We start from the raw sequence: 144,179 nt of genomic DNA on the forward strand, positions 1-144,179 counted from the left end.
GAAATTTCAGAGAAGGAGTTTAGAAGGAACAGAGTTAGACTGATTTTTGAAATAAAGGATGATTTTGGAGAGAAAATACAGGAAGTTAAAGATCATTTCAATAAAGAGGCAGAGATTATAAAAAGGAATCAAGCAGAAATCCTCAAAATGAAGGAAACAATAAACCGAATTAAAAATTCAATGGAAACTATCACCAACAGACTTGACCACTTAGAAACAGAACCTCAGGCAATGAAGGCAAAATTTATATTACTGAAAATAAATTGGACCACACAGAGAAGATGGTAAGAAACCATGAACAGAAATTCCATGAAATATGGAATAAGATGAAAAGACCAAATTGAAGATTTATTGGAATAGACAAAGGCATGGAGATGCAAACCAAAGGAATGAACAATCCTTTCAATGACATAGTATCAGAGAATTTCCTAAATCTAAAGAATAAAGTGAAAAATCAACTACAAGAGGCTTACAGAACCCCAAGTGTACAAAATTAGACCCATACCAAGGCACATTATAATGAGAATGATTAATATACATTAATCACTATATATTATTATTAATATACATTAATACATTATACATAATATACATACTATCTAAGGATACAATTTTAAAGGCTATGAAAGAAAAAAAACAAATTAAATATAGGAGGGAACCAATTCAGATGTCAGCTGATTTCTCAACCCAGACCTTCAATGACAAAAGGTCCTGATATAACATATATCAAGCTCTGAAAGAAAATGGATGCCAACTGAGAATTTTATATCCAGCAAAACTAAGCTCCAGATTTGGAGATGAAATAAAAAAACCTTAAATGACAAACAAAAGTTAAAACAATTCACAACTAGAAAGCCTGCACTACAGAACATTCTCTGCAAAATATTAAATGTGGAAGATATGAAGAAAAACAATAAAAGCCAGGAAAGGGTAGAACTACATTAAAGGAAAAGTCAGTCAAAGGAGAATCTAAGTCAGGTTAAAAACCAAAAATAAACCAAAATGACCAGGAATACATATCATATTTCTTCATGTTAATAACCTAAGCTCATCAGTCAAAAGACATAGACTGACAGATTGGATTTTTAAAAAAGACTCAACAATATGCTGTTTTCAAGAGACTTGTCTCCTAGGAAAAGACATCCACCAACTGAAGGTGAAAGATTAGGAAAAAAACATACCACACATATGGACTGTGTAAGCAAGCAGAGGTTTCCATCCTCCAGACAAAGTGGACTTCAAACCAAAGTTAGTAATAATGGATAAAGAAAGTCATTTCGTATGCTTAAGGGAATCATACATCAACAAGACATAACAAGAGTAAATGTATATACCCCAAACAATGGAGCATCTATGTACACCAAACAAACCCTTATTAATTTCAAGAATCAAATAGACCACAACACTATAATATTGGGTGACCTCTCACCACTGGACAGATCTTCCAAACAAAAACTAAACAAAGAAACTAGAACTAAATAATATAATTAATGATTTAGACTTAATGGACCTATATAGAGTATTTATTCTGTCATCAAATGAATATACTTTCTTCTTAGCAGCACATGGTCCTTCTCTAAAATAGACCATATGTTATGCCACAAAGCAACTCTCGGCAAATACAAAAAAAATAAATGTGGAAAATACTACACTGCATTCTATTAGGTCATAATGGAATGAAACTTGAAATCAATGATAAAATAAAAAATAGAAGATACTCCAACATCTGAAGACTAAATAGCATTATGTTGAATGGTGAATGGATAGCAGAAGACATCAGGGAGGTGATAAAAAAATTCTTAGTGGTAAATGAGAATACCAATACAACATATCAAAATCTCTGGGACACTAGGCAGTACAAAGAGTTCATTGCACTGAGCTCATTCATTAAAAGAATAAAAAGTCAACAAATAAATGACCTATCATTACATCTCAAAGTCCTAGAAAAAGAACAAATCAGTATCAAAAGCATAGGAGACAGAAAATAATTAAAATCAGAGCTGAAGTCAATGAAATTTAAATAAAAAACAATTAAAAATTGACAAAATGAAAAGTAATTTAAAAAAAATTTATCAACTCTTTGCTACACTATTGAAGAGAAAGAGAGAAAACCCACAAAAATAAAATTTGTGATGAAAAAGGAAATATCACAACAGACACTACTTAAATATAGAAGATAATTAGAAACTATTTTGAAAATTTATAGTCCAATAAAATAGAAAATCTCAATGACATTGACAAATTTATAGAGATATATAACTTTCCCAAACTGAATCAAGAGGACATATACAATTTGAACAGATTGATTTCAAGCAATTAGATTAAAAATACCATCAATACCTATCAACCAAGAAAATCCCAGGACCAGAGGAATTCTCAGGCTAGTTCTACAAGACATTCAAAGAGGATTAACACCAGTATCCCACAAAGTATTCCATGAAGGAGAAAAGGAGGGAGCCCTTCCAAACTCATTCTATGAGGCTAGTATCACCCTGATACCAAACCCAGACAAACATATCAAGGAAAGAAAACTTTAGACCAATATCCCTGATGAACACAGACACAAAAATTCTCAATATAATTGTGGCAAATTTCATACAAAACATATTAAAAGATAGTGCTCTGATATAAATTATTTCCTGTCTTCTACTGCTTTTGATGTTGATTTGTTCTTCTTTTTGTAGGGCTTTGAGAGGTAGTGTTAGGTCATTTATTTGTTGACTTTTTATTCTTTTAATGAATGCACTCAATGCAATAAACATTCCTCTTAGTATTGCCTTCATATTTCCAAGAGATTTTGATATGTTGTATTGGTGTTCTCATTTACCTCTAAGAATTTTTTAGTTCATCCTTGATTTCTTCTACTATGCATTCATCATTAAATTGTGTATTATTTAGTCTCCATTTATTACAGTAGCTTCTATTTTTTATTTTATCATTGATTTCTTTTTTTTCTTTTTGTCATCTTGAATCTCCTCTATTTTTCTTTTCTTCTTCTCTTGTAGTAATTTTTTAATTTGTTTTAATTAGTTCACATAATTTTATTCCATTGTGGTCTGATAGATTGCAGGGTATTATCTCTGTTTTTTTTGTATTTACTAAGAGTTGCTTTGTGGCATAAGATATGATCTCTTTTAGTGAAAGCAGCCATGAGAGAGAGAAGCTGAGAAGAAAGTATATTTGCTTGTTGATGGATGAAATATTACATATATATATATATATATATATATATATATATATATATACACACACACATATATATATTATATAGTCTAAATTATTGATTGTATTATTTAATTCTATAGTCTCCTTATTTAGTTTTTTGTTTGGAAGATCTGTCCAGTATCGAGAGAGGTGTATTAGAGAGAGGTGTATTAAAGTCATCCAGTATTATTGTTTTATGGTCTATTTGATTCTTGAAATTGAGAAGGGTTTGTTTGATACACATAGATGTTCCATTGTTTGGGGCATAAATATTTATATCCCACTCCTTGGTTTATATCCAAAGGACTAGAAATCAGCATATTATAGTGACACTGCCACATCAATGTTTATAGCAGCTCAATTCACAATAGCTTAGAGTATGGAACCAACTAGTTGTACCTCAATAGATGAGTGGATAAAGAAAATGTGGCATATATACTCAATTGAATTTTACTCAGCTTTAAATGAGAGTGAAGTTATGGGATTTATCAGTAAATTGTTGGAGTTGGAGAATATCATGCTAAGTGAAATAAGCCAATCCCACAAAACCAAAGGCAATTGTTTTCTCTAAGATGTGGATGCTAATTTACAATAAGGCAGAGGGCACTAGGGAAGACTAGTGTTACCCTAGATTAGGTAGAGGGAAGTGATAGGAGGAAAGGAGGAGGGATGTGGGAATAGGAAAGATAATAGAATGAAACAGACACTATATATGATTACATGACCAATATGATTCTGCAACATGTACACTCAGACAAATGAAATTATATCGCATCTATGTATGATGTATCAAAGTGTGTAAATTCTACTATCATGTATAACTAATTAAAACAAAAAAATTAAAAAGAAAGATAATGGACCACAATCAAGTGGGGTTTTCATCCTAGTGATGACAAGGTTGGTTTAACATATGAAAAGTAGTAAATGGAATTCATCACATCAATAGACTGAAAGGCAAGAATCACATGATCATCTCAATAGATGCAGAAAAGGCATTTGACAAAATACAGCACATCTTCATTTTCAAAACACTAGAAAAACTAGGGATAGCAGGAACATACCTCAACATTGTAAAAACTATCTGCTAGGCCCAAGGCCAACATCATTCTAAATGGAGACAAATTGAAAGCTTTCTCCCATAAAACTGGAACAAGATAGGGATGCCATCTTTCACCACTTCTATTCAACACAATCCTTGAAACTATAGTCAGAGCATTATACAGAAGAAATAAATTAAAGGGATACTAATAGGAAAAGAATATCTCAAACTATCACTATTTGTTGGCAACATGATTCTATATTTAGAAGATCCAAAAAACTCCGCCAGAAAACTTTTAGCACTAATAAGTGAACTCAGCAAAGTAGCAGGATATAAAATCAATACCCATAAATCAAATGCATTTCTATATATGATGAATCCACTAAAAGATAAATTAGGAAAACTACCCCATTAACAATAGCTTCAAAAAAATAAAATACTTGGGAATCAATCTAATAAAAATAGATGAATGACCTCTATAATGAAAACTACAGAACACTAAAGAAAGAAATTGAAGAAGATCTGAGAAGATGAAAAGATCTTCCATGCTCTTGGATAGGAAGAATTAATATCATCAAAATGGCCTTACAAATTTAATTCATTTTCACTAAAATCTCAATGACATTCTTCATAGAAATAGAAAAAGCATCATGAAATTTATTTGGAAAAATAAGAGACCCAGAATAGCCAAAGCAATGCTTAGCAAGAAGAGCAAAGCAGGAGGTATCACAATATCAAACCTTGAACTATACTACAGAGCCATAGTAACAAAAATGGCATGGCATTAGCACCAAAATAGACATGTAGACCAAGGGTATAAAATCTAAGACATAGAGACAGACCCACATAAATATGGTTATCTCATACTAGACAAAGGTGCCAAAAACATACTTTGGAGAAAAGATAGCATCTTCAACAAATGGTGCTAGGAAAACTGGAAATCTGTATGTAACAAAATGAAATTAAACCTCTGTCTCTCACTCTGCATAAAACTCAAGTTAATGTGGATCAAAAAATTAGACACTAGAACAGAGATCATGGCCTAATAGAAGAAAAAGTATGACCAAATATCCACCATGTTGGCTTAGGAACTGACTTCCTTAACAATATTTCTAAACTACCAGAAGTAAAATCAAGAATCAATAAATGGGATGGATTTAAACTAAAAATCTTCTTCTCAGCAAAGGAAACAATAAAGTGAAGAGAGAGCCTACAGAATAGGAGAAAATCTTTACCACATGCACCACAGAACTAAAACTTTACACCAAAAAAAACCAAATAACTCAATCAATAAATGGGCTGAGAACTGAACAGACAATTCACAGAAAAAGAAATACAATTAATCAACATATATATGAAAAAATATTCTTCATCTCTAACAATTAGAGAAATGCAAATCAAAACTACAATTTCATCTCACTCCAGCCAAAATGGCAATTCTTAAGAATACAAGCAGCAATAAGAGTTGGCAAGGATGTGGGGGAAAAGGTACACTCACACACTGCTGGTGGTACTGAAAATTCATGCAGTATGGAGATTTCTTAGAAAACTTGGAATGGAACCACCATTTTACCCAGTTATCCACTCCTCAGTTTATACCCAAAGGACTTAAAATCAGCATACTACAGTGACACAGCCACATCCATGTTTATAACAGGAAAATTTACAATAGCCAATCTGTGGAACCAACTTAGGTTCCCTTCAAAAGATGAATGTCTAAAGAAAATGAGGTATATATATACAATGAAATATTACTCATCCTTAAAGAAGAATGAAATTATGGCATTTGCAGGTAAATGAATGGAACTAGAGGATATCATGCTAAGGGAAATAAGCCAAATTCAAAAAACCAAAGACCAAACATTTTCTATGATAAGTGGATGCTGATCCATATTAGGGGCAGGGGATGAAGGATCTTTGGATTGTGGAGAAGGGAGTGAGGGGAAGGGAGGGAGTGGTGTGGTTGTTGGAAGAATGGTGGAATGAGATGGACATTATTACCCTATATACATGTATGATTAGTCCACCAGTGTGAATCTGCACCATGTTCAACCAGAGGAAGGAGAAGTTGTGCTCTATTTGTGTGCAATGTGTCAAAATGCATTCTACTTTCAAAAATAACTTATTAGAACAAATTAAAAAGTAGAGTGAAAAATTGAAAATATTAAACAAAATAAAATCTTTAAAATAAATCAGGGAAAAAACTTTATTACCTTAGCTTTGGTAATTATTTCTTTGGATATGACTCTAAAAATACAGGCAACAAAAGCTAAAGTAGATAAATTGAACTATATCAAATGTTAAAAAAAGTACAATAAATACTGCAGCTGATAGTATAATAGGCAACAGGATAATAGAAAAAATATGTTTTGTCATATCTAATAAGGGATTAATATCCAAAGTATATAAACTATTCCTACAACTGCACAACAACTAGATGTCAACAGCCCAGTTTTAAAAAATACACAAAAAACTTGAATAGAACATTTCTGCAAAGAAGATGTACAAATGACCAACAAGCACATGAAAAGATGCTCAGCATTATGAATCCTTAGGGAAAAGCAAATCATAACTATAGTGAAATATCACCTCATACCCATTAGGATGGTTACTGTTAAAAATTAATTTGGCCAAAGATGTAGAGAAATCTGAACATTTGCCTGTTGGTGAGAATAAAAAATAACTGCTATGAAAAACCATATGGTAGTTACTCAAAAGATCAAAAGCAAAGTTACCATATGATTCACCAATTGTAATTGTGGATATACCTGTTATGTGCTGACTGTGTCTCCACATAATTCACATGTCAAAGTATTAAACCCCAATATCTCAGAATATGATTTTATTTAGGGCCAGCAGATTTAGAGGGGAATTAAGTTAAAGTCATTGGTTTGAGCCCTAATACCTTTGACTGGTGACCCTTTCATATGAGGAATTTAAGACATACATCTACACATAAAGAAGACCTTGTGAAGAGACACAGAGTGGATTGTCATTCATAATTGAGGGAAAGAGACCTGAGAAGTTAGCAACCCTGCCAACACCTTCATCTTTGGATGCTACTCTCCAGAACTGTAAAAAAAGGAATCTTCTCTAGCCACCTTATCTGTGATATTTGTCATGGCAGCCCTAGTAAACTACTATAGCACCCAAAAAAAACTGAAAGCAGATTTTTGAAGATATATTTGTACACTGATATTCATAACATTATTCACAATAACCAAAAGGTGGAAGCATCAGCAAGGTTTCCATCAAAAAAATGAGTGGATAAATAAAATATGGTACATACAAACAACTGAATACAATTCCAGGTTTAAAGGAAGGAATTCTGACACATAGGACAACATAGTTGAATCTTGAAGATATTGTGCTAAGTAAAATAATACCATCACATACACACACACACACACACACACACACACACACACACACAAATGCTGTATTATCCCTTTAAATGCAGGACCTAGAGCAGTCAAATTCACAGAAACAGAAAGTAGAATTGTGGTTGTTGTTTAATAGGTAGAGAATTTTAGTTTTGCAACATGAAAAAGGTGCTGGAGGCCATTCACACAATAATACGAGTGTAATTGACACCATTGAACTATACACTTAAAATTGTTTTTAAAGTTGTGGTAACATGTACATTACATCAAATTTATTGAAATGGTATGTGTATTTTACTACAATTTAAAACACTGGTTTATCGAATGTGTTGTTTCTGTTTAGCTGTTAGTAGCTGCTATTTTTTTCCCCAAACATCAGTATGAGCAGTAATTTGGCTATAATGAGATACAAAAATTAGAGTAGCCAATAAATGGCAGGAGACCCAGTTAAATTTGTATTTTCTTAGTAAAACATATATTGTAAGGCTGGGAATATAGCCCAGTTGGTAGAGTGCTTGCCTTGCATGCATAAGGCCCTAGGTTCAATCCCCAGTACCCCCCCCCCAAAAAAAAACCCCAAACATATATAATATGTGGTTATACTAAAGTTTATCAGTTTTCTGAAATTAAATTTAACTAGGCACCTTGTATTTTTGTTTGCTAAGTGTGGCAACTCTAACAAACAAATATGTGTATTTTATACTTAAATTTTACATAATTCTTTACCATAGCAGAATGTATGTTATAAAATATAGTAGGTGGCCCAGATAATGGAGTATGTCTTCTAACTATCAGTTTTTAACTGGTTTTGTATTTACTCTCCTTTGGGACTTTAAAAAAATACTATGCTAAAATATATCTGATCTCTTTTTCAAATAAAATTTTTTTGGTAGGGATACTATTTTTAAAATACTTCTTGTTGCTGAGACATAAAGTAATCGCTTACATACACACATGCACACACACAACACACACACGCAAGCATACACATTTATATATGTGACCGAGTAAATCTGTTAAATATTGAGTCATTTTGGAAAAGTCTGCCTCTATTGATTGTTAATCATTGTCACCTTATCTCAATTTGTCAATTCAAAAGAAATAGTCATATAACAATAAGGTGAGAGTGGAAAGCACACATAACCTATGATCAAAATGCCACATTTGAATTTTGGCTTTGCTCGGGTCTTGTGTGCATGCTGTATGCATATGGACACATACTAAGTTGGTTTATGAAGGGGATAAGGATGTAAATAAGGGGCTGTAATCAGGAAGAAAAGAGGAGGGATGTAGGAAGTATGCAAAAAATGTGTTGATTCCCACCTATAAGGAAGGGGGAAAAAGCATGGAGTAAGATATTCCTTTTGTTTTAACAGTGGAAATTAAAGTTTATATTTTTCATAATATGGATCAAGGAGAAAGATGCTGTGTCTATCTATATGACTCCTATTTATGATGTAAAACTAAAACTAATGAAACCACATTATGAATTGTTTTTGTTTTTGTTTTATGGTGCTAAGAACTGTAACCAGTGGCATTTTATTTCTTTATTTTTTATTTTGAGGCAGGATCTCACTAAGTTGCTGAGCCTGGTCCCCAATTTGCAATCTTCCTGCCTCAGCTTTTGAAGTAGCTGGCATTGCTGGCCTGGCTCAAGTTTTTGTTTGTTTGTTTAATGCAACTGCATGTAGTAACAATAAACTAGATTTTTTTTCAAAGCCCATTGAAAATAATTCTAACGTTGAATGTAATAAATGAAATACTAATTTTGGGACCATTCAATCTTCTCCTATTGGGACCTTTACATATTTTAAATATGATGAAAGTCAGGAAACCGACTCTAGCCTAAAATTAGCTTCTTAATAGTAAACAATTTAGGAAACTGTTAATTTAAATTAGACTCTAAGTAGTCTTGAAGTCAAATGAAAAATTTTGAGTGAAATTGCTTTCACGGTTAAACTGTCTTTTTTTTAGTTTTCTTGACTTCACTTTACACTGCTGGAAGCTGATCCTTTTCATGTCCACATTAAGGAAGTGCTGAAGGTCATAGCACTCAAAGCCAACAGCAGCAGGCACCCTACCAAGGTAATCTCTACAGAGGTCAAAGGTGAGAATGGCACAGAGAAGAAGCAAATCCTACCAGTCCAGTTCTAGGAATTTCTCACTTTTTCACAGGGGGACTCTGTTTGATAGAAAAGAAAAGTGTTCTACTCAGAAGACAATGGAATTCCCTCCATTTCATGTAGATTTTGTTTTTTCATGAGAAGCAATAATTTTAGGGTTTTGAGGAATAATATAATGTTTTCTTGAAATTAGATTATTTATTTGAGGTTTCTTAGTGTGGTGAACTAAATTAGGCCCTCCAACCTTCATATGTTCATACCTGAACTCCCAATGTACTTTATTTAGAGACAGGCCTGTAAGAAGGTGATAAAGATTAAAAGAATTCATAAGGGCTGGCCTAATCCTATAGGACTGATGCTCTTATAAATTAGAAAGAAGCTGATGTGGTGGTACATGCCTGCAATCCCAGCAACTCTGGAGGCTGAGGATGGAGGTTCACAATTTCAAGGCCAGCCTAAGCAACTTAGGGATACCCTGTCTCAAAATAAAAAATAAAAATGGGCTAGGGATGTGGCTCAGTAGTAAAGTGTCCATGCATTCAACCTCCCATATTGGAAAAAAAAAAAAAAGAAGGAGGAGGAGGAGGAAGAGGAGGAGGAGGAGGAGGAGGAGATGGAGGAATACCAGAGCTTCCATTTTTTCCTATCATGTGAGGACATAGTGAGAAGGTGAACATCTGAAAAATAGGAAAAGGCACCTCACTGGAAACTGAATCCTACTGATCCTTAATTTTGAGCATACTAGCCTTTGAACTGTGAGAAAATGCACATCTGTTGTTTAAACCACCAAGGCCATGATATTTTTCTATAGTAGTCTGCAACAAGACCACCCAAATCAAGGTATCAGTATGTTTTCTATTTTGTTTGTGGTGGCCTCCATCCTTTTGATATCTAATAAGGATTTCAACTATTCTATTTGAACCAGAAGTTCCATCGTGATCATTATTTTTCTAGTTTAACAGGAGTGCATATTTTGTGTCAGATTCACCATGTTTGAAAGCTGCTATGATTTTATGTTGTAATAATTCATTTACTTATTTTTAGTCAGTATTTTTTAAAATAGGAATTTAACATTTTTTTTACTCTTTTTAACTTAAAAATCACATAAGTTTCTTCAATGTGGAATTTGAGATGGTGATGGTTAAAACTTGATTGCTACAAAATTTAAATCTCCTTCATTGTTAAAATTAGATTCTAAAGGTTTAGTTTCTGATATTCAGTATTTCAAATGTATAAGAGTTTGGCTAAATATCAGTTCTAAGATTTTTATTTTACATTTGAAAATATTGGTTCAAGGTTATTAAATGACTTACCCTCAGTTGTAAAATTTGTCAGTAATAAGAAAGGAGATTTTACTGACTGAGTGGCAATAAAAGAATAAATAAGAAAACACAACTTGAAAAGTGTACCGGAATCACAAATAGAGAAACAGTAAAAGATGAAATAATGAGTTCATCACAAACCACCCAAACTCTCATTCTTTTTTTAATATTTAAACAATAGTTCTTTATTTTTAAAAAGGTTAGTTTCAATGAATACAAAGTTGCTGTGCAAGTTGATTTCAGAATATTTCTATTGATAAGATTATCTCTTAGCAAAATAGAAATTATCTAGTAGCAAAAGTGTATGTTTAGATTTGAATAGCAAAATAAAATGGGATTCAGAATTGTGACCTTGTAGACCTCCTGGCCCACACCCCACTATCAGGTGGCACCTGGCAGCACTTTTACTCAAACACATGGGGCTTACACTATTTGAAAATGCCTTTTCAAGCAAAATCATAACTGTCAAAATAACCTACAGAAACTCTCATTCTTTAACCACCAGCTATTTTCGATCCTCTTGGTTTTAATGAGACCTCACACAAACTGATCAAAAGTGATTCCACACAGACTTGTACATCCTAGAGGTAAAGACCTTGGTTGTAGTCACTCCCTATTTTACACAGTCATACCTATCCCTACCAAGATAATTCTGTAACTTTAGCACCCAAAACACTGCGCAGACCTAGCTTCACCCCACTCCTTGGGAGGTATCCTGTGATTCTTTCTGATCTGTGGTTTCTTTTTCTGCAGCATTTAACATAATCTTGTTGAACTTAGAGTGTTCCCAGTGATTTTTGATTGATGGTAATAGAGAATGTACAAATCAAAAATTAGAAAATATAAAACTCTTTGTACTTAGTTTCAGAAAGAGCCTCCCTGCCTCTAGATTTTGTCTTGCCAGAAGTATGCAATGTTTTTCAAATCTGATTTCTGGTTAAAGTGAATCTTACCTTTATATTTTACCTTTTATTATTTATTTCCATTTTTAAGGTTGTTAAGTATGACAATTACAATGGGGGAATTTCTTGAAGGTTGTTAATTTCTGAATTCAACACTTATGGCAAAATCGTATATGATGAAATGCCTTGGAATAGTTATCTTAAATTCTTGATTAAAAACCAGTGTATAGAAAGGTTATAATTGATAAAAGTGTTCACTATGTATGCATTGTATATAAACATCTTATTATTTGATTTGTCAATAATTTGTCAATGATTATTACTTCCCTTTTTTCAAAAGCTTTCATAGATGTATTCTTAAGTGAAATTATCAAGTGATAAAACTGTATTGTAATACTGACAAACTAGAATCTTTAAATGAATTTCAATATGAGTTTTGCTTTATTTAAATCCATCATATCTCTTAGCCAATTTTGAATTATCTATCACAAAGCCATGCAACATGCAACATTTAAAGGTCTATAGAAGCTACAATGCTAAATAAGTGTGTCTTCTACCATCAACTAAACAAAGGTTAGTTTTGTGGAGTTCTAAAAGTATATTTTCAAATTATCTTCAGATCACATAAAAATTAGGAATAGTTGAAACAGATATCGGATCATATCACCAGAGGGAACATTAGATTTTTCTCAGAATGTAAATATCAGAAGAATATTTTAATATGTAATAAACTATCCAATGTAATATACAACAGTACAACAGCATGTGATCTGATGTTTGAATCTGAATATGGTACTGAATTTTTCCTATTTTGGATACTTGCAATATTTTCTTGGACAGGTCATTCAAATTCTCTGTGATAACAAGCACTCATCATAGTGATAGACACCTTGCCCTCCTTCAGAGTAATTGTGAAATTCAATGGGTATAAGGCAGAGTTATTTTGTAAGTTTTAATATATTAGGAAGCTATGTATAAATTCAACTAAAATTAGTTCTATGGTTGTATCTTCAGAAATTAACTATTTCATGACTAGTGTATTATTTTTCAAGAAAATATATTTTGTATCATGTTTATGGCCATGTCAGATTAAACATTGCTCGGAAAGATGTAGTGGAAAACATACCTCTACCATGTAGCTGCTACATCACCTGAGCAAAATCACTTAGCTTTTTTGAGCCTCGGTTTACTAATTGGAAAACTGGGAATAAAGAAAAGAAGTGGAAAAGTTGCAATCACATGAAGCTACTGGGTCTAGTAACTGAAAGGAAAAAACCATGCCTGATCCCTTCCCCTTCTTCAATTTCCTGGTATGTCAACTTTTCCCTGTTCTGTGTTGGAGCCTCCCTGTCTCTTCCCCAGGAATTGTGTCGTACTCTTCATAAAGCTGGAAAGCAAAATAAAAAAGCCAGTTACTTCCCTGTTCTCTAGGCAAATTCCCATTACTCTTTCTATATAATTCACCCTAGACAGAATTATTCCCTTATGACAGATTCTGTTTCACATGATAAAGAATTATCCTCAACTTCTTCTTGCTACACAAACAAATTAAAGATATAAAAACAGAGAACATAAAGAGATGGCTTAACTTTTAAAATATAATCTTCCCTAGATTTTTAATGCATGCCTCCTCACCAAATGTTCTTGTTTATTATTTGGAAGATTATAAGAAACTGCAGCTATATGTTTTCACAATAAAGTTGTTATCAATTTTCATTCAAATGAGACTTCCTTACCACTCAATGTAATATTGACTCAGAAGTCGACCAAGAGCAATAAAACAGGGTTAGCACACATTATGTTTTCCCCTTACCTGAGAGTCCAATGAATCAACTGCATCGTTGATATGATGAATTTTCTTACTCTGCTCTTACTAGAAATCAGATGTATTATAGTCACACATGACCAGATATCCTTTGCTAAAACTCAACATTTAGTATTAACCTACAAGTGGGAGAAATGTTTTTTAAGGGAGATCTTGCTATGACTTGTATGAATTAACTTTGTACTTTCTTTAAAAAACTTTAATAGGAAAACTAGCAAACACTGTCTCATCAGCTTGTCTGATGTAAAAAATAGGTAAATATACCTAATTAAAGAAGAGGTAAGAGGCATAAGCGCTGAGTTAACATAAAGTCAGAAAATATTTAAATATGTGATGAATTCACATTTTTGAAGCAACATAGAAAACTATGGGAGAGAAATCTCAAAATATTTTCCCCCTTTTGATGGCAGAGTTCAGAAGTTGTGAATAGCCAGGTTGGTGAGTTTTTTTCTTAGTTTTCTAATTCATATTGTCTTATTTTAAATCCTCATAAATCATACGCAATTTTTTCAAGCCAAAAATGAAATGGAAAAAAGCTCTTAATAATTCAAAATATGGTAAATGAAACAACATATAATTGTACTGAGCCAGCAAATCAAACTCTGATTTCTCTTTTTGATTGATATTCATTCACATTTTCATGACCATTACACAATAAAACATATGTCTACTTCACATGGATTAGTTGACTTCAAGTATCTTGCAGAGATTCAGAATTTGTTCTACTCATTTCAAGGAAAACTGCCTGAAAGTTTTAGTTGTCAATCCTCAATTCAGGCTTTTATGTCTGAGTGTCTAATTCTGAGTGTGTGTGAATTCTTTTTCCCCATTTTGGGGATTGCTGCGGATTGAATTCTGACCCCATTCACGTTTGAGGCCCTAATGTCTCGTGTCATTGTATTTGGAGATAGGGCCCTTTAGCAGATATTAAGGTTAAATGAGGTCAGAATTCCACAGGACTGATATTCTCAAGAGAAGAGAAGGAAACACCAGAGCCATCTTTCTTTTCGCACACACAGGGGAAAGGCCATAGGTGAACTCATCAAGAGGACAGCCTCTACCTGCCAGCAAGAAAGGCCACAGGAGAAACCAGTGCGGATGGCCAGCCGGTCTCTATTCTCTTATTGTGGCCACCCCAGCTGACTTATACAATGACCTTTTTAGCCTCTCCTCTTCCTCCTCCTCCTCCTCCTCCTCCTCCTCCCCACTCCTCTTGCATCCACGTTCATTTTAGAGCAATTCACTCACACACTTGTTTATGTTAACTTATCTCCCACATTTAGCAGCTATAATCCTACGTAGATTTTAAAGCCTTTGTCAAATATACCCCTTTTTGACAAAAATATACCAAATATGTTTTATTTCCTCTTTTCCATATATTCCCCTTCCCCATACTTATACGCTCTCCTACTTGTAGCCCTATTAACATCTTTATGTATGTATCTCAGTTTAGTCACAATATATTGATTTGCATATTTGCCTCATCCTCTCCATTAGATTAATTAAAAAAGACATTGAACTAATTAAGTGTGAGTTTACTATGTGCCACTTTATAATAATAATCTGGTGTTTTTTGCTGTTGTCAGGTAGAAGTCAAAATAAATATCGTTATTAGTGTTAGGGAGAAATTAGAGAAAATCAGATTACAACTTAGAGTAAAAAAGTTATTTCTTATCCTCATAAACAATAGTACCTCATCATTACCAGTGTTTTTAAAACAAGAAGTTGTAGATGGGTGTGTTTTGAGAGAAATGGTGGTATCAGATTACCTATAGGTTTCTTTTCAATTACTGTGTATAGCGTTTTTGAATAACGAAAGCATTCATGGATATTTAATTCTATTTATTTGAATTGGTTATATATCAGCAAAGGTAGCTAGAATAATCCACATGCAATTATCAGTGAGTAACTAACATAATCCTTATGTGATTATCCGCAAATAGCAAGATATGTAACTAAACAAAGGTAAGTCACACCAAGCAATTTATATCTCACTACACTATATTGCTTTCCTTATGCTGGAGTTCTTTATGTGGAACTCACGTGAGCTCACTATTGAATTTGTAGGGATAGGAATCAATTCACTCATTTAGAAAGAAGAAGCTATGTAAAATTTTGCCCCAGTTTCTTTACTTAAAATAGTTCCCAGTAGAGAACATTTCTTTCTAATTTTTCTTCTCACTCCAGCTGCCTAAAAATCCTTTTTTTCCCTTGCTATCATTCTATGAATTATTCTGTGTCTGGCCTTAATATAAAATTTCATGAAACAATGGGCTATACAGATATCTCTAGGGATGTCTCTGTCTCCATAGACATACATACATTACAATGGAGATTTAGGAATGCAAAGTAAAATATTAGTAGGCTGAAAAGAATTGGCCTGGAGATAACTCTTGTGATATTTATAAAAAAAAGAATTAAGCTGGTAACTAACATAAATTTCAGTTGACCTACTTGACACTTCAATTTAAGTTATTCTTACCTTCATAACTAGTATAAAAAATTTCATAGTGGTTCATACTATTTTTTTGCCCAGATAAGCTTTGCATCTTTAACAAAAAATTTATTTTAATACATTTTTTTTAGAGAGAGAGAGAGAGAGACAGAGAATTTTTTTAATATGTATTTTTTAGTTTTGGTGGACACAACATCTTTATTTTATTTTTATGTGGTGCTGAGGATCGAACGCAGCGCCCTGCGCATGCCAGGTGAGCACATTACCGCTTGAGCCACATCCCAGCCCTTAATACATTTTTATTTCAGATTATTTATTAAATATGAGTTTCTTTCCAACTAATGTAGAATTTAAGATGTTTCTCAGAAAAACTTCACATTTACATCCTCCATTGAATGATTATAAATCTATGCCCTTTACTATATAATTCGCTTCCTATGCATGCAACATACACCAAATTGGCTTTAGGCTTGGCTCTGTGACTTGCATTCACTCCCAAAGAGAGTAAAAAGGGACAGTGTACTAGTTCTGAGAAGCACTACCAGTCATTGCACAGGTCTGTTAGTTTCTTATTCCTACTGTTACGGTGAGGAAAGACATATATAAGGAGTTTCTCCTTTGGCTTTGATTCCAGATGAGAAAAAGCAGGGAGTAACAATAGTCTCATGTCAAAAAACTTGATTCTGACACACAGCTGAAAGTCCAAACACAGGCAATCGGATCACCATCTAGTAAGAAAGAAACGTGATGTCGTAAGCCCCTGAGATTTAGTACTGTTTCACTAACACAAATAATGTGGACATTTCACAGCCAATAACTGTATCTACCAAAGTCAATCTTTATAAGTTTTGACAGATAGTTGATCAAAATTTAAGACATATCCAACTCCTCTGGCTTGCATTAATGAGTTGGGCACTTAAAAAAATAGCTTTTTTTTTTTTGGTTATTATTAGCACCTAAGAGACTTCAATGTCTAGGTATAGAATAGACATACTTTATTCTCTGTTCTTCCACAAATCATAACTAAAACCCTGGGGATTATATGTAAAACCAACCCAGGAAGCCTCTGGAAGATAAAGGATGGACGCTTAAGGTACTGAGGAATAACTATGGTGAAAACTCGAGGTTTTCTTTTTGCCTCGTATATATCATTTGAATATGAAGAAACTGGCAATATGGAAATACCGATGAATACAGAAAAGGTCTCTTTCTCTAGTCAAAGGTGTGTGAAAGGACAGTCTACCAGAACAAAAACATTTTAGATAATAACCACTCTAATCTAGCTAAATACCACAGGATAAAGTCCATGTCCTATCACATGCCAAGAAAGGAGAGTAAGAGACCTAAACCTATGTAAGGCTTCGATGAAGCAACTTGACATTTTTACTAGGAACATACAAGGGAAGTCCAAGAAGAATTTAAATTTATATCCTTGCTAAATGGTATTAAGGACACTTTGATTCCTCCCCACTAGAATGATGTCAAGAAGTGCCTAGTGGAGATGACATTTACCATTGCCTGCCTTTATTGAGACCACTCTCAACACTATGTCAGTAGATACCACATGAACTCCTGGAACACCCACCCTGATCTTCATATCCTTGGATGTTAACAGAAGTTGAATGAGGAACACAGATTTTTGACACAGTTGCCTAAGTAATGAGTCAGCATTTCTTCCCTTTCTTTCCTTGCTAGAGAAATATCAGAAAAACCTAGATAAAACAACACTTGATCCATTTTGAGTTAACTTTTGTGCATGGCGAGAGGTTGTGTCTGATAGAAGAAAAAGTTGGTTTCGATCTACATATTGTGGGGTCGGGCTCCAAATTCCTTAATAGGACACCCATAGCACAAGAGTTAATAACAAGAATCAACAAATGGGACTTACTTAAACTAAAAAGTTTTTTCTCAGCAAGAGAAACAATAAGAGAGGTAAATAGGGAGCCTACATCATGGGAACAAATTTTTACTCCTCACACTTCAGATAGAGCCCTAATATCCAGAGTATACAAAGAACTCAAAAAATTAAACAATATGATAACAAATAACCCAATCAACAAATGGACCAAGGACCTGAACAGACACTTCTCAGAGGAGGACATACAATCAATCAACAAGTACATGAAAAAATGCTCACCATCTCTAGCAATCAGAGAAATGCAAATCAAAACCACCCTAAGATACCATCTCACTCCAGTAAGATTGGCAGCCATTATGAAGTCAAACAACAACAAGTGCTGGCGAGGATGTGGGGAAAAGGGTACTCTTGTACATTGCTGGTGGGACTGCAAATTGGTGTGGCCAATTTGGAAAGCAGTATGGAGATTCCTGGGAAAACTGGGAATGGAACCACCATTTGACCCAGCTATTGCCCTTCTCGGACTATTACCTGAAAACCCTAAAAAAGTGTACTACAGGGATACTGCCACATCGATGTTCATAGCAGCACAATTCACAATAGCTAGACTGTGGAACCAACCCAGATGCCCTGAATGGATAAAAAAAAATGTGGCATTTATACACCATGGAGTATTACGCAGCACTAAAAAATTACAAAATCATGGAATTTGCAGGGAAATGGTTGGCACTAGAGCAGAATATGCTAAGTGAAGCTAGCCAATCCCTAAAAAACAAATACCAAATGTCTTCTTTGATATAATGAGAGCAACTAAGAACAGAGCAGGGAGGAAGAGCAAGAGGAAAAGTTTAACATTTAACAGAGACATGAGGTGGGAGGGAAAGGAAGAGAAAAGGGAAATTGCATGGAAATGGAAGGAGACCCTCATTGTTATACAAAATTACATATAAGAGGCTGTGAGGGGAATGGGAAAAAAAACAAGGAGAGAAATGAATTACAGTAGATGGGGTAGAGAGAGAAGATGGGAGGGGAGGGGAGGGGGGATAGTAGAGGATAGGAAAAGTAGCAGAATGCAACAGTTACTAATATGGCATTATGTAAAAATGTGGATGTGTAACCCATGTGATTCTGCAATCTGTATTTGGGGTAAAAATGGGGGTTCATAACCCACTTGAATCTAATGTATGAAATATGTTATGTCAAGAGCTTTGTAATGTTTTGAACAACCAATAAAAAAAATTAAAAAAACAAGACTTGAATACAATCTAGTGTTTCATAACATAGTTTCAATAGAAAAAAGTCCTGGTTTATGTAAAAAAAATCACTCAACATACCCAAAATCAGACAGATAATAAAATAAATGCCAAAACAAAGTTAATTGATATTAACATACAGATGACAGAAAAGATAGTTTTTTATTTGACAAAATTTTAACACTATTAAAAATGCATCAGTGAGCAACAAACACACTTTAAATAGATTAAAACAAAAAATGGGAAAACTACAGCAAAGTAATAAATCCCAGGGAAAAGGGAAGAAAAAAAGTGAACTTTTTAGAACTGAAAAATGTAATAATTGAAATGAAAATCCCAGAGGATTAACTCAATAGATGAAAAGGGTGGACAAAATAATTAATAAATTGAAAAATTGTATACTAGAAATAACCCGGTTTGAATAACAGAAGATAAGATTGAAGAAAACAAAAGATTGTAACTTCAGAAACCTAGAAATTCACAAAAGAAGAGCATTTATATCAATGAAGTCTGCCAAAGAGAGGAGGGAGGGGCAGGCTAATAAAAGTATCCAAAAAAAAATAATGTCTAAAAAAAATCCACACTTCAAGAAATGGCAGGACTCCAGCAAGGTAAATTCAAAGAAATCTGTGCCAAGAAAAATCAAAACTAAAAATTTAAAACAAAAGAACAGAAAAAAAAAACAACAGCCTTTTTTTAAGAACCCAGAGAAAAATGTCCTAACTTTATTGGAGGAAAAAATATTCTGAATGACAGATATCTTATGAGAAACCATGGAGGTCAGAAGTGAGTAGTACAATATCTTTCAAGTGTTTAAAGAAAATAACCCAACCCAGAATCCTTTACCAATGAAAATATCCTCCAGGATGGAAGGGAAAATTAATTCTCAGATGAAGAAAAACTAAGAGAATTTTTTTTTTTTTTTTTTTTTTTTTTGCCAGAGGACATACCTTGAAAGAATGGCTTTAATAAAAGATGAAACCTTGAAACATCAGGAAGGGAAAAAAGAACATGGTACCCAAAAATATGGATAAATACATTAGAGTTTCCTTCTTTTGAGTTTTCTAAATTGTGTTTTACAATTGAAGCAACAATTATAACACTGTCTCATAAGTTTCTAAATATATGTAAAGGACATATCAAAGACAATTATATTATAAATGATGTAATGCAAAGGAACATAAAAGGAAGTAAGATTTCTATACTTCACTGAAGATAGTAATATGTGACAAAGTAATCTAAGACAAGTTATGCATATAGAATATACCACTAAAACAAAATCAAAATAGGTTGGCTCAAAAACACTACAGATAGATCAACCTCTGATTCAAAAGCATTTTCAAGAAACTTAAGACAGAAAAAGAAACATAGAAAATAAAAATTAAAAAAAATAAAATGGTAAACAAATCCTAATGTTAACAATTACATTTAATTTAAACTATCCAGTTGAACCAATTAAAAGAGATCATTAGAGTAAATTTGGAAACATTATTCGACTACTTGCTTTATAGAAGAAACTCATTTCAAATATTACTGTATAGGCTAACTGAAAGTAAAATTGGGGGAAAATAATATTTGATAAAACATTTATCAAAGGAAAGCAGGAATGTCTATTTTAGTGTCAGATAAAATGATATTAAGAGAAAAAGAAATTACCAGAGACAGAGAGTGGCATTGTTTAGTTGTAAAAAGGTTAATCCGCCCCAGCAAGAAGACAAAGCAGTCCTACTTGTGCGGGTTTCAAGTAATAGGCTATGCAATATGTCAAAACCTGATAATATTGAAAGAAAATAAATAAGATTATCATGTAGTAGAAAACTTCAACACTCTTTTACAGTTACATTTTTTAAAGTCAACGATAATTTAAAATTCAACAGCAATGTCAGTAGCCAAAAAGATCTAATTGACATTCATAGAACATTCACCCAATAACACCTGAAAACACATTCTTTTCAAGTACCCATGGATGTATACCAAGATATGATGCAGCATTCTCAAGGCCCAGATGACTTCTTTTGTAAAATTTGTTTTTGAAAAATTAGTATCATTTCTACACAATATCTTCCAGGACAAAAGGAGAGGAGATAACACTTCCCTATTAATTTTACGAATATAGTTTTAGCCTGAGAGCAAACCAAAATGAGTACCAAAAATATAAACATCAACAACAATACCAAAAGTGGACCAATTCCTCAAAAACCAGGATACATCAACTCATCTGCTATATATTACATAAATTTAATATTCCTCTAACCTTTAAGAAAATTGAATTTGTAATTTAAAAATTCCCAGCAAGGGGCTAGAGTTATGGCTCAATGGTAGAGCACTCGCCTAGCATGTGCAAGGCCCTGGGTTCCATCCTCAGAACCACATAAAAATAAATAAATAAGATAAAGGTATTGTGTCCAACTACAATTAAAAAATAAGTATTTTTTTTTAAATTCCCAACAAAAATAATTTCTGAACAAAAATGCTTATATTTGGAAAAGTTAATTAAGTTGGACTATAACTTGAGCCATAAAATGAATCTTAACAAATTTTGAAAGTTTAAAATCATGTGGAGTATATTCTCTGACCACAATGGAATAACACTAAAAATCAATAATAGAAAAAGAAAAAAAAAATCTCAAACATTAGGAAATGAAACCACACACTTTTAAATAATCCATGATTTAAAAAAGAAACCTTAAGTTAAAAACACATTGAAATGAATAAAAATGAAAATATAATCTATGGGTCACAGTAAATGTGTGCTGAGGCAATTTTATACCACCAAATGTATACATTAAAAGAGAACAATAGTCTCAATATAATAATCTGAGCAGTTGCTTCAATAATCTAGAGAATGATAAAGAAAATAAATCAATTAAAATAAAAACACAAAAGCAATATAAAAAATCAATGAATCTAAGAACTTTTTTCTCTGAAAATTCAGTAAAATGGCAAACCTTTAATAATGCCAACAGAGGAAATAGAGATGACACAAATTGTAGTATCAAAAAAAATGGGTTATCATTACAAATCCTACAGACTTCTAAAGGATAATAAGGACTACAAAGACATGTACTTAGAAAAAAAAAATGACATTTTATACTAAATGAACCTATCCCTAAAAAAAATACAGTTTACTCCAACATTCCTTATATGTAGTAAATAAATTTAATACCTCTATTAACTTTTGAGGAAACTGAATTTGTAAATTAAAAACTCCCATTCCCCAAAAATGGAATTACAAAGACCAGATGGTTTCACTTGGAAAAATCATTTTTGGAAGAATTAACATCACTTCTACATAATCTCTTCCAGAGAATAGAAGAGGAACAAACACTTCTCTATTCATTTTAGGAAGATAGTCTTAGCCTGATAGTAAATGAGAATACTAAAAATAGCGACATCAGCAAAAAGCAAAAGTAAAGTCCAACAGTTCTCTATATAGACACAAAAATCCTTAACAAAATATTAACAAGTAGAATCAAGTAATATATAAAAAATTATACACCATGACCAAGTGTGAATTGTTTCTATGATTCAAGTCTGGTTCCATATTTGAAAAACCTATCAGTGTAATCTACCTGACTTCCAGGGTAAAGAAGAAAAATCACATGATCATATTATCCAATCTAGGGAAAACCAGTTGACAAAATTCAATACTCATTCATAATGAAACCTCTCAGAAGAATAGAAACCGGGAAAACTCCTCACTTGATAAAAATAAAATGGATATATTATTACTTAATGGTGAGAGACTGAAGGCTTTTTCCCTTAGGAACAAGGCAAGGATGTATGCTCATATCCCTCAATCAGCACAACACTGTGCATGCCTACTAATGCAATAAGGGGGAAGGGAGGGAGGGAGGGAGGGAGGGAGGAAATAAAAGATTTAAAAACCAAAAGAGGGGAAAACAAAACTGACCATAATTGCAGACACCATGGTTGTCTATTGAGAAATACTAATTAATCTAAAATCGACCTTACAATACACCTTTGATTGTTATCCTATTGATCTTGTATGGGTTTATTGATCTTTATAGGCTTATGAGAACATGGTATGAGACTGTAAACAAAACATGTGGCACTTCCAAGTTTTTAATTAGTGCTTGCTCTATTTTTAGCATTTTCAACTCTATTTAAGGCAGGATATATAGACTTGTAATGCTTAGATGTTATGAGCAGAGATTGTTTAGACTCTCCAATGTTGTTTTTTATAGTAGCACCAGGGTCAGGCTTCCAGGTATGTTCTTTGGCCAAGTAAACAAAGGGTGGCAGACCTGAAAGGGGCCTGTGGGTAAGGGAAGTGGGGAGATGAAGTTTGAGGGCACTTTATAGACATATTTCAGAGGCAACATCTAAAGAAAAGAAACACCCAAAGGTGAGGTTCTCCTCTGGAATCTGAGCAAATTTTGGAATCCAATTTTGTTTATGAACAGCTATAAATTTCACTTTATATGGATTACTGCTGCATCTCCTCCAGATGCTGATGAAAATGATGAGATTATAAAACTAAAACTTTAAGAAAACTTGAAATAAAAGGGATAGACTTTGCTACTCCCACCCTTGCATTCCAAACAAATCTATCATTCCACGGTTTCAGACACTGATAACATGAATTTTCTTCCTTTTCTTTGACTGAAGTCATGAGGTTCTCTTGAAGTTGTATGCCTGAAAGTTGGACTTATACTTTCTTTCAGACAAGAATCATAGTGGACCCAAAGTGTACTGCATTAAAAAAAATTAAGTCTTTGCCTGTAACATGGCTAGATGGTTTTATATCAAACTATTCTGCTGAATATGGAATGCCCATGTTTTTTCTTTACTGCACATTTGCAATCATACGGGAAACTAGATCCTTGGTGTAATTTGGATATATTTATAAACCATACTTTAAATCCTTACTGTAATTCACATACCTATGGACTTAGTGTAAATCCAAGAAAAAAAATTATTTTATATGATGCATCAGTTATCAAGGCAAATAAAAATCGGTCTGTGTTAGATAAAGTTCGATGCATTTAGAAAAGGGTCTCCTTTTAACAGAAGTTCCATTAGCATCTTAAAAAATCCTCTTCATGAAGATGGCTTCATGAGGATTGAAATTTTCAGCTTTTTATTGGTAAGGGCAGTCTTCCCTAGAGATTTCAGAAAGCAACAGAATTATTTAGCAGAATTGAGATAATGTGGAGCTTCACATGTGACACAGAGTTCGTGTAACAATGGTAGGTATTGCAGGACCATTTCATCCTTCACAACCCACCCAAGATCAGAGAAACATGAATCATTTTGACAGAGCATCAAGCCTTTTTATTTTCTGCAATGACTTCCTCATGTGCACATAAGAAATACTGTTTGAAGAAAATAGATATCCAGATAATGAAACTGGGGTTTAAAACTGCATAATATATAACTGACATTGACTTAAAGGAACCAGGTATCTATAGCATGCATCCTGAAAATGAGAAAGCACATTTCCTAAAACAATTTGCGAAATTTTATCAGACTTTTGTCCGTTTTAAACTCTAAATATAAACCAAATGAAAAAAATACTAAGATTTAAGGTTTGTGTTTTCTGAGCAAATTCTGATTTTTGAAGAAAATTTATGAACTGGTCAAGTAAATGAATTGACATGCTGCTTTCCAACTGGAATATAAAGCCACCAAATTTATTTTTGGAATGTTTCCTATTTACTTTTGTTGATGTATTTTTCCCACAATTATGTACAGTGTGCAAAAGTGGAAATCATTAAACTATGAGAAGTCTAAAAGTTATTAGAAATGAATAATCAGAATTAAATAGATGTGTTGCACAGGGTAGTTACTCCATTAAGAAAGGTTTCGACCCTGAATAGAATGTATAGATTTCAAACTGAATTCTATTAAGTGAGAAGCAGTTTAATAGTGTTTCAGTCTATCTATTTACTGACTTTTGGGGATTTTAGTGTCATTTTAAACAATTTCTATCTTTTTCTAGAATTTCCCTCACCATCTGATAAATGTTTTCAAAAGTCATTTCTGTGTCAGTGACATTATTTTTATCCCAGTGTCTAATGTGGAGTTTTGTATAGAACTTAAATTGTTTTCTAACCTAAAACAAACTGGACCACCACTCCAGCATTGACTTATTTTTCAGAGCTTCAAGCAAAAAGTTTGCATCTGTTACCCTTAAAGTCTGTAATTAGTAGTTGAACCACACAAAGAATCAACATGATGTCATGTCTAGACAACATGTAAATTAATATGAAAGCAATTGACTTACAAACTCTATACTAATAGAAATTAATCTGAATTAAGTTTAATCTCCAGTTATTAACTGATTAAGTGTGCCATTGGTAGCTACAGAGTGGTGATTTCCATCTGTGATTTTTAGGGACATAGTTAAAACACGTACCACACAGTGATGCTCCATGTCTGTTCCCTGCACCGAAGAGCTAGGGAAGCAAAACTGAAATACACAATTTAAAAACATGTAGGAAGCTCTTCTTAAGTGTCATAATTAACTTTTGGCAAAGGGGATGTTTCAGGCATGTTGACTCTGGCTGTGGCTGGCACACCATCCCTCTTAGAAAGTGTGTTCATCTGTTCAGAGGGAGAACTTGCTCTTGCTTTGAGCAAACATGAGATCAAAATTGCCAATATGTTCTTTCTTTTTAGTAGGATTATTACAATTTAATGTGGACAGTAAAATACATTGTTATTGGATACTCCATTCCTGCGAAAGATGCTTAGGCTTTAGGCTAACAGTACTTTCAAGACTTTAGAGCAAATCGACAGGTGAGTGCTCTCAAACCAGAGTAGGTTACTATCTCATGGTTTCACCTGTACTGGGAGTGCTAGAGAAATGTTATATTTGTCCCATTCACTAAAATATATTTATTTGTTTAATTATAGCTTCCCCCATGTTTGATTGTTTGCTTACCATCGTTCGTTTTGTTTTGATTTGTTTTTAGAAATGTCTTTTTTTGGAGGAATGTTTGTTCAAGTAAAATTAGCTATGCCACTATATAGTGCTAAAATCTCACCATGGATATATTCAGAATACTCAGAAATACTGGTTGTTCATTTTATTTCCAATAGCCAGTTCCCCTAATTATATGAATAATATCTTTCAGATCATTTGAAATCAAGAACTATTGTATCAAATTATGAAAAATATTTCACTCTTTTTGTTTTGGTGGTCATGTTAATGTAGTTTGCCTGAAAACTCTATAGCTTATGTTAGAACAAAATTAAAGAGTGTTTTATGATCACAATATACATAGGTTTGATAATTAAAAAGCAACTATGTGATATCAAAATGAGGGTCATTGTATTTATATGGTCTCTTTTATAGACATCCTACTCATTGTCATAATAACTGAGGCTGTCATGACCATGGTCTGTGCCTTGCATGAAGCCCTAAACAATTCTGACAGGCTGCAGCTCATTAAGGGACAGTCATTTTGTTGAAATGTCTATCAGCTCGCAGGGATGCACCAAGATGAATAGGCCCAAAACAATAGGCCCATTTGTTAAAGCAGTAGCTTCTCTAATACATGATGAGACAATCAAGCCAAGCTGCCTTCGGCACAAAGACATAATTAATCAAATGGACAAATGGTTCAAAAATTGCTCTAGTATATTCTGTAGTGGACAGAGGTTTCCATGGAAACATTGGCGTTTGCATCACAGTTAATGACCATTCTGTACAATGAAGTCTCCCCTTCATAGACACTTCTTTCCTCTGCACCTCTTCTCTCCACTCCTCCAACCATTAAAAAGCACAACCTGGAGAAAAAAAAAACAAACAAAACAGGGAGAAGGGTGAAATATAAAGAAGAACCTTGTGCATCTGTATGCCATATCAGAAAAACTAATGGTTCTTTTTAAGCTTTTATGAAGCTAATTATGAATTTTCCTTGTGTTTTCAATACTTAAAAATATATATGTAGAAAACAAGCCTTCATTGACTTTTAGTTATACATAAAATGGTGACTTAATGTAAGTAGTTATAGATATAGCTTAGATTATTATAATAATTTAAAATATATATGAAAAAAATTAATGGCATTGTCTAAAATCTGAAGTGAAAATTTACTAAAGTCCTATAAACAAGGGAGACTTTAAATTTAACTCAGTTTAAGCATGGTCACTTTTTACCTTGTGTCCTGAAGCATCTTTTATTAATATTTAATTAAGGTAAACATAACCCTACTATGACACCTAATAAAGCCTAGCCCCCATAGGTAACTGAACCTCTACTACTTTGAAAGTACTTTTGTTACTGAGTAACAATATGCAATGTTTTAATCACGATCTCCACATTTTCCTGAAAAGTAGCTTATCAAAGTATTCTTTGTAAATCACAAAGTGGACCCTTTCTCGGAGATGTCCTGACAAATGCTATATTCTCATTTCTTGATAGCTTAAGAACCACAAAAAGAGTTTGTTGCCTACTTTGAGGGTCTGTATAGTATTTGAAACAAAGAGTTTTATTTATTTTTTTTAAACACATGGAAGATTAGATTATTGAATTATTATTTGGGTTTCCTTTTCTGTTTTTATCTCTTCCCATTTTCTTTAAAATTCTTTTATGCACCTGTATGGGAAACTGGATGGCTTGGTATGCTTCTATTAAGACAGCTAGCTTCCCTTTGGGGTATTTAAGTCTTTATTTTAAATGCCTATGTCAATGGAGCCTTTTGCAGATGGGAAGTTAGTGGTGCATGGAATGAGATATTTTGGTTTAGAGTAAGAGTTGGAGACAGAAGCAGCAAGGGAGCTGAAGATATTTTCCAAGACAGGAAATGAGCAAGAGTGCCACTAATCATGTACAAATGAATGACCCATATCACTATCATGAGCCACACACAAAGAATATCTCGATCTATCTATCTATTTACTTATTTATTTTTATTTGTTCTAATTAGTTATACATGACAGAAGAATGAGTTTTGATTTGTTATACACAAATGGAGCACAATTTTTCATTTTTCTGGTTGTACATGATGTAGAGTCATATCATCACAAAGAACATTTCTCTAGACTGAGAAGATTGGCTAAGGGATGCACTTCAGGATGTAAGAGCTGAGGCTTTCAGACAGGCAACTGTTCTTCACCTGTGTTCATCTTGGGAGCTGGCTTTGAAAAAGCTATAAAGGTTGAACCATGAATATGTCTGTATTTACCAAGATGAATGAAAGACGGTGGACTACTACATCATTTTTCTGCATCAAATAGGTATCCCATTTTCTTGTACCATCCTAGAGCCAGCTGAGATCAAATTTCATTACTTGACTTAAAATTTTTAAAAATTGTATTTCTGCTGCACCTGGTATGTAGAGTGAAATTTATCATTGTTCTCAAGTTTTGGTTTTAGATCAGAAAGAATGAGAACACCCTTATTTTCATTACCTAAGGTAAAGGGAAGAACAATGGCACTTTTAGTAAAATTTGTATTAACGTATAACATGCATAAAAATGCAAAATGCATAAATATAAACCCTAAACAGCAACCAGTTCACAATGCAGAAAGTTACCAGCATTTCAGAAGCTCTCTAATTTATTATTACCAATCATTATTTTGCTAAGGATAAGTACTGTCTACTCTTCTAACCCTGCAGTTTATTTTTCACCATTTTTAAGTTGTGTATTACTATTCTAAATATACATTTAAGGTGGATTAATTAAATATAAAATTTTAAAAATAATAATGAATAAATAAAAGGAACAAAAAAACAAGTTAGGAAGGTTATTTAACACCAAATGGGATAGTTTCTGTTTATTAAGCAACTTGGTATAAGTATGTGCCTCCTTTGCTTACAGGAAGCAGTGGCCTGATTCACTTTATCCCATGGGGCAAAACTGCTGCAAAATGGATTCATCTTTCAATAATACTGTCATTTATTTGAAGAAGATACAGTCTCTTTGGGAGAAAAAAAATTCTCAGTTGTAGGAGTAATGATAACATCATGATGCTATTAGAAAATTAATAAAATAACACATATTACGAAAGCACTTTGAAAACTTTAAGAGACTCAAAGTGAGGCTCTGGGGAAATTGGTACTCTATTATATTGTTGATAGGAGTGAATAATGATTCTTCCATTGTGCAAGGGAAGGTGGAAGCATCCACCATAATTATGGCTATATTTCCTTTTTGATTCAGCAGTCCTAATTCTAGAGATATGCCCCACAGAAACATTTGCTTTTGAATTTGATATGACTTATATGTAATGTGCAAATATTCAGAGAAGGTTATTTGTGTTAACCATGAATTAGAGGACTCATGTAAGAGTACAAACATACAGGAATGCTTGAGTAAAATATGATATATCCACAAGTGTAATCCTATGCAATTTTGAAAATTAATGTTAAGAGACCTCAATAAAAACTATCTAGAATGTATTTTTTGGGAGGGGTGATAATAATCTTTTTTTTTATTTTTAGGTTTTTTTTAAGTTCTAATTTGTTATATATGACAGCAGAATGCATCTAGAATGTATTTTAAGTGAACAAATCAATTTGTAGAATAATGTAGATAGCATACTCCAGACATGTAAGACAAACATTTCTTTGTATTTTTATAAAGAGTCCACCAGAAAAATTAACATGAAGCTATTCAATATAGAAGAATGAAGGGGGAATAGAGTTGATGAAAATAGAGTTAGGATAGCATTTTCAGGCTGTACTATACAAAATATTTTTGTTATACTTTATGCTTGAGAAATTAATCACAGTGTCCCACACAGCCTTTCAAGGCTTAATGTCTTACACAACCAAAAATTTGACATTGATAAATAATGTTAATTAAACTACAGTTTTATTCAAATAACAACCATTTTTCCAATGACGTGTATTTTATGTTTTAGAATTCAGTCAAGGATTGCTTTGCATTTATGTGTTAGGATTCCTTATTGTCTTCTGATCTGTGACTGTTCCTCATATTCTCCCTGATTTTATAATTATGACATTTTTGAAGAATATCAGTCAGGTATATTGAAGAATGTTCTGCAGTTTGGGATTTTCTTTTGTTTTCTCACTATTAGCTAAAGGACATCCATTTTGGAGGGGTCACTGGTGACAATGTGCCTTCTTGGTACATCACAGTAGGGGAATTTGATGATGATGTTTCTCAATACTGGTGATCTAACCTTCACCACCAAGTTAAGGTAGTGTCTAAAGGTTGTACACTGTAAAGTTATTATTTTCTCTTTGTAAATACTACGTATTTTAGGGAAGAAAACCAGAGACTAAATTATGTAAAATATGTTTCTTTTTAAACTTTGCTTACAAATTCTAGCATGTATCAAGTAATCATGACCATAGCAATTACTACCATTGTGTTCTACTGGTGAGTTTTTATTTATTAATTTGGAAATGGAATGATGAAGCCCATCACTATATAAAATTGTAATAAACAAAAAAAACCCACAAAATACATTAAAACATGCTAAGTGTAAGAAAATAGGTAAATCAGAATAAAATTATTAATTTAAATTCTTTTATTAGAAGGAGTTGTTTCTTCTCTATCTTTATTTGTATAATCTTATCTCAATAAGGATTCATTGGTTCTATTTTACTTCCTCTCTTATCACATCATTTATATTTATTTTTTTTTGAAAGATTCTTCATCACTAAAAGGGATTTTCCTAGTGTTTACAATACTCACTTAAATATTATAAAAGTATATTTTCCAATATGATTTACTGCTTAATTTGTATACAAGTACTTTGTAACTTAAGATACAAATTCTTCTTTTCTCTCCCTCATTACATTCTTGTTTATTTATTTTTTACTTATTCATATATTATAAATATTCCAAAATGTTACTATTATTGTACCAATCATATAGCCATCTCTCAGATCAATTAAATAAGATAAACAGAAGAATTTATGTTATCTTCATGTCTTCCTCCTCTGATGTGCTCCTTTATATGAATTTAAGTGTCTAATCAATATAATTTTTCTTTTGATTAAGGACTTTCATTATTTTTAACAGAGCAGATCTAATGATTGGAAATTCTCTGTTTTTGTCTGAAAAAGTCTTTATTACTTAATTTTTAAAAAATAATTTTACTATATATAGAATTTGAGGTTGTAGTCAGGGTCACAGTCTTCTTCTAGTACTGTATCTATTTCATTTCACTCCCATCTTGCTTATGTGATTTTTCATGAGAATTCTGATATAATTCCTATGCCTCTACGTGTGGCAAGTGTTTGCCAATCTTGTGTTCCCCGAAGAAGTTTTTATTCTTCGTTTTGTGTACTTGAATATGGAGTGTTTATGTGTGGTGTTTGGGTATTTATCTTCTCCAAGAATTCTGTCTCTGTGGTTTTGTGTCTGTCCTTAATTTGGGAATATATCAACCATTATTTCTGCAAATATTTTTTCTATTCTATTCTTTCTTCTTTTTTTCTGATATTCCAATTGCATGTATATTGCAACTTCTAATATTGTCTCAGTTTGGGGATAGTTTATTCTTTAATTTTCTTCTCTTTATATTTCATTTTTGAAAAGTTTCTATTTACCCGTGTTCAAGCGTAATGATTCTTTCCTTAGGCATCAAAGGCAATCTTTATTTTTTGACATTTTGTTTTTAATTTTTGGTTTTCCCTTTTGATGATATTCTTTCCTCCTTAAGTTATATGGGAAGACAGCTTCCTTGCATGATGCTGACAAAAGCCCCTGAGTTATGGTTTTCTTCCTTAAATTCTCAAGAAACAAGCCAGGAAATTGCTGTTCTCCCACAGAGCTTCAGTCTCTACAGGTGGGAGACAGTCCCTGGCCAGGTAAATAAAGCTCTCTTTTGTTTGAATTTGGACTTAAGAGTGTTTTCTGAGGTGGCTCCTCAGAACAGTATCAACTCCCATTTCTTTCCCCCAGTTTTACTCAGGGGAGATTTTCCTGAATCTAGCAACATTCTCAGTAGGCTGATTCCTCCAGTATTTCTGTCTCCCAGAGACTTTAGCTTCTCTTTCCAGGGCACATTCACTTTGTACTGTGAGCTCCCAATGAACCCTTCTTATTGTCCAGAGCATTCTGCCCTGGTAGGGCATTGCTGGTAGCTTGTGTTTCCTTCAGGTTCTGACCTTGAATTTTTGGACCAGATGGCTGCCCTGTAACCTCAGCAGTCCAATGGGTTCAAGAAGAATTCACATGGATTTTGAACCATGAAAATGTTGTACCTATTCACACAGTTTAAAAAGAAAGAAATCTAGGACAAACTGGTATCTACTAAAAACTCTTGCATGTGAAAAGCAATCTGTTTCAAAAGATATATTAATAATATCTTATTAGTTTATGTGGCCTTTTTGTTTAGCAATCTTGGAAAAGCTAATACTAAAATTCCTCAAGCCTGAACTTAAACTCTACAAAAACTCCTTTCAGCTAAAAATAAAAAGAACAAATAATCAGCAGAGTGCATTTTCAGATTAAAAGAGATGTGATGATACAATTGTTTCCATGTGCTAATGGAATTTTATGATGCCCTTTGCTTTCAAGGTTTGAATTAAGCTGCACTTCTATACTGAAACTTCATTTTTATTTATGACATACTTACGCATTAATAGCCTTCCTACCTTTGGTGCTATTCTTATTCGTCTGGCCATATAAATTGTTCTTCTTATTTTTTTGATTTTTATTACTTGGAAGATTCTTTCATTGAACTCGTAACTATTTTATTTATAACAAATTTGCTTTCCTACTAAGAATTTATTCTTATCTATGTAATTCACATGCACATGTAGGCATTTTTATTGAAACCAATTCATATGTATGTATATATAATCATTATATCTGTATAATATATTGCATATTTTTCCTGCTTATGATACATTTTAGCCACTCTGAAATTGACATATATATGATGTGTGTGTGTGTGTATGTGTGTGTACACGTGTGTGTCTGTGTGTGGATGTGTGTGTATGCTTCTACATCCTTTCATAAAATTTATCATGTGTATAGAAAGCCTCATTGTAGATATGGGAATTTGGCAAATTCTTTTGTTTTACAAATGAAATTTATAAGTAAACAAAACTAGAAGTAAAGGAAGTGCTTTGTTCTACATTTACTCATTACATTGTCTGAGATCTAAAATTAGAATGTAAATATTTTGATGATAGACTTTTCTGCAGCTTTTCTTTTGACAGGAACCAAATAATGTGTACCTAGAAAGGCATCTTCTAGTCACTTCTACCTCTCACATATTTCAGAATAGGAAAAAAAAATATTGTAGCACTTGCAGCATTCAGGATACCATTCAGTTACTTAGAGAAACACATAAAACACATGGGATATAATAATAAGCATTCCCGACCTGCCAAGCTCTTGCAATCAAGTGGACAATATTCACAATAGCAGTACTAAAGACACCTGTTTGTGATTCCTTATGATTTTCTTACTCCTCAAATTTAACTCTATTGATTAGAATGCTTAAGTTTATAAACTTTTGAAAGAACAGGGATGAAAAATTGACCCTATTAAATCATTATGACTGATTAAATTGGCTCACTAATAAAATTTTAAGCAGAATAAATTTATTTATTTAAGCAAATAAAATGTTTACTTCTATTATCTCTGCTAACATTGTAAATAGGAGGAAATGAAGGCATATGTCAGTGCTAAATGTGTAATTTTGTGAATCTAAACATTCCCTCTGTTGTATATTTCAAGGATAATATACAGACAAACATTGAATATTTTTAAGTGATCTTTATTTTCACAAATGTTAACTGTTGGCAAAAAGGGACATGAGACATGAGTCTTAATTTTAGCGCTTGTAACTGCTTTTGGGTTATCATACACTTTTCCTTTGTGTAAAATCTTATATTTAATTTAATACAACTTATCTGTATCTTTATTTTGAAAAACTCAGAGGTTAAAAAATAAAAAGATAATATACAAGTTTCAAGTGGAAGGGTGGAAAATGGAAGCAGTCAATGCAAATCTTTACTATGAACTTGGACATGTCTTTATAATATACAAACCCCCACGATAGACTGGATCAAATCTGGGTATAATGTGCTGAATTTTGGTTGCAGAAATAAGGGGTAAAATATTTGTCTCCATGGGGACAGATCCATTACTGCACTTTTCAAAATGTCAAGGGTACATTTGGAAAGTAGTAGTAATTTTCTCCAATTTATAAAGATAATTCCCTGTTTGTACCTCACACATAAAAAAATCTGTGACTTAATGAAAATTTGTCTTCACAGTATCAGGATCATCATCCCAACTTAATATGTTTTAGAATATAGTGTAGGGAGGATGGGAGGGTGTAGAGAGAGAGTCCAAGGAGGCAAAAACACAGTGCTTTTAATGACTTAGTAATATCTTGTCACTTTGACCACTTACTCACTTTTTCAGGTTACAGGTTGTTTTAGAAACATTGTCAAATAAGAAAAATCCTAGTATATTTCCATATATTTGCTTGTGATATTTCAGGAAACATGTGTTTCATTTTCTGTGTAAAATATTAATAGCAGCCTACCTCTACTATTTGATTTTTCTAGACAAAAAATATGTTCATTAGTTTGTATTTCATAAGCTTTCAGTAAACTCTGATGACACTCAATAATGGAAGTAGAACTAAACATCGTAATATATCTATAAAAACTATTAAACCACCAAACTTTATTACGGTACTAATAAGAAAATATCAGAACCTATTTGGGAGGTAGATAATGTGAGCTGAAATGATAAATGCACAATAAAATACTCATGTATGAGTAAACTTAATTTCAACTTATTAAAAACCTTAACAAATAATTGTAAAAGTTGGTCCATGGAAGGAATGGCTAGTAGATGACCAGTTGTCAAAGCTCAATAGCGACAAGCATTTTAATTGAAATATTTATCACTCTTCTAGGAATCAAGAATACATATGGACAAAGTTTAGGTCATTTTGTAGATGTCAGTCTGGTGTTCTCCTCATTAGGCAATTCTTTACAATCCATAAAACATTTGTGTGCGAAAGTAGCACCTCAAATGACCTTATCTTACAGAAATTAAAGTGTATCTTTACAAAGAAAAACAGCATAGAATCTCATGAAGAAATATTTAGATTCAATTAAATATTATAATTCCTTGTATATATCAAACCCATGCATTTTCACATGGATAGTATTATGCAATCTTCACAGTAAACTTATGGAATAGCTATTCTGTTTTAAAAAGGAGATGAGGCTTCAGAGACTAAGGGACCAATTCAAAATCACTTGGCTAGTTGATGAGAGATGAGAACTTTAAATGAAGCTCTTCTACCCCAGATCTAGTGCTGTTCACACCACCTATTCTGACTCAGCAAATTAGTTTTGCTTCATTTACACATCCCAAGAAATATTTTGTTCATTCCATATTTGCTGAATATGTCACATATCTTAAGCTCTGTATTACTAGTTTCTAATTTTGAAAAAGTTTGTCATTTTTTTTCCTCTTACAATGTGCTCTTTTCATCCAACTTAAGTAATCTTTGCCCAACAGAAAGTAACTTTCTTGTATTTTCTTTTAAATTTTATAATTTTGTTCTTTACATTTAGGTCTCTGATCCAATTGAGTAAATTTTTGTGCATGATATACAGTAAGATTGAAGTGCATTTTGTTATTTGTATGTGGCTATCCATAATGTCAGCACAATTCGTTGAAAAGATTATCTTTACCCAATCAAGTTACCTTGGCAACTGTGTGAAACATAGATTGGCTCTGTGCACGCGGTTTTATTTCGGAACTCTATTCTCCTCCATTCACTTATATGTCTATCTTTGTGCCAAGGCTATGCTCGAATGATTCTTGACCTTTATAGTAAATCTTGAAATCAAATCATGAAATCCTACACACTTCCTCTTCTATTTCAAACTTATATTTGCTAGTCTAAGTTATTTGCATTTGCACATGTATTTAGAAGTTACTTTTTAGTTTCTACAAAACGTCTTCAAGGAATTTCATCCATATTTATTTAATCGGATGGGCACAAGTGGTACCCGCCTGTAATCCCAGTGGCTTGGGAGACTGAGGCAGGAGGATTGCAAGTTCAAAGCAAGCCTCAGCAAGTTGGTGAGGCCCTAAGTAACTCAGTGAGACCCTGTCTCTAAATAAATTATTAAAAAGGGCTGGGAATGTGGCTCAGTAGCTAAGCACCCTTGGATTCAATCCCAGTACTTAAAAAAAAAAAAAAAAAAAAAAGATTGATTTAATCTGTAGAATTTGGGGATGACGTATATTTTAATTTTGATTCCCACAATCCATTTAAAACTGCTTTTTAAGCTTTGCTAAGACAAGTCTGAAAGAGTATTTGCTCTGGACTAGGTCAGTGGTGCTCCTAAGCCCTTGTGTGCCTCTCCTGAATATTTATGTTACCTGTCCAGATTTTTCTGCTTTGAGTGACTGACACTCAAATGACACCAAATCTATGTGATTTCTGAATTTTATGTTGATTTGAGCTCCCAAAAGTTTCTTTCTGCCTAGCCTGATGCAGTTCAGTCCTATGTATGCACAGTAAAGTATGCAACCAAAGACTTGAAAATAGTCCAGTTCTAACTGTTGGTGCTCATCCTCTGCCTAATCCCATTCTTGCATAATAATGATGGTTTAGGTGTTCTCAATTATTTCTGTTTTCTGACTCCATTGAGACAACTCACTATTATTCTTGTTTTTTCTTCCCAGTATCATAATCTAGGAAGTGCTTCTGGACGGAAAACCCAGGTAACTATAGCTTTAACCTTGTTTTCTTGCCCCAGGTATCACAGTGCTGAGGCTGCTCATTGTCCAACTAATGGGGAGCCTGGGCAGGGGAACAGGAGAAGGGACTCTTTCATTTAGGTTGCCTATTTTTCAATTTTATTATTATAGCATGTGGGAATGTTTGATACCAGTTTTTCCAAAACAACCAGAATTTGAAACTATAAACTTTTAAAATATTTTTGTTTTGTTTTGTACATACCATCATACACACAAATATTGATTTCCATGGTGCCTTTAAAACAATATGTATGGGCTGGGGATATAGCTCAGTTGGTAGAGTGCTTGCCTTGCATGCACAAGGCCCTGGGTTCAATCCCTAGCACCACAGCAAAAACATGTGCATGTAGAATACTTTTTCTCATCTGCTCTGTTTTTTTTTTCTTTTTTTTTTTCTTTATTCCATAGCATACCTCATCATTCTGTTGCAGTGATTAGTGCTTGGCTGTCTGACAACAACATATCTCATTAGAAAACATCCCAAATGATTAATTTTCACCTATGCCACAGTCCAGTGTAAGCCAGGTAGGTACTACTTGGTGACTTTTCTTTGGACACTCAGGTATCCAGGATTTTTTTAATCCTGTGATGTGACTGAATTCATAAGAAAAAAAAAGCAACAGGGTAATCACACATAAGGCATATAAATAAAGCGCAAAAGTGCTGTGCTTGGTTCCAACTCATTTCATTGTGCAAACTCAGGCCTCCATTGCAAGGTGCCTCATGAGATCTAGAAGACAATTTTTGTTTTCATGCAGTAGGAGGAAATGTCTTTGGTGAATGAGTCAGTCCTTATCTCAAAGATAAATTCATAAAAGTTTACTTCATCATTTTATATCATTCTTCCCCTGTATTCTCTGATTCCTAGGCCCATTCCCAGACCACCATCATAATTGTTTATTCTGTTATATTTCTTTTGATGAATTTTATTGAGAAAAATTTATATATATATATATATATATATATATATATATATACACACACACACATATATATTTATTTATACATACGTATATACATATATATTTATTTATACATACATATATACATACATATACACACATATATTTAACATATAGTATGCTCAAGATTTTTTTGCACAATAAATTATTTTAACACTTATTTTTTGTAGTTCTATGTATTTAAATAGTACCAGAGACTTTTAAACATTTTAATTCTAATATCATGACCTGAGATGCTCAGTGAGTATTATTTAAAAAGTAAAATATGAAAAGAAAAAAAAGTAAGACATTAAAACATTAAAGAAAAAATAAAACAACATATGCAAAATTTTCAAAAAAGAAAAAAGGCATAAAGCTTCCAACCATAACAAGATTTATGGCCACTGATCTGTTTATCTCAACTGAACTATGGAAAAATATATTAGCAACTATCACTGTTACATTGTACTCTCTAGGACCCCAAAATATGTTATTTTGTTTCATTTAAATCTTTTCCCAAAATTATTCTATAAAAATATATGATTTATGGCCAGAGACCAGTATTTTATGTTAGAAATTGCTTATAGAATTTGTATGCTAAACACCTAAAGTTATGTTCTGACAATAATTCAAGAAATATTTGTGAACAGCATTTAAGGATTATTTGCATTTAGTTTTGTGAAATGTCTTTCTATATACTTCCTCAGGCATATAATAGGTACACACATATACCTTAAAGATTTATAGTCTCATATAATAGCGATATAAAATTCTCATTCCAAGTGAACACAAAAGCTTGAAAATAGTGTAGTGACAAGAAGTTGTTTGAATCAAATAAAACTTCAAATTTTCATAAATCTCCAATTGGTCACTTAGCAAACTGTTTTGTTTTTTTAGATTGACTAATGATCTTAGAAGGTATATGAACATTATTCTCGAAAAGATAGACATAATGGATAAAAGAAATATGATTGGTTGGATGATATCTGAGCTCAAAACGTGGCAAACAATCTAGAGAAAATGTTCCAGATGGAACTCCTTAAGGAGCCAGGGAAGCAAGTAAAACAGAAAAGCAATCTGCAAGAGGTGAACTGTCCCAAACTCTCTCTCACCCATGATGTCTTTAAATATGAAGTCTGTTTTGGGTCATGACTTGCCTCTTCTGTGCCTAGTGTTTTTAAAGATCATAATCATAAAAAAAGGATTGAACTTTGTAAAAAGCTTTTGAGACAGCTATCAACACACTTAAAACATTTTTCTTTAGTGGAGTCACACATGGCCTGATATTCCAATGATAATTCATTCTTGAAGGTTTGTATTAAATTCTTTTTTAGCATAGTGTATTGTTGTCTTGCATTTTACATAGTAAATGTACCACTCCATTTATATTAGTTTACTAATCTTACTTTTCACTTGTTCCAATGTCTGCAGGCTACCTCTACACCATTGGTTGAAATTCATTTTCTAGATTACCTTGATAATTTTTCATAATCATGTGGGGTATATTTGAATATACATTTAGTGTATGAGATATAAACAGAGAAGCAATGTTCTTTCCTTGCCATATGAATGTCAGTACTTATACATTCAGAGAAAAGGCTACTATCATTATATTTGACCATGAGACTCTACCACTCTTTGGGACATGCTTCCTTGTGCTATTGATGGGACTGATGAATCTGTACCACACACGAAAGGCAAGAGGGCATAAAGTAAAGCAGATGAACATCAATATAAAGGAAATTGATTTTCAGGATTAATTTGACCATCAGGAAGAAATCTGGATTTAGTTTAATGGTGGTAGACATTGGCTGACAATGTCTACCTGCCAGTTCTCTCTACTGATATGTACAATAGAGTTTAATGTAATTTCTAGTTCATATTTGATTTCTAAAGCTATATATTAAGATGGTAAATAATTAGAATAACTTGCAAAATAAAAAGTAACTGAGGTACCTACAAATGTTTTATATTTTTAGACCCATTTATTTCCATTGAAGGCTCTGAGTTTTTATTTTGGTACATGAAGAGGGATAGACTAAGTCTTGGGAACATGAGTTGTAATGGCACAGATTGTAGAATTATTATTAAGTAAATTATAGGGAAATAAACTTAATCGAAAGCGGGTGCAGTTGTACATGCCTTTAATTCCAGTTATTTAGGAAGCTGAGGTGGGATAATCACTAAAGTTTGAGGCCAGACTGGGCAACTTAATGAGACTCTGTCTTAAAAAATTTTAAAAATGAAAATAAATTTAATTGAGAGTATCTTCTGGCCTTTTATTGTTCAGGGACCCAACTGTCAGTCTGGAGTCCTATGTGCTAAGATATCCAGGGCAAAAAGTCAAATAATTTTGGTGATTGTGTTATTTATCTATTTCAAAAATCAGAGAAATACTCTTCTATCTGTAATTTAATATGGATTAAAATTCTGGTCTGAGAGTGAAGTAAATGATTGATCCATGTGACTCAAGAGTAATATTGTATATATGTCAATATTCATATTTTGTATGTGTGTGTGAATGTCTACTCAGATCATCCTATACCATTTGTTGTGGGTGAAATTATACCCCTATATGATATTAATAATCCCCAGTACCCTCAGATGGAGTGAACTTATTTGAGGTAGGGTTTTGTGTTGGTTAGCTTTTCATCCCTGGGACCAAAATAACCAAGAACAATTTAGAAAAAGAAAAGTTATTTGGGAATCACTATATCAGAGAGCTCAGTCCATAGATGGCCAATTATATTGCTTTGGGACCCAGGTGAGTTAGAACATCATGGCCGAAGAGCCTAGTAGAGAAAAATGGATCCATTTTATAGTAGGGTCTACAAACAGAGAAAGGGAGGGGGAAGGGGCCACAGGGAAGGTGCACCCTTTCAGAGCATATCCCCAGTGACCCACCTCCTCCAGCCACAACTTAACTGCCTACAGTTACCACCCAGTCCATTCATTCAAACCTAGATGGACTCATCAGGAATAGACTGATTAAGGTACAGCTCTCATGATGAAATCACTTATCTCTCAATATTCCTGCATTAACACAGGAGCTCTGGGGGTACATCTCATACTCAAATCATAAAAGGTATCTACAGAAGTAATAAAGTGAGGTTATTAGAGTAATAACTATTTAACTAGCATCCTTATAGAAAGAGGCAATTTAGACATAGACTTAATAACTAAGTAGCTTGGCTATACAACTGAACACTTCCCAGTCAAGTAGTCTATGCTAGACTGTAGGCCCTAGGGTAGGGTGTACTTGAGGCAATAAGGAATATCAAATGGAGAAATCTCAGCAATTTCAAATCTGAGAATTAAACCACTAGAAGAACCACATTTGGATAGTAAACCCAGGAAACAGGTACCTGAGCATTGGCAACCTGAGTCACACATCCACAGCTGTGTGTGGGATTGTGGAGGTGGCATTTCAGTGGTAGTGGGAGTGGTTCTAAAGTACAGTGACTCAACCTTTTTGTCTCCCTTTGGGAGGTTTGGTTATGAAATGCACCCTCTGTATTAGGTCAACATCAGAAAAACATAAAAGTTTAGACATCCTGAGGACAAACATAATTATCTCTTCCAAAGTATATCAAAATAAGTGTCAAGAGACATGCGGTTATGTGTCTTGGGTACTGCCAACTTGAGGCACCTAAATGCAAGCCCATAGCCAAAAGAAAGGCATCTCCTCTATAGTATAACCATCTTCCAGAAGAATGACATTGAGGCCCTATTAAGTTTCTTTAATGCAAACTGTCCAGGTATTTTGAGTTTGCTTAAAGAATTATAGAAAGGAATAACATTAGGGAGAATTAGATTTCAGATTATCTGCAGCCTTTTCAAATATTCCCAACTACTGTGTTTGTCACAGAGATGGTAGTTGGAAAGCTTTGCTATAGAGGATTATGTTCTGGTGGAGGAAGGTAGTAGTTTAATGTTTTCATTTTTATTTCAAATGTATCCACCACCAGAATTAAGAACTTCATGAATTTTGTGAAAGATACATAGGGCAGGATATGGTCTCCAGGACACAAACCATCAATTGTGTCACTTGTCATTCTTCAGATGATGAACAAAGGTTGGTTAGAGACACACTAGAATCAATTTAGCAGAATGCTGTCCAGAGTCAGGATATGAACTGAAGGTGCCTTCAAAGATTTGGTACTGTCACAGCTAAGAGCTCAGGCTGGAAATCAGTTTTCTTGGGTTTAAATTTTGACTATGGAATTTGCTATGGAAATAGTAATAACATAAATTCTAAGAAAAATTATCATAATATTCTGGTCAGTGACTGTTAAGCAAATGATCCTTTCCCTGGCCTGAGAATACTTGTGTTTGGTTTCATTATTTGACTATTACAAAGGATACTAATGAAAAACCTTTGCATATGCATCAAACACACACATTTTAGTGAACATATAAATGTTTCTGTTTTAGGTTTCCAAAGGGAATTTAGTTGATGGACATGGCTCTTGAGCAGGATTAAAGGGTGCTTTCTTGGAATATGCATTGTTTTTCAACAACCTACCTCTATCGTTTCTGACTTTGCTATAATGTCTTCACCTGATTTCTCTGATTCTCAACCCTTGGTCCTGGCCATGTCTGCCATCCTATCTTTCACGATTGGACAATCTTTCCAAACACACTTATCATACTCATCAATGATGTTCTTGCTATTTTATTTCTGGTCTGATCAAGTCCCACCTAAAATTCCTCTTCTCCCTTCCTTCTTTCTTCCTCCTGACTCCCCCACCACACTGGCTTGCTTTCTCTCTTTTGTTCTTACCAGCCCCTGATGCAGTTCTTATAGAAATTTACAGTTCCCAACAGTTGCCATTTTCCTGTGGCCATCTTTTATGTGTTTCCTCCCATCTTGGGGTTCTATTAATATTTTTTAAATGCACCATCTTTTAATTACAATTAGGTTACATTGCTTTTTATTCATTCTCAGGCTAGAATCTGAGTTCCTTGAATCCAGGATCATTACTGGTTTATTTTAACATTCTTGCACCAGATAGGGAGAGTGCATGAAATACAATAGATTTAAATACTGCCCAGTGAATATATGAGTAATTGAACAAAACAAAATGTGTTGACTGATCTATTGTTTAAGCATGAGGATTCTCATTCTGTTTATTATGCCTCATCAAAATTCTGTTGGTGTTGTTTTCTTTTTTTTCTTGATATATGTAGGACCCACTATTCTGTCGTTCTTTAAAGAACATATTTCTGTTGATTAGATATTGGTATGCATGTGTGGATGCATATGTTATATTAAGATATATATTTCTTTCTGAGATTCTTGCATGAGACAAAATAATTCCTTCCACTTTGTAGTGTATTACCTAGGCTAAGCTTTATGGTAACCTCTTACTTGTTCAAATAGTGATTTTTGATCATTTGACTTATTACAGCCCTCTAAGCTATTTTTTTTTAAATTATGTGTGTTACCAAAGTTTTTATATCCATGAATTAGATACAATGAAGATGTTAGTACCCTTTTTCAATAGAAATCACTTATATCTTTGTTTTTGTTAAGATGTCAGTGAGTGTGTATTATTTGTGATAGATCTGGAGTTGACAGTGATAAACTTATAGTTTATATCTCTAGAATCCCAGGTGGAGTAAAAAAAAAAAAAAACAGTGAAAAACCTCAAATTAACCAAAAATGCATAAATAACTGTTCTATGTCTCCTGCTGAATATAAATTAACAATAAAATAATAAATAATTATTAGATGTGTAAAACCTCAATGGCTATGAAACTAAGTAATTGTGGGGAAAAGTTTTATCTTACTATCTTCATAATAAACCAATATATAGAGTATGCTTACCAGTTTAGAGCAAACAGAAATCCTAAATTTAGGTTTTCTATAAAGAATATTAATTGTAGTAAAGAAAATAGTGCACCTAGGACATTTGTTTTTGAAAGCATGATAATTTGATATTCTTTTTGTACCTAAAAGACATGTGTATGAGTTTAATGCCATTGTATGTATGTATTTTTTAAAATATTTTTTTAGTTGTTGATGGTCCTTTATTTTACTTGCTTATTTATATGTGGTGCTGGGAACACAGTGCCTCACGTGTACAAGGCAAGCATTCTACCTCTGAGCTACAACTCCAGCCCCAATGCCATTGTATATTAATTTGAAGATGAGTGAAATTTAACTTTCTGTACTTTGATTTTTTTATTGTTTCATGTAACACCTATAAATGCCAAAGATTTTGAGAAATGACTTTTTCATGAACTGTTGAAAACCTGGATCTATTAATATGCGAAACATTCTAAATTTCATGTGTTCAAGACTCTTCAAAGATACGTGCCTTGCTTTTTTATTAGCCTCTTGAAAATATTGGTATCAACTTTACAAGGCTGTTATATGATAAAACTCAGGTTAGATGGGTATGAAAGCATTTTAGAAAATGTAAGCATTTTGAAGTTTAGGAACTTTCATCCTAAAGAGTGTTCTAACAGTATTCCAAAAGTCTATAAAATTAAACCAAGTGTTCAGTTTTCTAAGTCATGGTAATACTCATGTGAAGAATATGCACAATGGGAAACCAGCAGTGCGAAATTTGTACTGAACACCTGGAATAATAAGTCACAGTTTTAAGTTTTCTAGAGGCTTTCATTTTATTCTAACATGTTGAAGGTAATCAGTACCTGTACATTTTTATAGTTGTGTTTGTCTTGGGTTATCTTTGGTTTGGGGATGTTCCTTATTTGCAGTGAGCTATTTATAATTTTGAAAACTATCTCTTTAGAAATCTTGTGACTAGTTTAGAAAACAAAGAAATTTTTCTGGATTTAATATAATCTGCTTAATAAGAAATATTTTTCTTTTAAATAATACATTCTGGTTAAATCACATGCACCTCAATATTTAAATATTTTAAATAGATTTACTGTTTTAAGAGTCATAAAGTCATAATGTCCAGTCATTAATCTGGACAATACAGATTAGTAGATGAGACATACAAACATATATCCAAATGCATTATGTACATCAATAAAGAAATGTGCAAATTATATGCACATGTTTAGAGACTTCTACTTGTTAAGGTGTGACAAAAAATGTACAAAAAAATTTAAAGGTACCCTGTTGAAATGTATTCTTAAATTATACTGATTATTTATTGGGAATAACATAAAGCCTAGTGACTTTCTCTTATCATCTCACTGAGCCATGGAAATATTGATCTTGACTAGGCTTTTATCATTTACTGAGACTGAATAACTAAATGTGTGTTTGTCTTGCCCTGAGTTATGCCTTTAAAGGCACATTGCTGGAGTCCAAGGTGGAGGTAAATAAATCTAATAACTACTCTTCGATGTTAAAGAGAATGTTGCTTATGATAAAACAAAATGTTCCTAATTCTTTCTCCCTTCTTTTCTTTGAGATTTTGAGAGCAATGTGGTATTCAGGAGGAACATGCACACACACACACACACACACACACACACTCACACACACATATCAATTTGAATTTCAGCCTATTACTTATTGGTATAAACAAAGATTATAAATACCTATTTATAATATTTCTGATAATAACCAATCAAACTGATCCAGAATCCCTAATATCAATAGGTGTACTTTTGACAGCAAATGATACTGGCTTGGTGGAATCAGAGTGCAGTGACTTACCATTTTTATTTCTTAATTAAGCAGGTGAATTTATGATCTTTTAGTTCAAAATATATGATGGCTATCTGTTTCTGGATGTCTGAGTTTCCATCATCCCTCCCATGGGTTTTGAGACCTTTAGATTTTTTTTAACACACCATAATCTCTTTACTTTTATAAATCCCTATAGAATTTGGTAACAAGTCACTAACTTTAGTGAAAATTCACTCAAATAGTTATTTATGGATAACTCTTAGATTCTAGGCACTAATGATACAAATAGTGTCTTGGAAATAGACTGAAAATATTCAGAAATTTACCCTTTTCAAATTTGATAAAGATCTAAAAATGAGGAAGCAGGATAAAAAGTATTTTTGTACACATATTCTAAACAGCATTATTCATCTTCCCATTATTGTTGGGCAGCAGATAAACTCATTTTGCCAACAAATTTCTGAGCCATTACAACAGACTATATTTTATAAGTCTTCTATTCTCTCATGTTCTATCCACAACTCTTGCCATTTTTTTTCTTTTAAAATCCATGCTTTATAGTATAGTGATGCAAATACATTAATGTTCATAGTAGCTCAATTCACATAGCTAAGCTATGGAACCAACTTAGATGCCCTTCAACAGATGAATAGATAAAAAATGTGATTATACACACACACACACACACACACAATGGAACATTAGCCATAAAGAATGAAATTATGGCATTTTGCAGGTAAATGGATGGAACAGGAGACTATCATGCAAAGTAAAATAAGCCAACCCCTCAAAACCAAAGGCCAAATGTTCTCTCTGATATGTGGATGCTGACTCACAATGGGCAGGGGAGGACAGGGAAGGAGGAGTGGAGGCTCCCAGAATTGGACTAGGGAAAGGTGGGGGATGGGGGGATGGGAATGGGATTGACAGTAAATTAAATTGGACATAACTTTCCTATGTTCACATAAGAATACATGACTAGTGTAACTCCACATCATGTACAACCACACAAATGAAAAGTTATACCTATGTCTATATGTCAAAATACATTCTACTGTCGTGTATAACTAAAAAGAACAAATAATTTAAAAAAATCCATGCTGTTATCTTTTGAATCTGATGAATGTTACTGTCTGCACATGACTGATTTTTTTTTTCTTGGTCTACTTTACTATGTTATTGGCAGTGCCTCCCCAAGCCACTTGGAGAAAACCCTTCCTAGCATTAACCTTACAGTTGAGCAAGTATATTTAGACTTACTAACTCTCATCTGGACCTTGACTTCACAAGAACCATTCACATTACCAAGAAGAAACCACAGAGCTGAGAGGCTGAATGGCTAGGTTATGCTTTGCAGACCAAGAGTTTGTCTCAGTTTGCCATTGTCATGAAGCTGTGTTAGGGAGACCTCAAAGGCCCCATCTTGTACCCACAGTGAACAGACTGGAGCACTTCCATTTTATTTTTAAATTTTTTAAAAATACTTATTTTTTTAGTTGTAGTTGACCCCAACATCTTTATTTTATTTATTTATGTTTATGTGGTGCTGAGGATTGAACCCAGGGCCTCGCACATTCCAGGTGAGCACTCTACTGCTGAGCCACAACCCCAGCCCTATTTTTCAATTTTAATTTGCCTTTTTTATAACGAATGGATTCCAAAACATTCAAGGAAGTAGATTTCATGCATGGCAGTCTTTCGGACACTGAAATTAAGAAGTACTGTCTTGGATAAAAGTCTGATCAGAGCACTACATGTATTAGCTCATCCTTGATATGATGGTTTTAAATTTGCAATAAATTTACACCTTGGAATATGTCTATCTACAAGTTAAAAACCTATTCTAATTTTATTATTTTTTATGTTCTATATTATTTTCCCAAGCCTTAAATATCACTATCTTATGTTCTATTCCTTGAGGTAGGCATTTCCTGATCATACAAGATCATTTGGGATTTAGTTTTTATTCTAGTTGTAACATACTTCTCTAATTTTAAGACTATAGTTTATGAAAACTATTTTAATCACTTGCCTAATAATATTTGAAGATATAAATGATATTCACAAAACCTTATACTGGGTCTCAATAGCATACAAGTACATATCTTGGTGAATAAATCTTAACTCTGGAAATCCAAAGTAAATTTTTGCAATGTAAAGAACAACCTCTGGGCCAGAAATCTCCTGGGAGATGGTTCAAATTTACATCACAGAAGGGGAGAAAAATCCTGACTCTGCCCAGGAGAACATTTGGCTTCGATTTTGTTCTGGGAGAGTTGAGATTAAGAGAGCATCAATATAGATAGATTTTTCTGTTAGTCATTTTGCAACTTTAAACATACCATACCCATTCCATCTCCAGATTGGAATAATACAATCAGCGTGAAGATTTAAAATGTAAAATTAAGATTGTGGTCCTGTGGTCCCAGGTGATTGGAAGACTGAGGCAGGAGGATCTCTTGAGCCCAGGTTTTGAGGCTTGGACAATATAGCAAGACCCTATCTGGTAGAAAAAAGGGGAAAAAAGAAAATTATTGACTAAAATCACACTACATTTAACAGAAATTGTATCACTTTGTTCAATATTCAAAGAAAGACATTGTTTAATGATGTTTAACACCATGTTTTGGGCTTATAGGTTTATCTCCCCTGTAGTGTTATTATCCATAGCACCACATCACTGCTGAGAAAGGACTGTTTGTTCATTGCCCTGGCCTGAACTTGGGGAAGGAGATTAGGGGATATGGGAAACTTTTATTTCAATTTTATAGCTTTAGGTTTTGAATTTTCTGTGTGCATATATTCTTATTACAATTTTAAATAGGATATTCTAATAAGAGTTTTCTGGCACTGAAAATTTTTGTTTGCTTATTAATATATTTGATTTTAAAGATAAAATAAAAAATTGCTTATTTTGGAAAGCACTCAAGAAAAGGTAATTTATTTTATTCTTTTGTAAAGAGTTCATTATTTATTTTTATTTTTTTAATGGTGCTGTGGTTAATACTCGGGGTCATGTAAATTCTAGGCAAGTGATCTGCCACTAAGTGACATTCCTAGCCCCAGATATTTGCTTTTACTCACTTACAAATCCTTTTTAATTTTGGGAAATTTTACTTTCTCAAACAATGTATTTTGGCTCATCCATTAAAGTATACCAATTTCTTTACAGAATATTCTCAGACTAAATGTTGATTAAATGCCATTTTTGGTCTGAGTTGCAATATATAAAGTCATTCCTGTAGTCTCACATAACTGCTTTACATTTGCTAATTATCCCTCTTTCTCTCTGCATCTTTCTTGCTGTTATCCTATTTCTGCATCTCTTTATCCTTCCTTTTATTCCAAAATATATGTATATAATTTTATAGCATTTGAGGACTTAAAGACTTAAGTCACTATCATTTTATATATATATATATATATATATATATATATATATATATATATATATAATTTTTTTTTCTGTTAAAAAGCTATATAAAAATTGATTAACATTAATAGATTCTACAAATAAAAATATCCATTCTGCATTGGAAGAGTTATTCAGAGTTTTATTGTTGCATTTTACAATGCCACCTGCTTAGCAGATTATAGCAAGACATTTGCTATCCTGTGATTGTTATGGGTCAGGAGACCGGGTTCAGCTTATGTTGTAATCTGTTGAGGTCTCACAGGCTGCAATGAAGTTGACAGCCAGGCTGCCTTCTCACTGAAGGCTGGACTAGAGAAGAAATAACTTTCCAGCACTTTGGGGAGATTGAGAGAAGCCCATAGCTCCTGGACACCACTGAAATTCCTTGCCAGGTAGGCTTCATCAACATAACTGCATTTTACCAAGCCCACAAGGAAAGATTTCAGCTGTTGTCTGTGAAGGCAGAATCTTGTATAATACAATGTAATCATGGTAGAAACACCAGCACCCCTCTCATGTTCCATCAGAAGCAAGTCTTGGGTACCCCCCCACTTTCACAAGCAGTTCTTGATCCTGGGTTTTCCAGGCAAACAGAGCCAATGATACATATGTAAGATTTATTTTAATCAATTATCTCATAAAATTATAGGGGTCGACAAGCCTGAAACACACTAGGCAAGTTTGAAAGACAAAAACTCAGGAGTTTCTGTCTTACTGTAGAATTTCCTCTTCTCTGAGGAATCTTAGATTTTTGTTCTAAAAACTTTCAACTGATTGGACATGGCTCATCCATGTTATGTAGGGTGATCACCTCTACTCAAAGGCAACTGATTGTAAATCTCAGCCACATTTAAAAAAAAAAAAAAAAACAACCTTCACAGCAACACTTAGGCTATTGTTTGACTGAATAATAGGATACTATTGTGTAGGCAAGTTGACAAGTCTCACTGGGAGGGAATTACACAAAGGAGTTAACATCAGGGCAAGGGAAATCAGTTGGACCCCCCTGGAGTCTCTTCACCACAGAAGGTATTTAGTTTGTTTTTAAATTATTTTTCTCCAGATAAGCAATGTGTGGAACCCACTGATAGAAAAATTTCTTTTTAGACAACTTCTACTGTAAAATGAGGACACTCTGCTTCTAGATAATAGACTAGTCATTCCGCAGATAAACTGAAAGTTCATAAATAAGCTCTTCTTTTTTCATTTCAACATTCAAGTTTGAATAAGAATGTTAGAAGTAGTCTAGAAATAGTCTAATCTCATGCCACCATCTCTGAGATCAAAGATCAAAAGCATAAAAGTTATCAAAGATGACTGTTTCATGTGACGCCCATTTCCCAAGGATTTTATCCATCCTCTGCTGAGAATGATTTGGGTGTTTGCATCCCTGTGTGTGTGCATGCTCATGACAGAAAATGAACTTGTAACACAGCAGCAGGTGAAATGTTCCCATCGACTATGTCAGTCTGAAGTCAGAGTCCGTGAGGGAATCTTCAAATCCTTGGTCTTAGTCCAATGTCAGAGCCTGTAGCCCAAGGTCACAGCACACGAGTAGAACTCCTAGAGCACAGAAAGTCTTTCCTGAGATTAATGGTAGGGCTGAGCCAAAGATGACTGAAGGGGCACCCTCTGGCATGCTCATTTATCAGGGATTTACTTGTTGGCTAATGATAGCAATAACAGTTTGTATCTGACAGACACAACTGGATATGTGCAGTGAGAAACTCTATATTTGAAGTTGGATTATGTTGGATCTATACAATTTCCTTTTCTACGGCTCAGGCTGTCATCACCGTCACTTTCAGTGTAATTTGTGCTTTTATTTTTAAAGGAAAAACAAGTGTGTTTGAGGAAAAATTGAAAACTATATCAAATTGTTTCATTTGTCTATATTCTCTAGAGGATATTTTATGTGCACAGTAATTTGTAGATGTTGTAATTATAGCAGAGATAGAATTTTTTTCACTCAAGCTTACTGCTAGCACTATTCTATGTTCTGAATTTCCTAATAATAATGCTCTATGATTTTTTTGGCATTTTTTATTGATTTATCAGTACATTATGGGTATACATATTAGTAGGATTCATTGTAACATATTTGTTCCACATACAATATAACAATATAATTTGGTCAATTTTGTTTTTGTTAATATGGGATATTTATTCTCATAAAAATGTATAAAATACTGATAAACAAACTCTGTTACTCTCAATTTCACCAATGTGCTATAATCAGTAATAATATTTTCATATGATCTTTGTATTATAAATATGTACCTACACAAATGTATTCATATATGCATAAATACACATGTGTGAAACACATACAATATAATTGTACTGGGTTTTTCCTTTCACTTTTTCATGCAATTTTGTGAATTAATAAAAAATATATATATTTATTTTTTATATTATCCTCTTAAGACATTTAAATGATATAGATTACTTCATTTTCATCCAGTTTTAGTTAGCCAAGAGCCTGATGTTGGGTATTTCTTTTCTTTCTTTGGTTTTGTTTTTTTTTTTTGTTTTGTTTTTTTTCCACTTTTCAGCCTACTGAAGTGTATTATGGTGAAGATTTTATTGTATCTTTGTTCTTAATCCTGGAAATAAATGATTAATCATAATGTTGCTAAGTCAAAGCATTTGTAGACTTGGTATTTACTTATAAATTCTGCAATGTCAAGGATGATCAGTAAAATAAAAATATTCAAATTGCTATAAATTTTAAACAAAAGAAAATCATAATGGAAACAATCAAACATGAAAGTTAAGAATTAAAAGAAAACAGGAGCACATATGTCAAAACACATAAAAATAAGGTAGATTTGAGGACCAATAGATTAAAAATTACATTGAATGTAAAAAGCCTGTGTTCTCTGGTTCAATGACAAGATTGCAAGATTGGGAGAAGAAAGATTAGATATATGAAGTTTATGCAAAAAAAAATTTAAGAAAAGATTGAACTAAAATAAGAGAAATATATATTTATTGTATATAATATATATTTTATTAATTATATTTATATTATATATTTATACTATATATGGTATATATATATAATCCCAGTGCAGATATTTAAACATCAAAGAAAAAAGCAAACTAGGAACAAAAACAAAAAAGCAGAGATTACACTTTCTTACACACTTAATAACATTGACAAAAATATGACTTTTCTCAGGAATTGATTGAGGAAGTGCTCCAGTTTGGGCCCTGAATCACCCTTAACAGCTCAGTATCCAAGGCTGGGATCTTGGTGCTGCCAATGGGCGTGGTGAGACCTTTGAGAGGCGGGGCCTAGTGGGAGGTCCTTCCAGCTTTGAAGGTGAGCTTTCAACAGAGACTGGGCCCTTTCTGTGTTCCTTGGTTCACTGGCTAAGTGACTTTGCTTTGCCTGCTTCCCACCCATAATGTGTTGCCTTGCTGATTTAAAATTAGCAAAGGATATAAATGGCCACTCTCCAAAGTTATAGAGGTGTCAATAAAGATGCTCAAAATTAATAGTCATTAGGAAAATGCAAAATGAAGTCATGATGAAATTATGCTACACTTCAGCCCTTAGAATGGTGAAAGTTAAAAAACAAGAAGTAGTAAAGGAATGTAGAGCAACTGGATCTGTCCTAACATTGACAGAAATGGAAAATGGTTCAGCCTTTCTTAAACAGTTTGGGTAGTTTGGGTTTGTTATTGTTGTTGTTTTTGTGGTCTGGCAATTGAACCCAGGGGTGCTCTACCACTGAGTTAAATCCCAGCTCTTTTTATTTTTTATTTTACTGAGTCATTGGGATTACAAGTGTGTGCCACATGCCCAGTTTGGCAGTTTTTAAGGCTGGGAAACATACCATAAGATCCAACATTCTCTCCCATGTATCTACACTAACAGTTGAAAAGTTGTGCTTAGCATATAACTCAATGGTAGAGCCCTTGCCTAGCATGCACAGGCCCTGGGTTTGACCACCAGTATCACAAAAATATGAAAAATCATTTTTGCACAATAAACTCGATGTCAACTCTATTCAGAGTGGCTCCACTCATAATTTTTCCAAATTAGAAACAACTTGAATAACCTCCAAGGATATAAACAAACTGTGATTTGTGTATTCATACACTGGAATACTACTCAAAAAGAAAAAAGGGTTTGGGCTGGGTTTGTGGTTCAGCAGTAGAGTGCTCACTTAGCACATGCGAGGCCCTGGGGTCGATCCTCAACATCACATTTAAGTAAATAAATAAAATAAAGGTATTGTGTCAATTACAACTAAAAAAAATACTTTTTTTAAAAAAGGACTTAACTCTTGAAATATTCAGCACTTTGGATGAATATCAAAGGTGTTATACTGTGTAAAATAAATTAGTCTGAAAAGGTTACATACTATGTAACTCCATTTATATAAGATTCTCAAAAAATTAAATTTATAGAAATATAGAATTAATTAGTGGTTACTACATGAGAGGAGTGACTTTAAAGATATAACAGTTCAGGCCAGGTGCAGTGGTGCAGGCCTGTAATCCCAGCAGTTTGGGAGGGAGGCTGAGGCAGGAGCATGGTGAGTTCAAAGCCAGCCTCAGCAAACGTGAGGCGCTAAGCAACTCAGTGAGACCCTGTCTCTAAATAAAATACAAAGATAGGGCTTGGGGACTGAGGCTGTGGCCCAGTGGCAGAGTGCTTGCCTTGCATGTGTGAGACACTGGGTTCAATCCTCAGCACCACATAAAAATAAAATAAAGGCATGCTGTCCATCTACAACTAAAAACAAGACTGGGGATGTATATCAGTGGAGTGCCCTTGAGTTAAATCCCCACTAACCCCCTCCCACTCTCTGTGCCCCCCACAAAAAATATATATACATATATTGCACAGTTTAAATATAATTGAAATACCCTTTTTAAAAAATTCTCAAGGTTTTAGTTGTCTTTTTGTTGAATTAACTAAATTTGGTGGGAGGAGTAGTAGAAATTTTGAGTTCAGAGTTGCTCTTCCACTGAGCTATATTACCAGCCCTATTTGAATTTTATTTTGAGGTAAGGTCTTGCTAAATTGCCCAATCCAGCAATGAATTTGTGATCCTCCTGTCTCTGTCTGGGATAACAGGCATGTGCCATCATGCCCAGGTGAATTAGTTGAATTGAGGCTAACGGATATATTTTATTATGTATTCAGTTCACTAGACTTAAAAAAAGATTTGTTTTATGACCTGTATGTTATCTAATAATTTCCTATAATCTGTATATATTTAAATAATGTGTATTTGTAAATGTTTAATACAGGGATCTAGGTTTTGCATTGAGTAATGTCCTTGTTCATTTCTTTTCTTTTTCTTTTTTTTTTGTCTCCTGTGTTAATTTCCCATCACTGTAACAAAATAACTGAGACAGTTTATTTCTACACAGAAAAGGTTTATTTTTGGTTACAGTTGTGGAGGTTACAATGAATGACTTTTATTCTTTGGGCCTGGGCAAAGTGACACATTAGGGTAGGAGGGCAGGACAGATAAACACTATAATTTTATATAATGGTTAAACATGGATTATTCCTCTTGAACTCAGCAACAAGACCAGAATGCCTACAGTAACCACTTTGATTCAGTATTTTATTAGACTTAAAGTCAATCTAAGGAAGGAAAAATGTATAAGTATTGCAAAGAAAGAAATAAAATTGTCATTATTCAGAGATGAAATAGTTGGTATGTCAAAATATTAAATAATCTATGATTAATGAATTAAAATTAATAATGTTTAACAAGGCTGCTGAATAAAAAATCAATATATAAATAATGCAATTATTTTTTCTATGTACCAGAAACAAAAAGAATATCAAATTTAAAAGTTGACACCATTTATAATTAAAAATGTCAACTCCCTAGGAAAAAACTAACAAAAGTGTACAAAATGATTATGAAATTTATTGTGATATATTAAAGACTACCTAAATAAATAAAATCCTAGGCTGGGTTATTGGTTTAGTGGTATAGTGTGTGCCTGGTATGCAAAGGCCCTGGGTACAATCTTCAGAATTATGAAAACAAAGGTAAAAAAGAGAAGAACTCAATTGTATTAAGTGATAAAGTGACAGTCCTCACAAAATCAGTATTAATAGGAAATGTGTTAGAAATACAAATTTGGGAGTCTTGCCCTCATGCTACTGAAAACAGAAATTGTGAGGGTGGGGTCCAGCAGTGAGTCAGGTCTCCAGGTGACTGTGACACACACTGAAAGTTGAGAGCTACTGACAGAGAGGTTTGAATACTTGTTTGCACCAAGATACCAGCAATGTTTCTCATCATCCCAAAGTGAAAAACACAGAGATGCCAGTCAAAGGTAAATTCCAGGCTGCAGTGGCATGCTATAAGGAAATACAAATAAATGAACCTCAGACACATACAGCAAGATGGGTGAATATAACATACTTATTAAATAAATAAAGGAAAACAAATAATATATCCAGCTTGTTTCTATTGTTATAAGGTACAAAAGAGGGAAAACTAAGGTGTATTGTTTAGAGATGCATAAAGAAGTGGGAGACATAAAAACAAAAGCAAGGACTATAAAGGAACACCTGTGGTGGAATACCTGTGAGGAAGTTCCCAAAGAACAGACACAGACACCAAAAGTACAAGCAGACCAACAGGGTGAAGCAGAGAGAGTGAAGTGGTGAAGAAGTAGTGCAGAAGTGAAGTGTCCACTCTTCCCTCCAGTTTATTAACTCAAAAAAGGTTACATATTACCCATAGCACCTGACTACACTCTAACCAGTATTCCTTTAACCCTGAGTGCTAGCTGAGATAAGGTCCAGGTTAATACAAACAAGAGCCTTTCACACCCAAGGACATTACCATGGAAACCAGGTAGTGCACCTGCATAGTTATCTTGATAGCCTCAGGGGGAAACTGCTGGGCATCATTCCAATTGTGGGAATCAGGGTACCAGTTTACATGCCCTCACCTCCCACCCCACCCCCCGAGTTTCCAGGAACACTTCCCTATTTCCACAGTCAGAATACCTACAAAGGATGCTTTTCTTATTTTTTTTCTATATTTTATGTTTAGTAATAAAAAGGTAAACAAGTAAGGATAAGAGAGCGGGCATAACATAAGGAAATTCTGACACTTGCTGAAGAGACAGTCTAAAAGTAGAGAATAAAACAAACTGGAAGAAAGATGATATTTAGAGAAATAGTAGAAAATGTAGAAATGTAACAGTATGGAAGATAGAAACCAGAATTCTTATTCTGAAATTAGTCAGTAAGTATTCTAACAGGATAAAAATTCTCATAGATAGAAAAATATTAGTGAAAAGAAAGTTAAAGAAAAGGTGAAAATTCTAAAAGTTTTCAGAAAGAGGGTGAAAATATAGTTGTAAATGAACAAGAATCAAATTGATAACCAGACTAATTAATTATTGGTAACCCGGATGCACAGAGGAGCAATTATTTACATGTCATTATCATTGCATACTATATGCAGTCTGATACTAAGGACAAATTGGTTTTGCTTATCAAAATACTATACATTTTATTAATTTATTATTTGATGAAGTGATGAATTTTTGTTGTTTACTTATTTAAAAGTTTGAAGGGTAACTTTCTGAAGCTTTAGAGGAAAGAACTATAGTTTAATGTAGTATGTAGCACAGTTTAATGAATTAGTAATATTCAAGTGTTATATATCATTGTATAAACACACGCATGAAAAGGACATTTCTATGGGTCAGTCTACATTTATATAATAATATTTCGATGGAGAAAAATGAGTTTGTGAAAATAAATTAAAATTTTAAAAATAATATTGCCAGAGAGTGTTATTAGAAAGTACTTGAAGGCTTTGTCTAAGACACTGTGTGTATCTGTAGTATGTAAGGGATTCATTCAAAGTTAATCTGACTCCTCATCCACGGAAAAAGTTTAGCAGTGACAACAGATGAAGAATGATCTCTGGTTAAAGCCTCTGCTAAGAACATTTCTTTCTCAGACACAGAATTCAAGACAAGGTCGTCGATTGTGTTCCTTAAACATCCTTTTCTATTATGTATGGTTTCTGCATTTTTGCCTTGAGATGTTTTTCAATCACACTAACACTTATCACTCATCCATCTGTACCTTCTATAAGAATATCTTATTTTACCATTGAACAATTCAAGATAAATGACTGCTTTACTAGATAGTAAATAAGACTCTTGAATTTCTCTTATATTGAAATAATTATTTGGTTCAAAGCTATTAAAGGTGACATTGTATGTTAGAAAAGAATCTTAGCTTTATCTCCAAGTTCCACTGATGCTATTAAATGGTTACTTAATTTGATTATATATATTTATACATATACCCACACATCTATCTATAGATATATATTGTATATATCTTACAATGTTATCATGGAAGATCAATAGAGTGTCTAATGAAATTACCATACCTAGTTGAAAAATAAATTTTAATTCACTTTTATTGGATTCGAATGTTTCATCAGAAAGGATAGTAAATTCTTTGTTCTTAAATCTGACTCTGATATATTTTTTCTATCACCGAAAGAGTAAAATAGTCCAAACATCAATTAATTACCTTCATTTCACTATGTAATCTACACATCTGTTTTTGCAAGGAAAGGACTTTAAGGAAATTGGCTTAGGTTAATTCAGATGGAAATATATGCCTACAAAAATATGACGTTCTATCAACAATGGTATTTAAGTATAATTTGGATAACTACATTCTATAGTAGAGGGAATTTAAGCATCAAAAGAGCTAGGAACAAGGAATAGGAGGAGGCTAACTGATTTAAGTTACCTTTAATATCATTTACCTATTTGGTAACTGGAACTGGCCTCTCTTCCTCCTTGTCATACAATAAAATAGCTTAATCATTTGGCTCATTCCTTAATCATTCAGTTTAATCATTCCTCATCACTAAGTAGTGCTGTGTTTGTCAATCTTATATTGTAACATCTATCTCAACACAATAGTATTAGAGTCTGAAAGAAAAGCCCTTACTGTGGTAGAAACATACCACAATGGAAAGTGGAAAATCCAAGTACCTGAGTTGTCCCAATTGGACCATTAGAAATCCTTGTGTTGCTAAGAAAGCTGCTGGCCTCTATGCCAACTGATGGTTAGTTTTGTGATCTTCAAGTCTGCTATAGGCTCTAAATGTATGATATCAATATCTGTTCTCTATCCCAGTTATCTCTACAATTTAAGATGTGTTTTACTTTCAAAATTTAACTATCACCACTGTTAAAACTCACATAAGAAAAGCAATCCCTGGGTGAACCTCATTTGCTGATTTTTTTACTGAAGTTAAAAATCTATGTTTATTGATTTGATCCACTAGTCAAATTGAGGGCTAGAATAAACCCCTTCCTAGAAAGAAATGCCAAGAGAAACTTGAAAACCAACTATGTCCAGCTAATCTGTTTTACAAGATATTAGAAATGTAGTTTCAAGTAAAATATTTTGTGGATTATGCTATCTATCTTTTCTATTTTGCTGATGTCACACTGAGATGTCAATTAAAGATGATATGTGCAAATCATTTAAAGCCCTAAAGAGGAAAAGGAAAAGGTTACAAAATATAAGGTCATGCCCAGGCAATTAAGGAAGCAATAAATGGAAATTATGAATGGCAGACAAACCAAGTCCATAAGAAATGGTATGGGCTTCAAATCTCTAAGATTCTTCTCTAGGTAGGCTGTTGGGATGCTGTCCTTCATGCAAAGTATGTCATGTCTTTCAGAAACACAAGCCTCAGATCTGCGTGGGCTTCTTGCTATCCATTATTTGGTGTTTATAAAACTTATTAGTCTAGATGTTTTTTTGGCAAAAATAAGTAACTATTCAAATAACAGTTTTTCAAGAATCAATCATAATATATACAGGATATGTATATAAGTGCTTACTTCTTTAAATATACATTTGTGTGCTTGTACAGAACACTGCAACTTTCTGATCTATGTTAATATTATACGAAAATATAAATAGTACACTTCCAAAGAAAGTATCACCTAAGGGGACAGGAGCCAAGCAAAATTTAATAGGCTTTTTTTTTTCCTTCTGCCTGGAACATGATCTGTTCTATTATTGTAGGTCAATCCTTCTGTTCCCAGCTTCTGTGCAACTTTTGATAACTCTTCTGATTCTCTAGTCTAGGCTGATGACTCCTCCTGTGGGATCTCACATTACCCCATTCTTGCCTGCCATATTGTTAATAACACTGTACTTTATCTAGTTTTTGATTTCTCTACTAAGCTTAAATTTTCAAAATGGCATAGACTTTGTCCATATATATCTTGTGTTTGATAAAATACCTGGTTTATTGTAGGCATAGTGCAAATGCCTGCCACTGCTTCCATCTCCCAACGCCAAGTGAATAGCTGCAGATACATGTTTTTTAGCTTATGAGGGATTTTATCCGATGCTGTCCTGTGAATAATTGGGGTTCAGATCCTAAGAAAGAAAGAGGATTACTATTAACTGATTTTAAATTTCAGGTTTGAAATTGAGGAAACACGAAGGAACTGACAATAAAAGTTTATGTTTGTATAGACATGCAGGGTTTAGAAAGCACATTTCTAAATGGTGAAGAACTCAGACATGCAAATATCTCTCAGGGACTATTTGGTTGTTGGGGAAATGACAAAAGCTGACCTAGCTATTGATTGCAGTCAATAGTTGGGTCTAGTGGATTCACGTAACTCCCTTCAAGAATAGCCTAAATGTTTAGTATACCACAAAGATTTAGGAACACACAAGGGACTAGTTGAGATTAATGAAATTCATGAGTTCAAATATGTACAGTATAATAAGATTTTAAATTAAGTATAAATATATTTACAGCAACAAAAATGAATTATATGATTTGATTGTGGCATTAAGTTTATTTTACAGAATTTTTAAATTAAAAATGGCCATAAAAATTATTAAGAATTATTAGAAAGTTCACAATTAACCCAACGTAATGTATCCCTGTTTGTTTTTCAGAATTTATGAAATAGCATAAAAAATATTGTAATTGGGTTCATTTTTTTTCAATTGATTTTATTGTGTTTTGACAAACATGTCACTGGATATTATTATATTTTGGGTAAGAGTCTAGAATGGCAGGTTTATGATTTTATTATTAATATTTTATTTTATAAATGACTTTGAACCTGAAAGGACACTCACGAAGTACCTTCTAACATGTTAGAAATGAAAAATATGAAAAATATGAAGAGATTATTGTTGACTAGAATGTTAGTTCTACACTAAGCAATTTCTCATCAAATTCTATCAAACAAATGCCTTTAAAATTAAATTATTTATTTATTTTTTTGGTACCAGGGATTGAACTCAGGGGCACTCAACCACTGAGCCCTATTTTGTATTTTATTTAGAAACAGGGTCTCACTGAGTTGCTTAGCGCCTCGCTATTGCTGAAGCTGGCTTTGAACTCAAGATCCCCTGTCTTAGCCTCCCGAACTGCTGGGATTACAGGCAGGCAACACCACACCTGGCTATAAACTTCTTTAAAGAGATTTTTTTTTTCTTTTTCTCAAAATTTCTAACCCACCAGTGTAATCACATAAGAAGTTTCTATTAGAAATTAGAATTACCCCTGCACAATTATTACTTCTTTAAATTTGCTCAGATAATTAAAGACTCAAATGGCAGCATTGTACACCACCAAGAAACAACAGGGCTTGTTGTGGAGAGCAGGCTGGCTGTGATCTGAGTTACTCCATGAAATACAGAAGTGCAGTTTTCAGGCTGTGCCTAAACCTGAGTTACTCCATTTTGAAAAGCAGTGATTTTCCATGAGCTACACCAGTTTGAATTTAAGTGCTGAGGTAGAATAACTCCGCACGTGTTTGTGCAAGTAAATAACCACCATCTGCTTGGCACAACCAGAAGGTATAAACTGATAAATAAATTAATCATGCTAATAAAAATGGACTTAACAAATTAATCAGAAGCACATGGACGCATGGGTTCAAACTCATATCAGAAAACCAGGCCCATGAGCTTATGGAGAACACCAGACCACCAAATGAACAAACCCCTCACTCATGAACTTTCCCTGATGAAAGTGGTATAGCCTATGAATTTATTGTTATGCAAACAATTCTGATGTTGTGGAAGGACACAGGCATATTTGGTCTCTTAGGGCACAGCTCGCTCATGACAGTCCCATCATGAGTATGAAGAAGGCTCTGAGGCTTTCCTGTGTTTTAGCCATTTCTCAGGTTTTTATTGTCTTCAAAGGGATTGAGGAACCCAGAAGGTTCTGGTTTAAGCCTCAGGCACATGGAAAGAAAGTGTGCAGAGTCAAAATCAGGAGAAGTGGGCTCAGTGCTGGTTGTGCCGCTGTGTGACTTTAACAAGTCACTTAACCTTTTGAGTGTCTGCTTCTTCCTTTGCAAAAGTGGGTACAGATTGTTCTGCATACATGATTGAATGTCACTGCATTAGAGGGTTCTGGGAATTGCAAATGCAAAACACATTTAAGCCTGATGGTTATCAATATTTCAGTGAAAAAGTAGAAAATGGAGGAACAAAGGAACAGGAAAAAAAAAAAAGGAGCAGAAGACCTTGAAAACAAGAAACATGGGAGGCATGCAACCTAAGAAATGGTGGAATGAAAGTGTCAAAATCCTCACCTTAAGATGAGCTCCCCTTTGGCTGGCCTCAGATCCTTAGTTTCCTAGACAGTGACCAGTGGAGTCCATCACATGGAAATATGGGAGGGAGGATGTCTGGGAGATTTGCAGATCTAAAGCTGATCCTCTAGTTACAGCAGCCTCAATAATGTGGCTTAGAAACAGAAAAAGCAGTAACAACAACAACAACAACAACAACAAAAAAAATTGGGTGTGCCCCTACTGAAAATAAAGTATTCCCTCTCTTGATACAATTGAAAATTCATGCAAAGATACTTCATTTTGGTCTGGTTGAATGATTTTGGATAACATAAAATCTTATTGAGTATCAATTTCCTGATGGAGGATTAGGTGATTATACCTAGCTCCTAGCTAGTATCAACATACAATCATCATCCTTCTTCCATTGCCCTTTTATTATAGAGGGTTACATATCTTACTCCTGGCCTGCTCTTCCTAGAAATAATACAGCCCCATATAGCTAACTCAGTCAATGAATTAGTCAAAGGGAGAGAAATATTCAACTTCAGAGAGTTGATGAAGCTTCCAACCTAGTATTTGTGAAGTATCACTTGCCCAGAAAATTTTAAACTCCAATTTGAAGTTGGAGTTACAAAATTCCTATACAACCATAGTTTTCTAGGCATAAAATTTGAGTTTCCGTTTGTTATTAAATTGTTGTCTAAAAGCTAAATATATGCTTTTATTTTGTAGAGCCCTTTCAGACTACCAACTACTGCAGTGGAAGCATTTTCCCAAATGAACAATGTATTTTAAAATGAACAAAAAGTCTGTTACTTCCCCAGTAGAATGTTTTACTCTTCTCCATCGAAGAGTTTTGCAAAGTGAAAGTCGATTGTGTTTAAATCTTTGGTTTTCATCTATCAAGTCTGTTAACACTTTAGCCCTGAGTGCTGAAGACAGAGTTACAGAAGAGCAATAAACTGAAGCATATGCATAATGCTGGAAGATTTGGACGTGAACAAAGAAATGATCATCTATTCTTATTAGAGAGACATTTCAGAGCACAGGGATGGATTTCTCAATATGGCTCTCTACAACTTGCAATTTACAATGGGATGATGGACCACTGATTAATCTAGCATAACTTTTATCATCAGAGAAGCTTCAACAGACTTGCTGTGGAAGTAAAACAAAAGTCATGCACTTGCACATCTGCAACATTATTAAGTTGCATTTTTATGATGCTTAATGGAATCAGAATTACTACTTTTAATCATTTCTCCCCATGCTTTTTGAATATGTATGTTTTCATTTCCTTGATCACCAATGTACTTGTTCATTCAATATTTATTTGAGGTTATCGGGGTGGGAGCGGAAGGTGAACTAACAATAGTCCTGTCCCTAGACCCAGAAAGAAGGGGCTCTGCACTTGTCTCCCAAGGCCCAATATGTCTGTGGGATTGAGGAAATGTACCATCCCTTTCCAGACAATGATCTGAGCCCTCAGAGTCCTGAATTCCCTCTTTAAACAGTTCTGAGCCCCCTTTGAGAATATCAAGAGTAACTTTGTCCTTCTGAGGTCTGACAGGGCAAGCAGCACTGAGGGGCTACCTTTAGAGCTGAGGGGTGGTCATTTCCCAGTTATTTAGAAGGGATATACATAATGGAAAAGACTAGACATGCCTTCTGAGATGGCCAAAGTCCCTAACAGATGCAGGTGAGGTCATGAGGGATGGAAATCAAGGAAGAAAGAGAATCAAGGCACAGGAATGCAACCTCCATTTGTGCACCTGACTCCCGTCGTAGGAATATACCTTATAACAAATGCTGGTAATACCAAGGTGAGTTTAACACATATTTCTGTGTTCATAGGTTATAGAATGTGAAAAGTCTCACTCTTTCCTTTTCACATCCTAACATTGTTGGAAAGATATTGTACAAATGAGCCAAAGATGTCCTCTGAGTTATTTCTTCAAAGCTGGCTAAGACTCTGAGACTTATTGTTAGCTTAAAAGCCTGCTGGAATCAAACTCAAATTTTTTTACATCCCATTGTTTTAAATATAGCCCAAACATGCAGATTTTTAGCCTTTTAGAATCTTCCTATTTTGCATAGTCTTGAAAACGGCATCCAAAATCTACTAGTTATAGATATAACCCTGAGCTATAAAAAACAAAACAAAAAATAAAATTAAAAAGAGAGAGAGAGAATACTGCTCTTCAGAGTTACTGACCCAGAGAATCCACACCCCCTGCCTCTCTTTTCTCCGCTGAGTAACATCACCTTTCTAGGTAACTCCCTTCTCCAGTCTACCCCCTCAGGATGCCGCCCCACCCCCACCCCCCATGCTGTGAGGGAATTCCACATTCAAATCTATTATGAGACAACCTCCATAGATCTGGGTGTGCCAGTACCTCCTCATGGTTGCACCTTTCCCCTTCATCAGCCCTCAAATTCCAACTCATCCCTTACAAGGCAAAAAATCGATTTTGTTTTGTTTTTTGTTTTTAGGTATAGAACAATAGTTGGTAAACTATGACGTATCTGCAAAATGCCTGTTTTTATACCACCTAAGAGCCAAGAATGTTTTTGCACATTTTAAATGGCTGAAACAAAACAAAACAAATGTTTTGTGACCTATGAAAATTTCATGGAATTCTAACTTCAACATTTGTAAGTAAGTTCTACTGGAACCCAGCCTCACACATTCATTTTCACATTGTCTATGGCTGCTTGAGGCTACAGTGGCAGAGTTGAGCACTTGTAAGAGGGACTATGTGGCGTGCAAAGCCCAAGTATTCATCATCTTGCCCTTTACAGTAAAACTTTTATCACACTCTTCAAATAAAACATGATGGTTTGTGGGTCACTGTTTTCTTATGGGACACATGCAATTTCTGTAGGAAAAAAAGATGTGGAAGACAGAAGAGAAGGAAAAAGAGGAGAAGGTAGAGAAGGAGGAGGAAAAGGAGAAAGATGTAACCCTGCACATTTTCATGAACATTTTTCTTAAATGATTCAAAGTACCATGTGAAATACCTCAAGGAAAAGTGGCACACGCAGGCTTCGACTGATTAAACCTACTACTCTTTCTGTAGGTCTCTGGTACTTGTAGCTTTTAGAAAGAGAATTGATATGCTGAGCTCACCGAAGAAGTTGTAAAGAAAGAGAAATGTTCAACTTCTATTTATATTTGTAAAATGGGATTTTGTTTGAGTAAAATTCAGATCTTAGTTCCAAAGAGGACAAATAAATAATAGCTGTCTGGATAAAATATTCTTAAAGCTGTTTAATTTTACCTGGGAAATTTTAAGAAAACATCTAGTTTTATAAGGATGTTAAGTTTAATTCCTATTCTGGTTCAAGATTCATTAATTTTAAGATCTGTATTTTGTTCCATGATGTGATCCACAAGTAGTTTTTAATACAGTAATTTTCAATTTGTTTAATACCTCTATATACAAAAGTATGGCTATTTGGAAACTGAGTAGGCAAAACGCAAACTTACATATAAGGCTTATTAGGTTTACTTATGAAGTAAACAAGCTTAGTCCTTCCCTGAAGAAAAGCATACAACTATTTTAAAGCAGAGGGGTTTTAATCCCCTTGAACCTGTGGTCTTCCTACATGAAACTCTGGTTTGTTTGAGTCATAGGTAAAAGACTAGAGGAAGCTGTTTTCCTATGCTTCAAGGTTAAATAACACTGTCACTTTTGACTGGAAATATTCATATGGTTCAATCATATGGGTCATCCTTTCAATTGTTCATTTCAATTGTTTTCCTTATTAATGAGCATTGATGGATCCCCTGCCAAGAACTGGATGGGAGGTAAAAATTAAAAAAAAAAAAAATGAGGGATTATTTTGATCCTTAAAGGTCTGGTGGTCTTTCTAAAATGGTTTTGTTTTTTCCTCCTTGATACAGCAGATTTCATTTTCTTTGAAAGATGTTTGATTTCTTCCATCATAAGGCCTTTCCCCTCCATTGTACACTGGAAGAAAGCAAGCTAGCTGTGGGTGTGTAACACTGTCTCCTCCTCTGGACACCCGAGTCCTGTTGACCTAGATCAGACCACCCTGTAAATGTCTCTGCTAATCACTCATGAGGAGATTACCAGATGTTTTGTATTTAGGGATGTTTTATCAGAATATTCCTGGTTTAATTAGAAAGCTTATTAGACACAACTGGGAACTTTTAGATTTATAAAATTTAATTGGCTTGAATACAAACTACACTTTAACTCAGACTTTGTAAACCCTCCTATGCTATTGGAAAACCAAAACATGTTCCAATAGGAAAGGGCCTAGGCATAATTCACTTTTAGTTTAGTTAATGAACCATTTTGTTTTCCATTAATGCCTACAAGTTCTTTACATATTTGGGATAACTATCTGTCTCCAGGTATAAGTGTTGTGAATATCTTCCCCCAATCTGTATTCTTTAATATCACCTTCTTTAATGTACTTTTGATCAACAGAAGTTCTTCATTTTTTTAAATATTTTTTTTGTTGTCAATGGATTTTTTAAACTTTAATTTAATTGATTTATTTATACGCAGTGCTGAGATTCAAACCTAGGGCCTTACACATGCCTGGTAAGTGTAACTCCATCCCCTGAAGTTTTTAATTTTAATGTAACAGAATTCATCAGGTCAATCTTTCATTTTATATATAGCATTTTCCTTTGCGATCTTATGATCGTGTATTATATTCCAAGAGTTTTCAATTTTTACATTCTTCTCTCCCAATATTTAATTTTGAAAATAAAAATAGAAAAGATGAGAGAGTAGTATAAGACTATCTACATATTCCTGAGTAAATATACTAGTTGACTCTCTCCTTAGACTGATGTTTGTGTATGTATGCGTCTATGTGTTTGAACACACACACACACACACACACACACACACACATATCCATATTTGTGTTAATATATCGATTTTTTGCTGTTATTAATATACAAATAAAATCTATGTAGTTGATAAATTGATGGAAAGATCCAAAGGTAGATCATCTTTCTATTTATATAAATTATTCTACCTCTTCTTGAACCATTTGAAGGTTGTGAATATCATTCATTACATTCTTCAGTACTTTGGCTGAATTTCTTAAAATATATTACATTTTTCTGTATAGTCAAATTTTCCTGCATACAACAATATTACCAAAGATGTAATAATATTATCTTCAGATAAACCATATTTCAACATTTTAAATAGGTTAAAAAATACCTTTTTTTTTTTAGCATTTTTTAAAACTCAGAATCCCATCAAAGTTGTTGTATCACTTTCACTGACATTGTCTTTTCATTACTTCTAATCTAGAACATGGGCTTGGCAAACATTTTCCACAAAGAGACAGGTGGTAAAATACTTTGGAGCTTATGAGTCAGATTCTCTCTATTGCAATGGCTGTGCTATTATAGTGTTAAACTAGTCACACTTCATAAATGAATGAGAATTCTTTACTAATAAACAGGTTTTGTGATAACTTACTGACACCTGGTCGAGAAAAACCACAAAATATATTTTTGTCTTTCAATCACTGATTTTTTTTTTTAAATTTCAACACAGTTTTCTTATAATATGTACCACAAACCAAGTGCATCTCTAAATTTCGTGTCCAGAGGTATGCGTTAGCTTATTGAGAATGTTCAACTTTATTATTTGGTTACTTTCTAAGTTATTAAATATATTTAATTTTAGACAACATAAATATCTTGTTTCCCCAACAATTCACCCAGTGGTTGAGACATCCATCTATGATCCTTACATCAATCAATTGTTATATTGATGTTAGCAAATGATGATTTTTAATTCTATCATTTTTTTCCCTAAATTTATTCAATGGCAATATTCTTAAGAGCTTTCTACTGTCCCTCTCTACCCCCAATTCACTAAGAAATAGTGATGCAAAAGTTTTGAATAATTTTAGCAAAGAGAGTTAAGAAACAAATACATCACAGCAAAATTGAATGTATGCCAGTAATGGTAAGAATGGATCAATCTTTGAGAAAATCATTCCTTTAATTCATATTAATAACGTGGGGGCAGGGGGAAATGATCCCCATGGGTATTAAAATAGTACCTTGGAAAAATTTGTAGTGCAATGTTATTTTAAAAACTCATAAGAATTAATAGGTATTTTCTTAACTCAGTAAAATATAGACTTTTCAATCTAAAGTATTTCCACTGATGTCAGCAATAAGAGTAATATGCACATTTCCCTCACAGTCTTGTGTGAAAGAACAAACTGATAATGATCCAAAGAGATAAATACTTGTCCTCACAGCTTCTAAGATAGAAGGAATCTTTAGGATGAGATAATGGAGAGAAATAACTTCCAAAGGAAGAGTTCTAGAAATAAATATGTAATTCTTAGGAAGTTGACTCAATCCTAACTTGTGATGTGCAGACAGACAACCAAAGAGAAAGCAAATAGAATATCTACTAGGGTAATAAGACTGAAATTAGAATAGAGAATTCAAAGGTAACAACTTTCTGGGAAGATATAGCCTTTCATTCCAGCCATAGTAGAAAGAGTTCTTTTTTTCTGGGGAGTGGGAGAGAAGGACCCCAGGATTGAACTCAGTGACACTCGACCACTGAGCCACACCCTCAGCCCTATTTTAGAGTTTATTTAGAAACAGGGTCTCACTGAGTTGCTTAGAGCTTCACTTTTGTTGAGGCTGGGTTTGAACTCGTGATCCTCCTGTCTCAGCCTCCTGAGCCACTGAGATTACAGGTATGTGCCTCCAGGGAGTAGAAAGTTCTTTGTGAGCAAGTGGAAGATTCAGTTCAGAACAGAGTCTGCGATTTAAGGATTAGCACTTAACTGTAGTGCTATAGGGAAGGCTGAAATGGGCTTGCCTTAAGAAAACCTAAGAGGTAGCCTTGATAAAATCATAGTAATCTGCCAATTTAATTTAACTGTCTTCAAGAACAAAATCCAGCACACTTTAAGGAAAAAAATAATCTACATTACATAATTCGAGAAGTTTACATAATGTAAAATCAAAATATAAACAAGCCTAGACATGTGAAGAAGCAAAGAAAATAGGTCACATGTTCATGAAAATACAGTTGCCAACAGAAGGAGACCCACAGACAACTCAGATGCAGGTATGAACAGAAAAAAAGACTTTATAATAACTACTAGAATGTGTTAAAAGATCTGTTGGTAAAATGCAAGTGTTACAGTAATTTAGGGGAAAAAAAACCCTAAGGAAAAAAAATCACATTTAAATTCTAAAACTAAAAAATAGAATATCTGAAAAAAACGATTTTATTAGAAGTTGCTTGTCACAGAAAAATCACAGCAGAATTGTGAATTCAAGAAAGTTAATGTGATTTATATAATTTGAAGCACAGAGAAAATGTAAGGAAGAAATAAGAGAGAATCTATGTCATGTACTGCAATATCGAATGGTCTAACATACAACAAATTGTACTATCTCCAAAGAGTTGAGAGATTTAAAAAGGAGATATTTGAAGAAATAATATCTCAATTTTTTTTCTAGAATAGAAGGTAGACATCAATACAGAGATCCACAAGGCTCAACAAACAAAGTAGACAAGGTAAATAAAAAGAAGATTATATCTAGGTACCTAATGGTAAAACTACTTATATGAAAGGAGGGAGATAGATCACACAATTAAAGCAATAAGGGGAAAAAAAGACTAACACTTTTATTGAGGAGAAAACAATTAGATTGACAGCTGAGATTGCCTCAGGAAAAAACAAAACCAATCTGGAACACAGAGACAATGCAATCATGAAAGTAATGACTAGAAAGGTTAAAAAAAAAATTCTACACTGAGTAAATATACACTTCAATAATAAAGATGAAATAAAGATATTTTTAAAAACTATGAAAAGCTAAGACTAATATTGTAGTATCTTTTTATTTTAAAATAAAACAGTAAAATTTTATGATAATTATAAAAAATACTAAAATATGTGATTCAGTCAAACTGAGGCAAGGAAATCAGCAATAAGTAACAATCTTTTCAAAAAACTAAGTGATATGTAAAACTAAACACTTAATTTAATGGCATAAAGTACAATGCTAGATGAAAAAGAAATTCAGTTGGATGTTGCTGTTTACAAAAAAAATCCTTTTTATTATAGACATAAGCAAAATTTGTTTGAAAGTAAGAGAATGGAATAAGTTATTCCATACAAATAATCTTGAGAAAGAAAATGGAGGCTCGTAAGAGGAGAAAAATTAGACTTTAAGGTAATAATGCTCAAAATGTATTTCATAAAAATGGGATGAGATAACCACCTCAATTGTATATATCCAAGGAATATATGAATGATAAACAGAATTTGACAGAAACAGAGGTGAGAGACACAATTACAGTATATGCACACATTAGTAAAACTTAAATAAATATAATAAATACTCTTCCACAAAATTAGAAGAATTAGAGGAAATGCATACATTCTTCACAGCACGAAACTTTGTCAATCTGAACAAAATATAACAGAAAATCTGTTTTCGTATATGTTACAAATTTTAATCTTTACTGTAAAAATCTCACATGAAAATTTAATTCTCAAATGGCTTTAATGGTGTGTCAAATATTTAAGGGGAAAAAATGAAAGTAAACTTATACAAATACTTTCAAATTTATAGAGTAACTTCTCGCTGCATTGTGTTTTGTGACAAGCATGATACAAAACAAAACGTCAAAGTCCTGTGGGAGCGTCCTACTCGAGAAAATTTCAACCTACTGATCTTATATCAGTAACAAAGGCATATGTAAATCTTCCAAATCATAAATTTAAAAAAAATTCAGCAGTATATAAGTACCTTGAATACTGTGTTTATCTCAGTTGAACATTAAAAAATAAATTGATATAATTCACAATATTAAGAGAAGAAATTGTAAGGGTCCGGTGAAGCGTCGGAGGAAGAGACCACCAAGAGACTGACTTTATGCAATAGGCAAGAGGGAGTTTATTAGGATCCGGTTCAGCATGCTGAGGCCTCAGGCCAGCTCGCCCCAAAAGGGAGAGCAGCCCAGAGAGCCCAGAGCAGAGGTTAAGCAGAGCTTAAGTACTCCTTTTGGAGAGGGGGGGGGGGCTTTGCATACATCAGAACAAATCATCATGAGGCGCGGGAAAATTGAACAACAACTCTGAGTCATGATTAGTACATTCATTGGCAGGAACAGATTGGACAGGGGTGATTGGTTACTTCTAAGTGGGGTGAACATTTAAACTGATTGGTTCTGGGGCCCCAGGTGCCTACATGCTGGGCTACTCAGAGTTCCAAGTTATCAGACCACCAGAGGAGCCAGTGAGAATGTTTACTGGGCAGTTCGGGTATTGTCCTAACAGCTACAGAGATTACAGGTTCCGGGGGTAGCAGAGGAATTTAACAATAATAAACATAACAATGGTCTTTTACTTTACAACCCAAGCCTTGCAGTTTAGAAACTTCACAATGTCCGATCTTTTACACTTTAACTCAGGCTCTGGGCTTAGAATCAGCTTAAAAATTTCACCTTTACAAAATGGAGTAAATAAATCTATGTGGCATAAAAAACAAAGCACAAAGGCATATCTTCACAGACCTTGGTGGGTAGTGGTTTTTTAGGCAAAATATATAAAAACACTTAATATTAATAATAACAAATTGCATTTCATTAATATTTGAAATTTACTATTGTTAAAAGAAACAGTTTAGAAAGGCAAAGAACAAGGATAAAGTCACTTTGGGGGATTGCAAATTTTTATCTTGTTTTGGGTTGTCATTAAACAATTCTATGCACTTGTCACAATTTATAAAGCTGCACAATTCGTTTTGAGAAGTTTCTATAATTTAAATTATAATTTAATAAAATACCAATAGCAAGTTTTAAAATGTTCTTCAGAGTAAAAACTAAAAAATAAATAAAATTTGATACAAAGGACAGACAAGACCCAATTATCAATCATATTTAAAATATAAAATTAACCAATACATGCAAAATCTACTTTTTGGAATATTGTTCAATAAACGGAAATAGTCTTGCTCTTAGGCTATCTCAATCATTAATTTTCTCATTATCTCTAAACTGATTTATAAATTTTATGTAATCTGAATAAATATTCCAACTGCTTTGAAGAGGGGTGAGATAGGTGAATTGTTGTTAAGTCTATAAAGAAAAGTAAAAATTAGATTGGTCTAAAAATCCTTGCAAAAATAAATTAGGTGATATTAGTTCTGCCAGATATTTTAAAATAGTAATAACCTTCTTTCATTATAATAATGTCACATTGAAGCATGAACCCATAGACAAAGGGACAAAATATGTGCTCCAAAAAACTGAGCACATAAAGAAATTTATTATGTGTTAAAAGCAATAACTAAAATCATTATGGTTAAAAAATTACTTAAAGAATTAATAGCATTTTAATAACTTAATATTGACTTGAAGGAATACAGATTTTAATTCACAAATAACATTAGAATAAACTACATATATATGATCTAAATTTTAAAGAAAGAACTGGTAAAACTATGGGTGAAATCATTTGTACCATTGGTATTGAGAAAATTTTACAAACTGGGATTCAAAATGTATGTAGCCATGAGGACCTTGAGATCATAGAGCAGATGTAGGCAGCCACCCTTAACTGCTCCACTGACCATAAAGGAAGCAGTGAAGGAATAGCTGACCAGAGGTGGGTGACGACATAAACTCTCCAAAACTCATTAGTGGACAGCTTTAGACTTGGAAGAACTTGGAATTTGGTTACTGAAGCAGACAATGAGGAATGAATTTCTTGGTCCAGAAGCCTGACCAAACTGGGGTCAGGAGGCATAGCAAAGTAAGAAAGAGGCAGAGGAAAACCTCACTAGCGGACTTCCTTAACAACATTGGGAAGAAAAAGCAGACCAAGTTAAAACGTCACAGGAGCAGCAAAGACAAGGAAGGAGATCACACAATTCAGGCTAAATTGTGGGTAGAAACCTGAGCCAGTTAGGGCAGCCATTTTATAGAATGCACGGCTAGCCAGCCTCCCTTGGAGAAATAAAATCCAGACAGCTTCTCCCTACTGAGAGATAGGAACAAGTAAAAACACAGGGAATTCTTCTGAAATGGGCCTCTTTAAGCAATTCTCTGAATTCTTCCTGTTTAAGTAATCCATCCCAAAGGGACACCTAAAGAGGTCTCTGCTAGCTGAAGTGTACCGAAACCTCACCTTCACATCAGACAAAGAGTGGGGTGACTCAAGATCAAATCCCTCCAGAGGAGATCACTCAGCTCAGCACTCCCCACAGCCCCTGCAGGAGTGTAGATGAAGATGGTCCAATGGACACCCTCAACCAGTCATAGACAGAATTAAAGCCCTAGTGATCTGCAATAGCCAGGGTGAAGTGTTCTATGCCCCAGAGTGCCCACAGAGAGCCTGAACCCATATGTCCCACCAGTCAAAACATCCACCAAGCATTGAAATAGAGCTGCTACAAACAAATCCCAATGGAGGGAAGTTGTGGCTCAGGATCCACAGTAATTAATGACAGGCTTCAGCCCTGTGCCCTGCAGTCCTGCACCTAAACAGAAACAGCCAGAATTGCATCACCTTCCAAATATGCAGACTTGATACTCTGGGATGACTAAAAAGCACCAGCTGGCAAAAGAACATAGCATCCATAAAAGTGGCTACAGTCTCTGTACCTCCTGAAAGGTTCTCAAGCAGAGTCCCAGAGTTGCCAGTTAACCCAATGTTCATTCATGCACAGACCCATAGAAGCCATTTCCTAAGCAGCAAGTGGAGGACTTCATGCATGCACAATACAGTATATACTCCAAACAGAGCTCACAGAGGAGTGTCCCACAGACACTAGCCACTGCCCAATGTGCCCAGATTTAGGTCCACCAACCTGTGACCTGCACACTCCAGAGAGGCAACAGCCTTACACCTTCTATGGCTCACCCAGTGCCACTTCAACCAAACCACAGTACCTCTACTTTATACTATTACACTCTGCATACTCCAAAATATACATGGGGGAGCCCACACTGGATTTGACAGTGCTGGATTTAAGAATCTTTTTCAGCAGCCCACACAAGTCTGAAATCCCTAACAGGGAGTAACCTGGATACTCAGGCAGAGCCAGTTAGAGACTATTTCCTCTGACCTGCCATAAAGCTAGTAGGTACCTGGACACACCAAAGACCAGAGAGGGAGTGTTAGAATTGCAATAAAGAGGAGTTTGTATGATCACTACTTCCACATGCAGAAAAACTTAGAGGTAAAGCATAAGAGCAGTGGGCATCTTCTAAAGGTCCCAAATCCTGTTGAAGTCCAAATCAGGAAGACTCAATAAGAAATGTCACCAATAAGGCATAGAATATCATAAATATCTAAATATCAAATTAAAAAGCTTCTGTATGCAAAGGAAGCACTTAAAACGTGAAGAGAGACTATACAACGGGAGAAACATCTTTGCCAGCTAGAATACACAAAAAAAATAAATCAATCAATAAGTGAGCAAAGAACTGAACAGAAATTTCTCAAAAGGAGAAATACAAATGTCCAAAAAAATACAATGGAAAACATGTTTAGCATGTCCAGAAATCAGGGAAATAAAAATCAAAACTACATTAAAAATTTATCTTACTCTAGTTAAAATGGCAATAATCAAGAATACAAATAATAAAAAAAATGCTGGTGAGGATAAGGGGGGAAAAGGTACATGCATGGGTTGTTGGTGGGACTGCAAATTAGTACAACTACTTTGTAAAGCAGTATGTAAATTCTTCAAAAACTAGAAATGGAACCACCATGTAACCCAACTATGCCACTCCTTAGTATTTATCCAAAAGAACTAAAATCAACATACTATAGTGATGCAGCCACATCAATCTTTATAGCATCACAATTTACAGTAACCAAGTTATGAAATCAGTTCAAATGTCTATCAGCAGATGAATGGATAAAGAAAATGTGGTATGCATATGCAATAGTAGTTTACTCAGCTCTAAAGAATGAAATTATGGCATTTGCTGGTAAATAGATGAACCTGGAGATCATGCAAAGTGAAACCAGCCAGACTGAGAAAGTCAAGGGCTGAATATTTTCTCTCACATATGAAAGCTAGGGGAAAATGGGGAAAAGTGTTGAAAATAGAAGGGATGTCAGTGCAGTACAAGAAGAGGATTAAGGGGGAGGAAGTAGGTGTGGTAAAAAGGAGAAACTGCAGAATGAAATTTACAAATTATGTTAAGCACATATATGACTATACAGCAGTGAATTCCACTTTAATGTATCTCTATAAAGCAAAAATTTAAAAACAATAAATAAACAGAAGGAAGACCAGTAGAAGAGAGGAAGGAGATAAGGAAGATGAGGAGGGGGAAAGTGGAAGTACTAGGAATTGAAATGGAGCAAATTATAATTCCATGCATGCATAATTATGTCAAAATGAACCATACTATTACCTACAATTGTAGTGAACTACAATAATAAATAATAATAAAAGCAGTAAAATATACATAGAATTATTATATTAAATTTAATTAGCTAAAAATAAAATTGCATGGGAAAAATAGAAGAAGCATAGTGAAAAATAAAAGACAAATAAAAATGAATCATTAACCAAACATCTTTCACCCAAATAAAAAACTAATTATACAAATATTTTAAGAATCATAAAAATTTGTAGAAAAAAAATGGTGATTGAGAATATGTTCAAAATATATTTAGAAGACTCAAGATGGAAGATTTGAGTCACCCAGCCCTTGTCTACTTCCCTGGAAATAGAATCAAAACAAATGGAGAGCAGCTGTATAATGAGATGGGAAATTATGAGAGAACTCTCAAGTTCAATGATGGACAGAGACTTGGAGAAACCCAAGAGATGCTGATTAGTGGAAGACAAGGTGAAATGAGGTACCCTAGTACTGACCTTATGACAACATGGCTGAGGGTGGGGACATTGGTGAAAGAAGAAAGGTCCCATGGTACCACTGTCACAGGAATTGTGACCTTGGAGAAATAGAGTCTAAACAGACGATAGACTTGGAATCTGCACAGCAAAGGGGCTCTTACAAGCATATTCTCACAGTGCTTTAACAGGAAACCATCTTAACATCTCCTCCTACCCAACTGCTCTAAGAGGAAAATAGATGAAGAGAAAACTCCTTGCTGCTGTTTATCAAATCAGTACCACATTTAAAAAGTTTTGGGGGAATCCAGTTTATTGTATACAAATTATATCTCATTATAAACAGATAAGGAAAATATTAGGTACAAGGGCACAAGAGAAAGAGGGGCTGAAAGATTTTCTGCATCAAAATGTTCTTCTTCTCATATTTAAAACAACCCTAGTTAGATCTATAACACTATTTCTCATAAAATTTAAATTTATCGATTGAATTTATGTAATTGTACTCCCAATGTAGTGGATCCTATATTAGGGAACAGCCTCCTTGGAATGATTGGAAATTCTGCCTCAATGTCTCAAGCTTCTATTGTTAAAGTCATTATTTCTTATAGAAATATCATACCAAATTATGGTTAGGATATGAAGTGTCATCCAAAAGTCCTAAGTTAATACAGGAATGTTCACAGGTGAAATGATTAGATATGAGAACCATAACCTAATCAGTCCATCCTAGTATGAATAGACTGACTGGGAGGTAACTATGGGCAGGTAGGGAATGGCTCGAGGAAAGGGTCACCTTTGGTGGGGGGGGGGCATGGAAAGGTTTATTTTCCCTGGGCCCGGTCAGTCTCAATCCCTACTTCCAGGCCACTATGAGGTGAGGAGCACTCCTCCAAGATTCCCTTCTGCCATGATGTTCTGCTTGACCTTGGGCTCTGCAATAGAGTCTGCTGACCATGGAATAAAACTCTGAAATCATAAACCAAAACGAACTTTCCCCTGTAAGTTGTTCTTATTGGGGATTGTAATCACAGTGACAAAAAGCTAACAGAGGTTGCAAATAGGTTATTTACTAAGAAAGACTCTTTAAAACATTATCTTATATACTTGAGTTATTATTTTAAAATCTGTAGAATAGAACACAAAACATGTATGCTTTTAATGTGCATGTTTGGAGAAGAGCTTTCTTTGGGTATAGACAGAACAGAGGGATAGCTGGGTCAAATGGTGGTTCCATTCCCAGTTTTCCAAGAAATCTCCATACTGCTTTCCATATTGGCTGCGCCCATTTGCAGTCCCACCAGCAATGTATGAGTATCCCTCTCCTCAGTCTATACCCAAAGGACTTGAAAACAGCATACTATAGGGACATAGCCACATCAATGTTTATAGCAGCACAATTCACAATAGCTAAACTGTGGAACCAACCTAGATGCCCTTCAGTAGATGAATGGATAAATAAAAAATGTGGCATATAAACACAATGGAATTTTACTCAGCAATAAAAGAGAATAAAATCATGACATTTGCAGGTAAATGGATGGTGTTGGAGAAGATAATGCTAAGCAAAGTTAGCCAATCCCCCAAAACAAATGCCTAATGTTTTCTCTGTTATAAGGAGGCTGATTCATAGTGGGGTAGGGAGGGGAGCATGGGAGGAACAGAGGAATTCTAGATAGGGCAGAGGGGTGGGAGGGAAAGGGAGGAGACAGGAGGTTAGCAAGGATTGTGGAATGTGATGGACATTATCCAAAGTCCATGTATGAAGATACAAATTGGTGTGAATATACTTTGTATACAACCAGAGATATGAAAATTTGTGCTCTATGTGTGTAATATAAATTGAAATGCATTCCACTGTCATATATGAATAAAAAAATTAACTAAAAAAAGAGCTTTTTCTTGAGGTAGGATGGGGTGACCTACCTCAGAGATTCCAGATAGCTTTCTAGCCACTTCTCAGGCAATGTGTAGCCTGAGAATCATGTTGTCATGCAGAAACTAAGGCCTCAGCCTTGACATTATGAATGAGTCTGATTTTAACAAAATTTCCAGGTATATAATGTGCAAAATAATTTTGAAAAGCATTGATTTAGTACTCTACTGAAGAAATTAAAATGACAGCAAAGAGAAGAAAACCTCACTCCTCAGTGTTCTTAGTAGCCACACCTATGATACTTCTTTACCATTGCCTCCCTCCTCTCCATTCCAATTCCTCTTTAGGAGACTTAGACTGTATTAATTCTTGGTAGGGATTTTGCAATAGCTTCTTGTCTGTTCACTTTTTCCCATATTTTCCCACTCCTGGATTTGAAATCTTCCAATCTTGATTCAGCCTGTCTGGGAACAGGAAATATTTGATTCATTTTTAAAAATATGTGAAGACTTGGAATGTGTTAATTGTTGCTGAGGGGAAAATAAAATTAATAGATTCAAGGAGAGACCAAATATTTCTGAATTCTGTAAATTAAGTATACTAGTGATGAACATAAAGAATATTATTTCAGAGATGAGGTCTAGAAATGAAGAAAAAAAATATATAGCAGCTGAAGGAAAGATCAATGGAATTAGAGTACAAAAATACAAATAATGAGATAAGCCTGTTAGTGAAAAGGAAACCTAAGGAAAAATATGAAAAAGAAAAAGAAATGTTAATAATATCCAAAGGGGTTTTCAAAGAAATAAATAGGGATTACATATATACTAATTAATGAGAAGATAATGAAATCCACAAAGACTTTGAAATGACTAGGATATTGACCTGCTTTCTAAAATCATCTTTAACAACAAACCAGGAAAAAAAAAAAAAGCCAATGTAGGAATTTGAAGCTAAAGTAATTAGCATATAATGAAGATCTTGTTAAACAGAAGCAGGATGGGGTCATTTTAGAAATCCTGTATTTTGCTTCTTCACAAGATCCAGAATGTTCAGGAATAGAAATAATTTATATATATTGATTTTGTGCCACAATTTTAAGACAGAATAGGAAGACATAATCTATTCAGTGAGCCTGCTCCTCGATGATGGACATAGATTTGTTTATTTTCACAGGTAACTTGAGACTATAAAAGAGAGAAGCTATAAGCAAACAAGACTGTTTTCTTAAAAGGAGAGCACCAGTCATCTCAACTCTTAGTAAAATAGGGAGACAAATCCTAAGATAAATATTGGAAGACATCTAGAGGATAAATGAATTATGAAAAGCAAGCAGTATGATTTTACAAAGAAAAAATCATGCCAGGCAAATTTAATTGCTTTTTTTTCCTTGTGGATCAAGTCATGAGATTAATAGATGAAAGCAGCAATAGATGTGGTGTATCTTGATTTCAGCAAAGCAAAAGGATAGCATATCTTATAAAATTTTACTCAAAGAATTAGCTTAAATTAGCTTAGATATGAACACTTTTACATAGACTAAAAATTGGTTGAAGTATCACATGAAAGAACTCATAATAAATGGCAGTTTTTCTTGCAGGGAGGAGGTATCTAGAGGACTGCTACAAGGGTTAGTGGTAGGTCCAGTTTTCTTTAAACAGGCTCATTAATGATGGCAACAAGAAAGTAAACAGTATGCTAATTAAATTTCACAGGCCATGCTTAAGTTGAGGAATATTGCAAACATTCCCCAACTAGTGAAGCAATAATGAGCCCTGAGGAGGTTTGATATATGGTTGAAATTTCATTTTGATTCATCCAATTTAAGGATTCATGAGGGAAAATTTCCTTGGCCCCATAGAATACTCAAGAGCAACATGTCTACAAAGTCTGCAGTACAAACCGATGCATACCCTTTACTCAAAATGCTTGGGACTAGAAGTGTTTTGGATCTTGGATTTTTTTTTTCAGATTCTGGAACATTTACATATACATAATGAGATAACTTGGGAATGGGACCCTAAGTCTAAATTTGCATAGTTCATATACATCTTATACATACAGCCTAAAGGTGAATTTATACAATAGTTTGAGTATGTCTGTGTTGTATGCAACCCATCACCTGAGGTCAGGTTTGGAATTTTCCACTAGTCGTGTCTCCTGGGTGCTCAGACAGTTTTGCATTTCAGAGCATTTTGGACTTTGGATTTTCTGTTTAGTTATACTCACTCTGTTGTTGATATTTGTTCAAGAAGCAACCAAAATTCAAAGACCCCAGTTTTTTTAGTTGATATATAATAATTGGTTTGGAAATAAGTTGTCTCCTTTATGTTTCTGTGCTTGAAGCATGGTTTAATGTGAATACAGAGGATTTTTTTTAGGCATCTCATTTCCAGAAGACAGTTAAGGAAAAATTACAGATGGTCCATAATAACAAAAGTACTGTTAAAGAGTTTATTGTGAAATGGCCTAATAGGTTGGTTTATTTTGTGTGCTGTCTCTATTTGGAAATAAGTTTTACTTGCTCATAAATCTCCATCCTTTCAACTCATTAATTTTATATGTAGTAACATTCTTTAAGTAAGTGTTAGGAGATTTATGATTAAAGATGGTAATCAAACTATTACTTATAATAGCAAAATATATTGAAGCCAATGTCTAAAAAGACAACTTTACAGTGATTAAAAAGTATAATTTTGCAGCCATGGGAAATATTTTCAAAGCATTGTTGCAACATTGTAATAAAATAGCAAAATGAAAGTAAATATACCAATAAACATTATGTATAATACATATGTTCCCAACTTGGAATTAGTATATAAAAAAAATCCTGAAGGAGATTGTAGGTGAAAAAATTTGTTATCTCTAGGTAATCTGTTAATAGCTATTGAAACTATTATTTTCATATTTTTCTGAGATAATCAAAAACTATGCCACTGTTATTTTAAGTGTTAATTTTTCATAATTTATCAATATAGAAGATACAAAGAAAATCACAATATGCGGACATGTATGAATCACACATTAAATTAATCATGGAAACCAAAGTAATAGAGCCCTGGATGGTAATTTTTAAACCAGGTTGAAAGGGTCAAATGGAAATATGAATGCACTGAGAGTAGATTATTTATGATCATTTGATGACATACAAAAAGCAGAAACATGATTTTAGCATTCTGTATTTACTTACTGAGAAAGATGTGGCAACTTAATAGTAAAAAGTGCATGAAATTGAAAGAGTTCAGAATGACTTGTTGTTACATAATCCTTTGTAAATGTCACTAAAAATATGAAGTTTCCTCCATTTTTTCTATATAGACAGCATTGTTTCCATGTCTGGAATTTAAGATATATGAATATTTCCAACATTAAGAGCTTTTAGAAAAAGTAAGGGCTTTAAAACTTTTCAATGTTTTCCAAGCCAAACATTAGCTTAAAATATAAGTCAATTTTCTTGGTGATACAAAAAAATGCTCACCTCATCTATATCTTCATTTCATATTATTTAATTTATCTTTCAAAGATGAGACTGTCCATGAGTCATACAAAGCCTTTGTATACATAATGTGCAGAATATATTCATCATATACAGAAAAATTAGGGATTTGGGTAGGCAGATCAAAACTTCTTTGTACTTTCTGATCCTTTCTTTATCAAGCTACACAAAACAGTGCTGTGCATATACTATGGAGTGTGGGGTTGTTCATCTTGTTTTTACCAAAGGGGATCTTGATTGTGACCCCAGTTTGTCCACATCCCTTATACAAATGTCAGCAGGAACTTTACTGTTTCTAGACTAATAGCATAGGAAATAGAAATATTACAACAGCTACTCTGCATGTGGTAATCATTTTGAAATACTGCTGTTTAGATGTTCACATTGAGTTTCCCTGCAATCCCCACTGTATCAAACAATAAGAATATCTGTAAGACTCTATTAACTTTTCAGAAAAAAAGAAAAAAAAGGAGGGCATCTAGTTTTAGAAAAATAGAAGAAATCCACTTCTTTTCTTTGTTATTGCAAATAATTTTCAGTTTGTCTTTGTTTTTATATAAATTTTATTGTATATGTTTAAGGTAAACAATATGGTATTATGAGATGCATATATTTACTATAGTGAATTAAATTAAAACATCTATCATCTCACATATTTACCCACTTTCATGGCAAGAGCAACCACTGTCCCTCACTGTCCGTGATTCCTATCTGCAGTGATATTTCATTGCAGGCACATGCATAGCCCTCAGGTTGGATCTCTCGAGATGTTTCTTCTACTTCATGTCGTCTGACCTATGCATCCTCAATTTCTTATCACCTCTCCACACTTGATAACTACTGTTTTGTGCTCTACCCTGTGTATTTGATTGTATTAAATTCTGCATATAAGTAATACCATGCAATATTTTTCTATGCCTTGCTTATTTTACTTAATATAACGTCCCCCAGACTCATGGGATTTGTGGCAACTAGGAGATCTTATTCATTTTTAGGGCTGAATAATATCCCATCATTTATATCTGTTACAGTTTCTGTAGCTATTCACCTGTTGAGAGATACTTAGGTTTTTCTTATATCTTAGCTGTTATGAATAATGCTGCAACGAACATGGGAATGTGGATATCTCTGGAAAGTGGTGATTTAATTTCCTTTACATGTATACCCGGAAAGAGGATTGCTTGGTCAGATTTGTTTTTGAAGAAATGTGGAGTACATGGATTAGATATCCATACTTAGGTTTGACACGCTTGTATTTAACAGTTTAAACTATCCTGAAGCTATTAATTCCTTTTTTAGATTTCTCCATGTTTTAGAAAATCTTCTATCATGATCTCTTTAATTTAATCTAATTAACAACCACATAAAGGCACTTGATCAATTTTTCAAGTACTAAAATCAGAGCATTTCAGTAAACATTCATTATTCTCTTGCTCTAAAGACTTTATTCAGCCCCTTAGAAATTACATGTTTATTGGCAACATGGATGTTATTAGAGAAACTATCTAGGTGTACACAGCCTTTTTCTTTTATATTTCTTATTACTCAGTTTATGTACATAAAACTTATAATAAATTGGTTTGACATCTAAGCTGTGGCTGATTTTTTTACATAACCATTAGTGATTTCATGATGTTAGATCATCTAATTTCATTTTCACAAATTCTACCCATTTAGCTACAAAGTAAGATTATTTTTAGAGCATTTTTAAATAAAAATAAAAAGACTTTTTTTTTTCAAGAACTGTTTGTCACATTAAAAAATAATTTCTGAAAAACTGAACTTAGCTTCTTTTTTTAGAAAAAAATAAAATTACATGTGAATGAAGTAAATAAAATCATTCATATTTTTATGCAAATGATAAATGAAACTAGTAAATTTGTGTTTTATACACTAGACTAAAGGTTAGGTCAGAGATAAATATTACTTTAAGCTTCCATTAATGAATAATTATCAATGATAATTTCAAAATATGGATGAAAATACATACACACGTGTGTGTATATCTATATGTGTGTGTGTGTATATATATATATATATACATATATATATATATATATATGTATATATATATATAAAAGAATAACCATTACTTGAATTCCAAATTGGTGTCTGATAACTTATTCCAATGGAACACATTGTTTCTTTTCTTAAAACAGAGAGCTTTTCTTAGAATTCATTTTCAGTTGGATGTTTTAAATAGGCATGGTAATGGAATGCATAATGAATAACTTCTATAGTCTGCTATTCCCTAAACTCTTCTCATACCCTTTATGTAGCAAGTAATGCCATACTTTGAACACATTTTAGCATTCTTATTTAACACCACCTTTTATTTCTTTAGTGCCAGCTCATTAACAAATTATATAATTTTGACATACATCACACTTTTTTTTTCTGAGTTAAATCTTTAGTTTATATCTACATCTCCAACTATAACAACACAATTTCTTCTTTAACAGCAAAGGTGCTTTTGAAGAATGCCCTCAGTTGAGTAAGTAGAATCAATTCACAAAAATTGATATACCAACAAGTTCTAAGGTCTTGGAAAAGTATCATAATTTTGAATATCATCTTCAATATTTTCACTAATGCTGAATGAGTATTTATTATCTTCCAGAAATTTTCATAACTATTTAGGATGCTTTATCTCATTTAATTCTCATAATACTATAAGAAGAAACTGCTGATTGTCTTCAGTTATACTATTAAAAAAGAAGAGTAAATAGCAAGGAATAAATGATCTCTTGTCATCAAAGATGATGGTCAAATGAACAATAATTTGTGAACTAAGATTTTAGGGAAAACCCATACTATGAGCAGATAGAATACCATGACTTATGATGAGATAAAATTCTATATCACCTCAAAATAAAGATATTAAATTAACTGATCACAATGTGCTATTCCATAATAAATTAATGGATTTTAGAATCATAACAAACCTCTATCCATTTGCATATTTACTTGCATGCTAATTTTAATCAGAAAAAGGCCAATACATCAATGATATAAAAGTATGCACTAAGGCATTTGGCCAAAAAGAGAAAAAAGTGAAAGAAAAAAATTAAATAAATACGTTCTTTAGGTTAGAAACCCTATTCATAATTATAGTAATCTGAAACATGATAAAATAATTTTTCTAATAAAGTAGACTCCTGTTATTTTGAAATCAGACTTAACAAACAGTATTCATTAACTATCATGACATTAAAATAACTCTCCACTGCCAGTTCACAAACAGTATTTTTCAACATTTTAAGTGATATATCCATTTTATCATTTAAAATCTAACTATTATTATACAAAATCAGGTTACTCTTCAGAAAACTATAATTCTCAAAATAATTAGTTTCTAATTATTTGAGGACATCTACTGTTGATCCCTTCAATTCTTCCTCACATTTTAAAGAATGTCATATTTATTTTGATTTAAATAACTTTAGATGAGTTCGATTATTGACACTACATACTGTAGTGTCATCTATGAAAATAACAATTATATGTGAGTATCTGAAATAATTACATGTAATATAGTAATTTTTTTTGTATTTTAATACAATTATGGATATCAAAATAGGCCATTTTCATGATCATAGATAAAAATGATGTGAAATATTGATATTATAAATCAAAGATGATCAAAGATAGGCATCCCAGGTATGTGAAGAAGGCTTTGTGCTAAAAGTTGTATATTCAGGGACCCATTCATTGGAGAAAACAAGATGTAATCAGAGCTGAAAGTAGAGTTAAACCAATGATGAAATCCCTATTAATATCTGCTAAGTCCACCTACTAAAGATGGTGTACATTGGTTAACATGACTGTGCAATGTTAAATTATGGGGCTGAATCTTTAACAGAAGTATTTCTAAGAACCACATTGCATTACACTACATAATATAATTAATATTATAATTAGGAAAAACACATTATTATAATGATGATAGCTGATATTTTTTATGTTTATAGCCAGGCATTTTCTTCAAGTCTTCCTTTTTATTACTCTTCAAGATAGGTATTGTTATGTACCTATTAATATATGAGAAATATGGGCTTAGTGAAATTAAGCAATTTATCCAAATTTACACATTGATATCTTAGAAAATAAGACATAAATCTAAATGAGTCAAAGTCCCATAATTTTTACTTCTCATTTAAAAAAATATTTTGAACAAAATGAGTATAATCTCAAGTTGACAGAAAAACTAAAGATTATACAAAATACTCCCACATGATTTATGATTTTTGCCACATTTACTTTTTATTCCATGTACTTGAACACTTTTATATGCATTATTAAGGACAAGGGAATTCTTTTACATAAACATAATGCAAATACCAAATTCAGAATATTTTGTACATATAAAATACTATTATTTAAATGTAGTTCATACTAAAATTTAGTTCATTGTTTCAGTCTGTTTTGCAACTATCACATTTTGCACTGAGTTATGACCCAATATAAAACAATACATTGCAGTTAATTGTGTCTCTTTATTCTTCTATAATGTGTACCATTTTATGACATCAACATTTTTGAAAAGCACAGTCAAATTCATTTTATAGAAGAGCTTCCAACTTGAGTATTTCTAATGTTTCCTCGAGATAATATTCAGATCATGTATTTTGGGGAAGCATGTTCTGTAAGTGGTGCTGTCCTTCTTAATGCACATCAGGAAATACCTGATGTGAGTGAGCATGTTTATTTTATTAATTGGTTAAGTAGGCTTTATCATTTTTCTACTATACAATTATTGTATTCCATCTGTAACTAACAAATAATATATAAAATAATTATTTTCCAGATTTCACCCGAAATCTTCGATTATCCTTTCATCCTTTGAAGATTCTTGCTTTTATAAATTTCTGTATATTTTTGCAGAAGGGTAATTTGTTAACTATATTATTCTTTCTATATTTAATTACCATCTCTTATAAAAAGAACATTCCCACATTCACATATGAGTTGTCAGGATAAACTCAGAAAAACTTATCATTTAATGGTTAAAATTCATGAAAGTAATTACTTTTATTAATGTTCGAAGTTTCTCAAGTTTGGCAGTTGTGACCTCTTTCATTTTAACTATTTTACAATCTTCTGAAATCTTCCCAACATTTAAAAGAATAAAAACTCTTTCTTATTTTTGATATAACAAAATGGTCTAGTCTCATCCTGTCCTTCTACTTCTGAAAACCTAACCCTGAATTCATCCATTGCTCTTTCCAATTGGAAAAGCTATTTGAAAAGCAAGTTCTGGGAACCAGGTATGCCAATTGATGGCAGACAGTTATGGCCCCAGAATGCAAATTCTCAACATAAGATATACAATCAACTCTGGACAATACAGAAAAACAAGTGTAAAATAAAAGTTTTTATGGTTAAGCTTATAGTATATTAATTCAATAAATATTTACGGGCATTGTGGAAAGTCTTGGACATAAAGTAGGTTATAAAAAAAAGATGGGATTCAATATATAATTTTTACCAGCTACAATGACACACACTTGTAATTCCAGAGATGATGGAGGGTTAGACAAGAGGATCTCAAGACAGTAAGACTGTCTCAAAATAAAAAAATAAAAAATGAGTGGAGATGTAGCTCAGTGACTAAAAAAAAAAAACCCAGATTCCGTCCCCAGAACAAAAATAAATAAATAAATAAATAAAATTAATATGATATGTGTGTGTGTGTGTACACACACACACACACACACACATATAGTTTTGTTCTTCTTTAAAAGCATAGTTATACAAATAGTAACCTATAATTTCGTATCTTAATTTGTAAAGGTTTCAAAAATTAGTTAAAATCCAGACTGTGTACTTTTGTCAGAATGACACATTTTGATTTTTGATTTTGGAAATTTTGTGGAAACTTATTTCTGTGGGAAGATATATCTTTATGGTTAAGATATGACATGTCCTGCAAAAGCTCATGTGTAAGACAATGCAAGAAATTTCAGAGGTGATATAATTGGGTTATGAGAACTTTAACTTATTCAGTGCATTAATAATCCTCTTGAATGGATTAACTGGGCCCAAATGGATGGTAACTGTGGGTAGGTAGGGTTTGGCTGGAGAAGGTGTGGCACCAGGGGTGTGACTTTGAGATATATATTTTGTGTCCATTGAGTGAAGAAGCATCTCTTTCTCTCTCTCTCTCTCTGCATCCTGGTGAAATGTCCTGAGCTACTTTCCTCTGCCACACTCTTTTACCATGATATTCTGCCTCATTTTGGGCCCAGGAAAATTGTCACAATTGTCTATAGACTGAAACCTTTGAAACTGTAAACTCAAAATAAACTTTTTCTTATTTAATTGTTCTCGTCAGCTCTTTTGGTCAAGCAATGAAAAAAGCTGACTGAAACAATATCAAAGTATGCTGCAATAGTTGATAGAGTGCTCCAGCACAAACAAAACAGAACCAAACTGATTCTGAAAGAAAGAGTTTGGTTTTCATTACTGGAGTAAAAGGTTTGTTATTCCAGATTGAGAGAAACATGAGAAATACAGGCAATGAGAAGTATGTCATGTCTAAAGGAAGAACTTTGTTTTGGAAAATAAATTGGATATATTTTGCTTTAATGTATATTTTGCCTAATGTATATATATTTTGCCTAATGTATATAACATCAATATTATGGAAGTGATCTAAAAAAACCCCAAGTTTATTACTTGGGCCAAAAGAGTTTAATATGAATTTTTGAACAGAAAAGCAGTATAATTAATATATTAGGAACTCTGATATATTATTTTTTTTGTTCTTTTGTTTGTTTTTGAATTTTTTATTTTTCCAATGTGGAAATGGGTTTTTCTCATTGTTGTTGTTGTGGTTGTGGTTGTTATTCAGGTTCTCCTCATCAATTGTTTTGTAGCTTCACCATAGTATGTTCAATGACAAGTTGTGCCAGAGAGAAGCTATACTGGTCTGGATTTTTTTTTTTTTTTTTTTTTTTTACCTGATACTATAAAATTTGTCACTTTAAATGTTTAATTCACAGACTTTTAAAAATCTACAGTGTTGTGCAATTATTAGCACCATACAGCTTTAAGAACATTTATTACTCCAAAAATATTTCTCATGCCCATTTGCACTCAATCCATGCCCTTCCCCACAAGTGTTAATCTATTTTCTGTCTCTATTGATTTACTTTTTCTAAACTTTTAGTATAAATAAAATCAATCAACCTTTGGTCTTTTGCATCTGGCTTCATTTACTTTATGGTTTTGGGGTTCATTCAGGTTATAACATATATGACTATTTTTTATTTTTGAATAATATTTCTTTGTACGGATAGAGCACATTGTGTTTTTTCATTTACTAGTTGAAGGACATTTGGATTTGTTTTTACATTTTTGGTCTATTATGAATAAACTGTTCTGAACATTCATATACACATCTTTACATAAACATACTGAATAATTAAATCGTGGGCTATGTGATGTATTCATGTTGAACACTTTAAGAACCAAAAACTGTTCCAAAGTGGTATACTATGTATAAATATCCCCACTAATAACACATAAATTTTCCATTTATTCCATATCTTTACCAGTGCTTGTTATTGTCAGTCTTTTTAACTATGCCCATTCTAATGCATATAAAGTAATATCTCAGTGTGATTTTACTTGCATTTTCTAATGACTAATTATATTGAATATCTTTTCATGTGATTATGGCCATTCATACATATTCTTCAGTGATATATGTATTTTTTATATATTCTGAATAAAGCCCTTTTTAAAACATATGACCCCTGTCTTCACTTTAATGATATCTTTAGCACAAAAACATTTTTAATTTTGATAAAGCCTGATTTATCAAAGTTTTCTCTCCTACATTTTTATTTAATTGGCTCTAATTTGTCTTCTTTTTAGATGAAAGCTTGTGTTATTGACTTGAGATTTTCTTTTCTAATATAGGCATTTAAGGATATACTTTTTCCATCTAAGCTGCCTTAGGTATATCCCATAAGTTTTGGTAGGTGCTGTCTTCATTCAGTTAAAAACGTTTTTTAAAATTTTCCTTTGAGATTTATTTTTCTGCTCTGTGGTTTATTTAGAAATGTGTTATTTGATTTCTACTATTCACAAACTTTTAAGTTTTCTTTCTGTCATTAATTTCTAATTTAATTTCATTGTGGTCAGAAATACTTATTTTGTATGATTTAAATCCTTTTATTGTTATTGAAACTTGTTTTATGAGGTAGGGTATTGTCTATCCTGGATAATATTCTATGTGTGCTTGCAAAGAATTTGTATTCTGTTATTGTTAGGCAAAGTGTTCTATAAATATCATTAGATCAATTTGACTGGCAGTATGGTCTCAGTCTGCTACATTCTCTGGATTTGTGAGCTGATTGTATGATCCATTATTGAGAGTAATTTCCTGTCTTCTCTGACTACTATTGTTTTCAATTGTCTATTTCTTCCCTTAGTACTGTCATTTTGTTTTTTATACATTTTTGGGACACATTTTTTGGTGATTATTGTTTATAAGAAGAAGTCACGTTGACTTTTACCTTTGACTAATTGACCCCTTTCTTCCACTAACAATAGCAGATACAATTAAGAGATGATCAGATGTCTGCACTCCCATGTTCATTGAAGCACTATCCACAGTATCTAACTTATACAATTCAACTACATGTCTATCAACAGATGAAGGGATAAAGAAAATGTGCTATGTATACACAATAAAATACTATTTGGCCTTAAAGGAGAAATTCTGTCATTTTTGACTACATGAATGGGATTGGAGCTCATTATGCCAAGTGAAATAAGCCAAGCACAGAAAGACAAATACCACAGATTGTTTCATTTATATGTGGAATGTAAAACCATAGAACTCAACAGCAGAGAGGAGAATGGTGCCTTCCAGGGACTGAGGGGTGGGACATACAGAGATGATACTCAAAGAGTATGAAGCCTCACTTAGAAAGAAGGAATACTTTTTCTCTTTTGGGAAATCTGTCACATAACATGGTGAATAGTTAATAATAGTGTATTGTACATTCCAACACTGGGAGTAAATTTTAAGTGTTCTCATTATAACAATTGATATGTATTTGAAATGATTGATAGTTTCATTAGTTTGCTTTAATTATTCCATATTATATTCATAATGCATGGCATCATTTTTGTACCCCATAGGTATATACAAGTATAATTTTTCAACCTGCAATTTTAAAAAGAGAGAGATTATCGAAGTAACCTTATACTTTTATATCCTTGACTAGATAACAAAACTCACTTACTGGGAAATATAATTTTTTTAAATCTACAAAATTCAAAAATATTTAAAATGATCCATTACTTAGTATATGTAAGCCCCTTAAAGGACATTAAAATAGTCCATATTAGAAAACATGAAAGGTGAAAAGTATTCATTAGTCCTTCACTCTTAATGTTATGTATATATTTTTCATTTTTATACTGTGACATTTTTGTGTAATAGTATAGTGTTTTAAAACTTATATAAAATTTCTATTTTGATGAAGCATGCCACAAGACTGTTAAACTATAGTTTCAAACATATTATTTGTTGATGCAATATTTTATTATGGGTGACATAATATTTTATTATGGATCCATCTTGCAACCTGGTATATGTAGTGATATCTCTGTAAGCAGACTTTTTAATTTATTCCACTTTTTTCACATTGGGACACAAATGTTATATATATTTATATTCTTTTCTAAAATTTCTCTCATTGGAATTATCAGACCTTTGTTTTATGTCTGTAAGATATATATTGTGATTGGATAGTACTAAAAATATGGGAAGTGAGGACAAACCAACAAATCAATTTTTTGGCATGTGTATATTTTTTAAATATGTACATTTCATTCTAGGATACTATTCTGTAGCTAGGAGGAAGCAAAGTATATTTTAATCAAAACACATGATTTAATAGGTTAACATAAAATCCTGAAAGAATTGGCAAACAAAATGTGCATTGTGAATTTTATAATGAATTCTCATTCAAACTTTAAAATTCTATACTCTTTTAATATGCACATTTATAAGTCAATGTTTAAATTTTAATTCAAGTAAACCATATCTTGGGTAACTTTTTTTTAATCTAGAGAAGGATGTTTGTTTAGACTTTTAATATTATCTGATATATTAGAATTGTGAAATATTATTGTGACAGTCTTTTTTCTACTAATACAGTCTCTGACCATTTCTTCTAAATATAACTGAAAAACCAGAGACTGGGTAATTCACATATAGCAACAATGTGTGTTAGCTTGTGGTTCTGGGATGTGGGAGGTCCACAGTTGGGCTGCGCCTCTGGTGAGGGTCTTCTTACTGATAGAGACTCTCTGCAGAGTTCCAGGGTGTGTACCTGAGAGAGAGGTACACATGAGACAGAATCAAACTCCTGTTTTATAACAGACCGACTCTGTAGATAACCCATTCAACCCACTAGTCTATTAATAAGTGAATTAATCCATTCATGAGACCAGAGCCCTCAGGACTAATCAGTTATTAAATATTCCACCAGGTCCCACCACTTAATGCCTCACAATAGGGATTAAACTTCAGCGTGAGTTTTAGGGCCAAGAAAACCATAGCAGTCACCATCTAATACACATTAGAAGCTATACATTACTGTATTGATCATTTTGATGATATGTTTATGTGTCACTCCACTATGTTAGAATGTTAGAAATCATATATCAAAGAAATAATAGAGAAAAATAATAAGCAAGTTTATACATAAAATGCTGACTCAAACATAAACTCTCACTGATGTATAGCGATGCTATAAAAAAGATTTACAAAAATATATTTATTTTCACTGTAAAAGTCTAACACTCACATTTATGTATATGATTATTAGTGCTGAGTATCTCGAAATAGAAATATTTAAGAGTGGTTACTGAGAAAATACTGTGAAGATAAAGGGGATGATTGAAAAATGAATGAATACTATATCTACACAGTAAGAGAAATTAAAATATTATTTCAGTAAAATTGGGACATTTTAAAAGGTCAGACAATGCCACAAATAGTTGAATATTGGTCCAAGTGGTTTATAAATTGTTCTGCATTAGAAGCAATTTTGGGCATGAGGGAATGCACCTAATAAATAATGTCACAAATTGAGGAAGACTTAGACTTATGCACTATTTAAATATCTTGTACAGGTGCTCTGGTTTGGGTTCGGTTTGAATGTGTCCACTAAAGATGCCTGTTTTGAAGTTTAACACCTATTTTGCTGTATTAGAGGGCGGAAACCATCTGATTATGGTATTCAGAGGCAGGCCTTGCAGAATGACTAGGGCATCTGATTTCCTTATAAGTGGCTTTATAAGGAAAAGGAGGTGCACACATATGTACACCTCATGTCTCTCACCTCTAATACTCTGCACCACCTCCAGAGACTGCCAGCAACATGGGCATCATCAGTTACAGCCTCTTGACCTTGGAACAGAACTGTGAGCCAAATTAAACTTTTTTTTTCATTAGAATTTACCCAGTATGGTATTGTATTATTAACAGAAAATGGGTAAACATAATGGTTTTAAGATAAATAGTTACACTAGCAATATTTGCTATCATTGTTATTTGCTTATATTGTTGGGAGAGGTAATTTTCCTTGAAAACTGGTAGAGAGGCGCTGGTTGGCTAGCAGATCTTCTGTTTTTGCAGACATATGATAATGGTAACATCTTACCCTCTGTAACTACACAGGGTTATTTGAGTGTGTCAAGACTATGGGATATGAAAGAAAGTGATACATGTGCTAAAAGACTGGGACATGTACTTTGTAGTACAAGACTTCTTTGTTCCTGTGGCAGCAACTGGGAAAGCCTAGGTCTAGATGGAGGTGACACATATATCCCACTAAGGATATATGCTTTGGACAATTAACTGGACCTCAAGAAATATACTTTTTAAAAAAGCTGAATTGTGTTATGTCACTGAAATAGGAATGGTGTTGCTATGGTTTGGATCTGGAATGTCCCACAAAGGCTCATGCATTCAAGACTTGGTCCCCAGTGCAACAATATCCAGAGGAGGGGGTTGGGGAAATTATTTACTCTAAGCTCATTGATGAATTAATCAGGTGATAAATATATAACTTGATGGCATTATTGAGAAGTTGTGAAAACCGTAGGAGATGGAACCTAGTTGAAAGGAATGGGTCCTCAAGGGCATGCCTTCATGATTGTCATGAGCAATTTTGCTCTGCCACACTTTTCCAAGACATAATGTTCTTTCTCACTACAGGCCCAGAAACAGTAGAGCCAAGTGATCTTTTACTAAAACCTCTGAAACCTTAAGCCAAAACAAATCTTTCCTCTCCTGAATTAATTTTTTTCCAGATATTTTGTCACAGTGACACAAGGCAGACTCATGTAGATGTTAACTACTTTACTGTAACCTCACCTCAACAGACTGATCAACTTAAAACTTCACAAGCACTATTTAAAAGCCTGATTGCCAGACAATAGTGCAACCTGAGGAAGTTTGAGATTTAGCTTAAGCTGCTCTCAGAAGAATGCAGTATCTGTGAAGTGACAGATATTGCACTCGACAGTTTTAAAATACACTTTCATATTTTCATGATTCATGTAAAATAATGATCAAAATAATGTATGATTGGATAGAAGTGATATTCTTCCTATGCCGTGTTTGTCACCACCTCCCACAGTTCAGTGCTTCTGAATTCACACAGACTCTGGTTTGAGAAACATGACTTCAAGTGTTAACTTGGTGCCATATTCAGAAAAAAAAAAATTATCGGAGTAGCTAAGAGAAGAATATAGGGAAGATCACTTCTCAAATTGTGCAAAGAAAAAGGAACGGGTAATGTGAGAAGAAAAATATGATATAATTCACATAAGGTAAGAAAGGAAAAGGAATGAATAAAGAAACAAAGAAAAAATATCAATGGGACAAATGTAAAATACAGAAAAAGGATGGCAGAAATAAATTCAAGCGTTTCAGTAATCACTTTTGATATAAATGCATTGAACTTTTTAATTATCTTAGCTTGTTTTCTCAGAAGCAGACCTCTCCTCCCTTTCACAATGATTAGTGGGCAATAATTTGAGATCTGATACCAGGAAGGAGTTAGGAGACAGGGAAAGCTTTGGCAGCTAAGGTTCCATCCACATGGGAATCCCTGGGAGAGAAAGTGGAGTGGTCCGGGGTGAAGGAGCTGCCTTATCTATTCAGCAACTTCCATCTCCCATTGTCTAAGGCTGGTGTTAGGGCATTAGCTCTCTGGAACTTCCAAGCTGGCAAACATTTCATGCAGCCACAGAAAGCCCTCCAACAGAGCATCACTGACTTTTCTAGTAAGGAGGTAGTGTCCAATTTTCCTTCCTTTTTCTTTCTTTGCCTAAGTCTGCCATCTGAAAACCTAGAGCTAGAGCTACTGTTAGGTAGGAGTTCAGGGACACCAAGATGGCAGAGACAGGTATTAGAAAGAAGCCTCTGGAGGACCAGAAGAGGGGACAATCCTGTCCCTGTTTACAGTAAATCCATTACCATGAAAACTCCCGACACTGAGGACTTACCACCATGATAAATTCCTCCACAGGTCCAGTATTTTAAAATGATGATTCGGGGTAAAATGGGCAGTATACTAATTAAGCTTTCTAAAGTAACCAATAGGGGAAAATTGGAAAATATTCTAAGTATCATAAGTAGGCAAATTGGGTAATGTCTTCAATCAGGTCTATGTAAGGAAGAGAACATGTCATAGCTGAGCATATAAGACACTAATTTCCAGACATTGGGGTATGGAGCCTCTCTCTTTTCCCCAACCCAAACTCTGCTCCACCTTACAAGGGCTACTTACATCTTTACCTTCAATAAATCTGTACTTTGCCTGTTACGGGTGTGTGTCTTGCTCTTTTTGCGGGCACACCAAAAACCTGGACCCCAACTGGACACCCTGATAACAGTACTAATGAAGTGTCCCCCAAAATCTTCTGTGTTAATACAGGAATATTCAGAAGTAAAATGATTATATTAAAATAACTTTAACTTAATTAGTCAATCCTAGTTTGAATGGACTAGGTGGCAACTTGGGCAGATGGGATGGGGAATGCCTGAAGGAGATAGGACACTGAGGGTAGAAGGGTACATCTTCTCTGCAGCCTCTCCCTCTTCTCTGTCTGCTTCCTGGCCAGTCATGAGAGTTGCAGCTTCCCTGTTATGCCCTTCCTCCATGATATTCTTCCTCATTTGGGCTTAAAACAATGGAGTTAACAGTCTGTGGACTGAGACCTCCCATACCATGAGCCAAAATAACATTTTGTTCCTCTAAGTTGTTCTGGCAGGGTATTTTGGTTATAGCAGCCCAAAACCTGACTGAAACAGGTAGGCTTTCCTCTCCTTCTCCTCTACTAAGTTCTCCAGCCCAAAGTAAGAATCACTAGGAGTTTAATTTTAGTGGCATAGCGACTCTCTGTCTTGGCCTTATTCAAACTCCTTATATTTCTGATGCTTCCATCTGTTCAACCCCATGGCTGCAAAGTCCCCAAGCATATCATTTAGTGATCCCAAAGAAAGAAATGGGAAGACTCAACAGAATGGAATTGCGTACTCTATTACTTACACACTCCTTGGAAGAGTTGAGCTAATGGAATAAGTTGTATGCTGCTTCAGTCGGCTTTTTTTTTTTTTTTTTTGTCACTGTGACCAAAACACCTGCCAAGAACGATTTTAGCAGAGGAAAAGTTTATTTTGCTCACAGTTTCAGAGGTCTCAGTCCATTGATGGCTGATTCCATTGCTCAGGGACCTGAGGTTAGGCAGAACATCATAACAGAAGGGTGTGGAGGAGGAAAGCAGCTTAGGATATGGCATCAGGAAGCAGAGAGAAGTTTGCTCACCAGGGACAAAATATATACCTCAAAGGCACATCCCCAGTGCCCCACCTCTTCCACTCATACCCTACCTGCCCATAATTACCACTCAGTTAATCCATTCAAGTGGATAAGTGCCCTGATTAGGTTAAGGCTCTCATAATCCAATTGGTTCACCTCTAAACTTTCTTGCATTATCTCACACATGATCTTTTGGGAGACATCTCATATCTAAACCATAACATATGCCACTACATAGATTCATTTCCTCAGATGTTTTATGACTACATTCTTTTACTTTACAATCAGGGTCACTCCGTTCAGATCACCACCTAAAAATTTTAGTTAAGAGAAGCAGCCTGCTTGCTCCCTCTCTACATTACCTTGATTATTGCACTCTTCAGAGACTTTATCTTCCTGCAAACCTTCCCAGGCACTGATTTAGTGTTGAACACTCTCTTTATCTGTTTTACTAAGTTTAAGTCTCTCTTCTCAAACTTGTTGCTCTTCATATACTTAAATAGATAAACAATTAAAGGTGAATAATACTACATTAACAAAACCAAAGACCTAAGCAGACAAATAAGGTGATAAGCATCAGGCACCTTACCAAAGGAAGCAAGGCAGTCCCTGAAAATCTGATTTTGAAATTTAGCAAAAATGTTAATATTTATTCAATTGATGACTCTTTCACTGAAGTTAGCTCTTAGATCAGCAAATAAAGATTTTAGAAAATATTGAAGAGGGGAAAATATATGTCAGTGCAGTTGTGTGTTCAGAGGTAGCTTAGGTTAGTTTTTGGCAGTGATCCTCACTCATGAGTGGAAACTCGCTATACTAGAAAAGTAACTCTTCACTTCTCCCTCACATTGAATGAAATCCCAGTATTCTCTCTTGGGCTATGATATTGACCACTGTTTCCTTCTTTCTTATGCATCAGCAGGAGACATCAGCCTATCTTTAGCCTACCAAAGCAATGCACTGGGGCCACTTTTTAAATTAAACATTTGTTTTCATTCATTTTATTCCCATTCTCCCAGTCCATTCAAAAGCATTCCTCATGAATCACCCTCAGGGTAGTGAGGATAAGGAAAGAACAAAGAATGAAATTCTAAACTGTAAAGCAGGCTTTTGCAATCCGAAGCAGAAACAATGTACTTGAAGTTCTGAAATACAAGTCCAAGTACCAGACACTTGAAAGAGAACAGGGTGTTTTAAAAGTTATATATGTTTGTTTTTAGTTTTTAGTTAAAAGAAATATACTTTTGAAAACAAAACACAGAACCTACAATAATTATCATGAGTCATTAAGAAGGGAAAAAAACATGGTTGTAAAGTAACCACCAATCCACCAAAGGAAAGTTGAGTAAATGAAGACAAATCCTTGACAGGAGGGTTTTGGTGCACTGTGTCTCTGAGAAGCTCCCAGAGACATTTCTCTTCCTCTTCTGCACACATCCCTAAATAAGTTTGCTGGTAGAGGTAGAATATTTAGAGTCTTTGGACTGGCTCTTTAGCAGTCTTAAGAAATCCCCTTCTTCCTATGCTTCTAAACAAAGTGGTGGAGTAAGGAAACCTCTGAAGCATCACTTCAAATCTTGTCTTCTCTGTCTTCCTATTCAGCACTGGTACCATGACTACTCTGCAATAGCTAAATTATAAGAATAAAATTAAAACCATCCAAAGACTGATATAAGTTGACAGCTCTTTCTCTAGGCTCAAGAATTGCCTCTTTTACCTCCTGCCCCAGAGCTGTGCCATGATATAGATGTTCAGGGTCATCTTAGGACTCACAGTTGTGCAACTTGACAACCCAAGTGTGTCAATGCCCTGCGAAGTCACATTTGACCAAGAAAGAGATGTGATCCAATGGAGAAATGAATAGTCTCTTCTCCTAACTCATGGGATTGATTTTAAGAAGTCCGTGGTATTAAACAACTAGTCAAATATAAGAGATTCCAAACCAATAATCTCATATTGGATTACCAGTTTATAAATTATTAGCACAACCCCTTACTCTTCTTTCTTGGAGCACATTGCCTAATAAAGTACCTGCATTAAAGTCCCTTGTCATGCAATGGTTAATGGTCCCTAAATGCTCACCTGCAGTTGAGTGGAAGGAAGAACATTTGATTATGGAGTGACTCCTTGCAGCTGAATCACATATAGGGAAAACACAATTATAAGAATTAATAACTGCTGAAAACCTTGAAAATGAAAATAACAGAGAGGAACCCAAGAAGTTCTCAGTGTCTGATGCTGGATCAATTGTATATCTATATAGAAAAGAATGAATCCTAATTTCTCTCACACACCATACACAAAAATCAGTTCCATATATATTGGATATTTATATACAAAAAAGAAAATTTGTACATTTTCAGAAGTTAACAGAAAAGTGTCTTTATGATGGCCAGTATTTTTGCAAAAATTTATTAAACAGAGCACAAAATATAGTTATTTTCAAGAGAAAATGATAAACTGAAGTATATTGGGGTTTGGGGCTGTAGGATCAGGTATAATCAGCTGGCATTTCAACTTTGCTGTCTTCTTCCCCTTATCCAGCTTCTCCACACATTTACATGCTTTTCCTGTGAATACTAAAAAATATACATCCTTGGCTCAAATTCTGATTCTATGAACACCTGACCAAGGCAACATATGACCAGGTGTTTAAGTTCAGAAATCCGATCAAAGAATTGGATGTTAAATCCACACTGAAATATCACATCCAAGAAAACAGTTAAATTATAAGAGTAAAATTAAAAATGAGGAAGACAAAATCCTCAGGTGTTGATGAAAAATCACTTCTAATTCCCATTGCTGAAAAAAGAGCACATTTGCATGACCATTTTGAAAACTTCCTTTGATTCTGTGACTTTTTTTTTTTTAGTTGTGGATGAACATTTATTTATTTACTTTTTTATTGGTTGCTCAAAACATTACAATGCTCTTGACATATCATATTTCATACATTTGAAAATCGTCTCTAGCCAAATCTATCTATATCTAATAATCTAATAACCCAGTAATTGCATTTCTCGGTTAGTGTCCAATAGAATTATATACATATATTCATATGTATATCTTATACAGATATACATATGAATATATGTACTCAGACCTCTTCAACCCATATATATATATATATGAATATATGTATATATATATATATATATATTACACACGTATATATTATATATATATTTACACACACAATAATATTCATGGCAGTACTATCTCTAATTGATTCACAAAGGAAACTACTCAAGCACTTATAAATGAGAGAATAACAAATACACTACAAAATGAATAAAGCTAGATAAAAAAGAATCTATACTGTAACATTATATTTGTGTGAATTCAAAAATAGGAAAAAATAATACTAAGAATAATTTTCACATGAGTTACAAATTTGAAGAGTGTTTGGGGAAAGGCTTCTGATTAGTTAGTAATATTACAAGTTTTAATCTAGTTATTATATACAAATATGTTTACATGAAAAAATACAAGTTATAAACCTTGTATTAGTTCTGTATTATTACATATGTTATGGCTCAATAACAAAAATAGCAATATGTATGTAAATAGTAATAGTATATGACAAGGCTTAGTTTAGTAAAATGTGAAAGCCATTTTGTAAAATCCAGAAAGTGTCTCTGCCAGCAATTAGAACTGAATCAACAGTAGGTGTAGATACATACTAAACAGAAAATTAAACATTTTATGATATTAAAGAGGGCATAATTGCAGAAGTTAGAAGTGCACAGTGTTTCTAATGGTTAGGAAGTCATACAGATTATGTATGTTAAAATCTTTGTCTTGACTGGAAAGAGTAAAACCCTAAGATCTCACCTGGAAGTATTTGGGTGGGCAATTTAGAATCTTGAAACTGAGACCTCTTCAGCCCTCTGGGTTGGCAGAAACAGCCTCCTCCCATTGTCAGGTGTGAAATCTTCCCCATAACAGGATCATGCTTCGCTGCCAGAAGGTACTCCTTAGGACCTACTCCTGCCATCCCTCATTGCCACCAAACTGATAACCAGCATTAAGTAGCAGCACTGATGGTCCTAAGACACAGATGTGATGCTTCTTTGAGACAGGAACATGGTGAAGAACTAAGATAAATGGAAAATCCAGAATGTTCATGACAGAGTACAAGAGATCAAAAGAACACAGGCGGTAGGAATGCTATATTATATGTATTATGTGATACCCAAGAACCCACTGACTGATGGTGTTGTTTGAGGAAGACCAGATAGCATTCAATTCACTAAAATGATAATGAAAGAACTGGTGACAGGTCCCACAACATCTTCCCTGATGCTCAGTTTTAGCTTCAGTTTAGAACATTAACCATTTTAGTTGAAATATTTTCAAAGTAATTCCTGAATATTACCTTGAATGGGATTTGGATGAAGTGAATTGAATAGAGGGTTCAAGGGATCTGAATGGTGCAAGGAATGTAATTATTTGAAGGATATTTATTGAGCTTTCCTTCAATTACTGTCCAAATTTTATAACTCCTGCTGTTGTGACCTACTGTCTCACACAATGAAAAGTAACAGTGTTTTAGTGCAGAGTTGGGCTATGCACCCTGCATTTCCTACTCTAGGACTGGGCACTAACATATGTATAATCCAGCAGTACGGAGGAGTTAATATTCTAAGGCATCTATCAGTGAATGAGGTTGCTGGGTATATGGTTTTCCTCCATGCAGAAGTCTCTAAAGACACATTTCCATTCATCTATTGAAGGGCATCTAGGTTGGTTCCACAATCTAGCTATTGTGAATTGTGCTGCTATGATCATTGATGTGGCAGTATCCCTATAGTATGCTCTTTTAAGGTCCTCAGGGAATAGTCCGAGGAGGGCGATAGCTGGGTCGAATGGTGGTTCCATTCCCAGCTTTCCCAGGAGTCTCCATACTGCTTTCCATACTGGCCGCACCAATTTGCAGTCCCACCAGCAATGTACAAGAGTACCCTTTTCCCCACATCCTCGCCAGCACTTATTGTTATTTGACTTCCTAATGGCTGCCAGTCTTACTGGAGTGAGATGGTATCTTAGGGTGGTTTTGATTTGCATTTCTCTGACTGCTAGAGATGGTGAGCATTTTTTCATGTGCTTATTGATTGATTGTATGTCCTCTTCTGAGAAGTGTCTGTTCAGGTCCTTGGCACATTTGTTGATTGGGTTATTTGTTATCTTATTGTTTAATTTTTTGAGTTCTTTGTATATTCTGGAAATTAGGGCTCTATCTGAAGTGTGGGGAGTAAAGATTTGTTCCCAGGATGTAGGTTCCCTATTTACTTCTCTTATTGTTTCTCTTGCTGAGAAAAAACTTTTTAGTTTAAGTAAGTAAGTCTATACACAATGGAGTATTATGCAGCACTAAAAAATGACAAAATCATGGAATTTGCAGGGAAATGGATGCATTAGAGCAGATTATGCTAAGTGAAGCTAGCCAATCCTTAAAAAACAAATGCCAAATGTCTTCTTTGATTTAAGGAGAGCAACTAAGAACTGAACAGGGGGAAAGAGCATGAGAAAAAGATTAACATTAAACTGAGACGAATGAAGGGAGGGAAAGGGAGAGGGAAGGGAAATTGCATGGAAACGGAAGGAAAACCACATCGTTATACGAAATCACATATATGAGGTTGTGAGGGGAAAGGGGGGGGGAGGGAGAGAATGGAACAACAACAGATGAGGTAGAGAGGGAAGATGGGAGGGGAGAGGAGGGGGGATAGTAGGGGATAGGAAAGACAGCAGAATACAACAGTCACTAATATGGCATTATGTAAACATTGTGAATGTATAACTGATGTGATTCTGCAATTTGTATTTGGGGTAAAAATGGAAAAGCATAACTCACATGTGTTTAAAAGCCTTTTGTGCCATTGTTCTTACCTCTTTTAAAATGGAATGAAAATGGTTTTTAAAAAAAATAAATAAATAAAAAATAAAATGAATGTGTTAAAAAAAAAAAAAGACACATTTCATTCAGTTTACAGCATCAAGCATCTGGTTGCTGCCAAGGTGACCAATGTATTTTGTTATAATGCTCCTTCCACATTTTGCTTTATTCCACATTTTGCTTTTTTTTTTTTTTTGTCCCAGATTGCCAAAATCTAGATGGCAGAATTTACATGTTTGGCCCAGTCCTACAATTCCAGGGAATATGACCTAAGTCAAGTATGGAAGTCTCAAGTGGGTTCCTAAATGAATGAACATGAGGCTTTCCTCACAGAGTCTAGGATGAAGGGAAGAAATCATCAAGAATTCCTGAGCTTCTCCAAGAGGATTTTCTAGCTTCTCAAAGAATGCTGAATTATTAAGGAGACCAGCAGGAATGTGAAGGTTGGGAAGGAAATAAAAAAACTCTGTGGTCCTGACATCCGGAAACCATGAATAAGCTACTAGTATTAAGAATATGGAGTTAACAAAGACCAATAAAGACAAGTTATTCTAGAAAAATAATCAACAAGCAGAGAAAATAATTCAGACCATGTTACACAAGGTGCCTGAAACCAATCCCATAAGACTTTATTTCATTCCCAAAAGGGAACACAGATTACATGGTATAAGACTGATTCTTCCAATTTTACCAAAAAAGATAGAGACTTAAAACCTATACTGAATAAATTACTGCATATCTGTTAAATATAATTCTGACATTAGTGTTAACATTGTTAAAAAGCAAGATTGATTTCAGACATATAATTGTTGTTTTAATGTCTACACAGGAGTTTATAAATTTGATCTATAAATATTCAACCCTCTGTAGTTGTAAATCAAAATCAAATGGTACATTTTTACAGTGGGTTGTTTTAGTATTCTATACAGGGAAATGCTATCAAAATAGCATTCCATCAGTGTATAGAGCTGTATTTTCTCTATTGCGTGAGATATGGTATCAACACATCTTCTGTCTTGTTTGTCAGGTAAATGATCCATGATTTCATCTGGGAAATATACATAAGACTCTTTAGCTTTCCTTTTCTAATGATTTTCATTTGTAATTTTAACAGTAATATTGTTTTTATATCCATTGGAAAGAACCCCTCTGGGCTGAACTGTACTATTGTCAGTTTAGTTAAATCAAAACCAGTTTTTTAAAAAAATAAGCCTCCCTATAAATTTTAGCATTAGAGTTGGTCTAAAGAGGAGCTTGTTTGAAATATGGAAGGTGGAGATAAATAACTGCTCTTATCAGTAGTTCATGGTTCTCTAGAGTGATAAGCAGGAACAGAAGTCCCCAAATGTCCCAGCCTGCCCTCATTCTTCCCAGGTCTACATCCAGATTCTCTTTTGGTCTGATGGCATTGCTGACTACCAATGGCCTCAGGTCAAAAGACATTCTTGCCTTGGAACCAAAGGGGTGGTATCCACACATGGGTAATGCACACAGGCACTCATGACCTTCCAGTTAGCACCCAAATTTGCTTAATGCTCGTAAATAAATACCCTGCTCCCCATTTTGAAGACTAGATTTGCTTGGCTCCTCAGATTTCCCTGTAACCTCTGAGCTGTTAACTCATGACAGGGCTTCAGCAGGAATGATTCTTGATTCTTTCTCTGGTCTTCTTCCATATCTCCATTTCCTCAGCTTATTTTGTGTACTGTTGAATATCTAGTCCATACAATAAATTCTTCATTTTCATATATTCATTGTGCCTCTGCTTCCCTGAATGAATCCAAACGCACACAGTTCCAAACTAATGTTTATATGAAACCAGCATCCAGGGAGTTTCCTATTTTGGCTCAGACACTGACTTAAGCACTGATAATTCATGTATCTTCCAGATTATTATGAACAATTTAGCTATGATTAAATAGTAACCATATTGTGAAGTAGGTAATTTCCATCAAAAGTTCATCTCAGAATTTAAAGACATTGATGAGCCAAATCTTATCCAATCCTGATAAGCATAATAACATTTCCTTGCTGCTAGCAGCACCCCTAGCAGGTGAGTCTGCTTCCCAAGTGCACTGGGCTTTGACTTTGGGGAGTACAAAGTGTGGTGACCGTAAGTCTGAGCCTGCTTTTACTGGTAGAACAACTCTCACTATTTTATCTGCATCTGTTATGAAGAAAAATATATTACCATGGATCTTTTAAACCCAGACCAGACATTTGAACTGTCATTTTCACCTCTGATTTCCATCAAGGTTCACAAAGCTTTTAAAGGCACTCAGTAATGTATCCTGTATATCCAGATCCACAAAAGGCACCGTTTCTGTTCTACAGGGGTGAGAGGCAGAGCGCCCGACTCTTTGTAGTCCACGACCAGGGAGTTCAAAAGCACCAACAAAGGACTTTTATGCAGCCAAGGACTTTTTTCTATGACTTTTATTCTGAGCAAAATGTATTCAGCCAGGAAAGAATGGGAAATAGTGGTCTTAAAATAATTTCTGTGGCAGAAACTGGATTTCAAATGATATAATGAACTAATGTGCGGTAAAGGGATGGAAATAATTAGCTCAGACAAGGCATTTGATAGAGTTAGCAAAAATATAATTGATACACATTTTATGTGATTCTTATAAAAAGGACTATATGGATAAATTAATAGTCTTTGCTAGCTATATTTGAAAATATAGGTACATGACAAATATTGGCATAATATTTTGTGGTATATAGGCTGAAAAAATTCAAATGTCTATTCTTAATCCAAGACTATGTTATCTTTCATAACACTTCCCTTTAGATTTATAATTTTAATGCATAGATATTGTTCATGATTTTTCAGATAATTTGATAAAAATTACAGAATATGAATACAAATTGAAATGCACAAAACACGGGAACAAGAATCAAATTAGGCTAAAACTGGAAATCATAAAAGAATATGTCTACCTGCTATCCTTAGTATAATTTATAAACTTCAAGTCATGTATTTAGATGGGTATTAAATAATGTTGATCTCTCATACTCTTCCTGCAGACTGGAGTTAACAATTTAAAAATTACAATGTCTTTGGCATTAAGGTGACTTACTTACAGAGGAAGGAAATCTATTGCCTAGAAAACCACAGAGTTTACCATTAGTGTCCCATTGCAGGCTCCAATGACAGGAGTCCTTCATGCATGCCATCAGTAGCTCTGGGCTACTACTTCTGCTTCAGACAGTTATGAGAGAAAACACAGCAGTTGACCAAACTTTGTACAAGACAAGAAGTGTCTTGAATTGGTGTGTAAAGGCAACGTATTTACTCTTCAGACTCGGGAAGTGCTGGAGTTATGTCTGTTATAACATCACCATCATAGTTGGGGATATTATCAAGGCTACAGGAATAGGAGCTGAGCTAGCAGCTGTTGATGACACTGGTTGTTTTGAAATGAACTCCTTCCTCTGGAATTGGTAGATGAGCACATTCCATGACTTTATTCATTCATTGGCTGCTTACAGAGACATAGGCCATAGTACTGAAAAATATTTTGGGACATTTTAAACACATTTTTGGAGCAATACTCAGTTTGTGAAGTATAAACAGATTTCATTCTCTCTTAAAAAAAACTTTTGAGAACTAATATTCTAAATCTAAATGAAATAAAGTACAAAATGAAAGCCACTTAAAATAAGTCATTTGCAACAAGAGCTGTGGGTATGTAAGATATTGTCAGTAGGGAAAGCAGGGTGAAGGGCACAAGGGAATTCAGTATAGTTCCAGTAACTCATAAGGCTCAAACTACTAAACAATAAAAATGTAGGAAGTGAAAAAATTCATAAGAAACAGTTTTTGCTATTTTAATGCATTTTGTTTTGTAAATCAGACATTCTCTTTTCTCTATTCTGTACTAAATGAAATGTCTTTCATTAGCCACAATGCAGGTAATTCTTGTAATGGTGGTTACATTTACTCATATAGGAGCTTTAAGGAAGAAGATTAGAGGCTTTAGTATCCAGTAAAATTAACATTAAAATGTATAAAGGAGAAGTGAAAAATTAATACAGAAAACCCAACTAAAACAGGGTCTTTAATTGTGGGAGAGGTCATGAATGAAACAAGCATGAAAACATTAGATTGTCTGAACTTGGGGAATATTGGGAAATAATTTTTCTCTCCTAATAAATGTTTATGGGTGTGTATATACACATCACTAAAAAGGTTTAGAGACCCAGTTGAAATGAAATCATGGGGATACAAGGATTTTTTTTCTCTTTATCATGATAGGAGCAGTCTTGTTGCCTTTGGTCAAACACCTAGTTTCTTTTGTCGGGTACCTTTCTAGGTCTTAGCAAATTTTGTATTGGAATCCCTTAGCTTCTAGCTGGAACTACTCATATTTAATACAAAATATTTCTTGTATTTTTCCAAAGGAATAATATAAATCCCTATTGTTGAATCATTAACATAGTTAATATTGTGGTAACGTAATTTGTAAATGGTATCTTTCAAAAATAATATTTTCATGCTTACACGATACTATAAAGAGACATGATAACACCAAATTTTTCATTTATTTTTGAGTTTCAACTATGTCCTGGGTTTTCTACTTCAATTTAATGGTGTTAAAATAGATCTGTTGAAGCTTATACTTTAATGGAAGTAAGAACAGTCACAATGCAATTTAAATAAATAACAGCTACAAACCAATAAGAACTAAATAATAAAAATTTAGGGTATTTTTGTCAAGAAATCTGGGTATTCTGAATTGTATCATGAGCTAGCAGTGAATTCCTAGAATTACGTACTCCTAGACCAACAGTTCTCACCTGGAAACTCTGTTTTGATTCTATGTATTCTATGTATGTGTAAGCAGATTTTTTTGCTTTTATTTTTATAATCATTTTAAAGCAGCATCTAATAAGAATGCAATTGCTTGTAAAAGACTAGAGTTAACATTCATTATTATTTAACTTTTTCAGAATAGCACTAAAATATATATATAGGACTTTAGTATGAAACAAATCATACAGCCATGTTTTAAAGGAAAATGCATTCATATTAAAATTTTAGTACAAGAATTAAAACCAAGAATCAATAAATGGGATGGAATCAAACTAAAAAGTTTCTTCTCAGCAAAAGAAACAATCTGTGAGGTGAACAGAAAGCCTATATCCTGGAAGCAAATCTTTACCCCTCACACATCAGATAAAGCACTAATCTCTAAGGGTATATAAAGAACTCAAAAAGCTAAGCACTGAAAAAAAACAAATAACTCAATCAACAAATGGGCCAAAGACTGACCAGACACTTCTCAGAAGAGGATATACAGTCAATCAACAAATATATGAAAATATGCTCATCATTTCTAGCAATCAGAGAAATGCAAATCAAAACTACTCTAAGAATTCATCTCACCCCAGTCAGAGTGGCAGCTATTATGAAGACACACAACAATAAGTGTTGGCGAGGATATGGGGAAAAAGGCACATTGCTGGTGGGACTGCAAATTGGGGCAGCCAATATAGAAAGAAGTATGGAGATTCCATGGAAATCTGGGAATAGAAAACCCATTTGACCCAGCTATCCCTCTCCTTAGACTATACCGAAAGTAACTAAAAACAGCACACTACAGGGACACAGCCACATCAATGTTTTATAGCAGCACAATTCACAATAGCTAAACTGTGGAGCCAACCTAGATCCCTTCAGTGGATGAATGGATAAAAAAAAATGTGGTATATATACACAATGGAATTTTACTTAGCAATAAAAGAGAATAAAATCATGGCATTTGCAAATAAATGGATGGCGCTGGAGAAGATAATACTAAGTGAAGTTAGCCAACCCCCCCAAAACAATGCTGAATATTTTCTCTGATATAAGAAGACTGACTCATAGTGGGGTAGGGAGGGGGAACATGGGAGAAATAGATGAATTCTAGATAGGGAAGAGGGGAGGGAGGGAAAGGGAGAAGGCAGGGGATTAGCAAGGATGGTGGAAATGTGATCAATATTATTATCTAAAGTTCATGTATGAAGACATGAATTTGGTGTCAACCTACTTTATATACAAACAGAGGTATGAAAACTTGTGTTATATATGTGTAATAAGAATTGCAATGCAAAAAAAAACCAACAAAGTACATGTATAAAGACATGAATTGGTGTGAACATACTTTATATACAAAGATATGAAAAATTGTGCTCTATATGTGTAATAAGAATTATAATGCATTCTGCTGTTGTGTATTGAAAAAAATAAAATCAATAAAAATTTTTTTTCCGAATATTTTTTTCCAAATTATGTTCATGAGAATTATTATTGTATTTCAAAGTCAAAATGCAATGTTATTCTTGAGAACGAGATAAACTATTTTCTACTGTTGGATTTTTAAAGTAAGGTTACTTTATTTTGAAGATTACAATCCATATCTTAAGAAAGTTTGCCTAAAACCAGCTAACACAAAAATTTATTTGTGTTGAGCCAAGTCACATAAGCCTATAATCCCAGCATCTTGGAAGGCTGAGGCAGGAGGATCACAAGTTCAAAGCCAGTTTCAACAAAAGCAAGGTGCTAAGCAACTCAGTGAGACCCTGTCTCTAAATAAAATACAAAGTAGGGCTGGGGATGTGGCTCAGTGCTTGAGTGTCCCTGAATTCGATCCCTGATACTGCCCCCCCACCCTGCCAAAAACAAACAAACAAACAACTAAAACAATTTATTTTTCTGCTGGATTATTAGGTAACAGCTAGTATACATTATTTGCTTGTACTGAAACATTTGTATTATTTTTCACACAACTACTCCATGTGAAGTTACTGCTTTTATGGATCCCAATGTTTGGGTGAAGTAACTAAGACTCTGTTGCTAAATACCTTGCCCAAGACCTCACAAATTAAGAACACAGTAGATTTGCTCCCAGTCAATCTGTCTCCAGAGTTTGCACACATGCTTCAAGACAACTCTGTCTTCTTCAGCAAACATCTAAGAATGGTCTTAACTTTTTGGATACTAACTAATGTAGACCTTCCTTTCACTAACCTAGTACTAAGTCTACAAGACACTTTTGACAGTTTATTGTGTTAAAATGTACTGACCTGCCTTCCAGCATTTTCTATACTTTCCTTTTTTGTTAGTATAAGAATGGGATTTATTATGGACTTGTTAAAATGGCAGGAAAACCTTTAAGATTCTTTTAAAGAGCTCTGACCTAGTTTTATAAGTGTGCAATGGGCTGCAAAGGTTTAAGGTTAAGATAAGGGTTTCTTTGCCTTAAATTTGCAAATCTCTGTTAATGAACCTGTTATGACTTTAACTTGGTTGCTTCTCTGTACATATAAAAAATTGATGGAAAGTCTTAGTACCAAAAATTTTAGAATTGGAGCACTCTCTCTTAATTTGGCACAGTGCCTTGCTTCATAACAGGAGTATTTAATTGGGTTAAAATCCATCAATTCAAGTAATTTTCCAGCATTATTGCAATTACAGATGAAAATTAGGGTGAAATACGGAAATAGAAAACAAACTTCTTTTAAAAAGTTTGTTAAAGTTGCTATGAATGCTGTTATGTTCTAGATAGTGTTTACTGTAAATACACTATTTGAAATATTAATTTCACAGAAACAAAAATTAAGACACTATCTTCTGAAAAAGAATGCTTTTGCTATATTAATATCCTATGTACAGGGGCTAGGGTTGTGGCTCAGTGGTAGAATACTTGCCTCACATGTGTGAGGCGCTAGGTTCAATTCTTGGCACCACATATAAATAAATGAATAAAATAAAGGTCCGTTGACACTAAAAAAATATTAAAAAAACATATCCTGTGTACAATATTTTTATCTTGCTAGGTTCGTACAAAGGAGTAATGATGTTGTAAATTTTCAGTGCATTTACATTCAACAAATTCATTTTAAATGCATCTAATTAAAATATTTATAGATATATCCTTTTAAAGAAATAGGTTGTCCTTTAATTTTTTTTTTTTTAGAATTGAGTTTATAACTATTATAATAAATTTGTTCTCGATCTTGGTTACCCATTAGGATCACCAGGAGGATTTCAGGAAAAACACAAACACACATGAAAAGCCAGTGCTACTATTTCAACCCAAGTAAAATAAATCAATGCTGCTGTTTTCATGCATCTCCCCCTTTCCTGCCAGGTTACTTTAATAACTCACACTTTCTCCTTCCTCATTACTGACCTAGCTATGGTGTCTTTCTATGCCCGGAAGCATATGTCTAAACTATCCCCATATGGCGTTTTCTTAATAACATGTTGATTGCTAGACAAAATAATTTTTTTCATCCTTTGTATCTCTAAGGTCTTTTTAATCTTTTTCTGTTTCTCATGCCTTTTGGTATTTATCTGTTGTTTAATTGCAAGTTTATCGTGGTCCATTTCTAGACTCCTTTCCTATAGTATGGAACATTGCATATGTCATCAACACCTATCTCCTGAATTGAACTGAATTTGGAAATCTGCCAATTAATATGGAATGAAATATAATGTAGAAGAATAATATAATCCTTTGTCGTCAAGGCATTCTTTTGTCTCTAGTTTCCTTAGAATGCTCTTCATATCATCCTTCTGTTGTATTGTTTAGGGAATACATCCATTTTTTAAATAAACTTTCAATTTTTATTTTTATTTGAATATATTTATGGGGCATAGTAGGATAATTTGATACACATGTACAACATGTAATGATAAAATCAACAGAATTATCATTTTTCATCTCTTCAGACATTTATCATTTTTATGTGTTGAGAAACTTCAAAATCTTTCTAGATTTTTATACAATGTATAATACGTTGTTTTAAACTATGGTCACCCAGTTGTGCTATGGAACATGAGAAAGTATTAATCTTACCTGATTGTATTTTGCTACCAATTATCCCATCTCCCTTCCCCTCTACTTCTCCCTTTCCTTTCTGGCCTCTAGTATAATCACTATTCCACTCTTTTCTTCCACAAGATCAATTTTCTAGCTTCCACATATGAATATGCTTGCAGAATTTATCTTTCAGTGCCTGGCTTATTTTGCTTAACATATGTCCTCTAGCTCCATCCCATTGCCACAAATGACAGGATTTCATTCTTGTTTGTGGTTGAATACTATTCCATTGCTAAATTACCACATTTTCTTTATCCATTTATTGGTTTATGGATATTTTGTCGGATTGTATATATTTGTTTGTGAATAGTGCTTCTCTTTGAAGTACTGACTTAGGTGTGATTGTTTGGTGATGAATTACTTTTTCATTATATTTTAATACTCATCTCAAGTTTTGCCTTCTCTATGATAACTTTCCCTAACACATTTCTGCCTTTCCTCCACTTCTAGAAGAACTGAGATCCTTCATGTGCCCAAAACACATTGTACAATTTAGTCATTGCACATTTTCTTTTTCCTTTTTTAAACAGTGTCAGCTCCCTGAGGATAAGGAATGTCTGATTCTTCTTTGTATACCCCCCAAACTGGAAACTGATTGCCATAAAAAAGTTATTTGATTAAGTGTTTGAAGGATTCTTTGGCAAACAGTCTATCTATGGTTTTGCTCTCAATTTGATTGCTAACTTAGCAATCAGAACCTAATTTCTCCCTCTACCGTGCCTTGGATTAGAAGATAAACCCATAGCAAATACGACTTTTAATTTAAACTTGACATACAGGGGTCTTATCATATTGTCAATTTACATTTCTTTTAAACAATTTTTGAATATAATTATACACAACAGTGGGGTGCATTGTGACATACATACACATACAAAATAACTTGGTTCATTTCATTCCTCAATACTTCCCTTTTTCCTCTCCTCCTTACCCTGGTCTTCCTCCTCTACCCTATTGGTCTTCCTTCCACTTATTTATTTTGTTAGTTGGTGGATTATGCTTATTACAAAAAAGTGGGATGCATTGTGAGATATTTTTAGATGCATAATTTGGTGTCAATTTTCACTTCTTTTATAGATCTTTATTTTTTGACAGGGGATGTTACGGCATGAGAATATATGTATAGTCAGAAAACTGTATTTAGAAACCCGCTATCATAAAGAAAACCAATATGCATGTGGAATAAATTGTTTCAAAGAATGACATCTCTCTTTAAATCCATTTTGTTTTTACTTTGATAATTTCTTGATGGTAGGTCAAGCCCTAGATTAAATGGCTACTTTTCTCTCAAAAAAAAAAAATAATAATAATTTTCCTCCTTGTCCCCTTTTCTTTTTATCTCCGTGGTATGCAGAAACATATGTACATTTTAAGGTATAATTTACTTCAGAAATTTGTAAAATTTCTATCACTTATTAACTATCAATATAACCTATTTTAGTGATTCCTTTGCATCAAATTAAAATGTCTATTTTTCATTCATATGTGTTATCTGAAAGAGAAACTGGTTTTTTTATAATTAGTTCTGAGATTGGTATCAGTGTAAGCAATTACCTTAAATATAATTTTACAAATCAAACAATCACTTTTTATTGCTCCTCCTTCTTACCTGTTTGTGATGTTCTTGAACATCATTATGAGAGGGCTCTTAGAAACAAGGCTGAACAGCAAACTTTCAGAGCTTCCCAGACTCCTCCTTTTTATGGCTTCTTGCACTGTTATGTAAAATTTGTCCCAGCATTTTGCTCAGCGAGATGACAATTATTAACAATGTATTTCTCTAAACTGTTGCCGCAAAGCTATTACTCACGCAGGGTTACAACCGAGTTAATTTTGGGAGAGAGCTGTTCAAAGGGGCCGGGAGCTGTGGTGCTTATGAACGCTGCCTTTTCTCTTATTTCTAATTAGTGGGAAACGGTTCCAAACAGGAGTCAGCCCCGCAGAAGTCTGTGCAGCACAAAGCTGGGCTTGTTAACAGACGCAGGAAACAATTTTGTTTTGCTGAATAAACAACTGCGTCAGAAAGCCTTTTCACAAGGAACACAACCTGATTCACCACACTCCTTAAACGTTGAACGCTGTTTATTTGCCTCAGAATCTTTTTTATTAAAATTTAAAAGGCCTATTATTTTGACTCAATGTGGATAATGATAGGTTTGTGATGGTTCCCTGCGTTAGAGTCTGCAGTAGGACTCTAGACTTCCCTACTGATAGGTTTTCCTTCCTTTTTTTCTTTTTCCTTCAATAAATACATTTTTATCTTTGGTTTTATGTGTTTTGGATGCACGACTGCCCTTCTAAATTTCCCACTCTACTATTAAATATTTTTGCTACCAACTGTTACCATATTGTAAGAAAATCTGCTTATTGTTGTTTCTATAACATTTAATTTGTGTTGTAGTACAGATTACTGTTTTCCTCCAATATTAAATGCCCAATTCCCAGCCCATGCTGCTGATAATTCTTACCTATAAGAACTTAAAAAGAGGTAAGTAGAGTTTACCACTGTGGATCTTCTGACATTTGAATTAGATGAGCTAATTGAACAATTGCTTCTGCTCTCAATTATATCTCGGATTTCTCACTCAGTATTCATTATAGACAAACCTAGACACTTGTCTATATGTTTTTGTCAAGGCACACAAATCCCCATTCTAAGTTTTCCCTGAGTTACTCAGTAACTATCTGCAAAATTTCAGGTTCTTCTTGGGAATATTAAATATGTTCTTTTTTTTTTTGTATTCTTCCAAAATGCCTAGTATATTTTAAGTGCCTAGAGTTCAGTGGTTAATAAACATTTTTTTAACTATATTGTGCTTCTTATGGAAAATGTGAAAAGCTAAATTTTCTCTAAATGAATGTCTTTGAAATATACTTACATAAGTCGTAACTGTATTGTTATATTTAATTTCTAGTCATGAATGTCATTCATGTTATACTATCAGATACAAAGTCATTTCAGACACAGTGATCAGAGAATACTTGAGAGATAATAAAATCATAATCCCTATTGCTTTGATGTTCAAATTGTGCATTTATATTTAGGCAGGAATCAGAAAATCTAATCCTAAATGTGTTTTTCATTCTAAAATCAGTGAAAGAAATTATTTAACCAATGAAATGCTGTGGAGAATAAGGCTCATTGAAGTGGTGTGGCTAAAAGAAAAAAAAAAAAAAACACTCAATAGAATATTCATTGATATACCAAATAAAAACAACACACCAAAGCCGAGGAAAAGTTATGATGCTTTCTGCCCTCCTCTGCTTTGTTATGTAACCCTGATGTTAAGGTATGTTCCTTTTCTGTCTTTGTTAGTATCCTCATAATCTTCCTCACTGCATAATCACAAAAACTGAAGAGATGCTTTAAGGGACTAGGTAGATAGGAAATAGGCACAGAGCTAGGGGTAAAGAATTAGTTATAAATATATTTTAAGAAGATACAAAAATTACGTATACACATATATCATGATTTGGAATTTTAACATTAATTTGTAATAATTATCTCCTCCAATAGTCTCGATACATTGTTTATTATTCCTGTTCTGTGTACATACCAAAAAATAAATAAAAAGTAAAAATAATGAAATCTTGCTTGAGTAGCAGAATATCAGAGAGAACATGGTTTGAGAAATTTTTTTCATCTTTTATGTTCTTTTTATAGTTCTTTCCTGGAACAAAATCTCCTTAATTCCTACAGTGTCCTGTTTTTCTGTCCCCGAATTCTTGGTAAATTCAACACTCCATTCAGAGATCTATACAGCAAAGTATTTTTTTAAAATGTTACATTAAATATGGGCAAATCATTTATTTGAAAACATAGAAAAAACCTAAAGAATTTTAATGTAAACTAACTACTAAATCTTAAGTTTTCATAAATTTGTTTTATAGTCACCTTTCTTCTTACTTCAAGTAAAATTCCACCTTCATCAAAACAAGTTGGGCTGGATTTTCTGTTAGTTTTTGTATGACTAAATTCATGAATACATATACATATGTGAATTATATATATTTATATATGTGTATTTTGTGCATGTTTTAGTCAAACTAGAAAACTTTTATTTTTTAGTTTCCTGCCCCCTTGTGGATTTTTGTTATTGCTTAATTACTGAAATCAATATGTGAGAGGGGAGAGAAATAGTGAAAATTCAGTTTTTATGAAGCTTGTCTTTTTGGAAACTTGAAAATAGATTGAATTAGGAATAAGACAGAGTTGCACCTAAACAACCCCACAGAAAAGAAAAATAGTTATTCTTTACACCTTCTGATTTCATCTTTCAGCAGCATTTTAAAGCTCTGTTCTCAACACTGCATGATTAATGTGTAGAACATCATTTCTCATCAACACAGAGAGCATACAGATTTTTGCAAGATATCCATTTGCTAAAGCTGAAATTAAACATCAAACATCAATCTGCTATAATATAGTGATAATCTGGAAAAATAAGAGAACAAGTTATTTGTTACTTCCTTTCCAGTGCTGGGGTACTCCTTGAGTTTACTTTCTAGTAATGTGGAAATGTTTGATTCATTTAAATTCCACATTAAAAGGGCAATCCTAGGTGAAAGTCAAGCACTACATATCTTCAACGTTGTTACAGTGGAGGGGTCATAGATGAAAGAGATACAGTGAGAATTCACCACCTAATGCTCCTCCCTGTACCACAGGATTCCCTTACCTGTAGTTAGCCTAATTAAACCGGATAGGGGACTGTTCTTAATTGGTTCCCTGCTCTATTAAGTAATGCGGATTTTTTTTTCCTAGTTGTGTAAGGTATTTCTCTCTTTGGTCATACTCTGTATACCTGGAAATTATGCATTTCTGCGTCCCATGCATTTCTTTACTTTTTTCGCTTGGAATTAATGACTTTTTACTAGCTATATTTCATGTTGTAGAAATGGCTCTGAATCATAAAATTTAGATGAAATTTAAATGAATGAATTTTATGTAGTTTGTATGAGTGGAAAACATTATTTAAAGTATTTAATTCCCATACTGTTTTATTATCAGTTTTTAGAAAATGGCAATGGTACTAAACAAAGTTTTAATATTTGTGGCTCTTTCCCCTGTATTGTGTTGAGCTGTTTCTTATCCATTTCCTTAATTGTAAATTCACTGTTTTGGGCGCAGACAATACGGTTTCTATTTTATCCCTTGCAAACCCTATACCCACTGAAATTATATGGACAGTATTTTACATGCAACCATAGAACTTTACAATATCATTTTAACATGAAATTGTTTAAATGTAACACATTATTAAAATCTTTCTCATGGTGGTCAAGCCAAAGATCATTCCTGATTCACATGTTTTTAATGGAAACAATAAAAATTTCAAATGAATCATTTATCACACTTTTAAAAAATCATGTACTTTAACACTTTCCTCTCATATGTGCTATGGTCTTGGGCAGTTTTGTTTTTGTTGCTCTCATTGAAACCTGTTGTTATGTATTTTTTTTTTTTTTTGGTATGTCTCCGATCTGCTTTTTTTAAAAAAATTTATCTAGTTTTGGTAGCCTAATAACCATGCTCTGGTTTACAATCAAATATTCTGGTAACTTGAGCTGCAATATTTTTCCTTCCCTCTTTCCCTTCCTTTCTTCTGAACCCTCCTTTCTTTCCTTCTTTCCTTTGTTAAATAAAATTAAAGGCAACCATTTTGGAAAACTTCTGTTAATTCAATGCAATCCCTTGCTTCAGGTGGTACTTTGGTTTTCATCAGGACTGAAATTACATCTTGAATCTGATTCTGGTGCAAATGCTAAACCTCTCTAAATTGTTTTGTTTTGTAATTTTGTGTGCTTGTGTTGTTTCATTACTGGAGTTGTTTGTTCTGTTTTACTTATTTTTTCACAGCACAGAGCTTATCTAATTTTTTTGGAGGGGGCACAGGTACTGGGGATTGAACTCAGGGGCATTTGACCACTGAGCCTATTTTGTATTTTATTTAGGGACAGAGTCTCACTGAGTTGCTTAGCACTTCGCTTTTACTGAGGCTGGCTTTGAACTCGCTGTCCTCCTGACTCAGCTTCCCAAGCTTCCGGGATTACAGGCCTGTGCCACTGTGCCCGGCCACAGTTTGCCTTTTAAAAAATCAATTTATGTAATGTTGACAGTAGAGATGGACCATAAAATATCTTTTCATGTAAATCCAAGTTGTCTAGTCTCCCAGACTTCAAAGAGAGTACTGTGTTTTAGTATCATTATATGGCTTGAGAAAGTTTTGAACTCTCTGTATTATAGTACTCATAATAAATCAAGAAACATTTACCCAGAATTTATTTCTTACTTTATAAAATGGTGGAGATTTGTTCTTTATATTGGGTCCCTTGCTTCTTGATTGTACTGAAATTTTAGCATTATGGAACATATTCATTTGGTGACAAAAAAACTCAAATTACCATTTGCAATAACAAGCTTGTGTCTGTCATTAGTGAAAAGATCAATATCATAGTTCCATGAATTTTTGTCCCCTTCAATATTTAGACTACAGCATGAAAATCCATTAGTTGTGTGGTACATGGCTTAGGTCACTATGGAGTTGAATTTCAATTTCAAATATGATTCTGCTTTTCCATAGATTTTCTAACAAAATTTATTGAATATCAACTATATGTCTCCCTATCTACTATGACCATGCCAATTGATATTGGTATCCTGTCATTTGGAAAGTTTTACAGTATTATATGTCACACATCCTAATGTATGACATTTTGCTCTAGTGTCCCAAATCATCATTTTACTATTTCTTCTGTGCCCAGAGGAAAAAGTAGAAACGGAAGGGATATGACCTCCGAGTAATAAATTATTAAAGTGTAGAATATGACTTCAAAGAAATAAAAATTTGAAGGAACACAAGAAAATTCAACACAGGATTTCTAAGACCTATTTTTTCTTACAGATCCTTTTATGCTCTGGTTTATCAATGTGATTTCATTTTTCTGTTGTCTATCTAGTGTATATTCAGGGATGAGATCATTCTAAGTCTATAGGAGGATACTCTATCTATACCAAGTTTATTTTGTATAGAACAGATCAATGTAACTTCCCACTCAAGTACTGTGTTGATATCATAGGAGAGATAAGACGAGCCAATTGCATACATAACCTAACCTTACAATGAAAATGGAAGAGGACAATGGCTCTTTCCAATTTCCTGAACAACACAGAAAGTTATTGTGAGATTTGGAGGGCAGTGAAATAGATTAATGTTGCATATCTCCCTCAGAAAATAGGCACATGATTAGTTTGTTATTAAACACAATAAACCGTTATGGTAAAGTTAAATTGCCAGATCACATTTACAAAAATTGGCATATTTTCTGAAGATATTGATTATTACTGTAATATAGTAAAAACCACTTTATATTAGTGATTTCTAGTGTTCATTTCATCTTTCGCTATCTTGAAAACTCTTTTGGCCCTACTCCCTGTTCTTTCATTTGCAATATTGCTGTGTGTGCAGTCCTTAAGAAATGGAGCAAGAGGCTGTAACAGGGGAGGGAAGAAATCTAACAGCTAAACAGGTGCACATGGAAAATAAATAAAAAAAATGAAAAATCAGGCCCCATGGGTAATATAAAATGAGCATTTGCTGAATAACTAATTTGATAGCCCTTATGCCCTATGAATGATGGTTCTGATTTATCCAATCTCACTGTCTAACAAACTCAAATTGTTTAACACTCTAATTATTCCACATGCAACATGAGAAGAGAACAATTTCTAACAGGCCAATTATTAAAGAAAAGAAGTGATTCTGCTCTTCTTTGTTTTTGTTCCTTTTGTTTTAGTTTCCCACTATAATCAAGGACTTTATCAATCTTAAACATCAATCTGAATAATGTTGTATTTTTTAAATGAAGCCAATTAATTAAGTGCAATGGGCAATTGCATAAAAGTTAATAGGTTATTCATTATGTAATAATAATAATCATGGAATTTTCCTTTTATTCACTTACTAAATGTTTATTGAATGCTAACTATATGTATTCCTACCTACTATGATTGTGCCAATGGATATCAGCATCCATTTGGAAAGTTTTGTGATATTTTGGGCCAGTCATACTATATGATATATTCCCCATGTAATCTATTATCTTTAGTTCCAATTATCCCATATCATCATTTTACTATTCACTTTCTAAACACATAAAATTTCAATAAAGAAAGTTAAAATTTAATAATGCATTTTTAAAATTTCACAGATAGTATCAAATTTTGTGTTAAGTACATTTTCTCTTTTAATTATTATAAAAACCCCATTAGTTATATCCTAAGTTATATACTATTGTTATTCATACTTTAGAGATGATGAAATGGAATTCATCAAAGTAACTTGCCTACAGTCAAGGTCACATGATTAGTATACATATTTGAACTCAGTCATATTTCAGAGACTATGTATTATCTGGCTGTCAAGTTTATCAGAGTTATTTTCTATAAACAAAGATAATACATTTGCCCATAAATATTTGTGAGTGTATGTTCCAGGACTTCCATTAATATAAAATACATAAACTTTTCTGTCCCTATATAAAAAGTCATAATCTTTACACAAAGCCTATTGTGTAAAGATTGTCTTTTATAATTTAAATCATCATAGATTATTCATAAAACCTACAATATAAATGTTATGCAAATGTTATTATATTGAATTGTTTAGGAAATAATAATAATAATAATAATAATAATAATAATAATAAAGGGTTTGTACATGTTTAGTAATCATAGTACTAACTACATTTTCAATTTGTAGTTTGTAGCTGGTTTGAATCTGAGAATGACAAACTTGAAGATGTAGAGGGTTGACTTTACAGTATTTATATAGAAAGATTTTTAATTTGCTATCATACCTAAAATATGACTGCTTTTTTCCTTAATTTTCAAGACAAAGGGGTAGAAAAAATAAGTTGAATTTTTTCTTTAAATGTGATGTCAATACTTTTTAATAGATTTCTACAGAAATCTATTAAATCTGATATGAACAATCAAATTCCCTTCTAAAGCAGGTAAATGTCAAATTCCTTTCAGAGCATTAATTTATATGTTTAATTATACTGACTTATGTTTTTATTTGTTTTCTTTTAAATATTGACACTCATCTCTTCGACAAATTATGTCTTTCTTTTTGTCTGATTTTATTATGTTTTCTCTCTATTCATGATAAGTTTTATACCCAGCAGGGTCACTAAAGTTACATCAATGCCCTCTATACCTGTCCTCCTATTTTCTTCAGTCCTACTCATTTGGAAATTATCACTGGAAAACAAATGCCACTGTCCACTTTTGCAGAGCTTGCATGGAAAGCAAGCTCACAAATTTGCCTGTGTGAGTGTCAAAGCAGGCATGTTAATCTCATCATAAATTCCCAATCACCAATCTCAAATATAATCAGTTTACCATCAATTCTACATTATGATGGTCAACTCACATTCCCTCTTTCCCCTACTTCTATTTTTTTTTTTTTTAATTTCTCGTCTTCTCTTTAACTAGCTCATACTTACTCTTGGACAAACACTATGATACCTCATTTATTTCTCATAATCACTTTGAAACATTAGCTCTGGAATGTTTCCAAGCCTCCTAACCTTTAAAATGTTAAAATTCACACATGTCATCAGTCTCTAAATGTTCAGTCCTCTCTTGGCAATTTCTTGCCTAAAAAATTGTAGATGGGAGACCTGGCTGATGCAGCTAGAAAGTTTGGAGACATCCCTAACATTCTTCTTTCTTGCTCATATCTATTTTACTTTCAAGTGCTGATATTCTATTTCCTAAATGCCTGTAGTTAGGGTCTAATTCTAATTCTACTACCATCACCTTGGGCCATGGTACCATCTTCTTTCACTTGGTCTATTGTAAGAATTGGTATGTTAGTTTGCTTTGCTGTATAACAAATTACCCTGATTAATTATCAGCTTAACCAACATGCCTTTATTATCTCCGTTTTTGTAAATCAGAAGTTCAGACAGGGTCTTCTCCTCCATGACTCACAAGGTTCAAATCAAGGTGTTGTTCATGCTGCTTTCTCATCTAGAGCGCAAGGTTTTAATCTAAGCTTATTTGGATTGTTGGTAGAAAGTGGGTCCTTGTACCTTGAAGAATGAGAACTCTGCTTGATACCTGTTGGATAGAGGATGCTCTTAGCCCCTAGATTTTCCCTTTAAGTATGCCAGTTGACCATCTCTATATGCAGGTCAAAATGTAAATGCTTGTTTCTTCAAGACCAGTGTGAGAATCTCTCCTGTTTGAATCTCTTCTTTTAGAAAAGAACTGAACCCTTTATAAAAGACTCACTAGATTAGGTCAGGCCCGGAAGAAGCTCCCTTTACTTGATCACACGTCAATAAATTAGAGACCTTGATTTTACTGTCTAGATTCATGTATCTTTGCCATGCAACATATCCCAGTTGTGGACATAAAATCTAATCATAATTGTAAACCTTACCCAAATAGCAAAAGAAAGGATTAAAAAAGGTTTATACAAAAGACAATGTGACCTTGGAGCTACATTAGTCAACTTTATGTCACTGTGACAAAATAACTGAGGTGATCAATTTAAAGGAGAAGAAATTTATTTTGGCTTCTGGTTCAGAGGTTTCAGTCCATGGTGTCTCGGTCCTGTCACTTTGGGCCTGGGACATCAAAGTACATCATGGTGAGAGCTCATAGCAGAGGCCTATTCAACATGGTGACTGAAAAGCAAAGAGAGGAAAGGGCCAAGGTTGCAATATGTACTTCAAGGACACACCCTCAGTGACCTTATTTCCTTCCACTAGGCCTCCTTCCCTCCTGATTGTTCTACTACTTTCCAGTAATGCCACAAACTTGGGGATGAAACTTTTGACAGATGGGCCTTTTAGGGACAATTATCTAAACTGTAGCAGGGGCCATCATAGAATTTTGCACATTGAAATTCTCAGACAGTACAAAATGAATTCATATCTATCTCTATTTCATTCTGTACAGATCTAGGGGTCTTCTCAAATACAACTTTGAAGCAGGGTTTGGTGGCATATTCTTATAATTCTAGTCACTCGGGAGGCTGAGGCAGGAGTATCACAGGTTTGAGGCCAGACTCAACAACTTAGTGAGATCATGTTCCAGAATTAAAAACATGAAAAAGAGAGGCTAAGAATGAATGCAAATCAATGACAGAGAGTCCCTGAGCTCAATCCCCAGTATCATAAAACAAAATCAAAAATAATTTTGGTCATTTTCTTCCCTAAGTCAAACTCTATTTCTGCTTCCCATTGCTCTTGATATAGAAAAGAGGACACAGGTTTTTACAGAGACTATGTTAAACTACCATAGTGTAGCCATATTCCTTTCTGGCTATATCTCTATCAGACTTGTTTTTCTCTCTCAATTTCAGTGAAAACAATTTTCTTTGAGGTCCTTTTATTTATCATAGACTTCTTGCTACAGGGGATTTGTGTAAACTAATTTCTCTGCCCAGAACTTTCTTCCCTTTCTTTTTACCTAGTAATTCTAACTCACTCTCTAGAACTTAAAGGAAGTATCACTTCCATAGACTCCCTTTATATAAGGACATGCTTTGTGCCCCATAATTTTTTTCCCAGTGCTTACAAAGCTCAAATTTCTTTGTGAAGAGAATATTTTGGTCTTCTGTACTGAGCAGTTTAAAGTAGATACCAATTTGTGTTTTTACACCCTTGTGTCTCTCCAGTGCTCAGACCTGCAGGTAGTATGAACTTAATGAACATGTATTATCTGGCCCAATGTTAATGTTTCTCAGATAATATATTTTAGATTAAATTTTGAATTACCATGTAATCTTCTTTCTAAGGAAATTGATTTGAATTGTGTATGTTCATTTATAATTTGTGTTTTAGAAGCAGAGGTAAACGGTATTTACCTTTTATATAATGGATGACAATATTGTGAAAGTGACAGAGTTTGGAAATTGTCTCTTCACAGAAAAACAGGGTTCAGATTTTGAATAATTTTTTTAAATGCTTAATCTTTTACATATGTATGGAACATCATCATTTAAAAACACATGAAAGTATTTTCTGAGATGTTTCAATTGTAGAATTTTTAAAAGGAAGAACTATACTTTGACATACTGTGAAATTTTGAAAGGCATCTTAGCATGAAAAATCAGAGATGTAAACAAATCTAATTGAACAGTTATAGCAAAATAAAGCTACAGAAACTGACATTGAACACTAGAAATCTGTTTTAGTTAAAATAAAAAAAATAATTAAACAGGTTAATTTTACTTTTAATTTGATTTGCTCTCCTGTATGAAATTGCATAAGCAATTCCCCAAGCTAAAATTTAAATGTTAATTTGAATAAAAGAAGGAATAAGTAGAAGAAACAAATCCTTATAAACCCAATGTCTTCCAAACAGAGGTTTGAATTGTTGATTAAGACTGAATTTCAATATATTGCTGATGGAATTTTCCTATCTCTGCTTAGATTTTTTAAAATTTTTATTTGTTTTAATTAGTTACACATGACAGTACAATGGACTTGACATATCATACATTTGAATCAGATGGGATAAAATTTCTCATTTTTCTGAGTGTACAGGTTGCAGAATCTGCTTAGATCTTTAAATTTCGTATTATAAGAGGTAAATTCAAGACTCACCTCTGTGCCCAAGTACTCAGTAAGATATATATAACCCTCAACACTTTTCCATTGTCAAACTATCCAAGTGCTAGAGCAAGAGCCACCTCACTGGTTACTCATATTAGTTGGTTTCTTAGAGATTTATTTCACCAATTATGAACTAGGAAAGTTGCTGTGTTAGAGGATATATATATATATATATATATATATATATATATATATATATATATATAATGATATAATTATTCCTTGGAAAATGAATGATATTTCTTTGATATTTCTTGTAGGTCAGATGTGGTGTCCCTCAAAAGCTCACAGGTGAGACAATGCAAGAAGGTTTGGAGGAGAAATGATTGAGGTATAGCCTTAACCTAATCAGTGAATTGATCCCTGTTGGGATTAACTGGGTGGTAATTGGAGGCAGGTGAGGTACAACTGGAGGAAGTGGTTCATTGGAGGTGTAGCTTTGAGATATATATTTAGTATCTGGAGAGTGGAATCTTTCTCAGCTTCCTGATCATCATGTGAGATGCTTCTCTTCTGCCACACTCTTCCACCATGATGTTGGGCCTCACCTGGAGCCCCAAGGAATGAAGCCTGTGTCTGTGGACTGAGACCTCTGAAACCGTGAGCCCTCAAATAAACTTTTCCTCCTCTGTAATTGTTCGGGTCCGGTCTTTTAGTGACATCAGTGAAAGAACTGACTAAAATAATGTTTCTTGTATCAGAATTATCTCACAGATAGGATTGTTCAATATCAAATTTGGAAATCTATTATTAAATATGTACATATAAGATTTATGACAGTTATATCTTCTTGATGAATTGATCCTTTGTCACTATATCATATTTCTATATATCTTTGCTAATAGTACTTATTCTGACATTTACATTGTCTACTATTAATTAAAATAGCCTCTCCAAATTTCTTTTGATTAGAATTTGCATATTTCTTATTTCTATTCTTTTACTTTTAACCTATCTATGTCTTTATTTTTAGAGTGGGTGCATAGGTAGCCGTTTCTGTTTTATCAATTCTATCATTCTTTGACTTTTAATTGGGGTATTTAAACCACATATATTTTATGAAGCAATTGATATTAGTGGCTTTATGTACACCATCATTCTAGATATTTGTAGTCTATGCTTTGCAATTTTGTTTCCGTTTTCTTTATTCTTCCTTTTGAGTTATTTGAGCATTTTTAAATGATTTTTCTTTCTCTTCACAATCATCTCCTTAGTTAAATCTCTTTTTAATATTTAGTGATCACAATATATGATTTTAACTTCTCAAAGCCAATCTTCAAATATTATTCTAGTTTGCATGTTGTATAAGACTCTTTTAAGAGTAGACTTTAATTTCTTCCTTCTTATCTTTACTATTGTTGTCATAGATTTTATTTCTACCTGTTATAAAGCAACTTGACACATTCATACTATTTTTCTCTAGGTAAAAATCTTCTATAGAATTGAAAAACAATGTGTCATATATTTGCTCCCATTTTACAAATGCTGAAATTTTAATAGATAGATTTTCAGCTGGTATAAAACTAGAGATTGTAGAAGTTTCTCTGATATTTCTTGAAATACAGGTCTGACAGTAATAAATTTTCTCAACTTTTTTTAATTCATAAAAGTCTGTATGTCAACTTCATTTCAATTACACATACAAAGAAATTTAGGAGCACCATGTTTCCAGGGATGGGTAGATCAGTGATTCAATAGTATCATCCAGCGCATATATATATATATATATATATATATATATATATATATATAGATATATTTCAAACTTTATATCCTCTGCTACCTAGACATTTTGGTCTCATCTTGCCACACTGTTATCATAGTATGACTGGATCAACACAAAGTATCTCATACTTAGTGTATGAACACCCCAAAAGACAATATCTCTTTGTCCCTTTCTTATGGCCCATTGGCTTGGATTACATTACATATTCACATTTTAAATACTCTTAAACAGAGATGTTTTTACTGATGTTTTCCCAATAAAAGTAAAGTTCTGAAAGCTTGGGGCTTGGCTATTGGGTAAACAACCAAGAGAGCAAGCCTTTAGACCTGCTATCATCCTTAATATTTCAACTTGGTAAAAAAAAAAAAAAAAAAAAAAGCTTTGCAAAAATTATTGGTTTGTTTTACATCTCAAAGAATGAGAAGTTTCATGGAAAATTGGTCTTAAGACATTCTTCTTTAGCCACTTAGAGGGGTTAATTGTTTTAAATACCAGTGGCATGTTTAGGTACTCTTCCCACAATTGACAGACATCGAGGAGTTTTCCCTAAAGAAGCTATAGGCAAACAAGAACAAGAGGTCACCTCCAGTTATATACTCCGCTTTTACCAAGAAGACCTTTCAATTAAAAAAGATGCTAGCAACAAAAGGAAGTGAATATCATTTAAGCATTGTGAAGGACAGTCAATCTGAGATAGAATGAGAAGTTTATTGAAAGATAAATGTAAAACTCATATTTTTGGAGACAAGCTTACATGTATCTATGCTTGGGAAGCCAGTTAGAATACATGTATGATGTTGTGAGGAGAAAAAGAAAAAAAATGTGTCACATTAGATTGGATAGAGAGAAATGATGGGAGGGGAGGGGAGGAGTAGTGGGGGATAGGAAGGGCAGCAGAATAGAATAGACATTATGATTGCTGTATGTATATAGGTGACTCTATGACCAGTGTGATTCTGCAATCTGTACAATCAGAAAAATGAGAAATTATACCCCAATGATTCAAATGCATGAATTGCCAAGATCATTCTAATGTCATGTGTAGCTAATAAAAAAAAAGTTATAGTTGACTACTTTTTCTATAAGGTTTGAAATGAGTGAAAATATGTTTTACACTTATGAGATTAAAATGTCTACAACAGAAGAAAAATGGCAGAAGTCCTTAAAAATGCATTTAACTCCTCTTCAAACATCATAGAATCACAAGTTGTTGCGTGGAATTTTGAAAAAACAATTCTTATTGTTACCCATTAGAGTTATTGTACTCAAGCACATACTCAGCCTCTGTTAAGCACATTCTCATAAAAAGATTTATGATCATCTGAGGAAATGCAGCTAAAATGATATGCTTTAAAGTAAGCATGGTTTCCTTCTGCATAGGTTCCACGTGTGTCTCACTATGCACTCTGGCTCAGTGGTGTGCTGGAGCTGGCCTTGATATACTTGGGATAGCAAAGTGTACAAATCTCTTGTTAGTTCTGCATTCAGTCGCTTCATAGTGTTAGCTTGAAATCAGCCTCAGTGAAAATATTTGTACCATAAAAATTAGCAAGTCTATCAGGACTGTTTTTCCTTTTTAAAAACAGTTTACCAGCATATTGCTGCCTCTGGGTGACATAAATTAAACACCATCTTTCACAAAACACACTAAACTATTTGAGAATATTTAGTATTTCTCTCTACCACCTTCTCCAACCCTCCATCTCTTATTTTCCAGACTAAATATTTTTGTTCTTATATTATTTATTCTAAATTTATTATTCTTTATTTACAAAATCTTGGTCTTATTCTCAGGTAAACAAAACAAAGCACTAAACTGTGAATGCCTATTAAAATGTGATATACAAAACTGTAGCATATTCTGTACATGTCCCATCAACTGGTACCATCACATTACCAATTTTTGACACCAATCTGGGTTCTAGGTCCCTCTTGATTTGTAGAAACAATGATAATAAGTGCAAGTAGACAACTAATGTTTATTCTTGGCCAAGAATAAGTAAAGGTGGGAGAAAGGCTCACAGATTGGATTCTGACACTTGGGAATCAGGAGATTGTAGATATAACTTAAAAAAAATATTGGAGAGGGATTGGCTCAGAAAGGGGAAGAATATTCCTATATTTTCTGGGAATGAGCAGGTATTTTCTGGGAATTCAGTCGCCACCTATTTTTCCTCCTTTTATGGTTTTCTGGCTGTTGTCATAATAATTATCAACTGTCATGGTGCTTGTTGGCATGTGGATAGGATGTTGATGAAGTTAGACCTTGTCTGATAGTCACCCTGATAGCAATCTTAGATTCAGTCAGTTTCTGCTAGCCCACAGGAAGAAGGAATTCTGGGCTTCTGGCAGACTGTCCTCAAAGATAAGCAAGATTATGGTAGGGCAGAAACTCAACTAGGTCAAGTACAGAGTTCAAGATTAGGGAAGGGTAACAATTATACTATTATCCCTATGTTCACATTTTTTATAGAATTCAAATCACTTGAATTTTGTAGTCACGTGGTTCTATAATTATTTCATATTAAAATTAGGGTTTAAGATTGTTGAAAAATATGAAAAATTTGCTGAAGAAGAATATAAAAATTCATACCTCACATTTAGTTCAGTATTTCACAGATGTTTTTCTGTCAAAAGCTAATACTTATTGTAGGTTTTAGCCATATATTCTCTGTTGTATCTACTCAACAAAGCAATCGTGGCCCAAATAATATACAAATAAATGTACAGATCTGTGTTACAGTAAAAATTTATTCATAAAACTGTAAAGTAGCTAGATTTTGCCTGAGACCACAGTTTGCCCTGAGTTTATACACAAGAATTGATAGATAGTATTGCACTACTGCTCTTAAATCAATACACTAATGGCCAGGGCCTACAACTCCCTTTATATCAACTGCTGTTAATATAAGTTTCATTGAACTGTTGATAATTTTCATTGGGCCCATAAATTGTAAAGATTCTATGTAAACTATTTGGGACATATAATATTTTGGGGAAAATATTATAATCAAATTATCAAAGCTACCTCTCACCTTGCTCCCATAAAGAAATACATGAACTCCTTCCTTGGATGAGTAAAATAATGCCAGAGTAGTTAGGACACTCAAACTGTTGGCACAGTTGTCAAGAATAAATAGCAAACACAAGTAAATAGTAGCAAAAATATACCTAAAATGAAACTCTAATAAACAAAACATGCATCAAAATAAGCATAATTAGTAAAACACATTTACTAATTAAGCATAATTAGTAAAACATAATTCTGGATTGTTAGGAACTACATTTGATGGTCATATCTGCCTAAGATCAATAAAACAAATGGGTTCATTTAACAGCAAATATGTGTTAAGAGTTAGATATGGGGTCTGGGATTCTGGCTCAGTGGGAGAGTGTTCGCCTACCATGCAAGAGGTGCAGGGTTTGATCCTCAGCACCACATAAAAATAAAATAGTGTGCCCACCTAAAACTAAAATATAAACATTAAAAAAAAAAAAAAGAGTTCGGTATGGACCAGGCCCCATTCTAAGATAAACAATTAGGACGACCTTAGAGGATTAAAGTTAAAAGATTACAGGAAGATATGGTGTAACTATTGTATTCATTATACAATCTAGTCTTTTTTTGTTGCATTTATTAATTTTATATAGATCATAATTTAGACAAATATATCATAAATTTGACAAAGGTCATACAATACTAGAAAGTAGGTTAAAGAGCAACAAAATATTAAAACAAGTCACAAAAATGGAAGTTAGAACTGTTCATCTAGAATGAATAAAGAAAACATGATAACGTACCCACAATGGAATATTACTCAGCCATAAAGAAAAATTAAATTATGCCATTTGCTGGTAAATGGATGGAGCTGGAGGCTATCATGCTAAGTGAAATAAGCCAATCCCAGAGAAGCAAAGGCAGAATGTTGTCTCTGATATGAGGATGCTGACTGATTCACAATAGGCTGGGAGTGAAGGGGAGGAATGGAGGTTTACTGGTAGGTTTATTGGTAGGGATTAGGGGTTGGCAATGGGAAAGACAGTAGAATTAATCAGACATAACTTTCCTATATTCATATATGAATACATGACCAGTGTAACTCCACATCAGGTACAACCACAAGAATGGAAAGTTATATGTAACGAGAGAGAGAGAGAGAGAGAGAGAGAGAAAACTGTCCATCTAATCTCTATGAAATTCTTATCAGGCAAATCCTTAATATTGGTATGTCAGGATACATACAATATCTGAAAGTTCATGCTTTAATTAAAAAAATTGAATTAGTTTTATGCCGTATAGAATTATCAATTGTTTAAGACTTTAAAGTTAATATTAAAAAAAACACTGTTTCTTTTTACTCTGTAGCCAGTGACAATTATTCAGTATTCTATGATGTCTTACATTGAAAATTTATTATTGTATAAAATATATTTTATTTTTACACCTTTTATAATTTTTGATTGCTATCTGCTAAGAGGAATAAAAACACTAGGCAATTTTCTAAAATTTTTATAAAACTCGTATGTTTTCTTTGCTAAAATATAGCAAAAAAAAAAATCCACATTTTCTTAGTCTAACAGTGCTTGGAGGTTTTATCTTCACTCATTAAATATTTATAGAAATGGCAGCAAAACGACAAAATATTCCTTTATCTTTGAGATAATTCTAAAGTTTGTGAGGCTACAATGCAAACTATTCATAATCACTTTTACATACAGACCTTACTAAATACAAGGATGTATAGTGAAGGCTTCATCAGGTAACCACACATTCTTAACCATATTGTAACCCAAGTATTCTGAAAATGTAGAGCGAGTGACTAAAATAATGGGATGTTTTTGTTCGTATTCATCTGTAGCACATCCAAGAAAAGTGTTGTATTTTCTATTGACATCACTTGGTCTCCTCATGTGGACTAAAAAAAGTTAAATATATATGCACCCCAAAAGGCCCTCTGACCTAAAAAACTTCCAAAAAGAGCAATGGCAAATAAAAGTTAGGGTACAATTGTGCTTTTCCACACTGATTAAGGAGAACAAGGAACACTGAAGAAGCGCCTCAGACAAACATATTTGCTCTATATGAATACATACCCTCCCAGTGACTGGGAGGAAAGTTTTAATTCCCACCACATAATGGTCCATTTGCCTCGAGTGTTTCAGAATGGTTCAATAATCACTAGCCATGTGTGTAGTTTGTTGAATTATTTAAGCTTATTTCCAGGGGGAAAAAAAGACAGGGAGGAAGGCAACTGATTCAATGCAAATGAAAAGCTTTCGAAGCTCCCTATGGTGAAGATGTGATTACAGTCAGACAGTTAATAACCTAGACTTAGAAAAATCTGAAGGTTTTAAAACTGTCTGGCCAGTCAGTAAATGAGGTTTTTCCACACTATCGACCAACTGCCATGCGTTGTAATGGTTTCAGATCTGTTTGGAGTTGGAGTGGACCCACAAATGAAGCAAGAATACCACCCCCTGTACTTTTGATGATTAAGAAAAGTAGTTTGTAAACCTCCACGGTTTTCCTTTGGATTTGGGATTGAGTCTTTAGCACATACAGTTTACAGAGCCCTGCACCAGGAGCGCTGCTCTCAGAAAACTAGGAGACAGAACTTTGACTATTATTGGGATGGGGGTCTCCCCACAAACCAACCACTACCTTCTACCCCATGGACAGTCAGTGTATATTGGATAGCCCATGGACGGTCTGTACAGTATGTGCAGCATATCCAATATATACTGACTATCCATGAGTAGAGGGATAGCAGTCAGAAGAATCTGCTGCCAGAAGAATTTCTGAACATTAATGTTCTTTCTGGATATGAGATCAAATTGAAATAGGAATCAGGAGACCTAAGAGTACATTACTTTCATATATACATTAAAATATTTATCAAATAGTAATAAAAAATCATAGATCTTTAAAAATTTTATTTTAGTTGCTACCCCAATTCCATAAAATACATTTGTGAAACAAAAATAATTTTACCCTTTTAAATGGTACATTTAATATCCGTGTTGCACAAATTCCTCCTCTACAAATCTCATTGCAGAAATGATAAAAGGAATCTCTATGAGTTTCACGAAGAATCTTTGGTAATTAGACAAGTGTTGTATTTATTATTCAGGCGAAACTGTGCACCATTTATTCAGTGGTGAGTGAGAAGCTTAAACTTACTTTGAAAACTTGAAACTAATGTCGAATGCTTTTCTGATCAGAGTAAATATGACAAAACATATGTTATGAGCTCTGTGGATGAAATTTTCTCCTTCGACTCAAAATCTAGCTTAAGTGTTCTCCACTTTCCTAAATTAAGTGTTCTCTACTTTCCTAGAATTTTATGTGTTGGTCATTTTATTGTTGTCTGGAAGAATAAGAGAAGAAACCATTTTAAAATACTTTACCTGAAAGTAGCCCTCCTATAATAATTTCCTTATTAGAATTTACTTAGTTACTAAAACTACCCAGGATTCTGCCCTCAGGGCCAATGGCAGCCTGCTATAGTTCTGACAGTGGAGTCATGGTAATCTTACTGTGCATGCGTGAGTGTGTGTGTGTGTGTGTGTGTGTGTGTATGTGTGTATATGTGTATGTGTGTGTTTTCTTTCATTAAAGCAAAAGCGAAAAAGCAGAGGCAAAAAGATGGGTTTCTGATTATCTTAGGAAATTCTTTACCTCTAAACCTGAGCACCGTACTTTCTTCTGCATCAGCCAATTGTAAAATTTAAGGAGTTGTATATTCATCCTAACTGAAAATTTTCATTATTCGCTTATCTTTTAAATATGCAAAATCCATAAATCATGCAAAAAAAATCCTTAAAGTAGAAAATGATCAGTTGTATAGCAAATGTAGTGTATTCAAATATTCTATCTCATGATTCCCAGCCAGAATAATTAATGTTAAGATACTTACCTTGGAAATCAAGATCTATACCTTCAAATATGTTTTGTTATTGCTAAATTATTGAAGGCATTTACACCTTGAATTTAATCAGCAGTTTTTGCTCTATGCTGCTCAATAGCATGAAATATCCAGGGTTCTCATGATGAATACAGATGACTTTTGTCAAATAAAATATAAAGACCATTAATTTCCATTTTTCTTGTTTTTCTCTTAAAAATGTTTTCTAAAAGACAAAGAAGAAAGTACTTATATATTATCAACAGGAACTATAAAAATCATAATTTAACTCACATTTAAAACATTAGAATTAAATTTTTAATTTCTTTTTAAATTTCCTGGAGAAAAGAAAACTTTTGTGTATTGAGCAATGTATACACAGCAATATAAGTTATAATGGTGATAAAAGCATTATTTTATTTTAAAAAAGAAAATTTCTTACTTTACAATAAGAAAAAGCATTATTTTTACTGTATACCACAATTGAAGATACAATTTCACCTCCACAGTCTTTGATGGATTCTACTCCCTTTTTAAACATTTGGTTTCAAACCATCAAATTTTATACCAGGAGTCAAACTGTTTAATTGGCATAAGAGCTCAAATTGTTCAATTTGGCATAGCTACTATTTCATTTTGGAAAATGCCACATAAATAGCTTTTTTCCTACCGATATTTGATATATATCTACACAAACCAATTAAATAAAAGAATCATTTGTAAAATTATATATGTGTACTCTGCTCAAAAGTAGTAACACATTACAAAGCAAACAGGCAATAGCATTTACACTCACTATTTGAAAATAAACACTTTCTCTATACAAATTAGAAGTCTACGTTGATGAAAGTCATTGAATAAAAATGAATTTTATCTACATGTTTGCAAAGATCAACATTAGAATATATAGGGATTTAGCTTTAGAAACATGCTCAACAAGAGCTTTCAACATAAAAATCTATTTTCACTTGTAAGGGTTTTTTTTTCTTTTTACATATACTTATATCATTATGAATATGTGATTATTTCTCAGGAAAATAAAATTCAGATAGTGTTGCATCATAATATTAAACGTTTCCCAATAATATCCAAATTAGCAAAATTAACTACCTTTTAAATGAAACCACAATTTTCAAGGTTTTATCAGACTATATATAGCTAACAAAATGAAAGAAGATTATTTAAAAGTGATACAACCTAAAAATGATTGAACTAAGTATATGAACTATACAATTTATTTTTTCTCTATATGAGTTTTTTGTACTAAGATACTATGTTTTTCTAAAGTTAATATGTATTCTTTTGTGAAATATTGGTTGAAAAGCTTGCACCAGTAATATAAGCTACTGTAGGATATAGATACTATATGTTGAGAATAATACTTCAGCAAAATTGGATAAGGCACAAATAGTAGCCAGATCATAATAAGCAGAGACAATAAAATTTACTATTATAATTCTTACAAATTGCATATTCAATGGAATAAAATTATGTAATCTCATTATTAGGCACTTAATATGTGGATAGAATCTCCCTTCTGTTTATATCAGTCTTTTGAATGATCATCTACTTTTTAATTCTATGTAAATTGAATTAAATCTAAGCATCATGTGGTTATTTGTTTTTCCAACAAAAGAAATAGATGAAAACTACTTTAAAACTTTATGGGAAAAATATCCTATAATTTGGCAATGAATAATAGATTAGCATTCCTATTCCCTCTTTGATGTCCAAGTTGAAGTTCCTGGTAAGGGAACAAATTTTATGTAGAAGACTGCTGACAAATACCAGTTTCATCACATCCAGAAATTGCATATGATTAAAAAACAAAACAACTAAGATTATTTAACTCAGCCTCTTCCTGTCATCATAATTCAAGTAGGGAGAGGAAAGCATGGGATTTTTACTGATTTCTAGAATCCGGAGACTTGAAAATGTCAATAATCAAAATTGTGCACACCAAATCCTAATCAGTAAAAAAGCAAAACAAAACAAAATGAGTGCACTAGTGTATGTTTTTGTTTTGTTTCGGTTCCTTTTTAACAGGGTATAAAGGAGTCATTTCTATAATTATAAAACAAAGCATTTCAGAAGCATACATGCTTTGAGTATTAAAATGGATCATTTGCCCTGTTCGTTTGGGAAAGTCCCTATCAATAACAGGTGGGGCTTAAGCACATCACATTAAAAGACAAGGATGTTCATTAATAAAGAAAGGAAGAATTGAGAACTGTAAATCAACAGGGACTCCCAGGGAGTTATATATTAGGCAGTAATTAAATAATAGTTCGTGTTACTTTCTTTCACTGGGAATTACATCCTTTTCACCTCTTCTCTGCTAAAGCAGAGACATCCATTACGATGAGTAGCTACAACACTTGTCAGATCCAATCAGCCCCAAAGAGCTGAAGGCCAACTGAAGTGTACCCTCTTAAAGCAGGGTTTCTTCTCCCCCCAAAGCCCACTGTCCTTTCACGTGCATGCAACAGTCAAAAGGGATCACATCACCTAATGAAGAAAAACAGAAGCATATGGTAGGAAGGGGCCTCTGCAGGAGATGGCTGAAATGCCAAGGCTTGCACATAAACAAAATATATGCAAAAACGCGTGTTCATAGAACCTGTCAGCCACAGCTTCAGGAAATAATAAGCCTGCAAAGGAAGATAGAGTTGTACTGTGACCAGTTACCTAGGAGTCTGTATTTTTAGCTTAATTTTTTATCACTCTATAAAGTGGTACACCAGAGCAGGATAGTCCCAGGTAGTTAATTATGCATAAGCAGTTGCAAAGTTAGATTTTGCTGTATAATATTGCGCCACATATTCTTCACAGTATATTTTACTCATACCTACTACAGACTTCCACATGACAGCTGAATTGCAAACTGTAAGTGACTTCATCGCTGCCTTCTTTTTCTACACCCCAATCGTTATGCAAGGGTGAATGTTGAACGAAGTTCATGAATTCACTTTGCCTTTGCAACTGAATTTAAAGCAATCATCCTTTCAGAGGTGTATTAATTAATATTTTCGGTGCACACTGGGCACATTCGTCCTAATTGTTTTGTTCAAACATGCAATGTTAATGGTCTTAATCAAAATCCTTTCTTCCGGGAATGGCTCTGATCGTGGGAATATGGCTGTCCTGCTGCACTGAATTTTTATCATTTGCCAGTGAAAATGCACATAATCCCCCTCTTTTGACTTGTCAGCTTTTATGTTGGGACAACCTCAGCGTTATCACTTTGTCTAATCAGTTTTACTGGAACCTTCAAAATTGTATGTCCTTTTGCTGTGAACATTTTAATATTCTGTAATGATATTGTTAGAATTGGGGTATCTATAAGGACAGAACCCTGTGTGATTTGTAAAACATTAACTACATGAATATTACATTCTAATGTTGATAAGAGATAAAACAACCTCTTGTTCTAAAATACAAAAGTGGCAGAGGCTCTCCTGTGGACAGGTGCAGTTATGAAAAAATATATTATCTCCAAGTTGAATAAAAATGCTTTCATTTGAGTTTTCAGTTCCAATTGCATAAATAGTATGCTTTGTTCCATTTAACTATTTTGCATTATGTATGAGGAATAATCATATTTCTAACATTATATTTAAAGTACTTTTTCTTACCTTTAACCATCTGTTTTCAATAGCCCTATTTGAACATAAGAAAACATATATTTGTTTATTCATTTATTTATTTTTAGGATAATATGACATTAGGCAATATATTTTTAATACTCAAAAAATATATGAGTGTTAAAATACATTAGGCAACATATTTTTAACACTCAAAAAATATACTTTATTTCAAAGGGGCTTGCATTTTTACATTTAACTTCTGGAGATATAATGGGCTGCTTGCCAAAAAAAAATTGGTTTAGTAAAGTTTGGCTTCACCAATACTCAAATTGTTTCCTATTTATTGATTGATCTGTTTCCTTCATTGTATGAATACAAATGAATAAATGGAACTTGTAAGCAATTTTCTTTCCTTCAGCAGTGATCTGAAGACACTGCTAACTGTTGACATACGCAGAACATAAGGGCTCTGTTAATCTTTACTCTGAACCAGACTTTCCTTACAAATATTCTTACTGTCAATAGGAGAATGTGGGCAAATATTTCCCCAGATCATTTTTAAAAGATTTATTCTTTCTTGTTACTACACTTTAAAATTTCCTCTTTGAGGGAATGAGGAAATCAGAAAACACACAAGTTGGGAATTTCTGTCCTAATAAAACAAAGATTTTTAAAAACAAAACAGTGTTCAGATCAACATGATGGCAGAGTTGAATTCAGTGACTATTTATTGGACCCTGTTCAGAAACCATTGATTGAACCTCAAATCCTACTCCCAGTAGGTGGGGCTGGGCCTCACCATACATTTTCTTTTCTGTGGACAAATATAGAGAAGTAGATTGAGATATTTCTCAGAACGATTTTATTTCTTATGGCTATGATTCTTTAGGTGGATCTAAGACTGCACAGCTTGGCCCAGGATTGTCCCAAATGTCCTTTTAGATACTTCATTACAGGCAATGGGAAAGTCAGGGAGAGCAACTTCAGGCAAAATGTTGACTTCTCCTGATGTGCCTTTGATTCCAGTGCAAAGGTGCTCTCAGCATTCTGTTACGCCCTTGATTCATCTCTTAATGCTTGGTGTGTTAGCTAAAGCTTGACCCTGAAGTGCTTTTTTTTTTTTCTTCCCTTCAGTACAGCCTTTCAGATACTTCTGGCAATTTGGTTTTAAAATGTGGAATAAAGAAGCTTGGCCGATAGTGCCGGGGGGAAATCTGTACTACACAATTACAAGAAGAGTTCAAAAAATAAAAAAAAGTAGAAATGTGCCTGAATACCACAGTCATTATGTATTCTGGTTTGCAAAGAGCTCATTGGGCAAATATATCACAGGAGGAGATAGATATGTCTGAGCTGTCTGTGGTATACTTTGAATGCTTGTTTATGTTTTGCTGTATACCTCTTAGAAAAGTCTCCATGAATAAAGCAAAATAGACATCTAATACTACCTTCATAAGACATAGGCAATATTATTGGTGCTTACTATGTTAACAAATACAAACAATTTGCTAAAAGGTTTATTATTAAATAGTTAGCTATTGGCTGGTGCATTTTAAAATTCTTCTCAATTACCATGATCATGTGCCATTTGTAACAAATAACTTATACTTTACTAAAGGAAATATTTGAAGAAACTGATAACTTTTTCACAAAGAGAAATGTATACAGCACTGAGGATTTTGAATTAAATTTGAATAATTAAATGTTCTTTTCTAAACAAGAAATTCTTCCAATGCGTGTTAAAATCATTTGGAGAACTATGCATTGGTGTTATAAAACATTATAAACTTTAAATGCATACAGACATCAAAAAATATGATTTTGAAGAAGTGAATTATTTGAATATAAACTTACATTTTTAACCTCATCTAAGGTGCTTTGAATGTAAATTAAATCTATCTTTTTTTCTTCTTATATTACTAGGATTGTGCTATATCCTCTGGAATTTAAAAACACTGAATATTTTTATATCTCATTTGATCTCATGAAAATGAAAAGACTACTAATATCCAAGTAGAGGCAAGTGGCAGAATCCAGCTGAACATATTTCACAAATTCCACAGACTTAAGGACTTTGCTATTGGCCAAGAAATGATGTCTCATATTCTGCTTCAGGCAGAAACCTTTTCTGTTCAAATTATATTGTACCAAAGGAAGCTCTTAGTTTGGTGTTCCAGGGTAGACACAAGCTGCAGAACATACAAACACACATTAGATCTGAGAATGGAACCTTGCTCAAATGGCACAAATGCAGCCCTTGGAATTTCTTACTTCTTTGCCTTACTTTTATTTCCAACTACAAATTAAATAGTAAAAAATAAAAAATAAAAATAAAGCAAAGCATATATAGTGGAAAATATAAGACAGTACCCTTGTAGGAGATCATCAAAACAGTGTGAATTAGAAATTGGATGTGTACATTAATGAGACTCTGTATTACTGGATTGTTAAAGCACCTCAGATAATATTGATTTGACTTTGGAACATTTAGAATTTTCTTTGAATTATTTTCAAGCAGGACAAAAAAAAAAAAAAAGATAGTGAAAGCCCTTTCATAACTTCTTCAGTCCTTTTGATATTCCTAAGATGCTCACTGTTTTTGCTATTATATATACAGTTTTTCTAGCATCAGTATACCCTGCTGTGACGTAATGAGTTATTTATTTTAATTTTGATAATTTGTTTAAAGGCTATAATGTCTGAAATTTGAAAATATAAAATGCAATTGAAGCTGTGAATCTGATTTCTAATAACAGAAAAAATAGAAATATATTATACCTTAAAAAATGTTGTCTGAATACAAAAACATAATTAAACAATTACAATTACAGTTTTTCAGTATATTTTTATATGGAGGTGCTGAAGCTGAGTGCATTATATGAATTTAAGTGCAAAAACACAAAACCCTTGTGATATCAGGAACATTATGAGACGTGATATTTTACTTTACATTTTAGGAATGGTATCAATATATTTGTGGCTTCATTTATTTTTGAACTTAGGTGTTTGGGCAGTGACACATTTGCAAAGCTCTATATATTAGCTCGTGAAGGATATCCTTTTTATATTCTCTAACTGCATTTTTTTTTTATTCCACTAATTGATAGGCATTTTGTTCAGGAGAGCCTAAGTTAAATATTCTTCGATGGGATACCTACAGGGATTGATAGATTGGCACTGCATTTCAGAGGGTTTGGCATGCTGTTTCCAAAACGAACACAATCCCCTGCATAATCAATAATAGTAATACAAATAAGCAGGTCTAGTACAATTAATTTTCTGTGTGGACTGTGGTTTCCCACCCCCTACTCCTTTCCTTTTACAGGTAAATGGTTGAAGATAGAAGACTTATTATGGATTTTACATCCAGCCCATGAGGATTTTGACTGATTCCATTGAGCAGGCTCAGGTCAGCTAAGTCCTTCCCTTCAAAGCATCATGGGTGTCTCTCTGAGCATCATTGCAAGCTTGTCCTGGCAGTAAGCCAGGCTTCAAAAGCCTTTCACTACAGTCACTGACTCACTAATGGGCAACTGCAGGCTTTCTGATTTTCTTTTCGTTTCATGTGTTCATTTGACATAAATTTAATTAAACCAAATCTGGTGTTAAAGCAAGATGAGATAAAAGTGATATGTTTCAAATTAAAGAACTGTGAAAGATACAGGAAATAGAACCATGCTTTTTTTAAAAAAATAATCTGTTTCTATAAAATATTGTCCATTTTATAAACTCACTATTTAAAGTCGGCCAAAAAAAAAAAAAAGAAAGAGAGAGATATCGGTATGCATTATTAAGAATAATGTGTATCCAGGGTTAGATGAAGGTCTTGGCCCCATATTCTCTGTAGTCAAACCTTTCATAGAATTCTTATTTTTTTTCTCTCATTCGCACACTTCAGGTAGTCACCTCTTCACAGGATAGACGCCAGCCCTGCTCTTGTGCTGCTACATAGCTATAGTTGCTAGACAGCTCAAAAGCATACAACAGCAGAAACATGAAAAGATCATATATTAAATATAAAATATCATCATTTTTCAAAGGCCTCTTGGTTTTTACTTAAGGCTAAAGATTGTGAGAGTGGAAAAGATCATGTTGCTTTAAAAGCTCCATTTAATTGCTTTGAATGTTGCTTTAGGAAACATCCAAGTTTCTCTTTCTTTTAAAAATCTCCTTTTTTTTTTTTTTTTTTTTGCCCATTAAAAGAAATCTCAGGCAAGACACACACTACATGAACTAAAAGCAGTTTTGCAATCTTCCTCAGGAATGCTCAGACTGATATGCCTTCCTGGAGCTGAAAAGCTGCAACTTCCTAGGACCACACTGTCCATCGCTGAATGTAAAACGATTACTCAGAAAACACACCAGCTAGCAAGTGATTGCAGTGTCCTGTGGATAAGAATCTGAAAACACCAAAAGAACAGAGCTGGCGAGTTGTGCGGTTGGTTGAAGGGAGTTTTCCTTGGAGTGTGGCATGTGGATTCTCAGCCTTTTTTGCATTCTAACTTTTGATGACCAGCTTCTTTCATTACAAGCAGAGCTCAGGGGGCCCTCTTCTTACTCCCCTGACTTGATTGGTTTCTGCGGATCTACTGTGGTTCAGACTTTTAGGGGTTTGAATCATCAAATCCTCTTTTACTTAAAAGGAACAAAAGTAAATGGCCAAGAAGATTAAATGACTTGTCCAGGGTCACACAAGCGGTTATTAGCATTGCTGAGACAAAAAACAATTTCTCTTGACCCCTGTTCAGAATTGTGTTTTAGTCATTCTTTAGTGCTTGGGCTGGGTGCTTCTGCACAGCTGACCATTTGCATTCTTTAAAACAAGCTCATCTTTGTATTTCTGGGTGCTTGTCTTTCTTCTGATCAAAGAGAAAATATTTCTAAAGGTATAGATTAATTAAATCTGTTTAAAATTCTCAAGAGCCTCTCTCCTGTTCTTTCTTTAGTGAGTACTTATTAATTATCACTCAGTCCTTTGGTTTTGAGAATTGCTATGGGACTACTTTGAGACTATGACTTGTGGGGCAAAGACATTACTCATGAAGGCCATTGGAGTCTCTAATATAATCACAGAACAAGGCTACGTTCTTCCAGCCTCTGAGGAGAGTGGTAGCCCTCAATATAATGGACATTTATTTGTTCCTTAAAAATTTTACATTAAATTTTACTCTGAATCCAATTATCCTTGAAATGGAAAAGACAGAGGTTCCCCTTTAGACATAAAGCCTTTAAAATTCTTTCCAGGCATGATACTAAGTATACTTACAGAGTTATTATATACTTGTTTATTGATCAAATGAGCAACAAATTGATCCATTCATCTATGCATTCCTAATATAGACCAAAGTGTTAATAAGGACTATTTAAAAATGCTTAATGAGAACTTTATGGAGGTTCATATTGATGGCCTATTTTATTAACATGATTTTATCAGTGTTCTTTTATCTACTCAGAGTAGTTTTTTTTTTCTTTTTTGATACAAATAACCATTACAGGATTACTTTGTCATTTCATCATATTTTAGAACAGGATGCTAAATAAGCTACTGAGTATTTGGCAACCCCTCCACATAACAGAGATACCATATTTTCTTATGGTATCTAATGCAGTTGAGTAAGTTTACAATATTAAATTTGACATATTATTCAAATTTTTATAAGGTTGAAATTCTAGAATTCTGTAAGTGTTCTCTTTTAGCAAAGTCTGAATTGCTCATGAAAGACTTCAGAGGTAGAAATTCTAGAAGTCACTAGGTGATTTAGCTATGCTAAGTCATTCAATTGGTTGTTCAGAATATAATTTATAATGTTTACAATCTTGTCACTCTGAACAGTTGATAATTAAACATTTGCCAATGACATAATCCTATATTTATAAGACCCAAAAAACTCTACCAGAAAAATTATAGGACTCATAAACAAATTCAGCAAAGTAGCAGCATATAAAATTAACACCAATAAATCAATTGTGTTCCTATATACCAATGATGAATCAGCCAAAAGAGAAATTTGAACAACTATGTTATTCATAATAGCCTCCCTCCCCCCTCCCCCCAAACAACAACAACAACAACAACAACTGACAATCAATCTAACAAAATAGGTTGAATACCTCTACAATAAAAACTATAGAACATGAAAGAAAGAAATTGAAGAAGACATTAGAGGATGGAAAGATCTCCCATGTTCTTGGATAGGAAGAATTAATATTGTCCAAATGGCCATACTACCAAAAGTACTATGCACTTTTAATACAATTCTCATTACAATGCCAATGATGTTCTTTATAGAAATAGAAAAAGCAATCATGAAATTCATTCAGAAAATTAAGCGGCCCAGGATAGCCAAAACAATCCTTAGTGAGAAAAGGGAAGCTGGAGGCATCACCACACCAGACCTTATACTACAGAGCTATATTAACAAAAAAAGCATGGTACTGGCACCAAAACAGGCATGAAGACCAATGAAACAGAATAGAAGGCATAGAGACAAACCCACATAAATATAGTTATCTCATACCAGACAAAGGCACCATAAACATACATTAGTGAAAAGATAGCCTCTTCAATAAATGGTGCTGGGAAAACTGGAAATCCATATGTAGCACAATGAATTTGAACCCTGAACAAAACTCAACTCAAAGTGGATCTAAGACGTAAGTATTATACAAGAAACCCTGCATCAGCTAAAAGAAAAAATATGCCCAACTCTCTGTCATGCCGGCTTAGGAAATAACTTCCTTAACAAGACTCCTGAAGCATAAGAAGGAAAACTATTCTGGGAAGCATTATGGAGATTTTTCAGAAAACTAGGAGTAGAACCATCATTTTATCTAGTTATTGCACACACCTTGCTATATATCCAAAAGTTTTAAAGTCATCATACTACAATGATGCACCACCTCAATATTTATAGCAGCACCATTTTTCTATAGTTAAACTATGGAGCCAAACTAGGTGTCCTTCAATAGTTGAAAGGATAAAGAAGATCAAGATAAAGGATAAATGTAGTATATATGCACAATGGAGTATTACTCAGCCATAAAAAAGAATGGCTTTATGACATTTGCTGGTAAATTGATATGGAGACTCATGCTAAGTGACATAAGTGAATCCCCCAAAACCAAAAGTTGAGTGTCTTCTTTAATAGGTGGAAGATAACCCACAATATGGGGTGGTGAGAATAGAAAGTCAGTGGTTTAGTCAAAGGAGAATAAAGGGAAGAGAGGAGGGATAGAAAAAGGAAAGACAGAGGATGAATCTGACTTAATTTCTTATATATATATATATATATATATATATATATATATATATATATATATATACACCACAGTGAATCTGCACATCATGTACAACCACAAGACTGGGATCCTAATTAGAATAAGATGTACTCCAGGTTAGCAAAAAAAAAAAAAAAAAAAAAAAAAAAAAAATTCAAAATTTACTCTACTGTCATGTATAGCTAGAAAGAACAAATAATTTTAAAAACCAATTTAAAAAGCAAAAATAAATTTAAAATAAGTTCACTGTAATTTGCATTAAAAGGTATAATTTTCATATGATAATATGATAATGCAATTGTTCTCAAAAAGTATATTGTTTTAGTCAGCTTTTTCACTGTGATTTTACTGTGATTAAAAGACTCAACCAGAACAATTGGAGAGAAGGAATAGTTTATTTGGGGGCTCACAGTTTTAGAGGTCTCAATCCATAGACATCAGGCTCCATTCCTCAGGGGTTGAGGTAAGGCAGGATATGATGATGGAAGAGTGTGTCAGAGGAAAGCAGCTCACATGAAGATCAGGGAGCAGAAAGAGAAAGAGACTCCGCTCACCAGATGCAAAATATGTATTCCAAAGACATGCCCCTAATAAGCAACCTCTTAGCCACACTCAACCCACCTTCAGTTACCACTGTTAATTCCATCAGGTGATTAATTCACTGATTGGGTTAAGGTTCTATAACCCAATCATTTCTTCTCCCAACTTTCTTGCATTTTCTCACATGTGGGATTTGGAAGGATATCTAACATCCAAACCATAATATTTATCATTCTTTTTTTTTTGAGAGTCGTTTTTATTGCTTCCTTTTAATTATACAGGACAATAGAATTTATTTTGACACAATTATAAAAGCATGGAACGTACTCTGTTCTAATTCAATTCTTAGTACTTCCCCGTCCCCCTCCTTCCTCTCACTCCCTATTCCCTTCTCTCTACTATATTGATCTTTCTGTTACTTATTTATACTTATTTTTTAATAAATTACTGTCTTGTGGATGTTGTATATATGTTTAAAATGTGTTTTAAGTATGTCTGTTTTTAACCTGGGATACTAATCCAAAATGAGGCTTAGACATAGATTCTAAAAATCCCAAATACAAGTTTTATTACCAAATCAATAGAGAATTATATATTTCCTTCCTAACATTTGTGCTTCTGGATACAATGGCTCTTTCTTTTCTTTTCTTTCTTTCTTTCTTTTTTTTTTTTGCTATTTGATGTGTTACTAAATAAAAGCAATATTTTTAAGTAAAACAGTAAAATAAAATCAAATTACACACACAATTACTGATCAATTATTTTATTAATCAATCATTTTTATTGTTTTTGTTCCAAAGATCCAACATGTATACATTATACACATGTTAAGTTACTTTATTATCATCTGTATTCATTAAAAAATGAGAATGAGGCCAATGGGTAGAGTTCATTGTTTCTCTTTAATACAAGGATACACTTTGGAGTATTACAGTTGATGCATTAATTAATTAAATAGAAATTATTCTTATTC

The sequence above is a fragment of the Callospermophilus lateralis genome, chromosome 2 (assembly GCF_048772815.1).
Source record: "Callospermophilus lateralis isolate mCalLat2 chromosome 2, mCalLat2.hap1, whole genome shotgun sequence".
In the NCBI taxonomy this organism is placed as follows: Eukaryota; Metazoa; Chordata; class Mammalia; order Rodentia; family Sciuridae; genus Callospermophilus; species Callospermophilus lateralis.